The following is a 132720-nucleotide window of genomic DNA, read 5'->3' as shown; positions in this document are numbered from 1 at the left end:
AACTGTGATGCTGGAAACTTGAATTTCCCTCAGGATCAATAAAGTTACTATCTATCTATCTATCTATCTATATATCTATCTATATATCTATCTTTCTATCCAGAATACCTAATCAGGCTTTTCCAACTAAATTCCCTCCAATACATGTGGCACTTTCACATCATTAAATATGGTTCCTCCTCTTCTTTATGCTTCTGTCTCTGCGGTGTGGATGAAAGTGCAATGAAACATATTTGTATGATGAATTGAGACTGTCACCTTCTCTTCTGTACATTATTAAACTTGTCCTTTATATCAAGGCCAATGTTATGTTTAAAGACACGTGGGGAGGGGCGTGTGACGTCATGGCAGTTTAGGAGACGGTCACTCTACGGGAGCTCAGTAAACAACCCTCATATTTACTATTCTCATGATACGGTTCTTTTTTTCATGTCGGGGCAGTAGTATGATTTTTTAAACTTTTTTCTGGTCAAAACAAGACCAAACAATGCCGTCGTCACAGAGCTAAACCCAGAGCAAACAAACAAAACACTGACAGACTACACCTGTAATCCAGCATGGCCGCCAGCTAGCATGAAGAAGACGATAGCGACATGGAGCTGGAGCCCGGGCTCGTTAAAGCTCTTCATATGATGACCAGTAAGATAATGACTGGCTGTTAATGATAAACTTCTTGCTAAAACAGTCCTCTCTACCACTACCGAGCTGAAGAGGGTTAGTGACGGACTGTATGAGGTTGAAGCTAGCTACTGCTAATGAGCCACAAGCTAAGGAAACTATGGCAACGTCATTCTAGAACGAGCTCCCCGCTCCCTAGCAACCCGAGCCCGGATCTGACCAGCGACCACGCCCGGTCATCATTCCACTGCACGGAGCTCTTCATCAGCAGAAGGTCATGGCAGCAGTGAGGCGCAAAGTGGTGGAGGAAAAGCCCTTTCTACCACTGATCTGTCTGCTGCAGTGCTTCAGGAACGGAAGGATTTAATGAAGCTAAACAACGCCTCAGAGAGGCTTTTCCTCTGCAAAGCTGCAGGTGTCACGATAAGGAGAAGTTTTCCCTCCCCGACTGAAGTTCTTTCTTTTGTGACCAGTGTGGAAGACAAGGGGCAATAATTACATAGTACACTGTAAAAAAAAAAAGAAGTGTAAAATAACGGAAATTTTCCAGCTGCAGGGGCGCCAGAAACTGTCTGTTAAAAAACGGAAAAATACTGTCCGTTAATTAACATAAATAAACTGTAAAAAAAACAAACCAGTAATTATCTTTATATAATTAGCTTTATTACTGTAATTTTACAAGAAACATTTTACTTTTAACATATATTTATTGTTAGAATAGTCATACACCGTAAATCTAAGACCATTTACTTATAAATCACAAATGAAAAATGTAATTTTATGTTGCAAAAGCCCAAATTTATATTAACTCTCAGAAGTTTTGCAAAAAAAAATCTGTATTTTTACAAGAAATATTTTTAGAATTCCATGAAATCCTTTTCTTCTAACATAAATGAATTGTTAAATTAGAGTCATAAACCTCTAAAAAACAGAATAATTATCTTTAAAAATGATCAAGAAAAAGCTTAAATACAGATAATTACGATTGTGATTACAAAAAATACTGTAAATCTAAGACCATTTACATATAAATCACAAATGAAACGTAATTTAAAAAAAAACATTCTGTCATTTTGAAATACAGACAAAACATGTAAAGTTTCTTGAAAAAAACTGTAAAAAAATGTTTTTTTTTACAGTGTAAGACAATAGGAGTCTTGGCTCATTAAACTGTGGGTTGCTGATGAGAGGAGCTGCTGTGATCGGCATCAGGCTGTTGAAGCTTCCCTTAACTCCACCTGATCATGAGGCTGCTGATCAAACTGAGCATGATCAGATTATTTGATTACTCCATTTGATTTGACTTGAATTTAGTGCTGACTATCTGTGAGGTGACGTCACAATTCTTGGGCGGAGCTTATGCTCCGTGATGTCATGTGTGATGTCATTGGCATCCGAAACCGAGTTTACAAGTAGAAGTCATTTCCGTCTCCTCTGGGTCAGTAAGGGACGCTCAATGCCCCACTGGGGCGCGTCCACTGGCGGGGTTTAATTCATAGACATAAGTGCTATAGTCGTATTCACAGTTCCCTTGATGAAGTCAATGATCTCCTTCATTCAGACTAAACTAATATTCCTGTGACATCATCAGTGGTTTCATCTGTGAGATCATAAATGATCATGTCACATAAACTGTGACATCATCAGTGACATCACAGTTTGTGGTTGTGTCCAAAATTCCATACTAACATGCTATTTAGTACACTGAAACAGTATGTGAGATATTTTAGTAGGTCCGAAACCTAAGTATAAAACCTATAGTACGCAAATTGCATACTATTTCCAGTAAAATATTACAGTATGCAACGCTGAACATTACGTTGGCAGAAATATCCCACAATGCAATGCGGTAGTGAAGACAACGTTGATAATACATGTCGACAGACAGTTCTGTAACATCAATAACACTTCAATTTAACTGTAAATATAAGATTTCACTTTGCTCGGTTTAATAAATATTTGAAATTAATTCAGACTCTATATCTCACAAACCGTCGATTTTAACACATGAGGTTGGCACAGGTTACCATGGTTATGCGTCTCGAACCGGCAAGGGGGAAGTAATGACGTTAATTACTTCTCAGTGTGTCCGAAAAGACACATACAACTGTTTATTCGCACAAAAGTATGTTGAACTTACTATTGTACTATCGTACACCTATTGTGTATTTTTTTTTAAAAATTTACATCAACATAGTAGTAGTCATAGTTCCTCTGATGAAGTCAATGATTTCTATCATTCAGATTAAATTAACATTCCTGTGACATCGTCATTGAGATCATGGAATATTGCCTCTGTGACATCATAAATGATAATGTTACATAAACTGCAACATTATCATTGACATCATAGAATGTTGCCTCTGTGACATCATAAATGATAATGTTACATAAACTGCAACATTATCATTGACATCATAGAATTTTGCCTCTGTGAGATCATAAATGATGATGTCATAGGAATGTCTATTCAGCTCTATATGTCAGCATTCTATCACGCTCTTTATGATGCTATTGTATTCTATTCTATATCAAAGCATTTGATCAGTAATTGTGATATTCTGTGCCGCTATATATGACAGCATTCTTTTCCGTTCTAATGTCATTACAACTAATCAAAATGCAATTGTGGATATCTCTAATGTTAATTCCAGATAGTCAAGCTTAGCTATTAAATGTTAAAACAGCTTGCCATAGAATTGTCCAACGCAGACGCTAGGCTATGCCAATAAACATGTAGCCCAAGCATCAAAATGACAGTGCCCTTCATTTTTTTAAAGGTCCCATATGTTTACATGCTGTAATGTTAAAAAACACGTTATTTTCCTCATGCTGTCTGCCTGACATATACCTGTATTCACCCTCTGTCTGAAACGCTCCGTTTTAGTGCATTTCAATGGAACTGCAACATAATTGCGTTGCTAGGCAACAGTTTAGGTCCATGTTTACTTTCTGTCAGCTGATGTCATTCACATACACTGCAACTTGAAATAAACTGGGACACATTTACATTTAAATGTTCCATATATCGTAGATTTGTGACATCACACATGCATAGTACTCCTGACTGCTTGTTTAAACCTGCTTAATAATAAAAGATACCTGAACATCTCACTTTTTATAATATGGGACCTTTAAGGCTTAGAACAGTTTGATAAATTTGACCGTATTTAGGTTTATTAAATTAACATCAACATAGTAGTAGTCATAGTTCATTCAATGAAGTCAATGATTTCTCACAGAGATTGACAGAGTAGTAGTAGACACATGGGACACTACAATTGCCAGAAAGTCTTGACAATCAGATTAAACTAACTCCTGTGACATCATCAGTGACATGATGGAATGTTGCCATTGTGATGTCATAAATGATGTCACATAAACTGTGACATCATAAGTGACATCAGGGAACGTCGTCGAAAGTTTACTTATAGAACCCCCGTTACGCCCATCAATCACAGATCAAAAAACAAGTGTTTTGTTGATACTGCCACGCGTAGGACGACAGGCCACTCGCAGATGGGGACCGAAGGCCGAAGACTCGCAGCAGACGGAAGGTTGCCCGACGCAGACGCAAGGCAACGCCATTAACCACGAAGGGAAAGCATTAATGCTTAATGCATTAATGCTTTCCCTTTGTGGTCATTTTCATTTGTCTTTGTGTTTTTTTTTAGGTAGCATATTTTACTTTATTTAGATTTTTTTTAATCAACATTAACATAGTCGTATTCACAGTTCCCTTGATGAAGTCAATGATCTCCTTCATTCAGACTAAACTAACATTCCTGTGACATCATCATTGTTTCATCTGTGAGATCATAAATGATCATGTCACATAAACTGTGACATCATCAGTGACATCACAGTTTGTGGTTGTGTCCAAAATTCCATACTAACATGCTATTTAGTACGCTAAAACAGTATGTGAGATATTTTAGTAGGTCCGAAACCTAAGTATAAAACCTATAGTACGCAAATTGCATACTATTTCCAGTAAAATATTACAGTATGCAACGCTGAACATTACGTTGGCAGAAATATCCCACAATGCAATGCGGTAGTGAAGACAACGTTGATAATACATGTCGACAGACAGTTCTGTAACATCAATAACACTTCAATTTAACTGTAAATATAAGATTTCACTTTGCTCGGTTTAATAAATATTTGAAATTAATTCAGACTCTATATCTCACAAACCGTCGATTTTAACACATGAGGTTGGCACAGGTTACCATGGTTATGCGTCTCGAACCGGCAAGGGGGAAGTAATGACGTTAATTACTTCTCAGTGTGTCCGAAAAGACACATACAACTGTTTATTCGCACAAAAGTATGTTGAACTTACTATTGTACTATCGTACACCTATTGTGTATTTTTTTTTTTAAATTTACATCAACATAGTAGTAGTCATAGTTCCTCTGATGAAGTCAATGATTTCTGTCATTCAGATTAAACTAACATTCCTGTGACATCGTCATTGAGATCATGGAATATTGCCTCTGTGACATCATAAATGATAATGTTACATAAACTACAACATTATCATTGACATCATAGAATGTTGCCTCTGTGACATCATAAATGATGTTGGATTTATTATGTACAAAAGTGCTTACAATGACCTGCAATAACCTGATTGTTGGATTTGTTGTGCATGAAGTGTTTGCGAGGACATGGGAGGCACGCGGGAACTGCATGCTCTGTTCTTTTTGTAAGGTCAAGGAGAGAAAGGAGTCAGAAGGGAGAAACAAAGAAGAAGATATGCAGCAGAAACATCACGTGCCATAAGCTCATGACTATTGATATTGTGTAAACCATAAAAACGCTGGATCAGGGATAGCTCGGGGGTTCATGACTTCGCGAACTGACCCATGCACTGTATGTTGTCAGGGACACGTAGGTTGGATCCAGATATCTGTAAACTCTTTTATTTACTTATGCAACATTGATTGTTCGGAATAATTGTATTATTATGCTTTAAACCCGTCTGTTGGAAATTCTCTTTTGTCACACAAGATTAACCAGCACGTAACTGGGCCTTGACCTCTCGGAGGTAGAAGGCCAGTTCCTTCAATTGGTGACCCCGACGTGATCTTCGGCATTGAGAAGCGTGTCCAAAGGACGGACAGACCGGCGAGAGAGAGAAAGGGATCCCTGAAATCTTAAAGGTGAGCAGAACCTGTTTTTATCGAACTCTGCATATTGGCTTACTCTAAATTATCTCTCTTGTTGTGCTGATCTCCTTTGTATGATAAATGTTGCAGAAGCAATAGCTGCCCTTTTAAATTTAGGGAGAAAGCTGCCCTTTTGGTAAAGACTAAGAGGAGGGAAAGCTGCCCTTTTTAAAATTTAGGGGAGAAAGCTGCCCTTTTGTAAAGACTAAGAGGAGGAAAGCTGCCCTTTTGGTAAAGACTAAGAGGAGGAAAGCTGCCCTTTGTTAAATTTAGGGAGCAAGCTGCCCTTTTGGTAAAGACTAAGAGGAGGAAAGCTGCCCTTTTTAAATTTAGGGGAGAAAGCTAGCCCTTTTGGTAAAGACTAAGAGGAGGAAAGCTGCCCTTTTTTTAATTTAGGGGAGCAAGCTGCCCTTTTGGTAACAGACTAGAGAGAGGAAGCTGCCCTTTTTAAATTTAGGGGAGCAAAGCTGCCCTCTTGGTAAAGACTAAGAGGAGGAAAGCTGCCCTTTTAGTAATAAAAAACTGTATGAGTGTACATTAATAACTAGTATTCAGAGGAAAATTAAAACTTACTGTTGATACTGGGGCCAACATCGCTGGAACATCAAAGTGTCCAGTAGAAGCTTATGTTGGTAGGATCACAGCGAGGGGCATAGCGACCCATTTACTCTGAATCTAGTTACTGTCATAAACTGAATAAACCTGTGTGAAATAGTACTGGACAGAATGGACGGAGAATTTGACAAAGACTGTGAGGAACGGGTGGCTGTGGGCCTCCCCGTTATCATTTGGACAGCAATGGGTTAAAGTCAGGACCAACGTAATCTGTACATTTGATCCCAAGACTAGAAATAAAGAGACTCAAGACCTAGATGAGTGGTATAACATGACAGTGGAGGAAGGGCATTTTCCAGCCACGGGAAGTGAAGCCAAATTCATGCCAGTGATGAGAGCATTAATACAGGTGATTCATAGAAAGCTGCTGCAAGCAGGACAAGACAAAGAAAAGGGACATATGTTTGTAAGGAGGAAATTGAGGAAGAAAGAAGACGAGTTGGAAGAGGAAAATGAGTCATTAAAAGAGATGGTAGCTCAGTTGACTAAATTACAGTTGGCAGATGCACGGACTCGTGCAACAGATAAGAAAAAGGGAGGGAAAGAGAAAGATACCCAGATGGCTCAAATTGTAACACCAGCTCCAGCCCCGCCACAGAATCCTTATCCACTGCAGGGCCAGTCACAGGCTATGTATCAACCCCAGGATCATGTTCCTTACCAAGCTGCCCCATATCAGCAGCCCCCTTATCATGAAGGTCGGAATAGAGGCAGAGGGAGAGGAGGAGGAGGCAGGGGGAGGAGGTATGCCCAACCAAGAGGAGGCAGTTGTAACATCTGCGGAAGCCCGGATCACTGGGCACGTGACTGTCCTCAGAAACAACAACAGCAGATGAGAGGGCCTCCACAGCAGTCATATCAGCCAGCAATACAGACTCCACCAAACCAAACAGCTAGCTCCAATGCAGGCATACAGCGGGTACTCTGCGCAGGGACCTCCACCTGGTCCATATACGCCAGGAATGTTCCCATAGGGGTGCCCGACGGAGAGGGAGGGACAGGGGCTGGCAGAGCCCTGTCTCCAGTTGACAGTGAACGGAAAAGCGAAGATGGTTTCATGGTGGATACGGGAGCACGTTACTCCACCTTAGCTGAACCTATGTGTTCCCTTTCCTCTCACTATGTTTCCGTTTTGGGATTTTCCGGCACTGAACAAAGACTGCCTTTTACTGTTCCCCTTCCTGTCCGGCTTGGGAGACAGGTGATGGAGCACCCTTTTTTGTATGCACCTGATTGTCCACGTGATCTCCTGGGAAGAGATGTTTTGGCAGCACTGGGGGCTTCTGTACATTGTTCACCAGAAGCTGTGATAGTGAGTTTCCCCGGAGGAGAAAAAATGGTGTGCTCCTCGCCCTCCAGTGCTGATCGCATGTGCATGTTGAGTCCTGATACCTCACCTGATGCCCCACCACCCTGTGCGGACATATATTGGGTCCTGCTAGCCGACAGAAAACCCTCTGATTGACTTCTATAACATGTGGCAAACCATGGATTAGGGCTCTACACCCTTACCTCCCCTGTTCCCGATCCTCCCCACTGCACTCTGAATTATGACAGAAATAATGATCTTACGTATCAAGATGAGTTCCAACAGAACCTGTTAGATACAACCTGGGGGATAGGAGTAAGAGATGTTTATATAGCACCAGCAGGAGTAGCAGCCGCAGTAAAACTAACCCCAGCACAAGAACAATGGTATCGCATGTCAGAAGAAGCTGTTCCCCATGTGTCCCTAGCCATAGCTCCAAAACATCAGGCTAAAGACTTAGGCCCCATGGTTAAAGCAGCAGTCGCTCTGACAGACTGGGTTCCCACTTCCCTTTTGGGGGTTTCAGTCTCACCATCCTCTAACATATATAGACTCTCCTTCTACAATGCAGTGTCAGGTATTTGCAAACATGAGTTACTAACACGCCACCACGGTAGGGAGATGTTAGATGGTGAAGGAGCCACTTCCATGTTGGCAACTCTCCCTTCCTCACTGTGGTCTACGGGCCCCTTTGATGTTGGCAGGTGCAGCATGGAACCGGTAACTTTCGAGATGAATACTTACTGCCCTATCTGGAGACCTCAGTATAAGCATAAAGTGGAAGCAGCCCAGGGTATCTCCCCTACGATTGAAGGACTGATAAAGGCGGGAGTATTAAGAAAATCTTACTCTCAGTGGAACACTCCCATTTTGCCAGTATCAAACCCTCCGGCTCATACAGAATGGCTCATGATTTAAGAGCCATCATGAGCTGGTTTTGACTCCTGTTCTCCAGTACCGAACCCCCACTCTGCTCTCTCGATGCTCACCCCAGCCCATACATCTTTCACATGTATAGATTTGGCTAACACCTTCTTTTGCCTGCCCTTAGCAGATCATTTACAGGACATTTTCTCATTTACATATGAAGGCCAAAGGCTGACATATAATGTGTTACCTCTTGATGGGAAACAATCTGCTCAGGCAGCAGAACTTACGGCTGTAGTTTGTGCTCTGCGGTTAGCGGAAGGGAAGGCAGTGAATATTTTCACAGACTTCTGCGTATGTGTGCAATGCAATTCACAGAGATATGTCTGGCTGGGTGCAAGCGGGTTTTAAGACTAGTCAGAATAAACCTATGGCTCATGAGGAGTTGATGAAAGAGTTGTTGGAAGCAATCCAGTTACCACAGAGGGTAGCTGTGATCAAAGTGAAAGGACACAGTCAGGGCACTGACTTAGAGAGTATAGGAAACGAAGCAGCTGATGCAGCTGCTAAAAAGGCGGCAGGGTATTTACCTACTATGATGGTCATGACCACAGCAGATCTCGGTTCTGAGAGAACTGATTTCTCCATTATACAAGCTCAAGAATCTGCCACAGCAGCAGAACGAACCATCTGGGAAGATAAGGGAGCTATAGAACAGTTTGATGGTATATGGTATAACGGAGATCAAATAGTTATGCCCCCCTGTTGGATGTCCTCAATATTGACTCAGACTCATGGACTTGACCATAAAAGCCACAAACAGATGTTACGAGATCTCCGCCACTGGTGGATTCCCCGGAAACATGCTACTATAACTGACTTCTTGACTAAGTGTGACGTATGTAGTACATGTAACATCAGACCGACCATCACTCCTAGGGCAGGAAAACATCCTTCTCCCACTGCCCCGGGACAGGAAATCTTTATTGATTTCACAGATATGGGAGTAAGGGTTGGGGGGAAAAGATTCCTCCTAGTAATTGTGGACGCATTTTCACGTTGGGTTGAGGCCTACCCTACGGGAAAAGAGGACGCAAAATCAGTCATTTAATGTCTGGTGAATGAGTACATTCCGAAACATGGGTTTCCTAAATTGATCAGGTCAGATAATGGTTCACATTTAAAAAATAAAGACCTGCAATCTGTCGAAAAGGCTCTGGGACTACAACACAAATTTGGCACTGTGTATGATCCACAATCACAGGACTCACACCATTTGAGCTTACGTGTGGCCGACCTTTCCCAGGGCCGTCCCAAAACCCCCTCTCCCCTTCCTGACCTCGGTTACAGACCATACTATTTGAAGGCTAATGCTCTTGTGTCAGCTCTCTCCTATACAGGTGACAAACCTGTCACCCCTGTCACAGAGGACGTTCCAGGACCTGACCCCGGACCCCCGGAACACCTTTGTTGAAGGTGTTAAAGAGGAAGTGGTCGGAGCCACGTTGGACAGGCCCACACAAGGTTCTGGCCAGAACTGCAACAGCTGTGCAGCTTGCAGGAAAAGGACTCAACTGGTGGCACCTAACACAGTGCTCCAGCAGCAGGACAGGACCTGAAGCAGAGGAGGCAGCCCCACAAGGAGCCCAGGCTACGTGAAAAGAGGGTCACGTATAGTATAATTTTTTATTTTTCATATACTGTATAAACTGTGACTGTGATGAGATACACATAAGGGAAAGAAGGTTACAAGGTCTTGCCTGTATTTACAGTTAAATCAGGCTAACATGGTTGTTTAGGTGGACTCATCTAGGTGGTTTTTGAAAAACATTATATATCACATTGTATTAAAAATTGTTGCTTAGAATAAATGCTAAAATAGACAAAAATAGACAAAAATAGATAAAAATAGATAAAAAAGAGAAACCAGGGGTGGGGAGAATCCACCAGAGAGAAATTTCACTTCCTTTCCCAAACCAGTATAAAATAGGATCACCCAGATAAAAGTTTTTCAGTTGCGCGCAGGAAAACAAACTAGAAGCATCATGCAGTACGACAAACTGCTAGTAGCGTTTGCTGTAGCATTTGTGTTTACCTCTCTTGTCCTCGTTCATTTCATATTACTATCTTAATGCAATTCATGTATTTTCGTGTTTTCAGTTACCATTTTAGTTATTCATGATAAAAGGATAAAGAATAACCTGGGAAAGCACAGACTGTACTAGTTTAGATACATTACTTATCATCCTCGCCTCTGCACTCTGCTAAAACTGGCTAATCACAAGTAACTCTTTAACAATAGACAATGCTTTCACTCAGAAGCAGGGTGGAAGGTGTGGGCTACAAGGGGGGGAAGGCTAAACCAAGATTATAAAGAATGATGTAGTGAGGTAGCTCCCCTAATGAATATAAACTAGCTGACCAAATAGCTGCAGGTTTTGAAAACATACCTATAATAAGTGCTCTGATCCCTATCACTCCTAACAAAAATGTTGACCGCATTAACTACATCCACTATAATGTTCTCCGTTTGACTAATCTAACCCGTGATGCAATTGCCGGACCAGCTGAACAAATGGCTCCTACGTCACTGATGGTGATCCAAAATAGAATGGCATTAGATATGCTGCTGGCAGAGAAAGGCGGTGTATGCTCAATGTTCCAAGACTCATGTTGTATTTTCATCCCTAACAATACAGCGCCGGACGGGACTGTAACTAAGGCGCTAGAGGGGCTCCGGACGCTGTCTGAATCCATGCACGATGACTCAGGTATCAACAGCCCCATTAACGACTGGTTAGACCGTACCTTTGGGAAATGGAAGTCCATGGTGGTATCTCTATTCTCCTCAATCCTAGCTGTGTGTACATGCTTAGTATTATGCGGTTGTTGCTGTATTCCATGTATTCGCCACCTCACTGAGCGTGTGATTATTTCTGCTGTGCAACGAAAGCATCCGGATGCACCTCCTTCTTATCAGATGGCCATGTTCCAAGCTGAGAGACAGGGTCTCCTGGAAATGGTGGGGGATAGTGAAGATGTTGACCCTGAAGAGGTTGTGTGATGATGCTTATAATTAATACATCTGTACGTAACATTATCTATGCTTATAATAAATATATCTGTATGTAACATTATCTGTAGGTGAACTTAGTTAAGTTCAAAAGAGGGTCTGTTGGATTTATTATGTACAAAAGTGCTTACAATGACCTGCAATAACCTGATTGTTGGATTTGTTGTGCATGAAGTGTTTGCGAGGACAGGGAGGCACGCGGGAACTGCATGCTCTGTTCTTTTTGTAAGGTCAAGGAGAGAAAGGAGTCAGAAGGAGAAACAAAGAAGAAGATATGCAGCAGAAACATCACGTGCCATAAGCTCATGAATATTGATATTGTGTAAACCATAAAAACGCTGGATCAGGGATAGCTCGGGGTTCAGACTTCGCGAACTGACCCATGCACTGTATGTTGTCAGGGACACGTAGGTTGGATCCAGATATCTGTAAACTCTTTTATTTTACTTATGCAACATTGATTGTTCGGAATAAATTGTATTATTATGCTTTAACCCGTCTGTTTGGAAATTCTCTTTGTCACACAAGATTAACCAGCACGTAACTGGGCCTTGACCTCTCGGAGGTAGAAGGCCAGTTCCTTCAATGATGATGTCATAGGAATGTCTATTCAGCTCTATATGTCAGCATTCTATCACGCTCTTTATGATGCTATTGTATTCTACTCTATATCAAAGCATTTGATCAGTAATTGTGATATTCTGTGCCGCTATATATGACAGCATTCTTTTCTGTTCTAATGTCATCACAACTAATCAAAATGCAATTGTGGATATCTCTAATGTTAATTCCAGATAGTCAAGCTTAGCTATTAAATGTTAAAACAGCTTGCCATAGAATTGTCCAACGCAGACGCTAGGCTATGCCAATAAACATGTAGCCCAAGCATCAAAATGACAGTGCCCTTCATTTTTTTAAAGGTCCCATATGTTTACATGCTGTAATGTTAAAAAAAAACATTATTTTCCTCATGCTGTCTGCCTGACATATACCTGTATTCACCCTCTGTCTGAAACGCTCCGTTTTAGTGCATTTCAATGGAACTGCAACATAATTGCGTTGCTAGGCAACAGTTTAGGTCCATGTTTACTTTCTGTCAGCTGATGTCATTCACATACACTGCAACTTGAAATAAACTGGGACACATTTACATTTAAATGTTCCATATATCGTAGATTTGTGACATCACACATGCATAGTACTCCTGACTGCTTGTTTAAACCTGTTTAATAATAAAAGATACCTGAACATCTCACTTTTTATAATATGGGACCTTTAAGGCTTAGAACAGTTTGATAAATTTGACCGTATTTAGGTTTTTCAAATTAACATCAACATAGTAGTAGTCATAGTTCATTCAATGAAGTCAATGATTTCTCACAGAGATTGACAGAGTAGTAGTAGATACATGGGACACTACAATTGCCAGAAAGTCTTGACAATCAGATCAAACTAACTCTCCTGTGACATCATCAGTGACATGATGGAATGTTGCCATTGTGATGTCATAAATGATGTCACATAAACTGTGACATCATAAGTGACATCAGGGAACGTCGTCGAAAGTTTACTTATAGAACCCCCGTTACGCCCATCAATCACAGATCAAAAAACAAGTGTTTTGTTGATACTGCCACGCGTAGGACGACAGGCCACTCGCAGACGGGGACCGAAGGCCGAAGACTCGCAGCAGACGGAAGGTTGCCCGACGCAGACGCAAGGCAACGCCATTAACTACGAAGGGAAAGCATTAATGCATTAAGCATTAATGCTTTTCATTTGTCTTTGTGTTTTTTTTTAGGTAGCATATTTTACTTTATTTAGATTTTTTTTAATCAACATTAACATAGTCGTATTCACAGTTCCCTTGATGAAGTCAATGATCTCCTTCATTCAGACTAAACTAACATTCCTGTGACATCATCAGTGGTTTCATCTGTGAGATCATAAATGATCATGTCACATAAACTGTGACATCATCAGTGACATCACAGTTTGTGGTTGTGTCCAAAATTCCATACTAACATGCTATTTAGTACGCTAAAACAGTATGTGAGATATTTTAGTAGGTCCGAAACCTAAGTATAAAACCTATAGTATGCAAATTGCTTACTATTTCCAGTAAAATATTACAGTATGCAACGCTGAACATTACGTTGGCAGAAATATCCCACAATGCAATGCAGTAGTGAAGACAACGTTGATAATACATGTCGACAGACAGTTCTGTAACATCAATAACACTTCAATTTAACTGTAAATATAAGATTTCACTTTGTTCGGTTTAATAAATATTTGAAATTAATTCAGACTCTATATCTCACAAACCGTCGATTTTAACACATGAGGTTGGCACAGGTTACCATGGTTATGCGTCTCGAACCGGCAAGTGGGAAGTAATGACGTTAATTACTTCTCAGTGTGTCCGAAAAGACACATACAACTGTTTATTCGCACAAAAGTATGTTGAACTTACTATTGTACTATCGTACACCTATTGTGTATTTTTTTTTTAAAATTTACATCAACATAGTAGTAGTCATAGTTCCTCTGATGAAGTCAATGATTTCTGTCATTCAGATTAAATTAACATTCCTGTGACATCGTCATTGAGATCATGGAATATTGCCTCTGTGACATCATAAATGATAATGTTACATAAACTGCAACATTATCATTGACATCATAGAATGTTGCCTCTGTGAGATCATAAATGATGATGTCATAGGAATGTCTATTCAGCTCTATATGTCAGCATTCTATCACGCTCTTTATGATGCTATTGTATTCTACTCTATATCAAAGCATTTGATCAGTAATTGTGATATTCTGTGCCGCTATATATGACAGCATTCTTTTCCGTTCTAATGTCATTACAACTAATCAAAATGCAATTGTGGATATCTCTAATGTTAATTCCAGATAGTCAAGCTTAGCTATTAAATGTTTAAAACAGCTTGCCATAGAATTGTCCAATGCAGACGCTAGGCTATGCCAATAAACATGTAGCCCAAGCATCAAAATGACAGTGCCCTTCATTTTTTTAAAGGTCCCATATGTTTACATGCTGTAATGTTAAAAAAAAAACGTTATTTTCCTCATGCTGTCTGCCTGACATATACCTGTATTCACCCTCTGTCTGAAACGCTCCGTTTTAGTGCATTTCAATGGAACTGCAACATAATTGCGTTGCTAGGCAACAGTTTAGGTCCATGTTTACTTTCTGTCAGCTGATGTCATTCACATACACTGCAACTTGAAATAAACTGGGACACATTTACATTTAAATGTTCCATATATCGTAGATTTGTGACATCACACATGCATAGTACTCCTGACTGCTTGTTTAAACCTGCTTAATAATAAAAGATACCTTTAGGTTTTTCAAATTAACATCAACATAGTAGTAGTCATAGTTCCTTCAATGAATTCAATGATTTCTCACAGAGATTGACAGAGTAGTAGTAGACACATGGGACACTACAATTGCCAGAAAGTCTTGACAATCAGATTAAACTAACTCTCCTGTGACATCATCAGTGACATGATGGAATGTTGCCATTGTGATGTCATAAATGATGTCACATAAACTGTGACATCATAAGTGACATCAGGGAACGTCGTCGAAAGTTTACTTATAGAACCCCCGTTACGCCCATCAATCACAGATCAAAAAACAAGTGTTTTGTTGATACTGCCACGCTTAGGACGACAGGCCACTCGCAGACGGGGACCGAAGGCCGAAGACTCGCAGCAGACGGAAGGTTGCCCGACGCAGACGCAAGGCAACGCCATTAACCACGAAGGGAAAGCATTAATGCATTAAGCATTAATGCTTTCCCTTCGTGGTCATTTTCATTTGTCTTTGTGTTTTTTTATAGGTAGCATATTTTACTTTATTTAGATTTTTTTTAATCAACATTAACATAGTCGTATTCACAGTTCCCTTGATGAAGTCAATGATCTCCTTCATTCAGACTAAACTAACATTCCTGTGACATCATCATTGTTTCATCTGTGAGATCATAAATGATCATGTCACATAAACTGTGACATCATCAGTGACATCACAGTTTGTGGTTGTGTCCAAAATTCCATACTAACATGCTATTTAGTACGCTAAAACAGTATGTGAGATATTTTAGTAGGTCCGAAACCTAAGTATAAAACCTATAGTACGCAAATTGCTTACTATTTCCAGTAAAATATTACAGTATGCAACGCTGAACATTACGTTGGCAGAAATATCCCACAATGCAATGCGGTAGTGAAGACAACGTTGATAATACATGTCGACAGACAGTTCTGTAACATCAATAACACTTCAATTTAACTGTAAATATAAGATTTCACTTTGTTCGGTTTAATAAATATTTGAAATTAATTCAGACTCTATATCTCACAAACCGTCGATTTTAACACATGAGGTTGGCACAGGTTACCATGGTTATGCGTCTCAAACCGGCAAGGGGGAAGTAATGACGTTAATTACTTCTCAGTGTGTCCGAAAAGACACATACAACTGTTTATTCGCACAAAAGTATGTTGAACTTACTATTGTACTATCGTACACCTATTGTGTATTTTTTTTAAAAAATTTACATCAACATAGTAGTAGTCATAGTTCCTCTGATGAAGTCAATGATTTCTGTCATTCAGATTAAACTAACATTCCTGTGACATCGTCATTGAGATCATGGAATATTGCCTCTGTGACATCATAAATGATAATGTTATATAAACTGTAACATTATCATTGACATCATAGAATGTTGCCTCTGTGACATCATAAATGATGATGTCACATAAACTGTGACATCATCAGTGACATCACAGTTTGTGGTTGTGTCCAAAATTCCATACTAACATGCTATTTAGTACACTAAAATAGTATGTGAGATATTTTAGTAGGTCCGAAACCTAAGTATAAAACCTATAGTACGCAAATTGCATACTATTTCCAGTAAAATATTACAGTATGCAACGCTGCATATTACGTTGGCAGAAATATCCCACAATGCAATGCGGTAGTGAAGACAACGTTGATAATACATGTCGACAGACAGTTCTGTAACATCAATAACACTTCAATTTAACTGTAAATATAAGATTTCACTTTGTTCGGTTTAATAAATATTTGAAATTAATTCAGACTCTATATCTCACAAACCATCGATTTTAACACATGAGGTTGGCACAGGTTACCATGGTTATGCGTCTCGAACCGGCAAGGGGGAAGTAATGACGTTAATTACTTCTCAGTGTGTCCGAAAAGACACATACAACTGTTTAGTCGCACAAAAGTATGTTGAACTTGCTATTGTACTATCGTACACCTATTGTGTATTTTTTTTTTTTAATTTACATCAACATAGTAGTAGTCATAGTTCCTCTGATGAAGTCAATGATTTCTGTCATTCAGATTAAACTAACATTCCTGTGACATCGTCATTGAGATCATGGAATATTGCCTCTGTGACATCATAAATGATAATGTTACATAAACTGCAACATTATCATTGACATCATAGAATGTTGCCTCTGTGACATCATAAATGATAATGTTACATAAACTGCAACATTATCATTGAGATCATGGAATATTGCCTCTGTGACATCATAAATGATAATGTTACATAAACTGCAACATTATCATTGACATCATAGAATGTTGCCTCTGTGACATCATAAATGATAATGTTACATAAACTGCAACATTATCATTGACATCATAGAATGTTGCCTCTGTGACATCATAAATGATGATGTCATAGGAATGTCTATTCAGCTCTATATGTCAGCATTCTATCACGCTCTTTATGATGCTATTGTATTCTACTCTATATCAAAGCATTTGATCAGTAATTGTGATATTCTGTGCCGCTATATATGACAGCATTCTTTTCCGTTCTAATGTCATTACAACTAATCAAAATGCAATTGTGGATATCTCTAATGTTAATTCCAGATAGTCAAGCTTAGCTATTAAATGTTAAAACAGCTTGCCATAGAATTGTCCAACGCAGACGCTAGGCTATGCCAATAAACATGTAGCCCAAGCATCAAAATGACAGTGCCCTTCATTTTTTTAAAGGTCCCATATGTTTACATGCTGTAATGTTAAAAAAAAACGTTATTTTCCTCATGCTGTCTGCCTGACATATACCTGTATTCACCCTCTGTCTGAAACGCTCCGTTTTAGTGCATTTCAATGGAACTGCAACATAATTGCGTTGCTAGGCAACAGTTTAGGTCCATGTTTACTTTCTGTCAGCTGATGTCATTCACATACACTGCAACTTGAAATAAACTGGGACACATTTACATTTAAATGTTCCATATATCGTAGATTTGTGACATCACACATGCATAGTACTCCTGACTGCTTGTTTAAACCTGCTTAATAATAAAAGATACCTTTAGGTTTTTCAAATTAACATCAACATAGTAGTAGTCATAGTTCCTTCAATGAATTCAATGATTTCTCACAGAGATTGACAGAGTAGTAGTAGACACATGGGACACTACAATTGCCAGAAAGTCTTGACAATCAGATTAAACTAACTCTCCTGTGACATCATCAGTGACATGATGGAATGTTGCCATTGTGATGTCATAAATGATGTCACATAAACTGTGACATCATAAGTGACATCAGGGAACGTCGTCGAAAGTTTACTTATAGAACCCCCGTTACGCCCATCAATCACAGATCAAAAAACAAGTGTTTTGTTGATACTGCCACGCTTAGGACGACAGGCCACTCGCAGACGGGGACCGAAGGCCGAAGACTCGCAGCAGACGGAAGGTTGCCCGACGCAGACGCAAGGCAACGCCATTAACCACGAAGGGAAAGCATTAATGCATTAAGCATTAATGCTTTCCCTTCGTGGTCATTTTCATTTGTCTTTGTGTTTTTTTATAGGTAGCATATTTTACTTTATTTAGATTTTTTTTAATCAACATTAACATAGTCGTATTCACAGTTCCCTTGATGAAGTCAATGATCTCCTTCATTCAGACTAAACTAACATTCCTGTGACATCATCATTGTTTCATCTGTGAGATCATAAATGATCATGTCACATAAACTGTGACATCATCAGTGACATCACAGTTTGTGGTTGTGTCCAAAATTCCATACTAACATGCTATTTAGTACACTAAAACAGTATGTGAGATATTTTAGTAGGTCCGAAACCTAAGTATAAAACCTATAGTACGCAAATTGCATACTATTTCCAGTAAAATATTACAGTATGCAACGCTGAACATTACGTTGGCAGAAATATCCCACAATGCAATGCGGTAGTGAAGACAACGTTGATAATACATGTCGACAGACAGTTCTGTAACATCAATAACACTTCAATTTAACTGTAAATATAAGATTTCACTTTGCTCGGTTTAATAAATATTTGAAATTAATTCAGACTCTATATCTCACAAACCGTCGATTTTAACACATGAGGTTGGCACAGGTTACCATGGTTATGCGTCTCAAACCGGCAAGGGGGAAGTAATGACGTTGATTACTTCTCAGTGTGTCCGAAAAGACACATACAACTGTTTATTCGCACAAAAGTATGTTGAACTTACTATTGTACTATCGTACACCTATTGTGTATTTTTTTTTTTTTAAATTTACATCAACATAGTAGTAGTCATAGTTCCTCTGATGAAGTCAATGATTTCTGTCATTCAGATTAAACTAACATTCCTGTGACATCGTCATTGAGATCATGGAATATTGCATCTGTGACATCATAAATGATAATGTTACATAAACTGCAACATTATCATTGACATCATAGAATGTTGCCTCTGTGACATAATAAATGATAATGTTACATAAACTGCAACATTATCATTGACATCATAGAATGTTGCCTCTGTGACATCATAAATGATAATGTTACATAAACTGCAACATTATCATTGACATCATAGAATGTTGCCTCTGTGACATCATAAATGATAATGTTACATAAACTGCAACATTATCATTGACATCATAGAATGTTGCCTCTGTGACATCATAAATGATGATGTCATAGGAATGTCTATTCAGCTCTATATGTCAGCATTCTATCACGCTCTTTATGATGCTATTGTATTCTACTCTATATCAAAGCATTTGATCAGTAATTGTGATATTCTGTGCCGCTATATATGACAGCATTCTTTTCCGTTCTAATGTCATTACAACTAATCAAAATGCAATTGTGGATATCTCTAATGTTAATTCCAGATAGTCAAGCTTAGCTATTAAATGTTAAAACAGCTTGCCATAGAATTGTCCAACGCAGACGCTAGGCTATGCCAATAAACATGTAGCCCAAGCATCAAAATGACAGTGCCCTTCATTTTTTTAAAGGTCCCATATGTTTACATGCTGTAATGTTAAAAAAAAACGTTATTTTCCTCATGCCGTCTGCCTGACATATACCTGTATTCACCCTCTGTCTGAAACGCTCCGTTCAGTGCATTTCAATGGAACTGCAACATAATTGCGTTGCTAGGCAACAGTTTAGGTCCATGTTTACTTTCTGTCAGCTGATGTCATTCACATACACTGCAACTGGAAATAAACTGGGACACATTTACATTTAAATGTTCCATATATCGTAGATTTGTGACATCACACATGCATAGTACTCCTGACTGCTTGTTTAAACCTGCTTAATAATAAAAGATACCTGAACATCTCACTTTTTATAATATGGGACCTTTAAGGCTTAGAACAGTTTGATAAATTTGACCGTATTTAGGTTTTTCAAATTAACATCAACATAGTAGTAGTCATAGTTCATTCAATGAAGTCAATGATTTCTCACAGAGATTGACAGAGTAGTAGTAGACACATGGGACACTACAATTGCCAGAAAGTCTTGACAATCAGATTAAACTAACTCTCCTGTGACATCATCAGTGACATGATGGAATGTTGCCATTGTGATGTCATAAATGATGTCACATAAACTGTGACATCATAAGTGACATCAGGGAACGTCGTCGAAAGTTTACTTATAGAACCCCTATTACGCCCATCAATCACAGATCAAAAAACAAGTGTTTTGTTGATACTGCCACGCGTAGGACGACAGGCCACTCGCAGACGGGGACCGAAGGCCGAAGACTCGCAGCAGACGGAAGGTTGCCCGACGCAGACGCAAGGCAACGCCATTAACTACGAAGGGAAAGCATTAATGCATTAAGCATTAATGCTTTTCATTTGTCTTTGTGTTTTTTTTTAGGTAGCATATTTTACTTTATTTAGATTTTTTTTAATCAACATTAACATAGTCGTATTCACAGTTCCCTTGATGAAGTCAATGATCTCCTTCATTCAGACTAAACTAACATTCCTGTGACATCATCAGTGGTTTCATCTGTGAGATCATAAATGATCATGTCACATAAACTGCAACATTATCAGTGACATCACAGTTTGTGGTTGTGTCCAAAATTCCATACTAACATGCTATTTAGTACGCTAAAACAGTATGTGAGATATTTTAGTAGGTCCGAAACCTAAGTATAAAACCTATAGTACGCAAATTGCTTACTATTTCCAGTAAAATATTACAGTATGCAACGCTGAACATTACGTTGGCAGAAATATCCCACAATGCAATGCGGTAGTGAAGACAACGTTGATAATACATGTCGACAGACAGTTCTGTAACATCAATAACACTTCAATTTAACTGTAAATATAAGATTTCACTTTGCTCGGTTTAATAAATATTTGAAATTAATTCAGACTCTATATCTCACAAACCGTCGATTTTAACACATGAGGTTGGCACAGGTTACCATGGTAATGCGTCTCGAACCGGCAAGGGGGAAGTAATGACGTTAATTACTTCTCAGTGTGTCCGAAAAGACACATACAACTGTTTATTCGCACAAAAGTATGTTGAACTTACTATTGTACTATCGTACACCTATTGTGTATTTTTTTTTTTAAATTTACATCAACATAGTAGTAGTCATAGTTCCTCTGATGAAGTCAATGATTTCTGTCATTCAGATTAAACTAACATTCCTGTGACATCGTCATTGAGATCATGGAATATTGCCTCTGTGACATCATAAATGATAATGTTACATAAACTGCAACATTATCATTGACATCATAGAATGTTGCCTCTGTGACATCATAAATGATAATGTTACATAAACTGCAACATTATCATTGACATCATAGAATGTTGCCTCTGTGACATCATAAATGATGATGTCACATAAACTGTGACATCATCAGTGACATCACAGTTTGTGGTTGTGTCCAAAATTCCATACTAACATGCTATTTAGTACACTAAAATAGTATGTGAGATATTTTAGTAGGTCCGAAACCTAAGTATAAAACCTATAGTACGCAAATTGCATACTATTTCCAGTAAAATATTACAGTATGCAACGCTGCATATTACGTTGGCAGAAATATCCCACAATGCAATGCGGTAGTGAAGACAACGTTGATAATACATGTCGACAGACAGTTCTGTAACATCAATAACACTTCAATTTAACTGTAAATATAAGATTTCACTTTGCTCGGTTTAATAAATATTTGAAATTAATTCAGACTCTATATCTCACAAACCGTCGATTTTAACACATGAGGTTGGCACAGGTTACCATGGTTATGCGTCTCGAACCGGCAAGGGGGAAGTAATGACGTTAATTACTTCTCAGTGTGTCCGAAAAGACACATACAACTGTTTATTTGCACAAAAGTATGTTGAACTTACTATTGTACTATCGTACACCTATTGTGTATTTTTTTTTTAAAATGTACATCAACATAGTAGTAGTCATAGTTCCTCTGATGAAGTCAATGATTTCTGTCATTCAGATTAAATTAACATTCCTGTGACATCGTCATTGAGATCATGGAATATTGCCTCTGTGACATCATAAATGATAATGTTACATAAACTGCAACATTATCATTGACATCATAGAATGTTGCCTCTGTGACATCATAAATGATAATGTTACATAAACTGCAACATTATCATTGACATCATAGAATGTTGCCTCTGTGAGATCATAAATGATGATGTCATAGGAATGTCTATTCAGCTCTATATGTCAGCATTCTATCACGCTCTTTATGATGCTATTGTATTCTACTCTATATCAAAGCATTTGATCAGTAATTGTGATATTCTGTGCCGCTATATATGACAGCATTCTTTTCCGTTCTAATGTCATTACAACTAATCAAAATGCAATTGTGGATATCTCTAATGTTAATTCCAGATAGTCAAGCTTAGCTATTAAATGTTAAAACAGCTTGCCATAGAATTGTCCAACGCAGACGCTAGGCTATGCCAATAAACATGTAGCCCAAGCATCAAAATGACAGTGCCCTTCATTTTTTTAAAGGTCCCATATGTTTAGATGCTGTAATGTTAAAAAAAAACGTTATTTTCCTCATGCTGTCTGCCTGACATATACCTTTATTCACCCTCTGTCTGAAACGCTCCGTTTTAGTGCATTTCAATGGAACTGCAACATAATTGCGTTGCTAGGCAACAGTTTAGGTCCATGTTTACTTTCTGTCAGCTGATGTCATTCACATACACTGCAACTTGAAATAAACTGGGACACATTTACATTTAAATGTTCCATATATCGTAGATTTGTGACATCACACATGCATAGTACTCCTGACTGCTTGTTTAAACCTGCTTAATAATAAAAGATACCTTTAGGTTTTTCAAATTAACATCAACATAGTAGTAGTCATAGTTCCTTCAATGAATTCAATGATTTCTCACAGAGATTGACAGAGTAGTAGTAGACACATGAGACACTACAATTGCCAGAAAGTCTTGACAATCAGATTAAACTAACTCTCCTGTGACATCATCAGTGACATGATGGAATGTTGCCATTGTGATGTCATAAATGATGTCACATAAACTGTGACATCATAAGTGACATCAGGGAACGTCGTCGAAAGTTTACTTATAGAACCCCCGTTACGCCCATCAATCACAGATCAAAAAACAAGTGTTTTGTTGATACTGCCACGCGTAGGACGACAGGCCACTCGCAGACGGGGACCGAAGGCCGAAGACTCGCAGCAGACGGAAGGTTGCCCGACGCAGACGCAAGGCAACGCCATTAACCACGAAGGGAAAGCATTAATGCATTAAGCATTAATGCTTTCCCTTCGTGGTCATTTTCATTTGTCTTTGTGTTTTTTTATAGGTAGCATATTTTACTTTATTTAGATTTTTTTTAATCAACATTAACATAGTCGTATTCACAGTTCCCTTGATGAAGTCAATGATCTCCTTCATTCAGACTAAACTAACATTCCTGTGACATCATCATTGTTTCATCTGTGAGATCATAAATGATCATGTCACATAAACTGTGACATCATCAGTGACATCACAGTTTGTGGTTGTGTCCAAAATTCCATACTAACATGCTATTTAGTACACTAAAATAGTATGTGAGATATTTTAGTAGGTCCGAAACCTAAGTATAAAACCTATAGTACGCAAATTGCATACTATTTCCAGTAAAATATTACAGTATGCAACGCTGAACATTACGTTGGCAGAAATATCCCACAATGCAATGCGGTAGTGAAGACAACGTTGATAATACATGTCGACAGACAGTTCTGTAACATCAATAACACTTCAATTTAACTGTAAATATAAGATTTCACTTTGTTCGGTTTAATAAATATTTGAAATTAATTCAGACTCTATATCTCACAAACCGTCGATTTTATCACATGAGGTTGGCACACGTTACCATGGTTATGCGTCTCGAACCGGCAAGGGGGAAGTAATGACGTTAATTACTTCTCAGTGTGTCCGAAAAGACACATACAACTGTTTAGTCGCACAAAAGTATGTTGAACTTGCTATTGTACTATCGTACACCTATTGTGTATTTTTTTTTTAAAATTTACATCAACATAGTAGTAGTCATAGTTCCTCTGATGAAGTCAATGATTTCTGTCATTCAGATTAAACTAACATTCCTGTGACATCGTCATTGAGATCATGGAATATTGCCTCTGTGACATCATAAATGATAATGTTACATAAACTGCAACATTATCATTGACATCATAGAATGTTGCCTCTGTGACATCATAAATGATAATGTTACATAAACTGCAACATTATCATTGACATCATAGAATGTTGCCTCTGTGACATCATAAATGATAATGTTACATAAACTGCAACATTATCATTGACATCATAGAATGTTGCCTCTGTGACATCATAAATGATAATGTTACATAAACTGCAACATTATCATTGACATCATAGAATGTTGCCTCTGTGACATCATAAATGATGATGTCACATAAACTGTGACATCATCAGTGACATCACAGTTTGTGGTTCTGTCCAAAATTCCATACTAACATGCTATTTAGTACACTAAAATAGTATGTGAGATATTTTAGTAGGTCCGAAACCTAAGTATAAAACCTATAGTACGCAAATTGCATACTATTTCCAGTAAAATATTACAGTATGCAACGCTGCATATTACGTTGGCAGAAATATCCCACAATGCAATGCGGTAGTGAAGACAACGTTGATAATACATGTCGACAGACAGTTCTGTAACATCAATAACACTTCAATTTAACTGTAAATATAAGATTTCACTTTGCTCGGTTTAATAAATATTTGAAATTAATTCAGACTCTATATCTCACAAACCGTCGATTTTATCACATGAGGTTGGCACAGGTTACCATGGTTATGCGTCTCGAACCGGCAAGGGGGAAGTAATGACGTTAATTACTTCTCAGTGTGTCCGAAAAGACACATACAACTGTTTAGTCGCACAAAAGTATGTTGAACTTGCTATTGTACTATCGTACACCTATTGTGTATTTTTTTTTTAAAATTTACATCAACATAGTAGTAGTCATAGTTCCTCTGATGAAGTCAATGATTTCTGTCATTCAGATTAAACTAACATTCCTGTGACATCGTCATTGAGATCATGGAATATTGCCTCTGTGACATCATAAATGATAATGTTACATAAACTGCAACATTATCATTGAGATCATGGAATATTGCCTCTGTGACATCATAAATGATAATGTTACATAAACTGCAACATTATCATTGACATCATAGAATGTTGCCTCTGTGAGATCATAAATGATGATGTCATAGGAATGTCTATTCAGCTCTATATGTCAGCATTCTATCACGCTCTTTATGATGCTATTGTATTCTACTCTATATCAAAGCATTTGATCAGTAATTGTGATATTCTGTGCCGCTATATATGACAGCATTCTTTTCCGTTCTAATGTCATTACAACTAATCAAAATGCAATTGTGGATATCTCTAATGTTAATTCCAGATAGTCAAGCTTAGCTATTAAATGTTAAAACAGCTTGCCATAGAATTGTCCAACGCAGACGCTAGGCTATGCCAATAAACATGTAGCCCAAGCATCAAAATGACAGTGCCCTTCATTTTTTTAAAGGTCCCATATGTTTACATGCTGTAATGTTAAAAAAAAACGTTATTTTCCTCATGCTGTCTGCCTGACATATACCTTTATTCACCCTTTGTCTGAAACGCTCCGTTTTAGTGCATTTCAATGGAACTGCAACATAATTGCGTTGCTAGGCAACAGTTTAGGTCCATGTTTACTTTCTGTCAGCTGATGTCATTCACATACACTGCAACTTGAAATAAACTGGGACACATTTACATTTAAATGTTCCATATATCGTAGATTTGTGACATCACACATGCATAGTACTCCTGACTGCTTGTTTAAACCTGCTTAATAATAAAAGATACCTTTAGGTTTTTCAAATTAACATCAACATAGTAGTAGTCATAGTTCCTTCAATGAATTCAATGATTTCTCACAGAGATTGACAGAGTAGTAGTAGACACATGGGACACTACAATTGCCAGAAAGTCTTGACAATCAGATTAAACTAACTCTCCTGTGACATCATCAGTGACATGATGGAATGTTGCCATTGTGATGTCATAAATGATGTCACATAAACTGTGACATCATAAGTGACATCAGGGAACGTCGTCGAAAGTTTACTTATAGAACCCCTGTTACGCCCATCAATCACAGATCAAAAAACAAGTGTTTTGTTGATACTGCCACGCGTAGGACGACAGGCCACTCGCAGACGGGGACCGAAGGCCGAAGACTCGCAGCAGACGGAAGGTTGCCCGACGCAGACGCAAGGCAACGCCATTAACCACGAAGGGAAAGCATTAATGCATTAAGCATTAATGCTTTCCCTTCGTGGTCATTTTCATTTGTCTTTGTGTTTTTTTATAGGTAACATATTTTACTTTATTTAGATTTTTTTTAATCAACATTAACATAGTCGTATTCACAGTTCCCTTGATGAAGTCAATGATCTCCTTCATTCAGACTAAACTAACATTCCTGTGACATCATCATTGTTTCATCTGTGAGATCATAAATGATCATGTCACATAAACTGTGACATCATCAGTGACATCACAGTTTGTGGTTGTGTCCAAAATTCCATACTAACATGCTATTTAGTACACTAAAATAGTATGTGAGATATTTTAGTAGGTCCGAAACCTAAGTATAAAACCTATAGTACGCAAATTGCATACTATTTCCAGTAAAATATTACAGTATGCAACGCTGAACATTACGTTGGCAGAAATATCCCACAATGCAATGCGGTAGTGAAGACAACGTTGATAATACATGTCGACAGACAGTTCTGTAACATCAATAACACTTCAATTTAACTGTAAATATAAGATTTCACTTTGCTCGGTTTAATAAATATTTGAAATTAATTCAGACTCTATATCTCACAAACCGTCGATTTTATCACATGAGGTTGGCACAGGTTACCATGGTTATGCGTCTCGAACCGGCAAGGGGGAAGTAATGACGTTAATTACTTCTCAGTGTGTCCGAAAAGACACATACAACTGTTTAGTCGCACAAAAGTATGTTGAACTTGCTATTGTACTATCGTACACCTATTGTGTATTTTTTTTTTAAAATTTACATCAACATAGTAGTAGTCATAGTTCCTCTGATGAAGTCAATGATTTCTGTCATTCAGATTAAACTAACATTCCTGTGACATTGTCATTGAGATCATGGAATATTGCCTCTGTGACATCATAAATGATAATGTTACATAAACTGCAACATTATCATTGAGATCATGGAATATTGCCTCTGTGACATCATAAATGATAATGTTACATAAACTGCAACATTATCATTGACATCATAGAATGTTGCCTCTGTGAGATCATAAATGATGATGTCATAGGAATGTCTATTCAGCTCTATATGTCAGCATTCTATCACGCTCTTTATGATGCTATTGTATTCTACTCTATATCAAAGCATTTGATCAGTAATTGTGATATTCTGTGCCGCTATATATGACAGCATTCTTTTCCGTTCTAATGTCATTACAACTAATCAAAATGCAATTGTGGATATCTCTAATGTTAATTCCAGATAGTCAAGCTTAGCTATTAAATGTTAAAACAGCTTGCCATAGAATTGTCCAACGCAGACGCTAGGCTATGCCAATAAACATGTAGCCCAAGCATCAAAATGACAGTGCCCTTCATTTTTTTAAAGGTCCCATATGTTTACATGCTGTAATGTTAAAAAAAAACGTTATTTTCCTCATGCTGTCTGCCTGACATATACCTGTATTCACCCTCTGTCTGAAACGCTCCGTTTTAGTGCATTTCAATGGAACTGCAACATAATTGCGTTGCTAGGCAACAGTTTAGGTCCATGTTTACTTTCTGTCAGCTGATGTCATTCACATACACTGCAACTTGAAATAAACTGGGACACATTTACATTTAAATGTTCCATATATCGTAGATTTGTGACATCACACATGCATAGTACTCCTGACTGCTTGTTTAAACCTGCTTAATAATAAAAGATACCTGAACATCTCACTTTTTATAATATGGGACCTTTAAGGCTTAGAACAGTTTGATAAATTTGACCGTATTTAGGTTTTTCAAATTAACATCAACATAGTAGTAGTCATAGTTCATTCAATGAAGTCAATGATTTCTCACAGAGATTGACAGAGTAGTAGTAGACACATGGGACACTACAATTGCCAGAAAGTCTTGACAATCAGATTAAACTAACTCTCCTGTGACATCATCAGTGACATGATGGAATGTTGCCATTGTGATGTCATAAATGATGTCACATAAACTGTGACATCATAAGTGACATCAGGGAACGTCGTCGAAAGTTTACTTATAGAACCCCCGTTACGCCCATCAATCACAGATCAAAAAACAAGTGTTTTGTTGATACTGCCAGGCATTGACGGTGACCTGGAGCCTACGTGCATCACCTAGGCTCCAGGCCACCAAAGTCATTGTTGTTTCAGAGTCTTCCTGGCAGAGCCTTTTTTAATTTTTCTCTCTTTGTCTCAAATCAAATGAGCTGTCACACAGAGTATATCTGAATACTCTATGTGTCACAGCTTCATAACTGTCACCTGCCGTGGAATGTAACTAAGTACATTTACTCAAGTACTAATCAACGCTGAGATGTCAGCAGGAGTATTACGAGCAGTTCTCACTTTACGTCACAATTCTTGCGTTCTGTGATGTCATGTGTGACGTCATTGGCATACTCATCTGTCTGCTGCTGTGCTTCAGGAACGGAAGGATTTAATGAAGCTAAACAACGCCTCAGAGAGGCTTTTCCTCTGCAAAGCTGCAGGTGTCACGATAAGGAGAAGTTTTCTCTCCCCGACTGAAGTTCTTTCTTTTGTGACCAGTGTGGAAAGCCAAGGGGCAATAATAACATAGTACACTGTAAAAAAAAAAAAGTGTAAAATAACGGAAATTTTCCGGCAGCAGGGGCGCCAGAAACTGTCTGTTAAAATACGGAAAAATACTGTCCGTTAATTAACATAAATGAACTAAAAAAACAAAAACTGTAATTATCTTTATATAATTAGCCTTTATTACTGTAATTTTACAAGAAACATTTTACTTTTAACATATATTTATTGTTAGAATAGTCATACACCGTAAATCTAAGACCATTTACATATAAATCACAAATGAAAAATGTAATTTTACGTTGCAAATGCCCAAATTTACATTAACTCAGAAGTTTTGCAAAAAAAATCTGTATTTTTACAAGAAATATTTTTAGAATTCCATGAAATCCTTTTCTTCTAACTTAAATTAATTGTTAAATTAGAGTCATAAACCTCTAAAAAACTGAATAATTATCTTTAAAAATGATCAAGAAAAGCTTAAATACAGATAATTACGATTGTGATTACAAAAAAATACTGTAAATCTAAGACCATTTACATATAAATCACAAACAAAACATGTAATTTAAAAAAAAAAAATTCTGTCATTTTGAAATACAGACAAAACATCGTCCACTGGTGGGGTTTAATTCATAGACATAAGCGCTATGTTTTATTTCCTGTTTTTAAGCCAGGCATTGACGGTGACCTGGAGCCTACGTGCATCACCTAGGCTCCAGGCCACCAAAGTCATTGTTGTTTCAGAGTCTTCCTGGCAGAGCCTTTTTTAATTTTCTCTCTTTGTCTCAAATCAAATGAGCTGTCACACAGAGTATATCTGAATACTCTACTATGTGTCACAGCTTCATAACTGTCACCAGCCGTGGAATGTAACTAAGTACATTTACTCAAGTACTAATCAATGCTGAGATGTCAGCAGGAGTATTACAAGCAGTTCTCACTTTACTTCATAATTCTTGTGTTCCGTGATGTGATGTGTGGCGTCATTGGCATCCGAAACCGTGTTTACAAGTAGAGGTCATTTCTGTCTCTAAAGACAGACCAGAGGGACGCTCAACGCCCCACTAGGGCCTGCCACTGGAGGGCTACACAGCGAGAGCTGTGGCCAGGCATTGACACAGAGTCTGCCTGGCAGAGCGTTTTTTTCTTCTTTTTCCTCTCCGTCTCAAATCAAATAAGCTGTCACACAGAATATATCTGAATAGTAGAACACAATAGTAAATACCTTGAAATAGAAAGAGCTTATCATCAATGAATCTGTGCCGAACAAGAACTTTGTTCGCTAGAGAGTTTTGGTATTTGACTATTATTATATGACTTGTTTTCGAGATATTATACTATGACTTTTTTAAAAATTTAACTTACTATACTGTGACTTTTTGTAATTTCTTCGACATACTATGACTTTTTTATTTTTTCAACATACTATGCTATGACTTTTTAAAATTGTTTCGACATAATATACCTTTTTTTGGACATAATATAGTGTGATTTTTTTTTTTTCAACATTCTATACCAGGACGTATTTTCGACTTGCTATACTATGACAAAAGAAATTTAAAAATACTTTACCATGACTTCTTTTTTTTTTTCAACATACTGTACTGTGACTTTTTTAGACATACTATACTATAACATTAATTTATTCTACATATTGTTCTTTGACTATCGTTCAATATACTATGACTTTTTTTGATTTTTCAACATACTATACTATGACTTTTTAATTTTTTCGACATGCTATTACTTACTAAAGATATTTCAACTATAATATGACTTTTTCGACATACTATAGTATGACTTTTTTATTTTTCAACATACTATACTATGACTTATTTTTTGGGCATACAATGACTTTTTATCACATACTATACTATGACTTTTTTAAATTTATTTGACATATACTTTGACCTTTTTTTCAATATTCTATGATTTATTTTTATTTTTTTCGACATACTATACTTTGACTTTTTTTTTTTACTTTTCGAAGTACTATACTATGACTTATTTATTATTATATTTTTTTGACATACTATACTGTGACTTTGTAATTGTTTCGACATACTTTATCTTTTTTTGGACATAATATAGTATGATTTTTTTTTTTTAACCATACTCGACATGTTATACTATGACTTTTTAATTATTATTTTTTTAATTTGGACTTACTAATACATACATAATTTATTACATTATTCTTATTCTTTGACTTTCGTTCGACATACTGTACTATGACTTTTTTTTTTTTCGACATACTATGACTTATTAAAAATATTTCGACATACTATAATATGACTTTTTTATTTTTTCCCCAAGAGTTCCCCAACTCTGAGGAGTGTTTTTTCCAGCAGGACAATGCTCCATGCCACACAGCCAGGTCAGTGAAGGTGTGGATGAAGGACCACCAGATCAGGACCCTGTCATGGCCAGCCCAATCGCCAGACCTGAATCCCATTGAAAACCCCTGGAATGTGATCAAGAGGAAGATGGATGGTCACAAGCCCTCAAACAAAGCCTAGCTGCTTGAATATTTGCGCCAGGAGTGGCATAAAGTCACCCAACAGCAATGTGAAAGACTGGTGGAGAGCATGCCAAGAAGCATGAAAGCTGTGATTGTAAATCAAGGTTATTCCACCAAATATTGATTTCTGAACTCTTCCTAAGTTAAAACATTAGTATTGTGTTGTTTAAAAATGAATATGAACTTGTTTTCTTTGCATTATTCGAGATCTGAAAACACTGCATCTTTTTTGTTATTTTGACCAGTTGTCATTTTTCTGCAAATAAATGCAGATTTAAATTTAAATTTAAAGTCATAGTATATTATGTCAAAAAAAAGTCATAGTATAGTATGTCGAAAAAAAAGTCATAGTGTGACGGAAAAAATAAAAAAAAGTCATAGTATAGTATGTTGAAGAAATAAAAAAGACATAGTATAGTATGTTGAAGAAATAAAAAAGTCATAGTATAGTATGTCGAAAAGATTAAAAAAGTCATAGTATAGCATGTCCAGAAAAATAAAAAGGCATAGTTTAGTATGTCGAAGAAAAGTCATAGTAAAGTATGTCGAAAAAATAAAAAGGCATAGTATAGTATGTCGGAAAAAAGTCATAGTACAGTATGTCAAAAAATACAAAAAGTCATGGTATAAAATAAAAAAGTCATAGTATAATATGTTGAAAAAAAAAAAGAAAGTATGTCGTAATAAAGGTCATTGTATAGTAAGCCATAAAAAAATAATATATTGTCATTAAAAAGACAGAAAAGGTCATAATATAGTATGCCATAAAAAAATAACATACTATGTCATAATAAATACCACAAATAATATCAGAGTATAGTATGCTATTAAAAATGTCATAGAATGTCTAAAAAAAAGTTATAAAAAAGCTTAGTATAGTATGTCAAAAAGTCATAATATAGTATGTCAAAAAAACACATTAAAAGTCACAGTATACTATGTAAAAATAGTCATCGTACAGTATGTCAAAAAAGTCAGAAAAAAGCCATAGTATAGTATGCCGTATAAAAGGTCATAGTATAGTCAGCCATAAAAAAATAATACATTGTCATTAAAAAGACAGAAAAGGTCATAATATAGTATGCCATAAAAAAATAACATACTATGTCATAAAAAATGCCACAAATAATATCAGAGTAATAGTATGCTATTAAAAATGTTATAGTATGTCTTTAAAAAAAGTCCATAAAAAAGCTTATTTTAGTATATCGAAAAGTCATAATATAGTATGTCAAAAACACATTAAAAGTCACAGTATACTATGTAAAAAAAGTCATAGTATAGTATGTCGAAAAAATTTAAAAGGTCATAGTATAGTATGTCAATAAGTCATCATATTCTATGAAAAAAAAAGTAATTATAGTATGTCGAAAAGGCCATAAAAGAGTAATAGTATAGTATGTCGATAAAAGTCATAAAATGTCTTGGTATAGTAAGTCTAAAAAATTATATAAATGCTCAGTATAGTGTGTCAAAAAATCATCGTATAGTATATCAAAATGTTATATAATAGTCATAGTACAGTATGGTGAAAAAAAATTATTAAATGTGTCAAAAACGTCATAAAAAGACAGAGTAACTAATATGTCAATAAGTCAGTAAAAGCCTTAGTATAGTATGTAAGAACAGTCAGTATAATGTAGTGGCTTCCTAGTAAAATCAAATAGCCACAGTAAACACCAGATAAACAGTTCCAACTGGGAACATCATGTTATTTGTTGTACTCACATGGTTGGATGGACTTGTAGGCTCTTGGGTCTGGGTTGTTTGTGACTGATGTTGATGAGTCCTGATTGAAAGGAACTCAAACTCAAAATAAACAAAACAAACCAATTCTTCTAAAATCAAACAGAAGGAAAATAATCAAATAAATCAATATATTTTGGTTCCTTATGTTATGTTCACGTTTAGGTTATAGCTGAGAAACTAACTTCCTCTTTCCACACACCTGGTTTGATTAGTTTGGGCAGATTCAAAAAGGACACGTGTTTCTCTCTTCACTTTCTGTTAGAGTAAAAGGGACCACTAGGTGGCCTCCATAACCTGTTTTCTAAACTATTTACTTATTTTTTAATCAAACAAAAACTGTCTCTTACATATAGTATGTAAGTCAAAATGTCAAAAAAGTCACAGTACAGTATGTAAATAAAAGTCAGTATAGTATGTCAAAAAAAGTCATTGTATAGTAAGGCAAAATGCAACAAAATCACATATTATAGCATGTCTTAAAGTCATTAAAAATTCATATTATAGTATGTCATTAAAACGTCATAAAAATATATAGTGTAGTATGTTTAAAAGTCATAAAAAAGTCAAAGTATAGTATGTCAAAAAGTCATAGTATAGTAAAACGAAAAAAAAGTCATAAAAAAACATGGTATTGTATGTAAAAAAATAAATAAAAATCTGAGTATAGAATGACAAATAAAAGGTCATAAAAGGTCATAGTATAGCCGGGATGCTGGAAGTCACTCAGAGTTGGGTGCTGAGAGAAAGTCAGTCTATATAACGACATCATCCTAAATGCTGAGCGTCATTCATGTTTTTTGCTTTAATTAGATTATCCAGGATGATTTATATTTAACAGTTATTAACAACATTTTACACAAATGTCCAGGTTTCCCCTGTGAGTGATTTGCCTTAGATGCTCTGCAGCAGCTGGGTGTCAACATGGCTGCATTGATGCTAACATGATGAATGGAATATTGCAGTTCCTCCCAGTGACCACTAGAGGGCAGTGAACACTAGTAATTTTAAATACACAGGTCATCTCTTTGCTTTGTACAACCGGTGAGCATTTTGTTTTGTCTTTTAGATTTAACAGCAGTGATTTATTGTTAATCATCTTCTTGTTAACGCAATATGTGAAATACAAAAGAAAACACTATTGGGATGTTGTGCTTCTTTTCCTTTATGTGTACAAAATAACCCCTAACAAATACTCTGTGTAACATCAAATAATACACAACCTGTATAAATAATACACATAAACAATAAACACCTGCATGTTGAAACATGCAGGTGTGGAGGGATGACAGGAGAGAGGAGGGAGAGGTGATGGATGGGAGGAAAGAGAGAAACCCAGAGAAGAGGGGATCGGCCAGAAGAAGAACAGAGGCAGGCATCCTGTGACTCCATGTGCAGATACGTCTCATAAGTAGGATGGATAGAGGACGATAAAAAACAGTCTGTCCCTGTAACACAAGATATAAAAATGAAATATGACAGAAAACTTCCTGGGTGGTGAGCGTCGGCTCTCTCCTACAGGTGGCAGCCTGGAGCTGGAATAAGACTCCTCTGTTTAAAATGTTTCTAATACTGATGTCAGTCCCAGAGCAGGTTGTTCAAGCTTTACAATGTAGGCTATTTATGATGAAGCCTATGTGTAACACTGTAAAAACACATACTCAACATACTCCCCTATAAAGGCAGGGAACAGTAACAAGGATACAAAAAACTGAAGATAAGAAAAGGGAGTTTAAAGTTCAGTATTTTTAACTTGTGATTTTACGACAAAAAAAAATCTTCACAAAAACTAAAGGGAATATTAGGAGAAACCACATTATTAACATAGAAAATGTGCTTTTTCAGCTTTCTATCTAACATTTGCGATTACCTTGAAATGAATGTAGCCTAATAAACTAATACACAATTTAGGTTAATTCATTTTAAATATGTGATTTAAAAGAAATACCCACAAATTCAGTCAAAAACTGAGATGTCATTTACTTTTATACTCTGCTAAGCTGGGCTGGATAGCGTTAAGCAGGACTAGTTTAGCTGTTTTTAATTATCTAAATTCTAAATCACAGAGATGTAAGTTCATCAAAATGCATATAAATTTACTTCAATACAGGAAGCAGCTAAGGGGGTAAAAGTATGTACTGTATATTTAGCCTATCTTTAACTGGATATAGCTCTCTTGCTTTAGCGGTGTAGTTCGATTTGTTTTTTAGCTGTATTTTGTTGTAACTACACCCTTAACATGCTGTTTTTTTTTTAATTATATATATATAAATGGAATAAAAAAAATGATATGGTGAAATCATAGACTATACAGCCTTTAAGTTGTTCTGGGGGGGTTTCTGGTTAAACTTTTGTTTGTTTCAAATTAACCTTTTCTTGCATACAAACTTCTTTTTCTCTCTCTAAAAACAGAACTGTGTGAACATGTATTTATTTATTATTATTTAATAATATTTATTTTGTATTTATTTATTTATATCAGTGGTGCATGAGAGGCAAAAGTCCACACTACTGCTCTATGCAAAGCTGATTACTGTGAGCGCATGCAGGGTAACAAATGAAGGCAGACCAGATGAAGGTATCATCATTTTAATCAGCTCTTTTCTTGTCTGGATCTTGGAAGCTGGACAGTCAGAGGACAGTGTTAAGAGAGATTTTAGAGACTAAATCATGTCCCCTCTCATCCTCCCTGTAAATGATGCCCTTGTTCCTTCATTATGAGGAGCTGGCAGTCTTCAGCTGTCAGGTATTCAACGGGCATCGCCACGTCTTCACAGCTACAATTGGATTTCATTCACACTGTCCCTACTCTCTAAATACCCACAACGGCAGCTGTGTGTGTGTGTGTGTGTGTGTGAGAGAGAGAGAAGTAAACATGGCTGAAATACAAAGACTGTGATGTTTCATTCATTACGTTGTCAGCATGAATAATAGATATCTAATTGATATGCAGTACATCACACACACACATACACACACTTCCATGTGAGATCGCACTCTGAACTAATATTTGTAAGGCTCAGTTGTCATTTCACATTCAAATTTATCACAAGAGGCAAAAGACAGAGAGAGATCAAAAGCCAGAGAAAACAAAGAACACACACACACACAGAGTTCGTACATACAGTATACTGTATATATTATACAAACACGCAGCAGGTGAATTACAGAGTAAACTAGTTACTCTGTAATGGCTCCTGTGGGAAGATGTCCTATAACAGTGGTTTCCAACCTGGGGTCAGATCAGACCTTCCACAGAGGTCACCAGATAGATCTGAGGGGTCATAAGGTGATAAACAGGATAGTTTATTCTCATAAACACACAGGGAAACAGAACCTCCATGTTAAATCTGCTGCCCGCTCCAGCTCCTACACACACAAATACAGTATACAAAACGGAAGTTAGCTTTTAGTCTGGTGTAACTTTAAGCTATAGCAGCATTTACTCTTAAAACAAGCCTATCTCAATGGTGGGACGCATCAATGCCATAAAAATGGTAGCGTTGCCGAGGTTTTTGTACATCTTTCAGTCAATTCCACTGAGCGTCCCTCAATCTTATTTCATGAAGCTAGACTCTTGTTTCATCTTTCATTTGGTCTGGTAAAGGTACCTCGAATTTCTAGAAAGCATTTAAGTAAAGGTAGAAGTGAAGGTGCATTTGGTCTTCCAGTTTAAATTGTACTCTCTGGCTGTCATTTAAATATTCTTGCTTTCTGGCGTGGTTTCCCTCCTGTCAGTAAACCTTAATAGTCCAACGAAGGCTAAAAAAAGACATATAGGGGAATAGGAAGTATTTTATTTTAGTTTCACTATGTCAAACAGAGAGGGACTTTTTCAGAGAATTTGGCAACCTGTTGTTAGTCGGATTGAAACATTTTAGTGAATGATTAATGGCCTAACAGGTTAACTGTGTCAAGTGTCAATACCTTGTATCTGATGTGATAAACTGTGTAACTTTTCCTTTTTGGTGTTACCACCAATGTCTTTTTAGCTGTTTTTTTCCTGTGCATTTGTTGTTTGTGTGTTTGTTTTCTGTATTAAATGCCAGTTTGTTTAAATCAATATATTGACAGGTTGATATAGACATTATAACACTGTAGGAAACAAAAATATATAAAAAAAACAGAACCAGAAATAATGCGATGGATTTAGATAATAAATGAGGACCAGAAAACAACCAGAGAACAAGATATAGAGGTACATAATGACCCCGTTACATAAGGAGCTTAAAGAAATAGTTTGACTTTTTGCAAAAATATGCTTCTTTGCTCTTTTGCTGAGCGTGAGATGAGAAGATTGATACCACGCTCTGCGCCAACAGAGGAGCTGGAGCCAGGAAGTGATTAGCTTAGCTTAGCATAATCACTAGAAGCAGGGGGAAACAGCTAGCCTGGCTCAGCCCGGCTGCTGTTCACTAAGAAACACAGAGAGAGCTGCAGGAACCAGCTCTTGGTTAGATGCCTGAAATACGCTCTGTGGTTAACACAAGCTTAAAAGATTTCTATTTATTTCAGCCGGCATAAACCAGGAGGAAAACAGACACACAAGTAAAGTAATCTGAGAGTGACGGATGTGAGAGAATGAAAGAAAGACACATAGAAAGAAGGGAGGAGGAGAAAGTAGAGTTAGTATAGAAACAAATACTGAAAACTTTTTTTTCTTTTTCATCCTTTTTGACAAAACCGAGTTGAAGGACACACAGTGTTGTGAAAGTCTGAGAGCAGACTCCAGTCTGAATAACAAGCCTTTCAAACTGTTTGTGCTCAGTGTGTGTTTGAACGCCCCCTCACTCAGATACCTGTCTCCTGGGAAACCGGTGCGTACGACCCACACACCCCCACACACACACACACACACACACACACACACACACACACGGCTGCCTGGAAGTAAAGATTGAAAGAGATGTGGGGGCTTTCAACAGTAATGAGTTCAAACACTCACATATACACAGACACACACACACACACACACACACACACACACACACACACACACACACACACACACTAGCATCTCCCTTGGCTCCCTGTGTTTAAGCTGCAATGAAACCTCAGCCAATAGAAAGCCTCTGTTCATGTGATGTCAGCCAATCAGAACCCTGCACGCTGACACACCCACAGGAGGGTGTGTAGGGCGCTGCTGAGGTAGGATGGAAAGTATGTGTGTGCCAGTGGATGTGTGGATACCTTTCTGTGCTGGTGTACTGTATCTGTGTGTGTGTGTGTGTGTGTGTGTGTGTGTGTGTGGGTGTGTGCGTGTGTGTGCGTGTGTGTGTGTGTCAGAGGAAGCTCCCAGCAGGTTCTGATGTTATGCTGATGTTGGTCCTTTGAGGGAAGCAGAGAGGCGACCGAACCCCTGACTGCTGCTCTCACCGTGAAACAGGAACACACACTCAGTTCATGTCAGCAAAGATTTGATTACACGTGGACACACAGGAATTCAAAAGGCACACACACACACACACACACACACACACACCCACACACACACACACAGAAACACACACACCCTTGCCAGCTCTTTGAGGGCAGAGTCATGAACGGTCAGCGGTGGAAAATGTGTCTCCCGCGGTCAGCTCTGCAGCTCAGCAGAGGAAGCTGAACTTTCCTCCATTTTATCACAACCAGCAGCTTCATTACTGGGCTGCCAAAATGGAGGCCTGATGGAGTCCACTGTTGATTAAAGGCGCAGTCCTCACAAACTGATCCAAGACACACAAGCAAAGAAAAAAACAAAACACGAGAGCAGCTAATTAAGGTGAGTGAACTGCTTCTTCTAGTGGCAGTGAGAGCTGCAGGAGACGCGATGATGGAGGAGGAAGATCAACAAAGTGGAATTAGCTGAATATTTACTGTGAAGTATTACGTTATACAAATAGGTTGACATTTTTAGGGAAACACTCGCTTTCTCGCAGTGAGTTGGAACATAGATTGTATATAAGAAGTGGACATAGACACCGTCACCCATTGGTTTATGAGCTGCTGTTTTAAAGCCTCGAGTTCTGCATTTTGACCGTCGCCGTCTTGGTTTGTGGCCGTCACCTTCCTGTTTTTTTGCAACCAGAAGTGACACGACAGGCTGGTGCGAAGTACAACCGACCGCTGAATAAGACACGTTTAGGCGACAAAATGTTATATTTAACTTTCATGAACTGAAAACACACTGTGAAAGGGTTAAAATTCGAACACGAAAACACGGACAACGCCCAGATCGGACAACGACGTGGTAGCGACCTGTCAATCACAAGGTAGCCCCGCCCTAAAGCATCCCCTGCTTTATGGTCTATTTGACTCTAAATGGAACCGTAATTTACTAAATGAACATCATGCTGTATTGAAGAAGACTTGAAACTAGCGATTGAGACCATAAACTCATGTTTACAATGTTTCCTGAGGTAATAAATCAAGTGAGAAGTAGGCTCATATTCTCATAGACTTCTATACAACCAGACTTCTTTTTGCAACCAGAGGAGTCGCCCCCTGCTGGCTATTAGAAAGAATGCAAGTTTAAGGCACTTCTGCATTGGCTTCACTTTTCAGACCCGGAGGTCGCCCATTGAGTTGGATGGGAAGATTGATAACACTCATGTCTGTAGAGTAAATATGAAGCTCGAGCTAGAAGTCAATTAGCTTATCATAGCACAAAGACTTGGAACAGGGGTAAACAGCTTGCGGGGCTGTCCAAAGGCAACAAAATCCACCAACCAGCACCTCTCAGCTTACTAATTAACACATTATTTCTTGTTTATTCAATTACTAAAGTACTTAAGTCCAGTCTTTAAGCTAAGCCAACCAACTGCTGGCTTTAAAGATAGACTCTTTATAAAGAGGGACGACATGACAGCTCCCCGAAAGTGACGCCAAAACATCTCGATTGCCCCCTGGTGGCTGGCTGCAGTATAGGTCATAAATCCCGCCCCCTTAATGTTAGCGTAAATTAAAAAGTACACATCAAATTCATTTTTCACAAGGATGGTTTCGTAGCTAACTAAACCACGTAGCTGCTAACGTAGCAGCTAGGTTGTGCTCAGCTCGTGTTTGTCAGGAGAGGGTGTGTGGGCGGGACCTTGATACCGCAGCTCCAGCCCCCCGATCATTACCCCGACCACCATCAGAGTGGTTTCATCATGTGAAACTTTTCCTTTAAAGATATCTTTGTGAACATGTAACTAAAACTCAAAATGAATCAAAACTGTGTTCCTGCTCTCTTCTGACTGAAGTGAACAAAACCAGTCAAAGGGAGGGATGAAAGGGAAAAGTGCTGCATTTTAGCAGCTTAAAAGGAACACAAATGTCATCAAACAGATATCAGACAAGAGAAAAGCTTGAAGTAATTAAAGATTACTTTTGTTTTCACGTCAGAGACTCACAGAACACCAGAAGTACAGTTCCATCTGTTTATTGATTAACTATAAAATATCGAGTTACTAAAACAATTTAAAAGAAACACTGATAAACGTGGTTGCTGTCTGTAAAAAAAAAAAGAAAAAAAAAACCTTACACATCCAGTATAGGGTGACAGAATATATCTGGTTTCAGATTGATCTCTAAAATGTATTCTTTTTGCATTTTTACAAGATTAGACGTGTACAAAGTATATTCTGATAGCTTTTTCTCCACTGGACAGTGAAGGATCATTTACAAAACTTAGATGATTTTTCTATTTATTTTCAAAATAATCTTTTTTTTTTTTTCTGTAACAGGACGACAACGATACTGAAGGAACAGCAGACGAAGAACCAGCCTCCAGTCCACCTCTCTCTCTCTCTCCCATTCTCTCTTTCTCTTTCTCTCTCTCCAATCTCTCTCTCTCTTTCTCTCTCTCTCTCTAGCAGCTAGCTCCCAGTGCCTGTCAGCAGTATTGCTTGAGAGGCGTGGACGATTGTTCAGAGAGGGGAAGCAAGGGGGAAAACAAATGATGGAAACATGCAAAAAAAAAATAATAATACAGAGTTGAAAAAATAAATCACAGCAAAAAACAAACATTTTAAAGACAAGCCAAACGGTGAGAAACAGAACGTATACAAAATCAGGCTCTTAAAAGATGATACCGAATGAAAATGAAGGCGAAGTGGGCAATAAGTGTTCATATATGTGTGTGTGTGTGTGTGTGTTTGTGTTTGTGTGTGTGTGTGTGTGTGTGTGTGTGTTTGTGTGTGTTGGACCCTGTTTGAAGGCCTAAGGCTGGGCTTTGGATGGAGATAGGGGGGGGGGGGCAAATAGAGATTGGAAGGCAATAACACACACCTTGAAGGGTTACAATGGTGTGTAAGCATGTGCATGTGTGCGGTAATACCAGAGGATAAGAGTGTGATGTCTTATCACTCTCCCTCCCTCACACACACACACACACAGAAAAAAAAGTGCTTTAGCAGCTCCGGGGGTAAACAAACATTCATAACGGCCACGTTAACTCGTTGACTCTGCACACACCGGTACGACCTGTGTACCCATTACGCTCCCACGGCTGAGATACCAGCCGCGGGTTCCGTTTTGGCCCGACTGTCACTCAAAACTTTTGAACTTTTTTTGTCTGCAGAAATGTGAGTCTCGGCCCTGAAAGAGCAGACATAAGAGCGGCGGGCTTGAGGAGCAGGTGGGGCTTTAGCAGATAAGATTTTCTGGCATCAATCGATTGAGAGTAATCTCAGAAAAAACAGCACATATAGTCACTCTGTACCTGGTTAAAACCACTTTCAATACTAGCAGCACATTATCAAACTTTTCCTTTACCTCTCTCCTGCACTGAAATTGCTACTATACCGGCAGACGATCGACAGGATTCTTTTTGTCATTTATCGGGAATATATATGTCACATTAACAACATTAACATCTCGGGGCTGTCCTCCGGAGGCGTCACGCAGCCGTCTCGGAGTGAGTAAAAACATGATATAGCCTATAATAAAATCAGACATAACCAAAAGATCTCAAAAGAGTAGAAAATATTAAACCTATTGAATATCAACAAGACAATCTTCAGTCTCTGCAGCGAAGCAGAGAGAGGGCAACGTGGTAAGAAACATACAAGAAAATCAACATGATAATCACAGATATATACTATGTATACAGTATACTATATACTGTATATAGATACCGATATAGATCTGATACAAACTCTATACACAATAGTGTAACGAAGTGGGTTGAAAGCTCAGGAACGGAGGGGTTGTTTAAACTAGAAATCACAAAGAAGAAAGGCATTCCTGGGGGGAAAACACCAATCTGATTACTTTCATGATGGAGGGGGGGCGGGACTTAAGCGAGATTTGGCGAATCATCATCATAAGGCCTGGGAGAGTAAGGCCGCCCAAACGCTCACAACCCTGAGCATGACATTCAACAGTCTCACCCTAAAAAAACGGCTAAGCTAGGCACGTGGAAACAAATTCATAAGCAGCCAAGAGCGCCGAAAAGAAGAGCGTGTAAAAAGGGTGTGTTCGTTTCTCTGTTTCTGAGGGCGAAGGGGCATCACCGGCATACAGGAGGCGGGGGGATGGGGGGTGGGGGGGGGGTTAGGTAAATACTCTAGGAAGACACACAAAGACTCCCAGCTACAGAGTCTCTCATTCAAAGTGCACTCATGTCAAAGATGATTGCTTGGAGGTGCGAAATGTGATCAAACGGGTGTCAGATAGACGTCCATAAAAAACAGCAGAAGCAAAAAAGGAAAATAAAATCTAACACAGGACATTTAGAGGTTGAAAACACTGCAGCCAAAACGGATGAAGGAAGCCAAACTGTGGAAGATAACAGTTAAAACTGAATTATGTTCGTGATGTAATCAGTGCTGGCAGCTTCATACGGACTATCGGTGCCACGACCTTGATGCATCTCGGACTGACTGCAATGTTTACAACCCTGAAAACACCTTAAAGGAAAGGACAAATCCACCCTCTGGGACTCCCACACTGTCAATACATCAGCTTGTCTTGTTCAGTGCATTCACGGAGTCGCTTTGTGATCAAGTGTTTCTCGGTTGCCCGTTTTTGTCCTACGTTTCCCAGTATGCTTTTGTAGCTACGCTGGGTCTCTATTGAGGCTTCTGTCAGGCGGAGAAACTGGCGTCTCTAGGATCTACTTCTCCACTTAATGTGGTTCAACCTCAAAAATGGGCAAATACGAGCTACTTCAACAGCAGCTGGTTTCATAGTGTTTACGTGTTCTCAGGGTGGATTTTTCCTTTCAGATAAGGAACTCAAAGATGAAAATGGGAAGTGCTTTTAATAGTACAAGATTCCTTCCTCTCTCTTTTTAAGCCTGAGTCTCTGAGGGAGTCAGAAGTTTTAGTAGCACACGGACAGTTTGCCTGCCCGAGTTAAGGATTGTCAAAGGGGGAATTGAAGGGGTTAAATTAAAGGAGGATAGACTTTAAGTGTTTTTCCGTTTAAGTGCTCTCTGTTGGACAGCAATGGAAGGAGTCTCTACCTCTCTCTTTTCTGTGCGTCTCTTTTCTCTGTCTGGCGCTCCTGCTGTCCTGTAGATACATTTATATGACTGTAACATGACTGTAACATCACCACGGCAACATCATAATCACAACGTCACATCACTGCCGTCTCGCGTCCGGACAGACGCGGGCCTCTCTCTCTCCTCTTTCATCATTCACAGTTCATTAAAGCTTCTCGACTGTTTTTACCTCTTTAGAAAAAAGTACTCTGACATAAATCTATTACATGAAAATAAAACACTCATATTTGTCCTCTATATAACTGTGTGTGTATTACATGGAGGTGAGTATTTACATGTGTCCGTGCATGTGCGAGTGTAAATGTGTCTTTTATGCAGAGGATTATTTACATGTAAAAGGAGACTGAAGTGCTCGTGTGTGTGTGTTCTCAAGCTTTCCCATGAACACGACGAGCCGAACAGTACGTGCTGATGGAGTCTGTGTGTGTGCAAAGGTTTCCAGGAGACTTGTTCCTTGTAATACTGTCTATAGTGTCTCCCGTCTCTGTAGTAGAAGCTGTTCATGACAGTCTGTTTTTGAAGTGTATCATGGTGTCGGAGCGGTTGGGTTTCATTGAAAGATCCATCATGAGTGAAGATCAGTGATTAGACTTGGAAAAGACCGTCGGGGGTCGGTGGTCCAAAGTTGGTGAGTCGGGTCAGTATTTGGTTTCAGCAACTCGCAGTGAGTTTCTGTGTTCGTTCAGCAAATGACTGGGACTCCGTCGGTGTTGAAGATCATGCCGGTGGTGGGTTCGTACGTGCCTGCCAGGTAGTAGAGGTCCTCGCTGTCGGCGTAGCGGCGCGTGTGGGTCATCTGCTCGTACTCCTCCACGCTCACCACCAGGCACTTGTGGCTGACCGTCTGCACGTCGTTCTCGTCGCTGTGAGACGACTGGTAGAGGGCGCGCTGCGACAGAGACAGAGGGGTTTATTCTAAATCTACTGTATATACTGTGGATGAAACACCTGCTTCTTTTCTACTAAACAATTAACTGCATTCACTTGTTGTCTGTGGAGCCCCCAAAAAAAGGAGCAAAACATAAATATAAACATTGATGTTTTTTCCAAGGACAATAAAGTTGATCCTAATCTTGAACACACTGCATTATCCTTTTCAGCTAGCTGAAAGCTTACTTACATCAAATTACACCAGCCAGTGTACATAATGTCATCACCCATACACTGTACTGCATACTGCTGTAGCATTTTCTTTGCCGGGTACTTTATGAAGGAAGGAGTAAACCTCCTGGAGCTTTTTAGAAAATACCGACTTTCTCTTGAGCATGAGAGCTGACTGTTGGCGTACTGACAGGTTCTGTCAGGAAGAGCCACAGGCGTCACAGCAACAGCCCTGACAACAACACATTGATAGATTGACACACATACAGACAAATCAGTGTTGAATGCAGATGTGTTGTTTATGTTGTTATATTGGGTTAGGTAACAATGAGTGGACAGATCATGATAAACATCTACTGTATGTAAGCCCTGAAGAAAAGCATATTATTATTATACTTGTGGTGAAAACTGGGACAGTTTGGTGGTGACTGTTGAAAACAAGGGCATTTGAGTGTTTTAGGATATTTGTTGGGACTCGGACACCAAGCTTGAAACCGGGACACAGACAAACTGGGACGTTTGGTCACCGTATGGCAAACTAATGCTGACAAAGTTAGTTAGATAACCCTATTTGGAAGTTCACAGACACCATTATTATCTTCAAGTGCTTGGACTTTATTGTGTCATTCTTACCATTTTATCTCTTTTCATAATGTTAAACACAAAACTTCTACGTACTACGTGTTAGCTGGCTAACTTTGTCAGCGTCAGCTTGCTGGCTAAAATGCTTCAGCTACAGTTTGTGATGTTAATATGCAGTACAGTGAATGGATGGTGTAGTTTTATGGAGAATGTTAGCTTCTTCTAGATAGCTAACGTTAGCTGAAAAGGCTGGTGTTCAGTGTGTTTAGCTACCGGCGATAAGATAAATAGATAAAAGATCAACAAGAAAACCAAGAAGTTGAAAAATATTTTTGAGCAAGTAAAAGATAAACAGAAGAGTTTAATGAATTGTGGGTAAAAACAATCTTTTTTTTTTTTATCAACTTATTGTAAGTTACAGGAAAAGTATAAAGCTTTCTATTTTCTTTAACATTTTGATTATTTAACATTGTTTATTGATGTATTCAGCTATGTTTTTTGAAATTTTATGTGAAAACATTTTTACTACATTTAGTCAGTTTTGGGCCTTCATACTGTCAAAGCATCTCTTTAGTCTACTTTATGGTTATGATAAAAATCAATAGGGTTTTTTGGGCCTGAAAACACAGGGAAAATAATTCAATTTTTTCCTCACCTCCATGAAGTCCTTCCTCTGGATAGAAGAGTGCAGAGCTGCTGGTAAAGACTGACCACACATCTGATCCCAGTTCTGGAGAGGACAGACGTTTTAGCAAAAAAGCTTCAAACTCATCATTCACAAAAAATTTATTCAGTCTGACGTGCGTTTCTTTTACTGAACAGCTATGGATGAATCTGTCCTACAATACTAAAAAAAAGTCATGATCAACCTTCTCATGATGATGTCATGGTTTGGTAATGATGCAGTAGCATGATATATTGCAGTGAGGAAATAAGAGAGATTACGGTTCCATTAGTTATGATATTGAACTAAATAATTCCCCTTTCATGGATTACATTTCCTGAAATTAAATAGGTGTCAAAACGCTCTCACCTGTGAATAAGACCTTCTGTTATTCAGACAAAATAATTTAAATTATCTTTTACTGAATGACAAATCATAAGTCTCAGATAGTGATTTATTGAGTTTTGAGAGCTCTAGGGGGTTCACTTTAATCAGTCAGTAATTTCTGGGGTTACAAAACTTCCGGCTCCTACCTTCTTGTCGGTGAGTTTCTTGCCGGGGTTTGTCTCCTCTGGATGATAGAACCAGTTGACCCGGACCACCATGTTGCTCCCCCACGACTCCCACATGCTCTGGATGCGGCCGATGAAGGGCAAGTTGGGCCGGCCGGCGGACAGGAACACAGCGCAGTCGCCGATGCGGATCATCTCTCGGCCGCGCACAATAGCCTTATAGAAGAGCTTCTTCGCCTTGCCCTTCATACCGCGTCTCTGGGGGGGTCAGAAGAGGACAGACTGGTCACAGAGTGAAAGGAGGGGGATATCTGGACGAATACAGTCGGTGTCAAAATTTCTATGAGTGATTTTTTTTTCTTCTCACCTGAGTGGGTTTTCCGAACCACTTCCAGAGCTGTCTGGCTGGAAGGAAAGCAGAAATTTTGGGCCGGTTCTCCACACTGGGAAGCCTTTGACGTTTAGCCAGCTCCTTGGTTGTGGGGAGGTGGACCCCCTCTCTCCGCTTTGGTCTCCCCACCTTCCCCTCTCCTCCGCTGGGCTTTGGTTTGGGAGGACGACCCCTTTGCCCCGAGCCCTTCCCGGTGGCTGGTTTAGCAGGTTTAGCGGGAGCAGGAGCAGACGGAGTCGGAGAGGTTGAAGGGGAGGGAGATTGTGAGGGAGGAGACAGCTCTTCTTCCTCCACTTTTACCTCCACCTCCTTCTTCACCTCTTCTTCCTCCTCCTCCTCCTCCTCTTCTTCTTTCGTTTCTTCTTTCGGTTTGTCCGGTACTGGCGGTGGGGTGACGGGGCCCGGTGGAGGCGTAGGGGTCCTCTCTTCATCTGAGCTGGAGGAAGAGTCATCAGTGGACGAAGAGGACGACGAACAGGACGATGATGAAGAAGATGAGGAGGAACCAGAGCAGGATGAAGAGGACGACGAGCAACTTGAGGTGCATTTCTTCTTTTTCTTCATCTTCCCTTTCTCCCCTTCTTCCTCCGACTCTGAGCTGCTGCTACTCTGTGATTCCTCTTTCTTCTTCCTCTCCTCTCTTTTCTCCACCTCTTTCCTCTCCTCCTTCCTCTCCTCTCTTTTCTCCACCTCCTTCCTCTCCTCCTTCCTCTCTTCTCTTTTCTCCACCTCCTTCCTCTCCTCTTTTTTACCCTTCTCCTCTCTTGAGTCCATCTCCTGTCCTCTATTAGCACTTCCACGACTCTCTGCTTTCTCCTTAGCCAGCAGCGGTGCTTTGTAGGTGGAGTCTTTCTCTGGCAGGCCAGACTCTCTATCCGGGGCTCTTGGTTTAGGCTTTAGCAGTTTCTGATTGGTTATGGCTGTGGTGATGGGGGCGTGATCTCCTCTGATGCCCCGAGCCTCTAGCAACATCAGAGCCTTGGTCTTCTTGGTCTTGGGAGAGGTGACACCTTCGTGGTCGAGCTTCACGAGGGGCTCCGCAGACAGGGCCTTGCGCCTCACCACCGAGCCCACGTCACTTTGCCCCGAGCTGGACTTGGGCCTGGAGATGGGGCTGGGTCTGGAGCTGGAGGAAAGCTGGTCGGACGGCATCTTCAGTTTGGGTCTAGGGGCAGATGATGACGACAATGAAGATGATGATGATGATGGTCTGGGAGTTAGTGATGAGCCGGATTTGCCTGTTGACAGCCTGGAGATGGGGCCGGCTATGAGTCCAGAGCTGTGGCTGGGTCTGGAGCTGCCGTGATGGTCCGAGGAGGGTTTGGTTTTGGGCAAGGAAGCAGAGGTGGGTCTGGGCGTGGACGAAGCGCTTGGCTTGGGTGCAGAAGACGATGTTGCCATATTGGGTCTGGACATTGGTCTGTTGGTGGTGGGACTGACACCGCTGCTGTTCTCTCTTTCTCTCCTCTGGCTGTTGTACGAGCTGAGGTTGGGCTCGCTGTACAGATCCACAGTCAAGACCTTTCCGTAGGTGGAGGGGTAGAGGGAGGGAGGGAGAACGCGGGCTGGTTTAGGAGCAGAAGGCTGAGCTGAGCTGGTCTTCCTGGGCACCGGGTTGGGAAGGGTGGGGCTACTTGTGGGAGACGTGGTGGAGCTTTTGCGGCCCGGTTTTGCCTGGGTTCCCATCGTTGGCCGGGAGGCAGGCCGGGGCTTCTCCTGAGCTGCCTTCTGGATGGAGGAGGTCCTGTCCTGGGAGGGCCTGTCCTGGGAAGGCCTGTCCTGGGAGGGCTTGGCTGGAGCCTGGGGTCTCTCTGCAGGCTGGGTGGAGGAAGACGGAGGATCAGCTTTCTCCCGTCCATCTGGATTCATGGAGGTCTCTGAAAAATAAGAAAGGAAAAACAACAAGAAGGTTTAAGAACTCTGTTTTTTTTTTTTTTGTAAATGGGTTTACATTGGACACGCTGACATTTTCATTGTGTGGCTTCGTGGTTTTTGTGTTCCGCAGCCTCACGTGCTGAGAACAGAAGACAAATGAGCAAGGAAACAACTCTGAAGTGAAAACATTGCATATAAGAACTGCTTACCCAGAAGAAACGAGGCCAGCGTCAGCAAATCAGACAGGCAACATGCCATTTATTACAGCTAGAGTAATAGACTCGGAGCTTTACAGAACGAAAACAAAGCTGTTTGAGCAAATTCATGAAACCGATATCAGAGACGACAGCCATGGTCAAATACGAGATGTTTGATGAAAGATCTGTCTGAGCCTTGAGCTATTTTTGTTGGTTCTGTTGTTTTAAAAAGAGTAATCAAAAGAACAAAGATGACAAAAGCATTTTTGATTTGAAATCTCTAATGGTCACTATGATAAATATGTTCAAATAAGGACAGCAACAAACTGCATTAGATGTAACTCATTTCTATTATTATTCCCAATAATCAACATAAATGAAGTCCATGTCAAACCGTCTTCAATGGATAAGAGAGGCACTCAGGGGAGATGATGAGCACTGAGGCAAATAATGTGAAATCCATCCCTTATTTTATGACGTTATGCAGACACGTTTAACTCCAGTGTGTGAGGAGACGTCCTTTAATGGTATAAGGGAGTTACAATAAGAAGAAAAAAGGCAGCATATCTCAAATAAAAGCAAACGCGATGGCAGTACTTAATGTACAGTGCACTAGTTTGATCTGAAGCACCATTATCTTTTCTTTCTTTGATCATTCTAACAGATTTGACACGTTTGGTCCATCATTTCACTGATACATTACAGTCAAGTAGAATTACACTCAGAGGATATTATAGTAGGATAGGCAGCGGGTCGGTGGGATGGTAATAACAATTAGTAAGCAGAATAATGATGACACTAAAAGTCAAGCTTAAAGCCCCAATGAACCGACAAAAGACTTTTATTATTCAATCAATCCATCCATCAGTTCCTGAGGAAGCCGTCAGAATAGCTCACCTGGTTTGGGTTTGGGTTTGCGTCCAGGTTTTCCTTTGATCTTAGGAGCCGTCTCCTCCGGCTTCGTTCCAGCTTCTTTGCCCCCCTCTTTGCTGCATTTACGCACTCTCCTCCTGGAGCAGCTGGCCACAAGCAGCGCAGGGGACGGCTCAGCGCCTGGACAGAAGCAGAGAGCAGGCGGGCTTTATGGTGCATCTGAAATATTTGACCTCTTTGCTCTTCATGCTTTCATTATGACTGCAGGACATTATAGCTATTCAGGTTTCTTAAAGAGTAACTTCGGTATTTTTCAACCCGGACCCTGTTTTCTCATGTTTTTGTGTCTAACTGACTAATAGTGACAACAATTTCTGAGATTGGTCCAGCATTGAGGGAGAGTTCTGTAGACTGCAGCTGCATAACGGGCTGCAATATGGTGCTATTGGGGCAAGCTGGCACCGTCATTTACATCCACTAAAAGTGTTAGTTTTTTGCCATGACAGGCTGTGATTGTTATTATAAGTGTCTGACATTATGGAAAGAGTCTCGCTCAAGGAAAAGTCTCGTTCTAAAATCTGGCGAGGTGACGAATAGTGGAATACATCCATGGTGGAAACGTGAGTGCCGGCCAGGCAGAGTTTGTTGTGTTGGAGTACAGAAAGCGTAGCTTAGTGTTATCTAAAAGGTTCTCAATGTAATGGCTGAATATTTAGATGATTTCGACAACGTGGATGAGGTCTTTGAATTCAATGGCTGCCCGTATTTATTTGAGCCAGAGTATACGGATAGTCAGATTTCACAACGAGATTTCTCCTTGAGTGGGACTTGGACATAATAACAAACAGACCGGATCGAGAGAAAGGTCTGAAAAATGATTTATTTCTCTGTAGGGTCCTTTCTATAATGTTGTCAGACACTCATAATAGCAATCTGAGCCTGTCAATGGCAAAAACAATCACTTTTAGTGAACGCAACATTACATTGATGCTGCTCACTTGCCCTGGCAGCTTGTTTTGCGGCTGCTGGTTACAGCGTTCTCCCTCAATACTGGACCAATTTCAAAAACAGTGGTCCCCGTTAGTCATTTTGACACAAAAACATGGGAAAACAGGGTTGAAAAATACCGAAGTTACCCTTTAACAAGGAAAAACTAAAACATCTGAAAAGAGGCATGCTGTTGTCTGCCAACCTCTCAATTGTGGCAACATGATAGAATATTTTGAGCAACATTGTGTCTTTTCGAGTGTGTTCACTCCCTCATAAAACATCAACATGTTGGAAGCACCTTGCTTTGCAAAAAGGAAAATATTTTACACCAGCTTCTGATGTGCAGAAATCAACAAAAGCGCCCCAAAAGAAATTTGCCACCACCATCATTTTTGTAAGCAAAGTGCTTCATGTTGTTTCTTTCCTTTAGGAAGCCCTATTTTCCTCTCTGTATATGAAGTGGACAACCATGAAGGCCGAACCAAGGCCTTTATACTTGGACAACACATACACTTAGGAACAACTATATATATCCAAACACACACACACATCCACACACGGCAGTTCAAAGAGTAGGTATGTACCGGAATAGCTGTAAGTTAGCAGCAGTCTACTGGGAAAACTGTTATGCAGAAACCATCAACACACACATGAATAGCAATCATGCAAAAAAGCAGACAGGCGTGATCCTCGGCCTGCACGCACACACACAAATATATTACTTGTTAACCAAGCAGTGACGGAGAGATGCCATTTAAATATATGATTGTGTGTGTGTGTGTGTGTGTGTGTGTGTGCTCACAGTGGATCTTGTAGTCTGGCGGCAGCAGTCTAATGTGGGAGAGGGGGATGCGGCCTGTGTCGCCATCGTCAAACTCCACCGTGATGAGATCATCCTTCTCGTCAATGTCGGAACTTCCTGTTTAGGGCGAAAAAAGTAAGCAGAGAACATTTGATTTTGACACATTTTAGAGATTAAAAACCCGTTGTAACGTAATGTGTTTTGATTTGTATAAACTGTGTGACACTCGAGCAACATTATTGCTTATTGTTCACTGCAGTAAAGCTCACTGAAATGTTCAATAAGAACAGAACCCAGACCAGTTATGTTCCCATTACCATTCAAAGTAATAAACTCTGCCGCTTTATACTCTGTAAAGATCTTTTACATTTGTTTTGTGCTGCTGGCTGTAATTAAATTGTCCATGTAAGTGGATTATGAGTCCTATCATGTAAGTGGTGGGTGTGTGTGTGTGTGTTGGTGTGCCGGTGCTGTACCGTTGACAACAGTGCCGGGGTAGAGGCAACGGTACTGCTGGCTCCAGTAGGCAGCGATGCGAGTGCCCTCTGGGAGGTAGCGCACGGACGGAGGTTTCACATCGATGATCTGCACACACACATAATGCACATACATTATTTCACAGGACAGACTTTGCACATGCACGTATAACGCGTTCTCAGGATCTCACGTCACCAGAAACAGAGAGACGTGGAGCTTTGAGTCATCCGCAAATGTAGAGTTTACTCACAGCCTCCTGCAGCAGTTGCTCCAAGCAGTAGATGTGTGGTCGGTTCCCTCTCTCCCCCTCCACCACCACGCTGTATCTGCAGGACGGACATGTGGGAATAGGGTGGGGGTCAAAAGTTTGGGGTCAGTGAGGAAGGGCCAGAGCTTTTAACGCCACCGTTCGACAGTTTCAAGAGTCACATCAGAAGTGTTAAAATGGTCTCTTTGCCAGAGACAGCACTCAGCCTTTATCTTGATTCTGACCGCTATGATGTGCAGCCGACCGGGAAATGTGCTGTCTTTTACCAACTACCACTATAGTACTTTGGCTCTGCCTAAAATACAGAGCGGAGTGCGGCTAATGTCCACATCCCCCTGGAATATTAATCCCGTCTGAACAGGGCTTTAGTTTGTTTGTTTTCTGTTAATTAAACCTCTCGGGATTTGAGCGTCAGCTAAATGACCAAAATTAGATCTTAATGTAACGTTTTCATGTTTGTGTGTATGCAAGTTTGTGCGTGTTTGAACGAACAGTTTTACATTTCTGTTTGCTTTTTATGCCACGAGTTAGATGAGAAGATTAATACGTAGGCCTGTGTCCGTACGGTAAATATGAAGCTACAGCCCGTTAGCTTAGCTTAGCATAAAGACGGGGAAACGGGGGAATAGCTAGCCTGGCTCTATCCGAAGTAGGACTGTCCCGAATGCCATTTTTTTGGGCTTCGAAGCTTCGGTGAGAAATAATCGAAGCTTCAGCAGGCTGATATGTTCTTCTGTCTGTATGTCTCCATCTCCCCTGTTTCAGTGCCCAGAAGAGTGCAGCTGCCACACTGATGTACATACACGCATCTCTACACACAACAAACTGTGACATCCGTCTGAAAATAATTATTAATAATTAATGATGTTGTGGTATTATTCCTATTTTGGGATTTATTCAATATTATTACATACTTATATTCAAATTAAAAACAAAGCATTCGAATGGTGATTTGGAGGTCGAATACCATGGCAACGGTCGAAGCTTCAAAGCATTCGGGTCAGCCCTATTCCAAAGGTAACAACATCTGCCTACCAGCACCTCTAATGCTCACAAATGAACACACCGTGTGTCATTTGTTTAATCAGTACAAAGACCTAAGCGTAAAAACAACAATTGAGTTAGGCTAGCCAGTCTTTATGCTATACTAAGCGGCAGCAGGTTTTAGCTTTCTAAGCAAATAACTTTATTTCGTAAAATGTGAAACTATTTCTGAGTACAGAGAGTGTCCCTGCATGCATGAAACATGAAGTGACCGGTTAAAATCCTTCTCTCTGTGTTGTGCATATGCAAAATCAACAAAGCGTTGTAACAGGTCACCGTGGTTTGCACCTGCAGACGCTACCTAATAATATTTCCTCCCATGGTTTAAATGTCTGGAGGTTCTCCGAGCATCTTCCAGCAATGTGCAGCTGAATCAGGTACTTTGCAAGGACAGAAAACTTTAGCGGGGACAAAAATTGGAGCAGACTGATTGATTTGCTGCTTTTAATAGCGCGAACAGATGTGTGCTTCCACTATTAAAAGGCTACAAATCAATCAGCGTGCTCCAGTCTTTTTTTTTTTTTTTTACTCTGTTTAAATGTGTACTCACATGTCAGGGGAGTGTACAGTGTTCACATGTCCTGCGTACAGTAGTTGGTCATCCATCGGGATCAAAACTCGGAGTCCGTCCACCAGAGAATCCTTATCCAACACACACTGCACTGGAGCTGGACGCACTGGAGCTGGACACACTGGACCAGGTGTGGAGGACCTCTCCGATACGCTGGTGCTGCGCGGTGGGACGAGTTCGTCTTCGCTGAAGCTGCTGTCCTGGTTGGGCTCGAAGTCTTCGTCTGCCGCCATGCTCTCCATCAGCCGGCTCACCGCTCCCCTGGAAGGCTGCAAAACACACATAAGGGCTTTAATTTCCCAGCACTAATTATCCAATAAGTGAAAATCTGATTGTGGAATGCACCTGATTTAATTTTTACAAGGTGCTCCTGCTACTTGAGATTAATTTGTGGCAGCCCACCAAACTACCAGGCTGACACGCCATAAATTAACTTTTCAAAGGGAAACAGTAACATATTACAACACTTATGCTGTTGAATACACAATATTTTTTTTCTGCTGTTCCACCACCACAACGAGCTCTGCACACACACTTCAGCTGCCTTTAGTGTTTCCAAAACAAACTCCAGTTTGTGGCTGGTGGCAGATGGAGAGCAATGCAACACTTTGGCAGAAATCACACATTGCAAGAGGTTTACTTTTTTTCTCTCTCTCACTAACAGAACGAAACAGTGTTAATTACAACACAAGCTATTAGTTAACGTCTTGTGACTTCTTGTTGCTGCGTCTTCATGTGTTTGTGCAACACGGCGAGCTAGAAAAGTAAAGTGGGAGTGTGCAGATTTAGGTCTAACAACTTAAACGTTTCGTGTTTTGTCCTTGCCAGGATAATTAAGTTCACATCCATAATGAGTTTGCAGCTGATCCATCATCCCACTGACCTCTCTGGCCTTGGTCTTGGCTTTTGGTTGGATCTTGCGTGCCGGGCTGAGGCTCAGAGGCGCAGGGACGTCTGTGATTGGACTGCACAGAGTGGACGGGCTCACTGGCAGAGGAGAGTCCTTCAGCTTCTTTTTCTGGTTTTCAGAAAACACAGAGTCAAAAACATGCATATGAATAACGGCACTGAGGATGTACTGGACAGATTTACATCTCTACACACACGCACACACACACACTGAGGGTGGGATGCTGCCAGGCTTCCTGCAGTTGTCCTTTCTTGTCAGCAACACGACACAGACAGCAGGGGACTGCTGCAGTGACTGAAGTACTGGGAAACCCTGCTGGCACTCTGACACACACACACTTAAACACACGCTCTCACACACAGAGGTGTCAAGGGAGACAAAAGGACGTGAGGGAACCAGAGTTTGGGAAGGAGGAGGAGAGGAGTGAAACAGTAACAGAGGAGAAAAGAAAGAGGAGCAAAGAGAGGCTTTGTTTTTTAGGCTCGTCTCAGTTGGTGAATCACAACCCGATGAATTATTGACGTACCTTCACCACATCTTTCCCCTCTCTGCTGGGCGGAGAGGGTTTGGGTCTGGAAGCTGGCTTTGGGGTGAGAGGTGGCGCCGAGCTGGAGGAGGAGGAAAGGCTCTGACTGGTGGTAACGGAGGCCGGCACTGGCATCTGATTGGCCGAGGTGGTGGCATCGTGGAGGAAAATCCTCTCGCTGCGTCGCCGGGTCCAGCCCTCGTCTTCGCTGAAGCCTCCGAACCCGGAGCCGGAGGGGAGGTCGAAGCTGAATTGTCGTGGCGACCGAGGCGTGGGCCGTGGTTTGGGCAGAGGCTTGCGTTTGGCTGGCTCATCTCGTTTGCAGGGGCTGGTCTGGTCGATGCGACGGGTTGCCGGGGGCAACAGGGGGAGCTCAGGGGCGGAGCGTTTGCCGTGAAGCAGAGAGGGGAACTTCCTCAGTCGCAAGTCCGAGCCAGAGTCCGACCACTCACACTCTGATGACCCTGATGGAGGAGAGGAGAGGGTCACATGTGTAAAAACTCTTCCCATCTCTCTCACACACAGCACAGAAAAAAAAACATACATCCAGTAATAAACTCAGGTGTTAGATTCTCTGAAATCAATAACCCTGTGAATAGGACTATTGATCAATTTGAAACTAATACATAATTCAAGAGTGAATCATTACACGCAGCCTGATGTGACAATTAGAAACGAATGAATATTTAACCATGAATCAATAATATAATCCTGAACAAACGCTCAGGCAATGAACCTGCTCAACCACAAAAAAAAAAAATCACAATTATATGCTGGAAAGCTGGCAGGAGAACCTGCTGTGAAATTAGTAAAAGCAGGAGAGTTTGTGCAGACAAAAGGGCTTCTATGTATTTTAGTTAAATATAAGAAGGAAAGCCACATCACTGTGTTTTTCTCTACTTTTCTTCTTCTTGCTACTTTCCACCAAAAAGGCATTCTCCATATTCATTCTCATTATTTGCACAGACATCATGCTCTGTCACGTGCAACTCATTTGTATCTGTTTTTTTTTTTACCCAGAGTGCTTTGCCTGCTGCGGTGTTTGCCGTCATGGAGAAGGCTCAACGGCGTGGAGCTGACGGGGATCGCGCTCGCCGCAAACCTGGCCAGCAGACCCAGCCCGCTCTCCTCGCAGCCGCCATCGTCGTCCGAATCGGACTCGTCCTCGTAGTCGTCTTCGGAGGTTTCTGTTTCAGAGAAAAGATTTTTAAGCTCAGAGAAACTGTGGCTGCAGCGTGGGGGGTCTAGGCCAAAGGTCAAATCACTTCCTACATGACTGCAGACACAAAGACTGCACCACTGAGGAGATGAATTAACGAAAGAAAAAGACAAGAAACTAAATAAAAAGACTGAATTAAGCCCTGCGCAGGATTAGAGCAGCCTGGACCTTATAATAACCGACTGTTACACACACATACACACACACACACACACACTCTCCCACATCTTAACATGGAGGCTGATCAGAGACAACAGTGGAGAGAGAAGAGATAGACCGTCCAAACCACTGCAGCCTGCCTTCACACTGTAATGCTGTGTAAGCAAGATACAGCAGGAAAAATTGGGCTTTACCACATACATGCATGTGAACCACGCTGACACACACACACACACACACACACACACACACACACTGCTGAGACTATGTGAGCACTCTGAAACTCTGACTCAGATCATTTATTATTTAAAAAAAACCACAGAGAATGTGACAGAGAGAGAGAAGTGAAAAACTGCTTCCTTCTTCCACTAAGTCTGACAGGCCAGAAGAGCACACAAAAAGGCAGAGGCGCACACAAACACACACATATATATACATACTGTAGCATACTGCTGGTTAGCTGTGTGTTGCAGGTAAGTTAGCAGTTAGGTCCATGGCAACAGACGAGCAGGAGGAGCGTCTCCGCAGGGGTTAGCATGTTAACGTTGTGGGTGGATTCACAGTACAACATCATTTTGTATTTATTTTGTCTTACTGATATTAAAGTGTGTAATGACATTTCAGAAAATAAGCTATGATTTGTGTTAACAAAATGTTTTATTAAGAAGAAATACCAGGCTGAATGTCAGTGTTTTGCTGCCCTCTCTGGTTTAAAGTTTCAAGTCCGTTACAGCTGTAACCATAACGATCAGTGATGTCATGATGTACCGAAGTACACCTGAACATCACTGCAGCGAAACGAGAAGTTAAACCAACGGGGGTCAGCAAAAACAAGATTTTTAAGGGTTGTTAAGTTACTCTTTAGCCAAAAGAATAATGCTTGATTTGATTTATGAAGCTTGTTTGAATTAAACAACATACAGTAGAATGAAATAAATATTTAAAAAAACTAATTTTAAGTTGTCCGGACTTGTTTTAGGAGCCAAATCTGGAGTTGCACTGTGAATCCATTATGTGTTAACTGAAGCAGGCAGACGATACAACAAGCAGGCACTGAGAGGACAGCCCTGTGAGGCCCATTGGTATAATGTTGGTACGAGTAACCATGGTTACATCCTCTTTCCCAGCAGAGCACCAAAAGTCTCCCTATTAACTTTTACAAGCCATCAGGAGACATAAAGTCGGGAGAGTGGAGGTAACCGTGGCTCTCATTAAAGAGCTTTAATTTGTGAGAACAATAAAAAATAAAAAATAAAAAAAGGTAAAAGTTAATGTTCTGTAGGTCAATTTCATCACGGTCCATGTTAGCGGTCAATAAAGAATAGAGGGAGGGGCACTTCCTACTTACAGAGCAGGTGACAGGGGTGTGGCCTCAGGCAGGGTGGGGCAGCGAGGTGGCGAGAGAGCGGCCTAGCTGTAGCGTAGCCTGGCCTTAGCACAGTCAAGCTTAAGCAAAGCTTTAGCCTACTAGCCGTAGTGAGGTAGCGTAGGCTCAAGGCTGCGCTAGTCCTTTGCCAAGCTTCTGTAAATGCAGCAGCAGCACAAGCACACGGAACAGGCTGAGAGACACTCAAAGCATCATGGGTAGGACAGGGAGGGACGGGACAAAGGTGAGGAGGGAAAGGTGAGAGGACAGAGCAAGGTGTCGGACAGAGCAACGTAAAAGGGAGAAGGGTTATTTGAAGGTTTAGTAGACACAGAGGAGGGCTCTATTGTCCAAATATCCCCAGCAGCTAATATGATTGGTGCCGTCAAGAAGTTTAGAATGAGTAGCGATGCATTTATTTCCCCAACACCAGCAAAAAACTACACCACATCATCAACAAACATTTAGTAAATTTAACTAAAAAAATCCCCAAAATTAGAAAAACTATCGTTACATTTCTCTTTATTTTAAACTGACCAGGAAATAAATGTCTTGTTATCCGTCCCATCAGATTCAACTCTGTGTGCTCTGAACTAATCTCCTAAATATATGTTTCAAGTTTCACAAACATAAACCTTAAGCTGAACAGTGTTTTCCAACCTTTTTTCTCAGGAGCTCTAAAAGGGATATTTGACGAACAGAGCGGTCTAAAGGATGTGTGAGGTGCAGCTGGACAGACTGACGGAGACGGACAGACAGATGAAGCAGACACAAGGACCACAGCGCTTCGCTTTCTGTGCCAATCAAATCAACACCTTTAATAAAGCTTATAGGTACCAAACTGCAATACAACTTTATGAAAGAATCTCACAATTCACACAATTATTCAATGTACAAATGCTACAAAATCGGTTTTTGCAATCCAGGCAATAAAAAACACCATAGAAATAGGTCAACTCTTTAAAAAACAAAAGGCAACTTTATAGAGAAGCCAGCAGCAAGAGAGGTAGAGATCGTCGAGCTAAAGCACAGTCTGCATTAGCGAAACGCAAACAAAGACACAAGCTGTGACGAGGCTCAAAGACACGTTTCTGTCTGACTTAACAGCGAGGGGCGAGGAGCTGTAAGATTTGGTCAGTAACCTTGGTCGAAGGAGTCGTCGGAGGAGCTGAGGCCCGCTTCCTCCAGCAGCAGGGATAAGTGCTTGTGTTTCTTCTTATGAGACTTCTGGCTGGACAGCAGGGACGTCGGCGACGATGCGGATCGCCTCTTCCTGGTCAGGTTGCCGTGGGAACGCGTCCCTGAGAGAGGGGGCCAGCCCCTTCGAGCAGAATTGTGCTCCTCTGAATCTGAGTCTGGTGCAGAGAAAGTGCGATTAATGATTCATGAAATAAAGAGTCGGACACCAAGAAGATTTCTGCTCGACCTCAACATCATTCTTCAAACTAAACCTGAATCTATATTATATTATTTTGAATCTCTGACTTGGCTACGGTCAACATAACTAGATGACCCAATGTTCTACTACTACCGTGATGTAGTTTTATAATGCCACCATGTCCACACAGCATGCTGGTCTCAAGAGGAAGAAGCACACGCAGATGGTTTGATTGGAAGAAGTCTTTAAGTCTACAACTCAACAGGTTAGATGAGGAATATTCTCCATTCAACGAGATAAAAGTGGCAAGTGTAAAAGCCGTTCCACACAAAGCATGGATTTTGGATTTTTCTAAAAATTAGCACAGAAATTTATAAAGACTTATTTTGTGGGTTCTTATGAATGCGGTACTTCAGCGGATTTCCACCTGTGGAAATATGTTTGACCAATGCAATCCTTTGTTCCAACTGATCGCTGTCATTCTGCATAATAATTAGCCATGTGCTGGTGATGGCGAGATGAAGCTTCATGAAGCATTGAAGCTCTCCAGCAAATTGGTTCCCAAAAGGGTTCATTTCAGGAGGCTTCATCTGGGCTTCATGTGCACAAAAAAACAACTACAGCATATTACAGATATGTGGCAGTGGTTTAACCGGGCAGAGGGCAGTGAATGTGCTTGTGTAACTGACAATAATTTCTCAGCTGTGTTTTGGCTTTTGGAGTCTTCAATTATATCATTGGTCTAAGACGATACAAGCCTTGATTTTCCCTGTTAAACAGGGGTTTTTTTGGTTACGTTTTTCCTTATCCAATGAAAGGTTTGCACTGTAAAGGACAGAGGGTGTCGTATCCTGTACAGATTGTAAAGCCCCCTGAGGCAAATTTGTTATTTTGGGCTATGCAAATAAAATTGACTTGACTTCACACGCTTCACAGCAAACTTCCTGGATTACTCGACACACGCTCTGAAGCCTCAGCACAGCATGTAACATCATTACCATGTGCTTGTGTTTGCTGCATGGTGAGTGTGTATTCTGGGGGCCTTAAAACAATGGCCGTTTGTTTTTGGGTTAACGGACTGTCGAGAAATATAGGCTTTTTTCGGTCCAATGGGACATTTTTCTGTGTTCCGTAAATAATAACGGGCCATCCCCTTCACAACACCCAATAAAGTACGACAAGCGCTGCGACGATTACCTCAACAACCAAATAAAGGACAATTTATGGCTGGAGATCACCCAACAGCTGGGATGCGATGAAGATGGTGATGTAGCTGATATTTACTTGCTAACGTTATACGTTCGTCACGGAATGGGGCTAACCACAACAGCTAATGTTAGCATTAGCACCACATTTGGGGTAGTTAAGCTTAGTCCCTTAGATATTCTCTGACTTGATAGGTTTTTGTTGTGTGGAGTGGACACGGTCACTATTTAGGAGGAAACTCGTTGTGCCTCATTGACGAAAATGGAACACAGAAAAGCGGATAATTTGCACCGGAACCGCTGTGCATAGTTGTCATGCTCCATTTGCGATTTTTCCATATTCCTGAACTGCATTTTCGCAATGAATACCTTTACCACTGAACTAACCTATGAGTCCGATTTTAAAAGGATAAGTCTGGTGTTATACTATATTTTGGATAGATATAAAACTGTGTTTTGATGAAGAAACATTATTTGGACTCTCTTAGTTCTTCTCTGACAGCATCAGTCACATAAAGCAGTTATGTTCAGGTACTCACTGTTGGAGCAGCTGCTGAGCTCTGATCTCATGGGAGAGAACAAAGCAGTCTTCTTCTGACCTTTCACCTTCCGGACGGTCTCCGAAGAAGAGGCCTTGACGGCAATCTTGTGTTTCCCTGCTTTGGCGGACGGGTGGATGCCGTGCTCCTTCATCCGACTTTCCCCAGACTTGCCCTTCGACTTGTCCAATTTGGAGCTGGAGGTAAGTTTGCGAGATGCGCCGAGTGAGCCGAGCTGCGAGAGCGAAAGCGCTCTGTCGAGGTCCGACGCCAGCTGCTCCTGCTCGCACATGTGGTCACGCTTCGCCTTCAACACCTGACAACACCACAAAAAAATATGTTGTTATTTAAATCAGAACAACTGGTGTAACACTGCGGCCAAAATCTAAACATGCACTTCCAAGTGGCCTCCTACCTCCAGAGCATGACTGGTGGATGGCTCCTGGTCATTCCAGCTCTTCTTCTTCTTTTTCTTCTTTTTCATCTTCACTCCTCCACTTCCCGCCTCCGTCTCTTCTTCTTCTCTGGACACCCGGAACCTCTTCCTTTGCCCCTCCCCAGCTTCAGAGTCCTCGGAGTATTGCACTGTCCTACCCACCCTGGGACATCGGGATATTTGAACTGTTTTTGTACTGAACAAAAACGAAACAGGCAAACCAAAAAACATGCAAAAACTGTCTGAATGTGGAGGGTGGAGAGCTGACTCACTTTCCAGGCCTGCTGTCCAGTTTGGGAGGTGTAGCCAAGTGTTTCCTCTTCCTGGGTCGCCCTCTGCCCCGTCTGGTCAGACTCCGCCTCTCATCCTCCTGCTGCTGCCGCTCACTGACATATGCATAAAAGAGTTATAGGTGTGTGTTTGTCTGGGGTGGAGACGTGGGAACATTTTTAAATGTGTGTATGATAATAGCAGCAGTGAGATTAACTCCTCTTGTATGTGTTTTCTTGCAGTAAGTGTGTGAGCTCACCGCTTGTCTCTGCGTCTCTGCAGCCTGCTCAGATCTCGCTGCTTCTCCTTGTACGTCTTCTGCAGCTCGGCCAGGCGGACACGGTATTCCACTTCCACTGCGTCCAACACGTCCATTGACATTTTACTGTACAGCTGCAGATAGGGGAGAAAAAGAAGTGTCACGGCATTACACAGACTAACACATTTTCATCTCTAGGTGACCCGTGACATTTTCTTCATCTTACCGGCTCTTCCTTTCTCTGCCTCCAGCTGTACTTCTTGTTGGGGTCCAACGTTCTGGGCAGATCAATGTGGGACTGTTTCTCGATGGCCTCCAACAAAATTTGTCTGCTTGCTTCAAGAAGACAGTCCAGACCCTCTAATGTCAAATCTGAATGGGATGCAGAGGATTTTAAAACATAAGAGAAATAAAAAAAAAAAAATCTCTTTTATAAACTCGTCTTCTTTATTTCCCTCATTCCCGCCCTCTCTACTCTCTTATTCTCCAACTCTCACCCCCTTATATCTACTCACCTTGCTCCAGGCTGATGTGCTCCATCTCTCGCTGGGCCATTTGGCTAAGCAGGGCCATCCCCTCCAGCGCCACCATCTCCAGAGCATCGGTGCTGCTGCAGTCCACACCCAGGGAAGGGTTTTCTATCTGCGGTAAGAGTGTCGGGGCCGGTGGGGTGCTGGGGCGAGCCTGGACCATTTCACTGGCTGCCAGCAGAGCGAACATCCCCGCCATGGGATCCTCAGGTCCGATGACCAGCGGGAGCGGCGAGTTGGAGGTGGGAAGAGGATAAACGGGAGTTTCATTGACACTTTCTTTCTGACTGGGAGTGAACGAGTTGATTGGAGTGTCTGGCTGTTCTTGTTCACACACCGAGCTGGTGATTTGTTCTAGCGACGCACACATCTGAGCTGATTCCTGACTGTCTGAATTTGCAGTGATGCACAGTGGATATTGTTCTGGATCCGTGATGACCTCTGGTTTAGGCTCAGCCTCTGTGAGTGGAGGAGGCAGGGGGTATACTGCCTGACAGGAGTAAGATGACGCCTCCATTTTTATTTGCCCTACTTCCTTCTCTTCCTCCCTGACTTCTTCTAGTTGTTCACCTTGAGGCGGTGGAGGGCTGGGGACATGCAGAGGTAGCGGTTGAGGCTGGGGCTTCGGGGCTTCCACGTCTTCCTCTCTTTCCCGGCTGGCTAGCGCAGGGCTGCGAATCCGGCGAAGAGGACCCAAACGTTCTGGCGTCATGTCAAGCGGAGGCTGCTCCGCACCAGGTTCCTGCTTGAGAAAAGATCCCGTCTTTGACGGCTCTAGCTTCTGTGGCTTGATGTCTGCGTCCAGCAGCCTTGAATGGACGGTTGCTGAGGGCAAAGGGGCAGCAGAGACAGTAGAACGAGAGCGGTGGGGTGGGACAACCTCTGTGTTTGCCCCTGTGGGTGCTGGGATGTGATAAGGTGGGAAATGTGAGCCAGATGGTGGGTAAGGGTAACCAGAAGGGAGATCTGTCATAATAAAAAAAGAAGAAATAAAGGAGGTCAGAGAAGATTAATCCAATATCATGCATGATGTATCCATTGCTCAAACTTTCTTCAATAGTTTAAAGTATCAAACACATAGTAGATGAGCCCCAACATCTCATAATGACCTGGCAAAGTACAGGTGGCCTTAAGCCCAACAAGCTAACAAGACATTTCAGTACACAGGTCAGTAATTTGGCTTAGCAGCTGATGAATGTTGAGTTGTTAGATTCCTCCAGACTCACCAGAGTAGATGCCTTGAAAGGGTGCAGAGACCGGCTTCTGTCCTTCTCTCTGCTCCCTCCGTCCCACCTCCCCCTCCTCGGCCGCCTCCAGTTTAGGCCGCCGTGGCGAGGACGGGGGCGGAGAGGCTGAGCGGGGGGAAGGCGCATAAGGCAGGGGCGTCGGTGGGTGAGACAACACTCTCTGCCCGCCTTCCTCTGACTTGAGGGTGGTCACCGGTGAGGGGAGCGGAGGCAGCGGGGTGAGGGAGGAGGTAGACGGGGTTGGCGAGCGAGAGGGAGGGGGAGGTTTGCGGGGGTGCAGGACGGGCGAGGGAGACGGAGAAGATATCGAGGAGGGGCGGGGTTTGGGGTCGGCGTTCCGCTTGTCTGCCTTTTCTTCCATCTCTGGCCGGTGCTCGCTGGCCTTTAAACGCTCCTGAAACACAGGAGAGGAGGTGGCTTTATATGCGTGTACGTATGATGTGACACACTTTGCTTCAGGGCATAAATATTAGTGTGTGGCTACATTGTTTGGACTTCCTGGACTGTATTCTCCTGCAGCTGCAGGATGTGCTGTGTGAGTGGCTGTTTATTGAATGTGTTATACAACTTCAGTATGACATGAAATGTGTGAAGGGTGTACATCATCTCTGGGAAACTACTGAGGCTTTTTTCTCCAATTGAAAATATATGTGTGACCCATTTTTTAAGATTGAACTCTTCAGCAGGGATCAGTGGGTTTGGGGCTGAGTGCCACAGACAGGATAGGGAAGTCAGAGAGTATTGAGATACAGCCACATTGTTGGTTTTGGTCTTTTTGTGGGATTTGTTGACAATAAGTAGAATACCGAATATCCGCCTTATCCTTTAAGTATTGCTGTAACTCTTCACCCAGTCGTAGAATGTGGGTTTTATGTGTGTATGCAATATTATTTGTCTCACTTCTAGTTCTCCATTCCTCTACAGAGCCAGGAGCATCTACAGTATGTGTTTATTGTGGATGTGTATTTGTAAGGACATTAATATTTGCACATAAAAGTCTCCTGCAGCTGCAGGACTGCTGTGTTTTATGTTTGTGTTTGGAGATGTAGGTGGATATATACCATATACAAGCATAAAGGTATGTAAATGTCTTTGAATATGGGGTTTGAATTATGTGTAGCTATTGATACGTGTGTGTGTGTAAGTCCACTTACGACTAGCTGTGCGTTCCTCTGCAGCTCCAGGACCTGCGCTGTGTGCTGCTGGATCATGAGCAGCTCCTGTTGCCGGAGCATCTGCTGCTGGGAGAGGAGCTGGAGCTGGGCTGCATGCTGCAGCGAGCTGCCTGTACCGTATACCCCCGGCCACACCGAGGCTCCACGCTCCAGTACATCACCTCCTGCGGAGCGATGGAGGAGAAGTAAGGTGTTTAAGTGGCATTCTTTGCCATGACATTTTTCATATTTAAGATGAAGTGTTTGACAGTATCGTTGCTGCTTCATCTCTCAAAATGAAGACTACATTTCCCACAACCCAATGGAGGAAAAACATCCACCCTCTACTGCAGTGGGACGTACCCCCCCTGCCCTGTCAGATGAACTACCCCTTCATTGACGCCACCCGTCGGGCTCCAGATGTGTTCATTGGAATTGAATTTATACTGGATGTTATGTTACTATTAATGATTCAAATGTAGACATAATAGCAGATGTTACAATATCGTTTGAATACAAATTAACTTATGTTTAGGTGGGTCTGATTAAGTTCTGCATCTGTGCCACTTGGATTGGCAGAAGCCAGATGTTTCAAATGTTTAGCCATTACTTTCAGCTAACTATCTCAACTGTTTATCTGTTACTTTTAGCTAACTAAAACCACTTACACATTATATTTAGATAACGGTTTCAAATGTTTACCCATTACTCTTAGCTGACTGTTCAGACTTTTCTTCTCGCCTGCTAAACTAGTTCTCAGGATTGGTGTTACAGCTGACTCAATATGTGTATATATACATTTGTAATCAAAGCTTAATTTATTGTTTGTTTTCCCTTTCACTTTACAGAAGAGGATAATCCTGTTTAAAGTGCATCACAGCGTTCTCTTGTTTGTGCTGAAAAGCAGCAAAACTACTGGCACACAGTCCACAATGACATATGGAGGCTGTCAATCTTGTTGGATATGGTCTCATTTGTTTACAGTAATTACCAACACTAACATCTGTTTCAAAATGAACATGGTTATCATTTCTTTTTGCTAAAATGCAATAAATTGTAATTTTATAAGCGATAAAATCAGCAAACCAACATCTTGCACCCATACTTTAGATTTCATACGCACACATACAGAGAGAGACTGGCTTTCATACCGTAGTGTTGCAGGTGTTCAGTGGGGATGACTATTAGCTGTCCAGACTGTGGGTCCCTGGCAAACTGGTAGGGAGGGGGCATGGAGCCTGGCAGAGAGGGTTGGTAGCCTGGGGGGAGGGTCTGGTGGAGTGAGGAAGGACCCAGGCCTGAATGGGAGGGGAGGGGAAGAAAAAGTGTGAAAAATGTTAGAGATTGAGACGAAAAAAAACATTTTTTTCCAGCAAAGCTAAAACTAACATTAACTCAGCATCATTCTTCACCCAGTATGTATACCCCTGCTGAAGCCATAATAGAGTTACATCAGTGAGCACTCACTGAACGCTGCTTTTTGAGTGATTTTGTTTTTTTGCCCTCTGTGTCTAGACAGAGCCGGCCCTTGGGGAGCTCCTCGTGTTTGTGTGTGTTTCCATACTTTCAGATGTTGTGTGTACAGTTATGTTTAAACTCATATAAGTATGAGTGTGAGTGTGTGTGTGTGTGTGTGTGTGTGTCTTGATGCTGTTATTTCTGGACAGCGAGCGTTGGAGGAGCAGGAATGTCCTGCAAAGATCAGGAATGTCTGTGGAACTTGACCCCTGGAGGCTGCTGCTGGACGAGCCTCTGGACACAAAGACAACACCTCCCTTTTTCTGCTACACCAATCACTAAACGCTACACAGGCGCATGTAGAATTTTGCAAGCACGCCACGTTCTGGTGTTGAACTGATTTAGACTCTTTAGTCTTTCGCACCACATTGGATAACTGCTGACAGAGAGAAGACATAGATGCTGACTGAAAAGGGCAAGAGCTGCTGGTACTACTGTACTACTAATGCTCTGTGTGGCGTGCTGCTGTACTTGTCCACATCTGTCACCCCAGTGGACATATGAAGTGGCAGCTCACAGGAAGACATGGAAGGTCATTCATGTCTGACAAGAGAACTTTTGTGGTGCATGTAGATGCTTGTTTTATCTAACAAATAGTCCAAACCCCACAAATACTCAGATCACTATCAAAAAAAGAGAAATCTTCCGAGTTAGAACTTGGTAATGTTTGTCATTTAGCTTGGAAATTACTTTTTTAATCAAAATGAGTGTTGAGTCATTTTCTGAAGTACATCTAATCCTGATATAAGCTGTACAATTCTTGAAATCACTAAATAAATGCCTGAGTTCAGCCGTTATACAAAAGGTGCCACAAGGAATGTTAAGTGCAATTTTGGGAACATCTAAACATATGCTTAAAGCAGTTAGTAAGTGTCTCCAGTCACGTCCACATACTGTATGGGGAGCTGGAGAGCCAGACTGGGGGCGCTCCAGGTCGGGGCATCCAGGGGTGAGAGGTCAGAGTTGAGGGGTCGTGAGGCCATCGCCCCGCCCCTGCCAGAGCAGCCCCTCCCGTCACCATAAGGTTGGGGGTCATGAGGCTGGGCGTCATCATACTGGGTGTCAGGCCGCTAGACAGCGGGGTGGGGTGCATCTGCGTAAAGTCTGCCAGCTCCTTAGACTCTCTGGGAGGAAACAAGACACAGTTTTATTTAATAATGTGAGTTTAGAAATATTTTTTATGAACCCAAAATATGTAATTGAAAACGGAGTACATATTTTTTGTCACGGTTGACGCCTAACACAAATATTTTTTTCACTATTTCCATTGGCAACGGTTCATGTTTGGGTTAATAAGGGTAAAATGACTCCATCCACCACACCCCCCTTACCTGAGCACCTTCTCCTGCTCGCGCTCCAGCCGGCCGGCCAGCATTCGGTCGTCGTGGTGACGACCACGGTCCTCCCCTCGCTCCTCATCTATGGTTTCAGGCACAGATAAAGATGTTTAGTAGCTGCATCACTGAGGCTCCTTGTGTGTCTAAACCCTGATCCCAAATGTGAAATGGATAACGATTAATCAATTTATTGTCAACTATTTTGATAATTGATTAATCGGTTTGAGTAATATTTTTTTAAAGAAAACAATCTAAATTCTCTGATTCCTGCTTCTTAAATGTGAACATTTTCTGGTTTCTTTACTCCTCTATGAGAGTAAACTGAAATATCTTTTGAGTTGTGGACAAAACAAGACATTTGATGACGTCATATTGGGCTTCAGGAAACACAGATCAATATTATTCAACATTTTCTGACATTTTATAGACCAAACAACTTATTGATTAATCAAGAAAATATTCAACAATGAAAATGATCATTAGTTGCAGCCCTAATTGAGAGGTAAGAAGAAGCAATAATGTGGTGAAAAGTAAAAGAGGAAACTGTGCGACAGCAGAGGAGAGCGGGGGAGAAGACAAGGTGACACTGGCTACATAATGGTGACACGACACAGCATGTCAAAACAAGGGGAGAAGCTAAAAATACGATGTTGGGCCAGTGTGTGCACACATACTGTACAAACGCACACACACACACACACACACACACGGAGTGACAGCTCTCACTCGGAGTGTCAGCTCTTATCAGTTATTAGTCTAGTGCCACAGGAGATGTGTGAACATACCACTACTGCCTCACTATACACACACACACACAGCCTGAAACCCATGGTGCTTACTATGAGGGCCACCGGCAAAAGACAGAGATGGAAAGTAAAAAAAATGTAAAAAGCAGGAGCACTCAACCAAGCAGTCCAGAATAAACATGAGGCTCTCCTCCTCGCACTCTTTCCCGTTAACCCTCTTCCATCTCATCGACGCTGACTGAAGGTCCCCGAGCAGCAGAAAGGTTTTATACGAGTGTGCTGAACCCTTCAGTTCTGCTCTAAAAGTGTGTGCATGTGTGTGTGTGTGTGTGTGTGTGTGTAGCCTGTAAAGGGACAAGGGACTTTAACAATCCCTGACATGCTCCGCAGGAAAGGTTTCAAGACTGTTACCAAGGTTACAGGGAGCCTGTCCCACATGCTATCCTCCCTGCATCAGAAAGCCAACGATTAGCGCTGCACGCCCCCTCTTTCTCCCCACTCCTCCATCTCACACTCTCTTTTCACTTCTTTACTTCCTGACATACCTCTCTCTTCCCGTCTACCAACCTATCGATCTACGTCCATCTGTCCATGTCTTATCATTAGCCTATCCTTCTTCTCCTCCTCCCTGCTTCCCTCCATCCATCCGCTCATCCATCCATCCATCTATTTGTGTTTTCTGCGTAAATCCTCTGCTGTTTATTTAGAGCTCTTCTCAGCGAGAGGGGCTGATGCTATTAGACCAATCACTCTGCTCGAGCAAGGAAATGAATAAACGCCCCCAACAGGCATGCACGTGCATGCACACGCATGCAGGCAAATACACAAACATCTCCCGCGGTTCCTCATATACGCTCGCGCACGCACACACACACACAGTCCGTCATTCTCAAGAGTGATCCATTGCTTAGCAACGCACCCATGGTCTTATTGTAATTCAAGGCTTGTTTGTAGCTTTTAGCAGCACTCTGTAATGACATGTTTAATGCAGAGCGGGTGGTGGTGGGGTGGAGGGGCTGAAGAAAAGAGTGGAGAAAGAGCAGGGGGCCTGAGGTGGGACAAGGAGGGAGCGCCGCTACAAAGACCTTCTCAGAGAGGAAGGAAGGGTGGGGAAGGAGGGAGGCATTCAACGAAATGAAAAGAGCAAGAGACTGAGAGAGAGGGAGAGGGGCTGAGCTGTGGGAGGACAGAAAGAGCACGGAGCTGAGACAGAAACAGAAACAAGGAGAAAGACAGAGAGATGGAGAGGGAGCACTGTAGCTGAATGACCTTGACGTACAAGAATAGAGCGCTGTATGGCAGGAATTGCTATGCAGCACAGAGAGCCTACAGACTCGCCAAAAGGAGCCTTTCAACAAAATACAACCCATGACATAATTAGTAATATTGGGCGGGGGGGGGGGGGTGGGCTGGGGGGGTTGTTTCTACAATCCCAATCGTGCATGAACATCTCAAAGTCAAACAGGGGGCTGAGGAAACATGACTTTGATCTGAAAAAGAAAATGAATCCTCCATTATTCATGGAAACCAAAATGAGGAATCATTTGCTCTTGGTTCATTTAACTAAGGGGATCTATGATCCCTGCAGTGCCATTCTGAGGGGAGCTACAGCGGACAGAGTTGAAAGCAAAAGCAGGAGGAAATGCATTAGGAAAATGTTTGAAATATAGTAAGTATACTTGATTTAACTTGCCAGAAACTATCAAATATAAAATGACTTGTGTGATTGAGCGAACGTCGCCACACGACTCCTGCAAGCATTTCAAACTTATATCCAATGATAATGCATCACAATAGAAATTATTCAGCTCCACGTGTACCTCCATCATTCATATGCAAGAAAGCCAATATTTTACTAGAGGGTTAACACCACAGGAATATAGGTCATGTGTTAAGACTGTGTTAAGCAGTAGACCAGCGATGCAGTGAGTTTTCTGGTGTTTCTTACATAAAAGACATCATTACCTTTGATGGCTGTTTGCAGCAGGGTTCTCTGTGTGTCTGAGGGTCCACTGGTCTGTTTACTGTGGCTCCCACTGTCTCTCTGCCGGGCCACAGCCACAGCAATGCCAACCGGAGGGTGACGCACCTCTCCCTCCGCCTCCCGGCCAAACGAGCGGGCGCTGTCCGGCCGCTCCTGCTCTCTCTTCAGCTGGGGAGGCACCCTCAACGACCCTGAACCACCCGATACAACTGAAACCCTTTCCCTGTCTCTCTCCCTCTCTCTTTCCCCCCTGTCTCTCTCCCTTTCCCTTTCCCGCTCTCTATCTTTTTCCCTCTCTCTTTCCTTCTCCCTCTCTCTTTCGGCTTCCATCCCAACGCTAGCCAGACCCCCGAAGGGCCCTCGGCCATCATTAGCGTGCCTGGAGGACCCAGGGCCTTCAGCGGCAAAGTTTCCACTGTATTTAATCAGACTCTGCATGGCTGAAACCTCTGCGGGATCCGACCCTGCTCCCCCGCCTCGCTCTCCTGCCAGTGACCCCCCAGGTCGGTAGAGCGCAGATGGGTCCAGGTAGCGTCTCTGACTCCCCTCCTCGCCCGCACGCCCGTGTCCGTGTTGGGAGGGGTGTGTTTGGGGGGAATGGCTATGGGCGGAGTGTGGGTTGTTGCTGGGCCGGTGCGTTGTGTGAGGGGAATGGGGCATTTGTGTGTGTGTCGGCTGGCTGTGGGGGGAGGAGAGTGTGTGTCCGTGTTGGGCTGCCAGGGCAGCCATGTGACTCGTGGCATAGTTGGTTAATGGGCTGATAGTATTCCACTTAGGCTCCGCCCCTGCCCGCTCTATGCCCAATCGGATTGAGTGTTTAGAGATGTCCCTGGTTTCCGGGCTGAACCTTGATTGACTGGAGGAGTAGGATGCGTCCTGGCCTCGTTTACCAACGGAACCATTGGAACAAATGACAGAACCTTCCTCTCTTTGATTGCCTGAATCGCCTGACTGGGAGAGTCGAGGATGCTCCATCAGGCTCCTCTCAGGAAACCTGTAGCTCTCCCTCTCCCTGTTTCTCTCCCGATCGCGCTCTCTGTCTCTATCGCGCTCTCTGTCTCGCTCCCTTTCTCTTTCTCTGTGTTTTTCGGCGTGTTTGTCGCGGGCCTGCGAGGCGATCTGGATGGGCCCGACCCGCTCGTCATAAACCTCCACAGAAGGCACATATGTCGGTGCGGTGACTCGCTGCTCTCTCATAGACTCTCTGGGTGTGGAAGGGTGAGGCAGGCCAGCGGCGGCGGGCTGAAGCGCAGGAGGAAGGCCGTAGATGTGGACGGTCCCAGCTGACGTGGCCACAGAGTCATTCCTCCTTTGTCTGTCTGAGTGAGAGTTATTTGAGTTAGCGTTAGAGTTATGGTTGTGGTGGGGTCGAGAGCCCCCCTCTTCATCCCGACCCCCTTTGTCTGTTTCTTGTCCATGAAACCTCCCACCCCCGCCTGAAGGGAAGGAGTGCTGTGGAGGCGACGGCCTGGATCTGGGCTGCACTGTGGAGGGCTGGGAGTGTGACTTCTGCTCGTGGTGGTGAGGATGGAAGGACCAAACATCTCTGTCTCGCTCGGTGTCCCGGTCCCTTTCTTTCTCTCGTTCCCGGTCGCCGCTCCTCGCCCTGCGGTCCTCCTCACTCCTCCCGTCCTGTGTCAGGTCCACCACGCTGTGCGGCCTCTGTTCCTCTCTCGACCGCTCCCTCTCTCTCTCCCTCTCTCCCCGGTAAGGCCGGTCCCTACCCCCGTCCCGTGACGTCCTCTGAGGGGGTGTGGAGCTGGACGGGGCGGTCGGAGGAGCAGATGGAGGGTGGAGAGGCAACTGGCTCAAGGAGGCTGGCAGGTAAAAGCCCTCTGAAAACACACAAAACATAAGAAACATGAGTCTAAAACCACAAACACGCACCTACTATGTGAACACAAACTGTTGAAACTGATGAAGATTCAGCAGGAGCACGCAGGCAGAGGTGAGCATGATAAATATCTAAATGTCAACTTGCCAAGAAAATATAACAGTAACACAAACCTACAGTAGATCAACAGTCATATCCAGGAAGAGAAGATGTACTATACATTTTAGCATGAAAATAAAATAAGAATCAAAGCAGCCGAATGTTGCCCATTTCAGCCTTCTCACTAAATGAAAAAACCTATTTCCACTGTTGAATCATCAGGATATGAGAGAATCTGTACACTAAATTCAGCCATTTGTCTCCATGAACGTTGTTGATGACAGCGACTGACCTTTATGTGAGTCGTAGAGAGGGTGCTGGGAGAGCGAGGGAGGATCCAGGTGCCCGAGGGACAGGTAGTGGCTGGAGTACAGGCTGCTGGGCATCGGAGGGTAGCCTGAAGACACACAAACACAGAATGTGTCATTACAAAAACTACACAATAACTCATTCTCTGGCTCAGTTGTCTATATAATAATGCATCCTTGTCAAACATATTCTGATTTCAGCTTCTCAAATGTGAGGATTTGCTTCTGCTTTTCTCTATTGTATATCACTGTGAATCATATATCTTTGGGTTTTAGACTGTTGGTCAGACAAAACAAAACATCTGAAGACGTCAAATTGTGATCAGCCTTTTTTTCCCCCGCCATCTTCTTTATAGGGCTGTCCTCAATCAAAGAAACACTTAGTCGACTAACACTCATACGATTTAATCAATTAGTTGATTTAATCAAAAGATCTGTCAAACTGAGTTTCTCCACAAAGAATCACTCAAAAGCACCACCTTAAATCTTGTGTTTATCAGAGATGTGCTCATAAGTTTCTTCGAAATAAGTAATTCAGGATGCAAAAAAAGCATAAAAAGCAACTAATCGGCTAAAGAAATCTTAGTCGACTGAGACCAAAACGACTGAATCATCTACTTTCTTAGATTTGATAGACCAAATGATTCATTCAGAAAAGAATCAGCAGGTTAATAGATAATGACACCAATCCTGCAATAAACCCTGCCTTCATGAAGTCTAAAATGTAATTTTGGAGGCTGCAGTTTGACTCTCGGCTCTAATTCAGACTATATTTGAGCATGTAAACCAGATTTGACCACTTTTAAAAACATATTAAACTTTGTGCCCGGACTCCTGTTTTGAAAGAGAAGGTTACAGTCGACCCCAGGTCACCTGCAACAATTTGTTTTGGCCATGAGTTCAGCTGGAGGTTGACGTTGGGCGAGAGTCTGCCCGTTGGCCAGCTGCTGCTCTCAGAGACCAGCTCTTAATATAGACAAAGCCTCGTGCCTGCTGTAATGCTCTGGATTTCTGTGTTAGGACTGAGCTGGCTGCAACTCTGACGCTGGCTGGGTGTCACCACGTGGAAAAAAAAAATAAAATAAAACTGCCACCCAGAGAGGGTGAGACATTCCCCTGTTCCCACACTCCGGCCACTTCAAGAAATATCAAAGACGCCGCTGCCGTTCCAGCACGAAGTGGAGAGCAGCAGAGCCGGAGTATAAATCTGTCTCGTCTCCGTTCCGAGAGGCAGAAATGGAGAAGCAAGAGGAGGCGGGTGGTGAGGGTGTCAGTGGTTAGAGGAAGACAGAAATATAAGAGGAATGATGTGACGGGACTAAAGGCATGCAGGATAAGTTTCTTGCAAAGCTTCCTTTAGCTAACAGCTAACCTTGATCTCTAACAGCTTTGATATGGTGTTCCCGTGCAGCTACGGTGCATCCCAGGCATATCCAAAGTCTGTCTCTTAGCTGCCGCCCGGAAACGTCTCCAGCTTTTAGTAACTTTAGCTGCTATTAAAGCCAGCCACCAGGTATTAAGGATCTCTCTCAGGCCGTGAATGATTCTATTCATATCAGAGCAAGTCGATTGTAAGGCTTCTTTAGTCAGCAGGAGGTTTTTAGCTTCTTCTTTAGCTTCCGATAGTTTAGCCTCAAATCAGGCTAAACTTTAAGTCGAGCGTCAAAAATCCATCCATCCTTTATCCCTCCTTCTTTGGTTGAATATAAAGTATAACAGGGTGCGTCTTGGCGGGGGCTGAAACTCTCACTTAAATACACAAACTGATTTGTGTATTTAAAGTATAATTTAAAGTATAATCTTTTAGATTTTCATAAGATCAAACCCTGTTTTTGATACTATTCATGGTCTGCATTTTTTCTGCAACAGCCATTCAACAGACTTACATTCTTTAATTACCTCTCAGTAAAGTAGTTTTCCTCGTTAGTGGCGGAGTCCTCCATTCCCGCACTGGGTTAAGTTTGAAGTCACAGGAAACATGGTATGCATGTAATCCAGCGTTAAAGGAAGAGACCTTTTCAAACCCTTTGTTTTTCCTGTGTAATGTTTGTTAATGCAGCAGCTGACAGGAAGTAAACTTGGGCCGAAAGCTGTTGCCCTAGCAACAGAACGGTAATGAAAAGGTCTATAGCTCATCATAAAAAAATATATCTATATATAAGCCAGCTGCCGTTTAGCTTATCTTGGTATAAAGACTGGAACCAGAGGGAAACCGCTAGCAAAATGCACCTACCAGCACATCTAAAGCTCACTAACTCACACATCATTAGAGCTGCCTCCTCTTAGTCGGTTTGGTCTCAGTCGACTAAGATTTCTTTAGTCGATTAGTAATTTTTTTGTGCTTTTTTCATGCTGAATGACTGATTTCCAAGAAACTTATGAGCACATTTCTAGTAACCTCACAAGATTTAAAGTGGTGCTTTTGTGTAATTCTTTGTGGACAAACTCAGTATCACATATCTGTCGATTAAATCAACTAATTGATTAGTCGACAAAATCGTACAAGTTTTAGTTGACTGAGAATTTCTTTGTTCGAGGACAGCCCTGCTCATTATATCTTGATTGTTTAATCTGCACAGAAACACAAATTAGCCATTTTATGGTTGGTTATGTGCTGTACTATTCTTGGCTCTGAGCAGTTGCCAGGGAACCAGCAAAGAGTCCAAGAAGTTGCTGTCTATAATCATAGCGCCGCCCCCCTTGAATCGTCCCTGAACCGAAGACAGTAAGATTGAGACAAAATCTTTAAAAAAAAAAAAACTAATCACACACAATCTGATTTGCTGTGTTTGGGAAGCGCCGGACAAGATCTGTGTCACACAGGCGATGCAATCAGTTTTAAAATGAACCCTAAATAGAATCCATTCGTCCTTCTCCCTTTACCTTGCCAAAACACACTGCGGGATACGCTCCCTCCTATCTGACCTTCTACTCCAGCGAGATTTGATAAGGAGACACAGAAGGACAGGAGGGAATGAAGGGGGGGACAAAGATTCAATCACTTACTGAACAGGCCTTAAGAAGAGCACAGAGACAGAGCGGTCCACGGAGAGGACAAAGACACACAAAGGTATATATATATATGTATACCTTTGTGTGTCTAAAAGTGTGTTCATAAGCTAGGTCAGGAGAGAGAAGTTGTAGAAAAGTAGGGCAGGACAGCTAGAGAGAGAGACAGTCAGAGACAAAGTGCATAATGGACAGGAAGCTCAAAAAAAGAACAAGAGAGAGGAAGATAGATTACAGTAATGCATGATAGGTGAAAGTAAGAGACAGGTGGAGGACGGAGGAAACAAGACGCATATAGGACAGAGCCGGGAGCAGCGCTAGCAGCAGAGAGACAGAAATGGAACAGGATCCCACTGGTGTAAGCAATGAGAAGCAGAGGAAAGAGACTCCTGGGCTTTAGACTGTGAGACATGTCATGAAAATATGATGCGTCTTTAAGACTTCTGTACTGAGACAGAAAAAGAGAGAGAGAGAGAGAAATGCAAATGTTTACTGATGCGAACGGTGATTTTACCTTCATGAGCATGTGATGCCCAGAGCTGAGCCATCTGCAGACCGCTGGGATTGGCCGATCTGTACGCAGGGTCAGAGGTCAAGGGGGAGGGCCCGGGATAACCTGACAGGAAGGGACTGGAGCCTGCCGGGAAGGCATCGCCTAGGAACAAGAAGCAAGACCGTCAGTCACCCTCGCAACCACAAGAACTCAAACTAATAAATGACAATCGATTTACACTGTACATGCTGTCACTTTGCTGTGTGCGTGCGTTTTGGGGTGTGTGCGGTGCACAATCGATGCGTGCTGATGGTTCTGTGCCAAAGCAGTCTGTTGTAATCACATTATTACTGAGCCAACATGCACTCTGCTTCCACAACACAGACCACAGACAGACTGCACGCTGAAGAAAGGGACAGTTAATGTAACCAACAACTGAAAACCACAATCGTCACAGCAGGAGTGATGAAAGGGTATGAAGGGAGCTGCGTACATCTAGTTGGATCAGACACGTTCGCTCTCTTGTCATTAGATCTGTCACTGTGTGATTTAACCTTTGGACCTCCCTTCACTGAATGTGGTTACCTCCTAATCCAATTGACAAACTAATTAGTCTTACCTTTAAACCACTTGTCTAATTGTTATCTTGTAGGACTAGGCAATATATCAATAATATATTGATATTGTGATATGAGACTAGGTATCGTCTTAGATTTTGGACATTGTAATATCGCACAAGTGTTGTCTTTTCCTGGTTTTAAAGGCTGTATTACAGTAAAGTGATGTCATTTTCTGAACTTACCAGACTGTTCTATTATTCATTATATCCACATTAGACATTACTGATGATTTTTTACCAAAAATCTAATTGTGTAAATATTTTGTGAAAGCACCAATAGTCAACCCTACAATATCTTCGCAACATCAGCATAGAGGTATTTGGTCAAAAATATTGTGATATTTGATTTATTTTTTTTCTCTCCATATCGCCCAGCCCTATTATCTTGTGTTTTTTTTACCTACAATAAAACAACTCTATTTGATTTTAAATTCTCCAGAAGATGCAGAACTAAGCTGAGTATAGCCCCACATATGACATCAGCACTCTGCTGATGATTTTCTAAATTAATCATTTGCTCCATGACATGTCAAAGATTGTGAAAGAATGCCAATCATAACTTCACTGAGCTCAAGGTGACAACCTCCATTTTCTTGTTTTGTCCGACCAAAAGTCTAAAACCCAAAGATATTCAGTTTACGATGGTGTATGACAAGAAGAAGCAACAAATCCTCTCATTAGAGAAACTCAAATCTGAGAATGTGTAGGATTTTTCACTGTTTTTGCTTGAAAAATGACTGAAACTACTAATCGATTATCAATATAGTTGCATATTACTTTTTGTCAACTGACTAATAGAACAATTGAGTTCCAGCTCTACATCGTAGGTTAGTCCATGATTTAGTCACATAGTGTTCCCTTCGTCAACCTTAAAGGAGAAATCTAATGTTATACAGCAGCAGGTATCTCCAAAGGACTTTCTTGTGATCCACAGATATCTAATCTCTGCCCAGAATGATAAAATATTTGCACGGCACGAAACCAACGTTTAAATCCAATATGTCCACAGACTGCTGCTATGGCCTGTGAGGAAGACTTTAATATCATTGATGTCAACTCTTCTATATTAGATTCATTTCAGATTCAGGCTTTTCAACAAACTTCCTTCCATCATGTGAGGGTTTGTTGGCATTAACTTTTCTGTTATGATAAAAAGACATTACCAGAGTTTCATTCTGACCCTAATAATGTAGAAACGCCAGTAGAGCAACCACCACTCCTTCCTTGTAAACATACACTCCGTTCAAAGCATGTTGACGTCACACACTTCACCATTAACACCAACTCCATCACTGCAACATGCACACAGTAAATCCTCGTAAAACATTTCATATCTCAGCATGATAAAAAAGTTATTGATTGTTTTTATTAGACTCCACCCTCTGCATGTGTGACCATTAGTACACTTTGAACCTTTGAACCATTAGTGCCTCTTCCAATCACAAACTCCTAAGAGCTGGAAAAGGTTTCATGTTTAGCTGAGGTTTCCCCCCCACACACACCCGGCCCATTACTGAACGCACTGCACAGCCATTACCCTGATAAAACTAACCATGTGTGTAGGGGAAAGGGTGCTGTCTGTATATGGGCGAGGGGGAAGGGTGTGTGTGTGTGTGTGTGTGTGTGTGTTTCTGTATTAGTCCTGTGGGAATCTGAGAGAGACATGCTGTGCTCACTGAGTTTCCCCTGCATCTAAATCAGTACATTAAAACCGCAGTCCGTCAGCGCCTGCACACACACACACACACACAGCATTTTAAATCAATAGCAAATGCAGCTTTCTAATTAATCACAACAGAGGCGTGTACACACTCACACACACACATACAGGAGTAATGCAGTGTGCCTCTGATAATACAGTGACGGTGGATCCTTCCACACCCAGCTTCATAAGATAGATTTATTCAAGTCTCTCCATGTTTGTATGTGTGTCGAGTGTGTGTGTGTAGCTGCACTGCATCACTGTATGATCACTCACATGTGCAAACAGTTTTGTGTGGGTTTGCAGTGACTGCCCTTTGAGTCAGAGACACTGCAGGAGTTTCAAACACACACACACGAACAAATACACGTATAAGATAGATGTGCAAAAACATAGGCATGCACATATAAATCCACACAGTCAGACATGGAAACATGCACAACCGACCACACGCACGCATGCACGCACGCACGCACGCACGCACGCACGCACGCACGCACACACACACACACACACACACACACACACACACACACACACACACACACACACACACACACACACACACACACACACACACACACACACACACACACACACTCACACTCGCACTCACAGCCTGTGATTAACATTCAGTCTCAGTCCGTTAACTCTGCAGGAAAACACACCCCCCTCGTCCTGTGAGGAGCGCTGAAGAGCAGCACGGCGGTGAGGTTTTACCTCCAAAAAGAGACAACTTTCTATCTGTGTGTGCAGTCTAATAATACAATCTATTATTCATCATCGCAGAGACATATTCACACACAGAAGTGATTATACTACTCTGTCCTGTTCATCTGTACATCGTCGATGTCCAAAGAAAACCATCCACATATGGTGATTTAGAAAACTAAAAGCATAAAGAGCCTTTTATGCAGTGAGAATATTATATTTTGTCGACACCCGTGGGAACTGGTGATAAAAGTAAGTGTGGTTTAATACTACAGCAAACACCCGTTGAGCAGCTACTTGGTATATCTATTTTCAGCGCAGCCAAACATCTGCGCTGTTTTAAGAAAGAAGTCAGTCAATAATTTGTCTTTTTCCAATTGTGTCGTGAACAACCGCAATCTGAAATCACATCTCACACGATGCAAGTAGCAGGGTTCTCGCACCTTCTTATACATCAGATTCAAGGACTTTTCAGGCTCAATTCCCTCAAATTCAGGGACCCAACACGGCATAGTTTGAGACGCGGATCAAGGTTAATTACTGATACAATACTGAGAAGTATTTCTTTCTTTCTCGAGGCAGATGGTGCGTGATAAAATGACGCAACTGCGGAAGACATGCATGCATGCAACCTCGAAGTAGTCTTCCACTCTTCATCTTTTTTTCCTCTTTTTTTTACTATTTGCAAAGCTTTATTTCTCAGTGCAACTTGTGAACATTCACACTACATCATTCATGACGCGGTGGTAGGTTTTTTCTTCATCCATCTAATGCATCTGTCAGGCATTATTTATATAAAAGAAATTCCAGCAACCCAAAAATCAAAGACTAAAGACATTTCCCTCACAAAGTAGTGGTATTTAATTTTTAATTTATAAGGGACATGTAATGTTTTATACTTCTATTGAATATAATCCAATCAATCTTATTTCCATATATGTATTTTGCATATACAGTTCCCTTTGTTAACACCTTATTTTGAAAACCGAACGTAGTCACACGTGTATACTTCTGCTAACTTTGCCAAGTCCGTCGCTAGCTCACCTCGTTAGCTCCGTTCTCATTATACATCCATGGTCAGCTCCATCGGTGCTGTTTGAATGCATTTAACATAAATGTTAGTATCTGGGTGCTCTACTGTTGTAGCGTCGGTCAATTTGACCACGGAGATGAGAGTGACGGCCGGCTTGACTGCATAGTACCGCAATACAATAACGTTTCCTGTCCATGACAGAGCAGCTTTAGCCATGATGTCTAGCTCTGCTTTTCCTGTCAATGTGTGAAACCCAAAGTGTTTCCATACTTTACTGTATGTGTAGTGTTTAACACTTTGGATTTAAAAAGGGTGAAGGTCGTATTCATGTGGAACCTCCACCATTTTCCATTATCTCGTATCGGCTCACTGGTTTGTTTTGGTTTAGACAGATACGCAACGGATATGACGTCACGTTACTCTGACTACAACAATAAAAGCGATAACTTCCTTCTACCTCTGCATAGACTCAAATTAAGCAAATATATTGATTTTCGCATTAAAAACATCGATTTCAAAATCGTAAAAAAAAACAAATTGTGAAACATAGGTGAATCGATTTTTTTCCCAGCCCTACTAGCTGTACAATATACCGCTTAGTACACGACTCGAACTTAAGAAATCAATAATTAGACATAAAAATGGACCTCCAGAGTCCAACATCAGATCTGCGTACATAGCAGCGGTCTGTTATACATAGCAACAATCTGTTATACATAGCAGCGGTCTGTTATACATAGCAACAATCTGTTATACATAGCAGCAGTCTGTTATACAGAGCAGCAGTCTGTTATACATAGCAACAATCTGTTATACATAGCAGCGGTCTGTTATACATAGCAGCGGTCTGTTGTACATAGCAGCGGTCTGTTATACATAGCAGCAATCTGCTATAAAGAAATGACAGACCGTAGGACGCCGTGTTTGACCAATCAGAATTGAGTATTCTACAAAGCCTCTACAAAGCCGTGTAATAAATGATATGAAACTTTGTGTTCTGTTAAAAACACATTGTTCTTTTATGGACGTCAGATGCCAAAGTCAAATAACTCGTGACATTTACTGACTGACTATTGAACTGAACATTATGTTCCTGTTTTTTTATGTATCGCCATTGTTTTCAGTGTGACTATAAAATGTGATTTGCCGTTTGTGACTAGTGTAACATGTGAGATAAAGCATGGTTTAACTCCAGCGACTCATGACTTTTCTATGTAATTTGATAATGTGAGCTATAATATAAATCAACCTTTAAAAATGCTAAGAAACCCGTTTTCCATCATTCCCTCCAGCGTGTGTCAGGATACGTGCCAGAAATGTTGTTCTAACAAATTATTCTCACCTATGATCCACTTTCTAATTGTTACCTGGTGTGTGTGTGAGGAACAAAACGTAGACACAATGAACACATTCACAACCAGCACCTGTCAAAGATGTTTAAGTCCTGCTAGGATGCCAGGCGTTTAAAATTCCTCCAGGCCAAACACACACACACACACACACACTCTAGTTGATGTCCCACTAGAGTATGGATCAATCTCAGCATCACAGCCGCCTACAGGCCCTTTATCCATGTGTGCAGCGAGTACACACACACACAGCTACATACAGTCCGCTACGTGCCAGTGATCAGGAACAAAAAAAATACAATCCCAAATTCCCTTTTCCCCTTCCTGAACAGTCGAAGGGAGGAAAAGGAGGGAGGGGTAGAACGAGGGAAAACATTTGCTCTCCTCGTTCCAGAAACAACATCCAAATGGTAGCTGAGAGGGAAATGTTCCTTTAAATGTTTTGGAATTACTCTCTCATTACCTCCCTCTCTCTCTCTGTCTGTCTCTCTCTCTGTCTCTCTCTTTCTTTCAGCCCTTTCCTTCCTCTCTCTCCCTTCACAACTCCATCCCCGCTTTCCCCCCCACACACACACACTTTGGCTCCCACTTCACAAGACAGTTAGTTTGCCATATTGGGATAAACAAGTTGCCAAGAAACGCGCTCTCTGACTTCCCAACACGTTCTGAGCCTCCATTTTCAGATCCTCATAAGAAACGTATCTCCATATCAGAGAGGAGAGAGGAGGCCTGCTGGAGATCAATTCTGATAGAGCGGCAAATCTGACACACACACACATACACAATGAGAAACCAGAGGAATCAAACTTGAGATCGCAAATCGATCTTAGATGGACTGAAAAACAATAGAATCCAAAAACGACAATACTGGATCACGTACAAAAAGCCTTAAAATACAAGAGAAAAATCTCTGGTGTAAATGTTCGCCAAAAACACACACACTCACCACAAACACGAACACACACACACTCTCTGTGAACCCATCTGTTATCCATCAGTGGTACTCAGAGCAGGGTTAGCTGGGGGGGAATCTCTATTATTGATCTCTGGTTTTTATTCCCTGCAAGAAAAACATTCAGACTGTAAAACTCTGCTGTGCTGTCCGCCTCTGCCACCGCTAACTGGCACACTGACACTGGTAACCATTAATCCTGACAGGAACGCAGAAAAAGAGGTCCTCACTCACTCAGGATTTGCATACACGTCTGGCAACACGTATCTGTCTTTATGTGTGATGGGCGTGTGTTCACTCAGGCTGTGAGCATGTGGTTTAAAAAGTGTGCGTCGGTCTGTTAATGATTTCAAAATGTACATATGTGGTTTTCCTGCCTTCTGAGTTGTTTAGAGAAAAATATTTTGTTTGTGAGCTCAAGCTGAACACAAACAGTTTCTCAACTTCACTTAAAAATGTCTCTGTGACAAGTTCACGTTACGACACGTCAACCTTTAGTTTGACAAACAAACCGCACTGCAATGTGTTTATATCTGATGTGGTTATATTTTGTGTTATTGTTTGTTGATAAAAAGAAATTACATAATACATTTGCATAAAAAATAAAATAAAATCTGGTACTAAGCATGTTACTAACTACTGTTGTATAGAAAGTAGGGCTGTCAAAGTTAACACGATAATAACGTGTTAATTGGGTTTCTGGACAATATTTGTCATTGTTTTGTGTTGTTAATTGATTTCCAATAACAGAAATATACATACATTTGCATAAAGCAGCATATTTTCCCACTCCCATGTTACTTGACAAATCTCCCTTTAAGGTACATTTTCAACAGATAAAAATGTGCGATTAATCGCGATTACATATTTTAATCGATTGACAGCCTTAACATCAAGTGTTGTATAGAAAGTGTACTGGGAAACAGCAGATATCTGGTTAATAATAATACTATTAATAAAAAGTAAAAAGGCAATAAGAAGAGGAATTGGGGGGGAGGTAGCGCCCCCGACACAAGACAAATGGCGAGAAATTGTTGAAGGAATATTCTGACATATAGCTTAAGATAAGATAAACCTTTATTGATCCCCAGAGGGGAAATTAGGTTGTTGCAGCAGCGCAGGGACGGCAATAAAGATAAATAGATAAAGTAAAAGAATAATTAATAAGAGGTATATAACACTAAAATAAACATAAAAATTGAACTACACAAGAGACAAAACATCCGAGGTAATGTACCAGTACTGTGTGATTAATGAGGCAAAACTTGGGACTTGAAAGCACAACTGAAACAAAACTGGAAACATTACAACGGACATTACACAAGACTCAAGGATCCACCAACGAGACCACATGATTAATAGAAAATGAATTTCCCAAACAGTTTTTTGTTATGGTTATGATCTAATGCTGCAAATCTCTTGGCAATAAAGATTTAAGTATAAATAATATACATCTTGCCGTCACTCCCAAAACACGCTGCACATCATTGCTGTAATTATATAAGTGGGGCAGAAACCAGTGTCTTTATTAGTTTCTTGTAGTGCTGCCCCCTCTTAGTCGATTAGTCGACTAATCTGTCGTTTTGATCTTAGGCTACATCCACACTATTACATTTTAATTTTAAAATCCGTTTATGCCTAGCGTCAACAATACTTTGGCCTTTTTGAGCCACTAAAATGGAAATGTACAGACAACAACTAAAACGAGGGGAAACGTGTGTTGACCAAATTTCTTGACCCATTACGAAGTAAAACTTTGATTTGTAACTGTTAACAAGAGTAGCAACAGTAGCAGCCTGTAACCGCGTTTGAAGTTAGTCGACTAAGAATTTCTTTCATCTAGTTTCTTGGAATAAAAATATAAAATTTGACTAATTAAGCCAAAGACAAATTATCCAGAACGGTTTAGTTAATGTGTTTCACCCGTTGCTACTGGAGACTTTTTTAAAAGATTTCACCATTTCTAATTTTAAAAGCCAGTTAAGCTCATAGTTGTACTTGGTAAATTGCTCACGTTGTTATTGTATGTTCTTGCAACAGTTAATGTATGTTTTTGATTGAGTATTAAAGCTGGATTGAGTATTAAAGCTGGTTATGTTTACATTTGCTAGAATACAGGTACATTTGTGTTATTTATGATCGGTGCAATGGGTGAAACAAGCTTGTGTGACTGTTATAGTCTGTTATGTTGTAATATTGTGTAAATACTAGGACTAGAGCATCAAGTCTGGAAAAGAAATCATCTGCCGTGGGAACATTGTCCTGACTCCTGGACTTGTGCGTACACTAACTAACTTTGTTAAAACAGCTGATACACTAACAATCTTTAAAAATACTGAAATTATAATAAGTATTTTTCATGGCAGACATTTTGATTGTCATAATAGGAGAAGCAAAGGACTTACTAATAATTAGGGGTGTCTTGATTTTGATTCTAAATCAGAAAAACGATCCAAATTAGCTTACGAACTCGATCATTGAAAAAAAAAGCGTGATCGCCGTTTTTTTGTTTTTCTCCGCCCGGCCTACATGCGTGTGAAGGAGAATACAGCTTGAGCTCAATGTAACAGCCACCACCTCACTTATAGTTAAAACTATAAACCAGCACAAAAATCCCAATTACTAGCACAAGCCATCATATTCTGAAAAAACACATTACATTACAAACACTAACAAAAGTATAATTTGCATTTTGGAACATAAAGTACCAAACTTAAAATACTCAGTCCAGCACTCGGGACTAGGCAGGCATGATGGGAAGTGTGGGCCGCCCCTGTCGCAGCACTTCCTGCATATGCCTGTGGCATTTTACACTGCATGAATTAGCCTAGCAGCTAGCAGACTTTAGTTAGTTAGTTAGTTAGTTAGTTAGTTACTTCTCATAGCTCTTCTACTCTTACTTGGTTTAACATTAAGTCACTGCATCTCCTGACAAAAGAACACCACGGTTGAATTTCAGTAAATGACAACAAAACCACATTTTTGTAGATTACATCACACTTGTAATGCACTGCAGAAGGATTTAAGTTTTGTTTTTGTAATGATTACATACTGAGGTAGGTCACACAGATACTGATATTGAAAAGATGCAGCTTTTTATATTATATTTTTAGTTTTTATTAATATTTCATATTGTAGACTTTTTGAAAGACTTTCTAAATATAAAGGAAGTGCAGTTCTCTTTTTAAAGAAGAATTTGAAATTATAAACGACAGTTGTCAGGGCATAAAACCAAGGCTCTGCTGATCTTCACGAATCAAGACTTCATAGTCAAACAATGGCATGTTTAAATCGAAAGTCAAATCGAATCGCGACACCCCTACTAACATTAACAATGGCTCTGTTCTATTGAAATGCCCCAGTAAGCCATTACAGTGCGACAGTGAGCCACCGTGCACAATACCAGCACCCTGAAACTGAAGCAGCTACAATGGAGCAACTTCAATTAAAATCCAGCTAAAAAAAGAGCAGTCTGCCACACAAAGACCAACGTATTCACCTCAACCAAACAATAGAAACGACACAAAGTTTGTGTTGTTGTTTTTCTTGCAACTCTTTCATGCAGAAGTTGCTCTGCCAGTTGGATGGAAACACACCTCATGTGTGTGTTTGAGTCTCGCTGCGCCGTGCTGTTGCACTCAGAAATCTCCCGTGAAGACGGCAGGTGTTATTTTGACACACACACACCTCGATAGCAGCAAATGGAAACAAGCTCGCAACACACACACAAGATCATGCGGTGTCAGAATGGCATGCACAGTTGCAATGAAACACACATGCACATACATTCAAGAAACAAATGTCATCTACACTTGTAGCACAGGGCGGGTCGACTTTTGGTTAAACATTCATCATTAACTAAAGTGGCAATGACACAAAACCACCGAGGGGCTGACTAACAGGAAATCATCTGATCTTTTTTTTAAATATGTGATGAATGTTATCAGGACATTTCTCGGTGATAGAGAAGATTAATCGAGACTCTTCCTGTGATGTTGGTGCAGAGTAAAAACCACATGACAGAGCGAGTGTGCCATTCATTCACTAGAAGAGGTTATCGGTAAATCTCAGGGACACTTTCAAAAATAAATGTCAGGTGTTGAACAGTCAAATGTGTAGGTTGGCTGTGGCTCAACAGGCTAAAGCACATACCACATTAGTTAAACAGTCCAATTAGACATGTCAAACCTGCTCTGTGTGTCTCTAACATGTCACTACACATTTTAAATCTCAACTATGTCTGCTGGGAGGAATACTATAATGTGATGGGACACGTAGAGACTCAACAGACAGACATAACGCAGTGTGTGACCTTTGTGTGTTGTTTGAGTTAAAGGGAGGGTTTCTGGCAGAGTGAACGACTTAGCTAATGCTTTGGGTATTTCGACATGCCGCGGCACGCTCGTTTTCCCACATACACACACACACGCACACACACTGGCCTATCACTCTTGTGTTTGACAGCTGTGTGTGTGCGTCGTAGGTGTGTTTGTGTGTGTGTGTGTGTGTGTGTGTGTGTGTCGTTTGTCTGCCTCCGACAGGTTTATTGTAGCAGGGCAGCAGTGCCTTGTGCTTTCTCTTAAGGGGCCTGTTTTCTCTCCTGAAGGATTCAATTAATCTGAGAGGGGACGTGTCCGAGCCACGTCTTCTCACACACACCCACACACACACACACACCTACGTACGTAGGGGTCTGTGTCTTGAATACATATAAACACACACTCACCACATTAATTTTAAAGTAAACAGACACACTAAGCAAGTGGCGTGGAAGACAAATTGGTATTGGCCAAGACAACGCTGCCCTGCCCCGCAAGCTACATGAATTATGCTTACACTCGTGTGTGTGTGTGTGTGTGTGTGTGTGTGTGCGTGTGTGTGCGTGTGCGAGAGAGAGACTGAAAGAGAGAACATTTGAAGGGCTACCACATTTATCTAACCGTGTACGACTGTGTTGTGGTCAGGATAAATCTCTTCCTTTCTCTCTGCAGAGAGTCCCAGGGGGAAACCCCGGCTCTAACTGCACTAAGCACAATCACATGCTCCCGTTCCCATCAAGACCTCAATCCTCTCATCTACACTGTTCCCCTCTCTCTCTCACACACATACACACGCACACACACACACAGACAACAACCTCAGCTCTTATCCCTTGAAAACAAAACGCTGCTTTCCACCTTAGGGATTGTGCCCACTTAGTTCTCCTTCTCCATTTGTCTTGAGCTGTTTTCATCTCCATCTATTGACTTCCCTTCTCTGCACTCGCTGCAACACCTACATTTGCCTCTGTGTCTCACTCCTATCTGCTGCTACTCCCTAGTGAACACTGAAAATGTGTGTGTGTGTGTGTGTGTGTGTGTGTGTGTGTGTGTGAGAGAGAGACAAAAACGCAGAAAAGTTGCTGGTTCAGACGTGTTATCTCTTAAGTCTCACCGATGAGGGACGCCGCCCCTGAACAACATGTTCGCCTCATTAAACATGCATTTGTTCCAAACTGTACTGCTGAACGTGTAAAGGTCATTCCATACAATTGAAGCAATGCTCTACAACAATGCCCACTTGATAAAACACAACAGAGATTCAACATGAGATGCATGCTTCTACAATTTCTACCGCTCTCAATGCCCGGGAAAAAAAATGCTGGAGGTCAGGGAGTGAGTTGTTTTACGTTTCCCACAGCTGCAGCAACATTGTGTTATTGGTTTAGGGCTGCAACTAACAATTATTTTCATTGTCGATTAATCTGTTGATTATTTTCTTGATTAACCGATTGGTTGTTTGGTCTATAAAATGTCAGATAACGGTGGAAAATGTCAATCGGTGTTTCCCAAAATCCAAGATGACGTCTTGTTATGTCCACATTTAAAAAATATTCAGTTTACTGTCACACAGGAAACAGAAAATTTACATTTAATTAGCTGGAATCAGAGAATTTTTAATTTTTTTTTCTTTAAAAATTACTCAAATCGATTATTAAAGTAGTTGGTGATTCATTTAATAGTTGACAAATTGGTCAAAAGCCAAGGGAATTTATTTCACATTCTGTTTGATTGTCAAGTGATCTCTAGGAAATGCGGTGCAAAAGAACGCTTAGCATCAAAAATGTTGCCTATATGGAAAGTAATCTTCAACTTCTTCCCCTACACAGTCTTGATTCTTGATACTCGCCCTTCAAAATAAAATAATCTGCAACCTTTAACAGTAATAGTAGTCTCTCTCCAGCACCGTCTCCTCGGTGCAGTCACATTTCAGCAGGTCCTACCTCCGCTGCTCTCAGATGCCAGAGGGAGGGAAAAGGACAGATGGCCTCAATCTGGTGATGGAGGCTCCGGCAGACCTCCTCGAGACAGAGGACCATTTACAGCCATTTTACATCTATAAACAGTGACTCAGACCTCGCCGTGTTTAGATAAAAACCTGAATGAATAGGAATAGGTGCTGCTGCGGGGTTTGCTGATGGAAAACGGTGTCTTTACAGAGTGTGCACGCAGCAGAAATGTCAACAAACTCTTTGCAGCTTCACAATGCATTTAAAACAAATGTTGAGCTGCCTCACACACACGCCAACCTTGAGTTGTGGAAATAAAGGAGACACTCTATTCCGTTAAGTCAGGTGGAAACCCTATTAAAACAGAACTAAAACAGAAAATAAGGGAGACTCCTGGGAAATAAGGGTGTGTTGGCAGCAATAAACAGTCAACCCTTCTATCGAGAGGTCAGCCAAGAACAACAGTGCAAAACAAATGTCTTGAATTCCACGAGACGCATGTAAACAAAAACAGTAGCAGGGCGCCCTTGGCTCCTCTGATTACACGCCGGGTCCTTGAGCGACTAGATTCACGCTGTTATATTGCAATTAAACGGGAACATTATGAACATTTTGCAATTACCGGGTAATTATCACGTAATAGGGCTGTATGGTGTTATTACAAGCATGGGACTGAGATCTCAATTGGGTTTGGTTAATGTAATGTGTGGGGATTTGATATTGAGGAGTGCCATAAAGCTAAATGACCTGCATCGTACAATAGTGGCGTGTTTTAGTGGGTGGAGGCAGATAGAGAGAGTCAGAGAGTGAGAAGGTCAGTGTGTGGGCAGAATAAAATGTATCCCGTTTTAAAGGAGTGTTTAAACTGCCAATCTGGGTTGGAACAGTGGTTGGTCGTCCCCCCTGCTCCTCCTGGCTGCACATCAAGTTGTTCCAAGCAAGTCTGCAGGCACACACACACGCACATACACACACACACACACACACACACACACACACACACACACACACACACACACACACACACACACACACACACACACACACACACACACACACACACACACACACACACACACACAGCAAGCAATTTTCAGCTCGTTTCAGAGCCACGGGAGGGGAGATGGAGGAACATCATCCCAACTGAAACACTGCTGCTGCAAACACACATTTTACCCTGTAATGGTATTTGCATGATTTACAGCAAATTCATACATCTGATCACCTGAAAATATTATTCTAGAGCCACAGAAAAAAAAATCAGTTCAACTAGCTGCAATAAACTGGCACATCTCGTTGCCACGGTACACCCATCAATCATCCTAACGCTCCCTGCTGCGAGTTGATTTTATCTCTGACAGCTTTTTCATGTGCGTGTGTGAGTTGGAGTGTGTGGGCTCTGTCGGTGTGTCAAATTAACGTTTCATCAGAGCCCTGCCCTGGGAGCACCGCCTCACTTTCCCAGACCTCTAGTACCACAGTTCCAAGTGACAAGTGCTGCTGCATTGAACCCACGCTCTGCGATAAGGACGGGGGGGAACACACAACTAAACTGGAATATTATTATCTCCGGGGGTTTACCTCTGAAAAGAAACCAGAGAAGCTGTAATTGTATCTGTCTGCAGCTACATGACTTCAGGGGGATGCAAGTAACTCGATGAGAGCATTTGTCAGACTTTCCATTTCCCCAAAAAAGACACAGCAGACCTATCTTTTCCTACACATATGGTTTGAACCTAGATGACAGCGCTCTGACTTTCCCTTTGACTGACCACAAAACTGTATGCAAAACATGCAATGTTATCTTGCACGATGTTATTTCAAGGCTTTCATTACTAATAGCAGGAGCAGGCATCAGTGTGTGTGAGGGCAAAGTAGGAAGGAAAATCACCAGCTCAGCAGGGAATAACATATAGTATACTGTAGATGATGTACGGACCAAAGGGGGGTAAGACAACACACACACCTACGTGATGTAAACAAACACGTGGAGGTTTGCTTTAAGGAGCATCTGCCTTCATGCCACACCTTCTCTTTATTAACCAAAAACATTGAGTTTGCACCGAACATGTTCTCATTTCACACACACACACACACACACACACACACTTGATCTCTCTCTCTCTCTCACAGATTCCCAAATATACTTAGAGCAGCAGCAGGGATGTCCAACACAAATGCAGGTAAAAGCAGCATCAGCTATTTGCCAAATGTTCCAGGAGAGTGGCTTTTACTCCAAATACAGCAGATTGAACCACAGCCATTTTTCCCCCTCTCACAAACACTCCCCCACTACAGAGTAGAGGTGGTCTGTCATCCCTCTGAGGTCTCAACTTTACCACCCCCCACTCCTCCAAACACACACACACACATAAACTGCATCTGCTCTCACAGCAATGACGGTGTAATGGTCCACACATGCAATCCAAGACCATTGCACCCTGACCTGCATACTGCTGCAACAACACACCCACACCACCACCACAACCCTCCACAGCCAGCCAGCCCTCTGACTGTGTTTGTGCCTTAAAAACACACCACTGCTGCTGTGTGTTGCAAGTCATTTTCCACTAATGCATTGCCCGTTAGAAAAGGCTGACAATCCTTAACACGATCCCATACTTTCACATCTGAAACTTGTGTGTCACAGCTTTATAGCAGCCACACCTCCTTATGGAAGCTACATCTGGGTACATTTCCCACCGTGGCGACATCCAAGCGATGACCGCACATGATGCACAAAATGCGCAGCGTTTATTTCAAGTTAATCATTTAAATGCAATGCTTTTTTGTGGGGTTTACATACAGCATTGAAGCAGTATAACGTCATGTTACTCACTGTGGTGTGGATGTAGGTTAATGGCCGATGAATGCATGAATTTTCCGGAGTGGAGATTCGGCGGATGACTCGAGCCCAAGTGCCCGGGCGAGGGAGCGATCCTCCCGGCTGCAGCAGCTGCTCCGAGTCGGTGAGACTCCATGGCGAGCCCCGCCAACAACGGAGGTGGTACGTGGACGGATCGGGGAGGTCCAAAATCTCTGCCATCCATTATCCACAGTGGGGGAAAGTTGTGAAAAGAAATAGTCCTGTTCGGATTATTATAGGCCCCCTATTCCGAATAAAAAGGCTATAATAATAATGTCTTTAGTTTTCCAGGCGATTGTGGCTCCTTCTCGGCCATCCTGCTGACCTAGAAACACAACAAGAAACACGCTTTATATATATATATAATACGACGCTGAACAAACTGTTGGTAGTTTTTAGGATTTCTCCTCTTTTCCAGCGAACAGGCGGTCCATATGCGCAATGACGCAGTTTGGAAAAACACTCCAAAAACTAAACCTGCTCGACAGTAAAGACTACATGAGTTGCTCCTGATGGATCCTGTAACTGCAGCTCTAACTTATATATCTACAATATTAAGATTATTTTTTTTCTAGCAGCACAGCTCCACCCCCCTCCCATACACCGACTCACTGAGCAGGCAGCGGCCGCTCTAGGAGCTCCTATTCCCGGGTAAACACCACCAGGAGAGCGGGGCTGGACAACCGGCCATGGAAACACACCTTCAGCGATCATGCGATGGAAACACGCACACGGTCACATTTAACAACCTATTCCACCTTTTTTTCCGATTACCCAGCTGTTTCCTAAACCAGCTATGTGTTATTGGGCTCTGGGCCGAGTCGTCGTCCTGTAAACCAATACACACCATAAATACTGGAGGCGCATCAAATATAAATTTCAAACGGGTTAAAAATAAATAAGGTTGCAAAAAGAAGCCTGCATCATTAATCAGCGAGGTGAGCGGTGTTCTGTTGCCCACAGATGAGCATTTAGTCCCGGCTACATGGGTGCTGCCCAAAGGACCAAAAACACTTTAAATCCACTGTTTTAAAAACTAAAAATCTAATTTCATATATCCACTTTATTCATGCTCTATCTTATTAGTTTGAGCTAGTATTAATATATAATAATATTATTATTCAGTTTATCCACATGGACTCGAGCAATGCGTCTTGAATCTGTTGAAAATGTTAATCATTTTTGCAAAACAGCTGATAAAACATAATCTTTGCACACATATGTAGGTGTGATATTAAAAAACACTAAAATACAATAAAAGCTACTTTAAGGAGAACAACAACAAGCGACTTTAAGCGATTGGGATGACATTTTTGTGTGTTGTTTTTTTTAATTTTTTTTTTTATATTAACCAAAAAATATAGTGAAACACTGTGAGTTATATAAGTTAAAAACAAAGTTAACCTTCACAGGATTGATGCAAAGTAGACACATTAACAGCGAGGACTCGTGATATATCCAGGCGGGCGGGATCTGACTGAATGCTTCACTAATCACAATAATAAACCTATTTTTCCTGGAGAGAGAAATACACCAGATGGACACAAATGTTGCCTCTTTTATCCCCCTAAAGCACACGCACGGCAGGTCGGCTCTAGCTGGTCCTGTCGCTGTGGGTGTCCGGTTGTTGGTCCATGCGGTGCGGCGGCGGAGCAGCGCGAGGAGCAGCGCGAGGAGCAGCGCTTCAGCCACGTTTCAAACTTTTTTCACGGTTCCATTAAACCGACACGCAAAACTTTCTCTGGCGGAAACGTTATCGAAAGTGGGATTTTTCTCACCGACAACAGAAAGAGCTTTAAAAAAAATCCAAAATGTCGTCCTCCGCGCCCTTTTCACTCACATTAGCTTTAATTATTGTTTTTTAAACACTTTAATGTCGCTTGAAGAAGAAAACTGAAGAAAAAAAAACCTTCCGCTTACTTGAATGTGATAAAAACCTGGAGGGGGAAGAAGAAGGAGCTAAAAGTGTTTCCTAAAACCCGTCCAGGTTGCTGGGAGCAGTGTAGTAGTCCATTACAGGCTGGTCCGGAGGTAAACTGGGGGATAACTGGAGAGAGAGAAGCCCCTCTGCTCTGACGCGGCGCGGCCGTAAACTCCTCAGCAATGAAGCACAGCATTGTTTTTACAAGCCCCGCCCATCACCCCTCGCTGCCGGCCAATCACAGAGCAGCCCTGGACGTTCCACACAGCTGCTCTCTGATTGGCTGTATCAAGTGTCAATCAAAAGCAAAAAAAAAACAAAAAGCAAACCCTGGCCGCTCGCCAGCACTATAAAACCAATTATGGAGCAAGGAGGTTGAGCCGTTTCAAGGTCCCCTCTCCCTTCAAGACTGAGTGATCAAAACAAGCAGTGGGTTTCTTTTAGTGGTGGTGGGGGCCAGTTTCAAGGCGACCCCCCCCCACCCATTTCCACGCTAATTATAATAGACGCTCAAAGATTTGGAAAGTATGGGGGTACCCTTAAAATATTGCACTCGATATTTATTTATTTATTTATTTATTTATTTATTTATTTATTTATTTATTTATTTTACTTTATTTTTTTACTATGATTATTTTATTTGTACATTTGTGTGTACTTATTTATTTATTTATATTTATTTTTGTACACTTTTTTTTTGAGTGCCCTCTGGGTATTGTCATAGGTGGGATATCTATCAGTCAAAACATGTTTGTGCAGTGGATTGTCAGAGTTGTATTAACAAAATTCAGAAATAAACTAAAAGATTTGTATTTATTATTTTAAATACTGCACTCTTTTTTAATGTTTGTAATTCAAACTTTATTTCAGAAACACAGGAGGGTCCATATCAATAAAAGAAAATAAAGAAGAAGAAAACAAAACATACATAAGATAAAACCATAGCAATTCATCATTCAATTAAAAAGAACATTTGTATGTAGGCTCAGTGTTTTCTGAGCCTTGATGAGTGCGGCTCTTGCACAGGCTGGTTAAAGCCTCTATGATGCTGTTCTCTGACTCAGTCAAGCAACACATGAAATTATACATCAAATGTCTTAAAAGTGCCTCATACCAGAGGACACACAAACAGTCGATTGGCAGTACGCCATCTGGGAACCTGAAGCAACAACCTCATTGCATCGTTGTAAGCCACTATGAGTCTCCACATACTACTTTTCTTGTAGCTCTACACCAAAGATGAGCTGTATACAAAGGCGTGCAGAAAGCTCTTAATAATGATCATTTATCATTTACAGAACACATACTGAACTTACGAAGCAACATATTTGCCTGAGACTATCATGACATTTCTCTTTTTGGCATTCAATTTGATGTCATAGTCTTTGCCGTACTGTGAGCACACCTTCAGTAATGTGAGTCGCAGTTTACTTCTTCTCACTAGGGATAATTAACTTAGTCAGTAAATGACTTTTCCCTTACACCTCTGCTCTCCCCCAAAATGAAAGAAATGCACCTCAATGCAAATGTCAAAAGATAACAATCTCACAATTTCTAAACGCCCTTCAATTAATTCTAATTGGATTATTCGGTTTCATTCGTGCGACCGCAGTTTGGGCGTTGTTTTCCCATTGGCAAACCAATCCATAATAGGCCTGTCATTATGGAAATATGGTTACGGGCATAAAGGAAAAGTGAACATGTTACAAGCCAATAACATAGATTAGCACAAACATTAGGCTTGTTCTTGCACATCTAACACAGTCATGAAGGCTGGGAATAAGTGCAGAAAATATTTTTTTTTGCACTGCACCACAAAGTTAGATGGCACTTTAAGCCAAAATGTGATGTTTTTCCCTAAACCTAACCAAGTGGTTTTGTTGCCTAAACCTAAAGATGTGTTTTTGTTTGTGCTCAAAATGTAACATTTCATTCAGTTTTACAATGTGTTAGAATGTGTTGCTTTTAAGTTTTGCTTTCACTTTTACAACGTAGCAGGCCCCTACTGACCCACATCTATGGTGCTTATAGCGACCGATAACGCACATTTAATAGCCCGATATAACAGTCAAATCGGATGCACAGCAATGAATGGGAAGTACATACTGTATATGACCTTATATGTCATAACAGTATATGACCATTTTTGTGCCCTGCAACATCCAATCATCCAAAATACAGCTCATTTTATTGAAACAACCATTGAAATAAAAAAATTAAGGTATAAGACGTATAGCCTACGAATGGAGAATGTGGCCTACAGTCAGAGGAGATGTCTTTATCCCATCAAATGCTCTTTTAGCCTATTAATTAGTGTTAAACGGGTTCTCTCTGAGCCATCACTCATGGTGGGTCTGCAGGGCATCCTGGATCTTTATCATGTCAGCCAGGAACGCATGCTAAAACTTGTTGTCGACGCCTTGATGACCTCTATATTTGTGATTCCAAACACCATTTCTTACCAGGGATTTAATGCCCAGTTTTCGTATGCAAATGCGCATAACAGGCTGTAGTAGAAGCAACGCTGAATGTCTCCTTGTCTCTAATCTGTTTTAAGCGGGGGACACATTTGCATTAGAAGAGGAGAAAAAAGTGGCGCTCTCATTTTAGTGCTGTTATGCTAAAATTCAGAAAGAGCGTTAGGCTCGACCTTTAAGGCTCTAAAAACATGACCTCTCCATCCCTCCTCGTGCACACTATACTGTCTCACTCTCAAGTTTTTTTTGTTGCATCAATACATTTTCCTTTGAGGTTACATAGTTGCAAAAATGTTGATTAAAAAAATCTGAGACGGTTTCAAGCTGCCCATGTCACCCCCCCCCCACCCTCCTCTCCTCCAGCCCCTCCTCCTCCACACTGCGGGTCGGTTTCAAGGCGGCCCCTCCGGTAGGAGAGAGGAAGGAAGCGCCACAGCAGACAGCAATCATCGGTTGAAGGAGAGGAGAGAGTACAGTGGAGGCGCGTCTGAGCCAAAGCTCCGGACGGCAGCTGCGAAGAAAAGAGCCCGCTGTGTGGTTGTCCGGTGTTCCAGTGAGGTCGTGACGCCCTCGGTGGTCACACTGGTTGTTTTTTTTTTTGCCCATCAGTCGCAAAACAACCTCACCAACCGCACTGAGCTAAAAGAAGAGGCCGCTCAGTGACCTGCGTGCTTCGCAGAGGCCGTCAGCCACTGACGGGACCCGCGGAGGGAGTTACCAGGCGGAGATCAGAGTGATGCCGAGTCCGAGGGGACCAAGTCAGCCTTTGTTCTCCAAATCTCTCCGACTGGGAATTCAGACAATGCCTTTAGATTAGGGCCCTATTGTTGCTGTCTTTTCACCCCCGCGAGCAGGAGGCAGGTTTCATCTTCTCCTTGTTGTTTTTCTTGTCAAATGCCGCGGCGTTATCTCCACTTTGAGGTGGGTTTGGTTGCTGTACAGGTTGCTGGTATTCATACAATTTTATGAAACAGCTATAGTCATGATTCCATCGGATAATAAGGGGCTTAATATATTTCCGTTCCATAAATTGAGCATTTTTACGCATGTTTTACGCACGGGGTTAATTCATGTTTTACGCACAGGTTTAATTCATGTTTTATGCACGGGGTTAATTCAAAATTAACTTAAATTTAAAGGTCATATCTTAATTTAATTAACAGGCTGATATCTTTCATGACAATGTGACCGTCCTAAGGTATAATAGCCTGACATGGTGCTGAAATTAATATCAGCAGTTTAACCAAAATAATCCAATAAACATTTATTCAACAATTCTTTATTGCCCTCTCAAACAGAAAGTAGCCAATAAGTAGAACAATGTGTGGTTTATGTGCAGCATCCCACCTTCCTGATTTGATGGTAATAACACAGATCTTTTTATTTCTAGGTTAGGCTTATTCCAGCGATGCTTTATTGCAGGAGCAGATGGGACCATTTGGTAGATTATGTCTTTTTATAGCCTATACACCAACTGGGTTCTTTGAAGATGGTCCAATTTAAAGCTCCAAGCTTGTCCTCTATGCGTGGCTGCAGTGGAAAAGTACTGAAAACCATGATTTATAGCCTGAAACGCTGCTGAGTCAATACAATACCACGGCCAATTATTCATCCAACTAACATTGTTTTTTTATTCTGCCGACCAATGATTACAGAATGAGAACATTTGTTATCCCTGACTCTTGTTTTAGGCTTTTTGTGTTTTTCTTTCTTCCCTTTGTTTGTTTGCCTCTTATCTCTGTCTGAACACCATCATATCTCACATCAACCTCCAGCTGTGTGGCTGTCCAAATATCATTGTTGGGGGTTTGGGTTAATTCTGTCCTATCAGTTGAAGGATCAGGTAAATGATTTTATTTGGCGGCCAGACTATCTGATTTTCCCCAGGCGTGTGGCTGCGTTAACCCACAGGGGACGGAGCACAGAGACAGCATTGATTAATTCAGCTGGGGGTTCAGTCCTCTCTGGAAAAGAAATACATAAATAAATAAATAAATAAATAAACACAGAAAGATGTCCCCCTGCACAAGCACCCACCCTTCAACACAGCACTTGAGTTAGCACATCTTTCTTGGGGCTGGAGGGGGGTTGCTAATAAAGCCTGGATTTATGATCAATTCTAAGCTGAACATATTTTATACAATATCCCTGAATGAGAAGCAGGAATAAATAACAGTCCAGATATTTTATGTGACCCCTCCCAATCCACTCTGCTCACACACCAGTGCACACACACACACACACACACACACACAGAGAGCGCCTGCATGCCCAAGCTGCTAAATCATTCATCATACCTTGTCTCGTGCTCTACACAAGTACTGTGTTGTTATTGAAGCGACTGCTGCTGCTGCACTGCAGCAATACAAAACATGATAGTGAACATGGCTAATTGCAGTGTCATGTTTTCTGATGGAAATGAAACCAACATACAGGGGCAAACACACACGTATATATGCAATAAACAACATGTCGCTGAGTCTGAGATGACTGACATCACCACCACACACACACCAACCCCCCACTTGAAGCACACACACATACACATGCAGCTCTCATGGGGTACCTGTCAATCATCGACAGTGGGCCTTGCAGGGTTTTATGGTGGACTACAGCAGGAGGGGGAGGAGTTCTCTGCTGGAGGACAAACAGCCGGCCACATGCACACCAGCCTAATAACAGTCACACAACTGAATGTGTAGAAGTCAGAAGGCATGAATGCACAAAGAAAATCTACACACTTTCTGTTACCACAAATATTATCAGTTTTCACGATTTTGTAATTGCATTATTAGTTTCATTGGTAACTTCAATAAAATCAGCTGTATTATGGAGGATTGGATGTTGCAGTGCGCAAAAATAGTGAGATTCAATTCAATTCAATTCAATTCAATTCATTTTTATATAGCGTCAAATCACAACAGAAGGTATCTCAAGACGCTTTATATATAGAGCAGGTCTTTGACCGTACACCATAGTTTAGAGACCCAACAAGATCCACCAAGCGCGCTGTGGCCAGGAAAAACTCCCCGTTTAGTGGGAAGAAACCTGGAGCAGAACCAGGCTCTGGGTGGGAGGCCATCTGCCGAGACCGTGCATCTCATGGGTTCTTTTACGTTGTAAAAGTGAAAGCGAAATTTAAAAGCAACACGTTCTAACACATAAAACTGAATGAAACCAATGAAAACACAAAGAAATGGCTTCTTTGGGTTTAGGCAACAAAACTACAACTTTAGGTTTAGGCATAAAAAACGCAGTTTAATTTAGGGAAAAACATCATGTTTTTACTTAAAGTAGCTACATTTCAAAAGTGAAACTTAACGCTTGTGAACACAAAGACAAGTACACATTGTTAGTGTAACACGGGATGCTAACCCCGGCCTCCTGGGTGAATACTTCTGCTCCTGTCATAATAACTACGGTTGCTAGAGGTCGCTGTTGTCTTCTTTTATTCCTTCTTTCGGTGATCAACCATGTGAATAGATGATAAAACCTACTATTGGGTGTAGTAGGCCCCTATTGACCCACATCTATGGTGCTTATAGCGACACCTATTTAATAGCCTGACAACAGTCTAATCGGCTATATGCCACCACACATGCAGCACTACAATTGGAACACATAAAATGTATAAGTTACTACATCTAATCTAACCAAGTTCAAGACCTGTAGTTAGAATTCACAACATCTACTATATCTTCGTAAATTGATGTGTGCTGTCGTTAAAACACCGCCAAAAGGCTGCAGTTTGAATTCTATTTGAGTCGAATCAAAATAAACACCCTTATTTCTGGAAAAAATTGTACAAAAACAGGGACACACATGAAATTTAAAAGCAAAGTGATTCCCATCTGCCACCGCCTCAAACCAAGCTGGGGGATGGAGGGTGGGTTGGTGGGGAGGGAGAGGGGAAGATGTCAACTGTGCATGCAGGGTGCTTGAACAAGCCTGCATTGCACAGGGTGTGTATTTTTAGGTGCCCTGTTCCTGTGCCTGTGAGTCGTGCGGTTGGAGCTCTGAGAAATCGTGGGGTTTTTCTCGAGAAAAACCACCCGGCCTCACCACAACCGTGAGGAAATGTTGATACAACAGACAACATCTCCTGCTGAGTAAATAAATGTACGGCGGTGATGTGTCAGGGCCGCTGAAACCTCAAGAAAAAAGAAAAAAAAGAAAATGCCTGCATAGGGCCACCACACCTCTTTTCATCCCTGACACAGCCTTTCTCACTCTCTTTTTCTTCTTTTTTATATCTGCAATCAAGTCTGCTGTCACCAAATCCTTTAACTCAGGATTGTAGAACGGTATCTTGGGTACAGAATATATCTGAGATAGCCTATGTGAAAACACAGAGAGAAAACAACAGATGATAAATGAGCCAACTGACCAGCGCTCACTGACGAAAACAACACTTTGCATCTGCTGTCAGTCAATCAGACTAAACTAAAACAGTGGGATAGCTGTGCTGAGAGGGCTGCATTGCCTCCAGTGAACATGTCATCCTCGGCAGAATGCAAATCACTCTGAGAGGCATACAAAAAACCGGAGCTACTGTATTTGAATATGATCAATTATTCTCTGCTGGCCTCCTTCTGTCAGCAGTAGTAGCCTTCTATTTGCCTTTCACCCACTTTTATGGGCCAAACAGGCTCCTGTAAGCGCAGCGGCCCCATCTGTTGGAGAGAGATGAGAACTGCATGCTGGGTGTGGATCAGTGACCCAACCAATGGCAAGTAGCTGCTGTAAAGCTGCACAGCTGTAGTAAATGGAGGAGCACAGCAAGCCTCATTTTCTGACAAATTGGTCCCCCTCTGTGTCGCCTCTCTGGAGCGCCTCATTCACAAACACCTGCAGCGCTCGCACACCTGCTCGGGCAACACACAAGCACACATCACCTCGACAAGCACAGGAGAATGAAGTATGGTTGCACTCTCACACACACACACACACACACACACACACACACTCACATGCCAAGCCCTGGTTCCCTGCCAGTGAGTGTTTTGCTGGCGTGGCAATAAAAGGATATCAGAGGGAAGCAGTCTCAGCAGAATCACAGGCGGGGGGGCTGCAGTGAGATGGAGTAAATTTCCAATAGCAAACACACTTGATCTTCAATGTGTATGAGCATGCAGCCTGTATGCACCGTGACTTAATGCATGCATATATGAATTCATATCAACTTCCATATGCATGTGCGCACAGGCCTCCGTGTTCCCTCAAACCACAGCAGCCCTCCAGGCTCATCATCTATCACCAGGTGCTTCCGTGCAGCCCAGAATACTGTATGAAACTGGGACAGCCTGACTAATGGATGCAGCATGACTTTGGCTATAGAGTGCTGGATCTGTGGTGTCACACACACAGAAACAGGATGTATGATGCATGGAACATGAGGGTGGGGCCGCACCATCCACCATCCACCATCCACCATCCATCTTTTGCTCTCTGTAATGTGCAAACGCTGAGATCCGTTTTTAGATGTGGACAGGAAATGTGCCCGTGTCAGCAGCGGATCTTTCCCCGCCATTCTAGGAAAGCTGGTTTAAAACAAGCTTGGTTATTTTAATGGCTCCATCTTTTTATCCATCCAGCTGTATTGAACACGCAATCCTGTCTCCTGCACTCCCACCATTCCCACATTCATTGTCATTCTGTCCATTACACCAATCCAATAATACCTCGGATCAAATTTAACTTTATTAACCAATACATCAGCCAGCATGAAAAAGCATGGGTTCAGATCTAGCTCTATGTATAAGCTTTAATGTGAGTTAAAGTGTTGGGATGCAGAGAAAAAGGATGGCAACATACAGCACAGACACGCCTCACTTTTGGATATAAATAAAAAATGGACCTTCGCTGCCATCTGCTGCCTAAACTGTGTAACTGCAGCACAATCAGGTTACGACTACAGGGGAGAGTCAGAACAAAATGCAAGAATATTATTTGGTAATATATTGACAATGTCCTCTAATAATAATAACAATAACAATAATGAGATGAAGAAGAAGAAGAAGACTTTTGATGTTCTTTAATTAAACATCACACTTAAAAATCCACTAGTACAAGAAAACCTAGGGAAAAAGAATTGAAAACTACACACCTAAAATCAGCCTCCCTCATGCACTCGTCCACACACACACATCCACACACCCAGAACCTCCCACTATCCCAACCCACGAGATTTCCACCAACACACAGAACCATTCTGTTCATCATTACACAGCAAACCAGTCCACCTAACAACCATAAAACATTACACAATCCGATACACAAAACCATAGCAACCAGTTTCCTACCATGTAAACCCAGCAGCTCGTAACAGTTCACATACATATAGTCAAGCCTCCCTCCCCAACAGTACACACTGAAACCCCACAATATTGTTGACCAGCGTGTATTATGAATATTGTGTTCTAAGGCGCAGAGACCAGCCCCCTGAACTACATCACTAGGTCAACAGGCCCAATCGCCTTCACCTGGTTCCTCCTGGGCAGCCATGTGGCCAGTTTGGCCTGACCAAACAGGAAGTTCAGCAGCACACATTTTACCCTCTTTCTGAATGAGTACATTGGTCCCAGAATATATATATATGAGAAGAAGAAGAAAAATAAGACAAGAACAAGAAGAACAAGAAGAAGAAGAAGAAGAAGAAGAGGAAGAACGAGAAAGAAAATAGGAAGAAAAAGAAGAACTTCATTTATAGAGATCTTCTCGTAAAAAGACATTTGCCTCAAAGTGCTTTACAAAAGAAAAGAAAAATTCAAAACCCATTCAAACAAGGGCATTAGGGCAATACAATAATATTACAAATGTATAATAAAATATATTAGTGAAATTAAAAACGAACACCATTACGAATAATACAAATTTGAGAATTAGTTTAAAGAAACAATCATAATTAAAATGGTATTAATTATAAGCTAAATTAAATCAAATTCAGCTGCATCTCTATACCTTTTGGTAGGGTATTCCATAAATTGAAGCATGGTTTAAAAAAGCTGTTTCTTGTGCGTATAATTGCGTTAAAAAACCCAGTAGTGTAATGTGGTTATGGAGAGCCTAAACCAAATAAACTAATGGAAAGTGGAGATCGACATCCTCATTACTCATCTTCATAGCATTTTTGGCTCATAAACAATCTCATGATCCCACGAGGGGAGCATGATCAGCGAATGATGTAATGTGGAGATGCCCGAGGATGGAGAAGAAAGGTTTCTGTGTGACAATAAGTGACTGATCTCTCTCTTTCCTTATCATGTGACCTGAGTGGCGTCCTTCCTTAGAGCCTGCCCTGACCTTTTAATTCCTAATTTCACGCCCGTCGGTCAGCTGAGCCAGGTAACGCTGCAGCAAGTAGGTCAGCATAACCCCTGAAGCATGAATACAGCAGATACTGATGAATGGAAATAGATAAGACAGATAAATGCAGCCGAAATCTGTGCACAAGCAGCATGAGCCACATTCCTTTACAGTATGAACCTCTGCTGCCTGTATTTTAGTTAAATTCACATTATATTTAATTAAATGACTGAATGAAATGTTCATAAAATGCACTATTTTTATATTTGTTATAGAAGTAAATGAGAAAAGCTGTGTTCAGTCTCTGTAGCATTACTGGGTGATGAGTGTTTATTGATGACTAGGCTGTTCTAATGGGATTGATCCACACACACTATGTATTAGTTGTAAGATATTACATTGTCAGACACTAAACATAGTGTTTTAATAGCCCTGAAAGTGGCATCACATCAAGGAATAAAAAAATGGATCTTGGTCATTTGTACATTTCCTGACTAGAGCATTTTTATCTCATATCATCCAGGATTTATGCTGCTGCTATTTGAAAATACAGTTGCATCAGAGTTCAGTTTAACTCAGAGACAGGCAGTAGCCGACAGGTGAATAACTGTTACTAAATACATGATGTTTAGCGTTGGCTCAGGTTTTGCATTCACACCTTCGAGTACTGACTTGCCTTTTAAACTGAACTACCTCAGGCAAACTGTAAACTTTTGATCTGTCATTATGTATGTTTCTGGCAACATCCCTTCACCGCAGAAACATGAGAAGGGCTGAACAGGTGAGACAATAAGCACTGTAGGGGTCAACAGGATCAGCTGTCTTGTCTACTGCATGTTATGTTTGTAGAATCAAGCTAAATTACTGCCTGGAAAAGTGCCTACATATGATTATATAACTCTTGTCAAATTTCTCGGATACTGTGATTCACACTGCAATAAGCAGCCCATAATGGGCTGTGAAATTCATATTTGACCACTACCGACTGGCCTGTTAGGAGCTCAGATCACAAAGAGAGTTTACATCCAATTTCACAAACTTTATTTTTTTATAAAGGACTTTTTCTTGATAAGTTACAGTATTTACTCAGGTTTTTCTTTAGTATTCAAAATCATCCAAAATCTATGTTTTGGTATCAAGATTCAGATTTATTCAAGCATTCGATTCTTGAGGTTAAAGGCCTACATGTATAGACTGAAAAACATCCAGTGTTTCTAATTATACAAACTAGTGTGTAAATGAGATTGTATTCTATTAGATATAGAGTTGCTTTAAAGAAAAACAAAATCTTCTCAGTGTTTGCAACAAGCCCAGTGCATTCTGGGTGTTGTAGGTTCTTTATCTTTTGAGCAAAAGGAAATACCACAGCCCTTTCCTCTGGTCATGCAGCACCAGTTTCAAAAATAATTGTGCCTTACTGCATAGACAGACCAGTTATATGGAAGACGATCTATCTAGCAGTGAAATACTTCTTTAGACACTAGTTCAAATCTTTTGTAAGTTACTGATCAAGTCAAAAGCAGCTAGATGTTTTGCTGCACTACAAATTCAAGTGTGGATATACACACACACACACTATACACTAACACTTGAAGCATAGGTTATCTGAAGAAAACTTATTTTCCTAGATGAACCTGTCCTGTTATATACACAAATACTCCCTTCATCAATAGCTCAACAGTTGAAGTCACATTCAAACACAAATAAATAATTTTATGGAAGACAAGAGTCAGACGTCATGTCGGAACACATGTGCACTTTATTGGGATTGTTTAGTCAGTGTACAGGTTGGCCCCACCGGTCTGGCACCCCATGTTACCCCATCACTTCGAGACCCCTTGCCCCACCACCCCGGGGATGAACCTCCAACAGGGGGAAGAAGAGGTCACGATCGGGTTTTGCATAACAAAAACAAAAAAATTAACAGGACCAAGATATTTTTAAGGCTGAAAGTACAAAAAACCCAGACATAATTTACATACAAGCGATACTACAACCATGTTTAAGTATGCGCCAACCACTGGGCAGCCTTCACAGAGGCGAATACGTGTCTGAACAATGCAGTTAACATTTGGAATCATGTGTCTGAACAATGCAGTTAACAAACATTTGGAATGACTCAAAAGAAAAACAAAATGTACATTTTTAAGTCCCCAGATGCAACTGCAGAACCTTGGGGTGCTTTTTTTTTTTAACCTAGCCAAAAACATTACGGTCTCCTTCATCGTTCCAGTTTAAAATCCTGAGTCAAGCGCCAAAAATAACTGAAGCCATGCCAATGAGTTGGTCATCGAGGCTCTGCGCCTGAGTGTGTATGAGAAATGTGTGGTGTGTGGTTGTTTTGCACAGAGCTGAAGTTGTTGGGCGTTTGGTCGGGGAGGGGGGAGAAGGAACAGTCTGTTTAGAAGCATTTGCGGTGGACGATGGAGGGGCCGGACTCATCGTACTCCTGCTTGCTGATCCACATCTGCTGGAAGGTGGACAGAGAGGCCAGGATGGAGCCTCCGATCCAGACAGAGTATTTACGCTCTGGTGGGGCAATGATCTGCAAGGAGAGAAGATGAAAAAAAACCATTAGGACACCGAAGCATTTTTAAGCAAACATCATGAGAGCAGCAACAAAATGTCACTCTTGCTGGCTGCACAGAAAGTCAGCTCACCTTGATCTTCATGGTGGATGGGGCCAGGGCTGTGATCTCCTTCTGCATCCTGTCAGCGATGCCGGGGTACATGGTGGTACCTCCAGACAGCACGGTGTTGGCGTACAGGTCCTTACGGATGTCGACATCACACTTCATGATGCTGTTGTAGGTGGTCTCGTGGATTCCGCAGGACTCCATACCTGTGGGCAGATGCAAAACACTTTGTTAGCCAAGTTGAAGTGCAGTGTAACCATAAAGGTTAGCATGTTTTTAGCATGTAGTGCAGGTGAGGCTTTAAGTTGGGAAACCTACCGAGGAAGGATGGCTGGAAGAGGGCCTCTGGGCAACGGAACCTCTCATTGCCGATGGTGATGACCTGTCCGTCAGGCAGCTCATAGCTCTTCTCCAGGGATGAGGAGGAGGCGGCGGTGCCCATCTCCTGCTCGAAGTCCAGGGCGACGTAGCACAGCTTCTCCTTGATGTCACGCACGATTTCCCTCTCAGCTGTGGTAGTGAAGGAGTAGCCACGCTCTGTCAGGATCTTCATGAGGTAGTCTGTGAGGTCGCGGCCGGCCAAGTCAAGACGCAGGATGGCGTGGGGCAGAGCATAGCCTTCATAGATGGGCACTGTGTGGGTCACACCATCACCGGAGTCCATGACGATACCAGTGGTACGACCAGAGGCATACAGGGACAGCACAGCCTGGATGGCAACGTACATGGCGGGGGTGTTGAAGGTCTCGAACATGATCTGTAAAAAGAGAAGAGAACATTTTAGCATTTTCACTAACAGCGAAATTATCATCTGTGGCCACTGCACTCACTACATGCATTAAATGTAAGGCTAAGATTGAAGTTAGTAGAGGAAATAAGGTGCAGAAGTCAACATTCCTTCACACTTGTGCATGTCAGATGTCTATTAGGTGCTGATCTACTGGCTCAGCTAAACATGGACACAAGTGCAGATAAGGCACACAGTCAAGAGACCTGTTGATGATAGATCATCTTATAGGAGAGAGGTCCTGGAGGAGAGGGGGAGGAAGGAGCAGGTGAGAATGGAATGGAGAGGGAAACCGAGGAAGAAATGAGGCAACTAGTTTTGAATAGTCAATACTGTAATGTACCGTCTATGCTAATGTGCACAAGTAAGGGTGTGTACCTGGGTCATCTTCTCCCTGTTGGCTTTGGGGTTCAGGGGGGCCTCTGTGAGCAGGACAGGGTGCTCCTCAGGGGCAACTCTCAGCTCGTTGTAGAAGGTGTGATGCCAGATCTTCTCCATGTCATCCCAGTTGGTAACAATACCGTGCTCGATGGGGTACTTCAGGGTCAGGATACCTCTCTTGCTCTGGGCTTCATCACCAACGTAGCTGTCCTTCTGGCCCATACCCACCATCACTCCCTGAACAAGAGATCAGATAAATTAATACACAATTCTGCATTAAAACATGGCGATATGTAGGGCCTTCCATAGTTAAACATCTTGACTACATGTACTTAGATCTAGAAAATGTGTAAAAATGTCATAAGACTTTCCCATTGTTTTCATATTGGCTGTGTGTATCTTCAATGCAGAGTTGATAAATACTTAAGCCTCCCTGCAAGCCAGTTCAGAACCATACATCATTAATATTTAGCCTCGCCAGTTGTGTAGGTGATGTAAAATCTCATTAAGTGCATTTAAGCAAAACTGAAGCCATTACCAGCAGCATTAAATAAGTCATAAATAATTTAAACTGCTTAGAAATAATTCAATTGGGACACTAAAGTGTGCATTACTGAGACATGCCACCAAAAAAGGGGAAAATACTCTAAATCTTACGCGAACCTGAAGTGAATGGAGATGAAAAGTGAATTTATTGTATATGCATTTTGTTGTGGGAAAACTTTGCTTCCTTCTCCCATGAACGATGTTGGACTAGAGGGACCTCTAAGACTTTAAAGGACATTCTGCAGACTGCTATGTAACATAGCTTCTTTTCTTACAAATGTATATAATGTCATATGATGTTAAGCATTTCGCCTGACTCAGGATGACCCTGTGTGTCTTATGTTGTCTGTATTGTTGGTTTTTGTTATAAAACAAAAAATAAAATATAAAAAAAAAGTGTGTGCATTAAAATTCATAAATGTTATATTAGCTATTGATTGAAATCATGAGTTTTTCTTCATTCTATTGGAGATCAAGCACTCACCTGATGTCTGGGGCGACCGACGATGGAGGGGAAGACAGCACGAGGGGCGTCGTCTCCGGCAAATCCGGCTTTGCACATACCGGATCCGTTGTCAACAACCAGTGCGGCGATTTCATCTTCCATGGCTGAACTGTTAAGGGAGAAAAAATAAATAAACACTGTTTAATACTCAAGTCTTTTACATCCGCCGCCTCCTCCCAACACTTTAAACTCTCCACTTCCTGTTTCACTTAACTAGCGCGCAGTTCACGAGACTAGCCGCTGGGTGGAGCTCGCGCCTCACATTCCAACCCCAGCCAGACAAAAGGAAGTGGCGCTGCATTCTGTTACCATATAAGGACATGGTTCGGTTTTGAGCAGCTTTGCGGCTACCGGCGCCATGGCGCGCGGCCAGAGCGACAGCACAGCAAAGAAAAGGGAACATTCGACATTCTGAGGATCGAACCCGCGCGACCACTCCCTCCACTTCACTACTAGTCTGCTGCCTCCTTCCATTGTTGCTTTACTAACAATATAGTAGTTTTAACACCATGTAGTCTAATATCACTGCGTCACACTGCTTCATTCATTTGCAGCCCCATCTGACACACGACTGCAAATCATCATTACTATCAATTAAATCTCTCTGGCATCAACATTTAATTAAAGCAATTATTAAAAAAAAAAAAGAATTAAAGTTGCATAATGAAGTCATAGGTTGACTCATGAATGGGTCACAAGTCCTTGACTGATGCTCCCATTTCCAGCAAAGCCACGCCTTTTCTAAAGAAAGGATGGATGGTTTTGTCATTCGTAATTTCCTCTTTTTTCTCTCATGTGCAAGTTGGCACATATTTATTGAAAGACTGGTTTTATTTATTGAGCAATAGATGCAATTTATGCTTTTTGTATAGGCCTCTTTATTCTTCACCCCATTTAAGAGGAAGCCTTGTAAAAATACATTACTATGACCATAAAGTGGAATCTAACACGAACAGGAAGTGGGACTTAAATATAAATCTTGATTAATATTTCTGCACAGTCTGAAGGGCGGTGTGTTAGCATGATGAGTGCTAAGCTACTATGCTAAAGTAGGTCACACCCCGCCGCATCGGGCGCACAAAGGGAGCAGCCGGGATCCAGACGACCTCAACTCTAAAGCCTCTTTTCAAAGTACCCTGCTGGGGGGAGAGATAGATGAAAACCAGCCACAGGAAATACTGCAAATGTTGCTCAAATACACCATGAAAAACTAACTTAATTAACTTAAAACGAGAACCATTAACCGGCTACATCATTAAAGCACCTGTGAGTCGCATTAGCACAAGTTTAACAGGCTCTGGCAATTACCACTGCGCACTTTAAGACAAGTAAAACACAGATATGGGTGTTTTTAATGAGTACTTTAAAGTAAAGGAAGTAAAAGTAGCAGTTGATGTGTGACAGGACAAAGAACCTCGTGGTGTCTGCCATCTTTTAAAATTCAAAATTCATTCAAAAAATAACACACAAACTCACTGTTTACTTGAAATATAGAACAATACATTTAAATAAGTAATGGTTTCTGTCTTCCTTACCTTTTGGGTGGGGGGGCTTTTCGCTTTAAGGGAACCGGTTTCAGGCAAAATGATATCCCGCACAAGCTGCGTGTGTAACGGCGCTCAGAGTGAATCCGTTAGCTGTGGGCGCATCTCTTTTATACCGCGTCAGTTGCCCGGCTCTCGCCATAAAAGGTAAACTTTCGGAATGGAGCCCTCTGATTGGTCCGGCGTCATGCTACTGGGGCACGTCGCGTGCACACTGTGGTGCACTGGGCGCTCGCGATTTGAGAGAGAGAGAGAGAGACAGAGAGAGAGAGGGAGAGGGAGGCGATAATAGCAGAAGGATTGGAGAAAATAAAAGGGAAGGGATTGATGCTGTGAGGCCTAGTAAGCCTAATCTCTTCATATACTGTTTTATATACACGTTAAATGATGTGTATAAACTTTTAGAAGAGTAACAGTCTTCCCTGCACCTGTTTCTTAGCTGTTGTGGCACATAGTCAAGTGATATGATAATAGAAAGAGGCTCAGCACCAACGACTCCTCCCTGTGAAAGGCTGCAAAGGCCCAACACTTTGCCCTCATTCCCACTTATTTTCTTTATATTCATGATTATTCCAGACAATAACAGAGAGGGGTGAGGGGGGTGATGTTGTTGTCCACTTTGAAAGTCAGCTGTAAGCTCAGTGGGAGTCACAGCGACCGCATCACACCGGGTCAAACACATGACACAAATAACACACACACACACACACACACATGATGGTGTCGGAGCTGTTCTGCAACGAGCTGGGGAATGACCACTCACCCCTTCCACATGCTGCCAACCAACGCTGCTGATAATGTGCATTTATTGATCAAGTGCTTTGTGGCTACATGGTCTTGGATATCCTGTCGGAGGCTGCTAATCTCATAGTTTGACAAAGGTGTGTCGTTTGTTAGCATTCTCAGATTTTAATGCGGCTATGTAGGTGTTAAATAATATCCTTCAGACATTATATATCTTGTGACAATTACAAAAAAAGACACCCGGTGAGTGAAAGTACAAGCCTTGAGGTTTTCAGTTGCTGTTTCAGCCCTCTTTCAACCATGCAGGAAACACCTATTATGTCATTTTGAACCACTATGAAGCAGGAAGACTCGACCCTCTATACCAGATCAGCACCCCATGTCCTCCAGGTTAATCAATCAAACCCCTTTGCTACCTGCTCTTATTCACCTCTATCAAATAACACACACACACACACACAAACACACACATGGTGGTGGTGGTGGTGGAGCTGATCTGCAACAAACTGGGGAATGACCACTCATGTATAGGCCACCCCCTTCCACATGCTGCCAACCAACGCTGCTGATAATGTTCATTTATTGATCAAGTGCTTTGTGGCTACATGGTCTTGAATATCCTGTCGGATGCTGCTAATCTCAGAGATTCAATAGTTTGACAAAGGTGTGTCTTTTGTTAACATTCTCAGATTTTAATGCGGCTATGTAGGTGTTTAATAATATCCTTCAGACATTATATATCTTGTGACAATTACAAAAAAAGACACGGTGAGTGAAAGTACTAGCCTAGAGGTTTTCAGTTGCTGGTTCAGCCCTCTTTCAACCATGCAGGAAACACCTAATATGTCATTTTGAACCACTATGAAGCAGGAAGACTCGACCCTCTATACCAGATCAGCACCCCATGTCCTCCAGCTTAATCAATCAAACCCCTTTGCTACCTGCTCTTATTCACCTCTATCAAATAAAACACACACACACACACCGCTCCTATTTCCCTTCCTGTTCGACTGCATTACCGTAAGGGCTTTTAAAATATTGGGGCCTTTCACCCTATGCCTCATTCCCATCATGATGACTAATGAGGCCCATGTGACAAAATCTTAGATTTTCAGGCCAGCCATGGGGCCTGCAGGCTAGTAAAATTTCCATTCCTGATTCACTGCCATATTATTATTAAGTCTCCATACACCATCAAACCATTAGTCTTATCATAAATTTTGCCGCCTACTTTTCTTTCCCCCCCTCTCCCCATCTTTCCTCTCTCCTATGTCCTCCGTCCTTCTCTCAACTATCTTATTCCTTAATATACAGCATCTGGCACACACTTTGATTCATTTTGTGCTCCTGAACCACAAGTGTATACGTTAGTAGAATGGCCGGGCGGCCACAGTGCCATTTAAAGCTGTAACTTCTCTTCCTCCTTTACCACTTCCCCTTCCTCTCTCGCAGTTGCAGCAACTCCTCTCTTCCTGGTCCTCATTCATGCTGTTAAGGTGGCTTTAAATGGACATTATTGTCGCCCTCACATGGTTCATGTGATCTCTTTAAATCGGCCACATCTCATTGTGTGAAACAACTCTCCCGATATAGAACGATGACGACGGCTTGTTTAACTTCCCTCTATAACCCTGCAGATTGTGAAAGGTTGATCAGCACATTTTAGGCAGTTTTTTTTTTTTACAAAAACAGTTAAAGTCTAGCCCTGCCACCAGACATAAACAATTATTTAGTGGTGATAAAACATTTAATAAAAGGGTAAACGATCAGAGCTAGATCCGTCAATTCTTCGACGTTGAGTCAGTTTTGACTTTGAAAGACTCTCTGGTGAGTCTCATTCAGACGATGTTCGAGGGTTTACAGATGAAAGGAAGCGCGTTTAAGGTGATCAAAGGTCTACTGGGCCCACTTATTGATTTACAGGCCTTAAATCTCATTGTTAAGGGTCAAATCTCAAACCTAGTTTAACCCTGTCTAACCCACGTCTTCCTGAAACATGTCTGTTCATTTATATTTGTTCCATTGGTGATATAAAGTTGCATTCCTGTGATTGAGGGAGGTTTCTCCATGTTGACGCTGTAAAAGCATAAACGGGGATTGTCTTGGAAATGTTTAATCTGGCCTAAAGGGAGTGCCTCTGGGTTTTCAGACTGGCATTGTGTGTGTGTGTCTATATGTTTGCACATACGTGAGTGAGTGAGTCATTGTGTGATACAGGCGAAAAACATCTAATGGCGTGACGTATTCTTCTTAATTTTCTGCTGAATAAAGACTGAAATTAGAGATTTGTTTCTGTATCACAGTGTTAAATCAGCTGTCAGTCATCTTAGCTCAGCAGGACTTTGGACATGCATTTACTTATGTATGTGTGTGTACAGCTTACTGGTAGTAAGTGAGAGGTCTCTGGTTAAGTGGTGGTCTTGTCAACACTCTTCAGTGGGAATTTTTACTATCCAAGTGCCTGGAATACTGTCCTGGGAAGACTCCTCTCATGTGTCATAACAGTGTGTGTGTGTGTGTGTGTGTGTTTACACCCCGGCTGCCAGCGAAATGCAGGCTCCCTGAACCTGTACCTTGCTGCCAAGGCCCTTAAGGCAATAGAGCCACCTAATGAATTTTTCTGTGGATCTTTCATCTAGACAGAAGTTTATACACAGCCACTCAAGGTGTTGTGTATAATGACTATTACTATGAGCACTGGTTGCCTAAATAGACCACTCATCAAACTAAGTGACACTTTAACGAGAGCAACAAGTGGAAGCTCCGGGTCTAAACCATTCATTAAGAGTCAGGGAGGGTTAGGGAGCTACTGAAAATCACTGTAATTTAGTTGGAAAAGTCCTGTGCCATTTGGCAAAAACACCTTGTCTGTATGTTCCTACAGAAATGATGTTCGGCAGCTTGTGACAGATCGGCCACTTTAGTGGAAGCCACAACGTGAGGCCAGTGAGTCGGTGGGTACAAAGGTTTTCAGCCAGGTGAATTGTTTTAGCTGTCTACCTTTCAATGCTTGTTGTTAGCTTTTCTGTACGGCACGCAGGAGGCCGAGGGGTCAACCTGCAATATCATAACTCTCACACGACAGTGTCTGGTAGTACTGACATGGATTGAACAATCCTGAAAACCTCCTGAAAGTGGCTCACATCCTTGTCTGTGTGACTGCCTGAGCGATCTTTGCATTTGAAGGCCACACCGCACAAAAAAGCTTTTGTTGGTAAAGAAGCTCTGTTTGAGGGCCACATGTTTTTTTCCCAGGAAATATGTTCTGTCTCCAGCGCCTTAAAGGACCAGTGTGTAACATTTAGAGGGATCTACTGGCAGAAATGGAATATAATATTAATATCGCATTAACTATTTGCCATTTGCCTGCAGAAGTCAGGCATCTCCATTGCCATGTGATAAGTCAATCAGTTACCCAGTGACCACTGTAGCACATGTGTTTATATGCGTGTGTGTGTGTGTGTGTGTGTGTGTGTGTGTGGTTCGAAGGTCGACGAACTTTAAATGGCAACAGCTAATCATAACCAAATGCTATCTTTGATGACAGTGCAAGTATCTGTATGAGTAATTCAGAGGTGTGTGAGTTTTCTGAGGGTCAAACAAGTCTTTGCTGACTTCTCCCCACCCTGACCTCTCAACTATAGGAAACAAACTCTCATTTTAATGACATAAACACACACACACACAAACTTATTAAGTTATGTGTGTGTCTTTGAGCATATGTGCCTGTGTTGTCTCAATATTTACTAGGGAATTGAAGCTGTGGTGACACCCGGGTGTGACGTCATTAGCTCAGGTTTTTCTCTTCACATATATGGTAACCAGCCGGCCAGCCAGCCAGCCCCACAGAAGAAACAGTCTGTTCTGCAGCGCTGCCACTCCCTGTGTTATACTAAATCCCTCCCACCATGACTTCCTGTTCCTCTAATGAGTAAAGATGCCGCAAGTTTCTCTCTGCTCTCAACCTAAGAAGGCCATCATTGACTAATTCACTCCCACCGTCATCATCTTTTCTCCTCTCTATCTACATGTATAGTGTCTCCTCTTCTTCCTCTTTCTGTCGCTCTAATCATAAAGAGAATTTGATATTTGATTCCGCTCATGGCACGGGGGGAGCTGAGGCTAAAAACAAGGGCATTTTGGTGTGTGTTTGCGGGGGAGGGGAGAGGAACCATGAAAGGCCTGTTGCTAATGGGTAAAGCCGGCCATAGGGGGTGGACATGAATACTATATCTATTATCCACTCTCACACACACACACACACAGACAGAAAGAGTTAAACATCGGCTGCCTTGACTCTTACTGCTACTAGACTGCGAGGCTGCAGCTCAATACAAAAAACATTAGCTGCAATTAGCCTTGAGTGAGGTTGAAAGCCAAGTCCTGGAAATGTGGACGTCAGAAGAGGGAATGAGGGTGAGATGAGAGCAGGAGATCAAACCATCAAATGGGATCTGAGTGGAGTGAAAGACGTGGATAGAGAGAGAAGAGGAAGATGATGAGAAATATATATAATGTCATGTTGGAAATGCCTTTTGTCGCCTACAGGAGTTCCATTCTTGCTTCTTTGGACATAGTATGTATAAATGTCATGAGGTCAAGCTGAATGTAGCAATGTTGGGATTTTCTCCTTTAAACTAACAGCTAAGAAGTTTAAAGGAATAGTTCAACATTTTGGGAAAAACACACATTCACTTCCTTGCAGAGAGTCAGATGACAAGATTGATACCACTCTCATATCCGTCCACTAAAAGTAAGGCTAAAGCCAGTTAGCTTAGCTTCGCACAAAGATCAGAAATAGCTAGCTTGGCTCCGTACAAAGGTCACAAAATCTGCCCTCCAACACCTCTAAAGCTCACCAATGGAAGGTCCAGTGAGTAGGATTTAGGGGGATTTATTGGCAGAAATGGAATATAATATTCATAACTACGTTTTCATCAGTGTATGATCACCTGATACTAAGAATCGTTGTGTTTTCATTAGCTTAGAATGAGCCCTTCATGTTTACAGGAGCGGGTCCTCTTCGTGTTGTCCGCCATGTTTCTACAGTAACCCAGAATGGACAAACCAAACACTGGCTCTAGATCGGGCCTTTTGCGTGTCGACGTTACGTGAAGGCCACCATAGGTTCTCCTACATGCTTGGATGGGTGAGCAAAGGAGTATTCAGTTGGTTGCAATCTGCAACCACACCGCTAGAGGCCACTAAATCCTACACACTGGTCCTTTAACATGTTATATCTTCTTTAGTGTAAAAAAATAACAATTCGTCGAGGGTATGCGCCGGTGTTCTGACAAATAGAGCTACCCACTCAGAATGACCGACCACTAGCTCATCCTGTCAGACTAGTCTGATGGACCTCTATAAATGTAGTCAAGTAGAGTAGCTCATTCTGTCAGATAGGAAATATCTAGTGGATGCAGACTGATCCTCCAACATTAGACGAATGGCGGGGTATTGTAAATGAAATACATTGAATGGAAAGACTCACATTTATTTTAAGGCTTAAATTGGAAAAAAGTATTGAGTACTGGGAAACATGGATTGTGTATTTACACCGTTGATTGAAGTGTGACATTGTATATTAAGATGTATTTACAATGTGATCTGACATTTGAACACCCATGATGACCTCATGTTCTTTGTTCTCAAATAAAAAAAGAGTTTTAAAAAAAAAAGATAGGAAATATCTATCAGAATGGCCAACTATCTCTATAAATGTAGGTATAATTATGGCCATGTCCTCGATTTTATTATTCCAATATTTATTTTTGTCTCTGAAATGCACTGCACATACGCACTTCGTGTCGGTAGGTCATTCTGAGTGGTAGCTCTATTTGTCAGAACACCGGTAGAACGTGTTGATTGATTTTGTTACCTATAGACAGAGCCATATTAAGTGTTTCTCCTGTTTCCGGTCTTTATGCTAAGCTAAGTTAACAGCTGCATAGCTTCATATTTAGCGGACTGAGAGTTGTGTCAATCTTCCTATTAACTCTCGGCAAGAAAGCAAATAAGCGTACTTGTCAAACCTTTGCTTTAGCTTTTGATGCAGTGACTCAAAGTTTTTGCCTACCAGCAGCAGTCTTCCTCTCTAACCCAACCCCTTCTTTCTTTCTTTCTTTCTTCATCCATCCCCCCCATCTTGCTAAGCAGGCATTTCCATCCTCTCCTCTTTCCTCACGCCCTCTCTTTCTCTCTCGTCTTTGCAGCCTGTTGAAAAGTGACTGGCTGACCGATTGTTTGCCATCTGTGACTGGTCATAGTTTGAGAGAGGGAAGCCCTATTCACCACTCTGCCCTCACCCCCTTCCTGCCTCACCCCCTCTCCTTCCTCCCCACACCCCCACTCTCCCATGATACAGCCAGTAGATCGGTGGTCTGCAGCGTCATTGATCCGTGGGTCACCGTGGTGACGGTCTGACTCCAAGGCACGGGCCAGTTACCAGCTGTGTGTGTGTGTGTGTGTTGTGCCTGCCAGCTGGCCTGTTCGTGCTCCGATTGGATTAGCTTCTCATTTACGGCCCAAATGGATCCTTAGCTCCAACCCCCACTTCTCACACACACACACATTTTATTGGCCACGCCCCATCATGGCTTCCTGACCAGCATCTTATGTCATTCATTAAACTTTACACAACTTAAAACTCATTGAAATTCTCATTCACAACGCTTTTATTGTGTTTCACCCCCAAACGACTAGTACATCCACAGCAGTGCAACAAGTAGTTCAAGTAACAAAGCACGTATTGTTGTTTTAGTTAACTTACAGGCACTTCCTCTTTTAAAATGTGTGTCACAGGTCGTGTTGGTCTCCAGCTGCTGGCATGTAGCTCTAAAGCAAAGATGATGTGCTAGCGCTGGCTAACGTTTTCCGCTAATAAAAAAAAAATTGTGTGATTACTACAGATAAATCTGATCAAGAGCTTGAAGTGTATAACCTAGTTTTCAAACAAAGGGAGCTTCTCTGTAATAGTCAAATCTAATAACCACATGCAGCGCTTGAAGCTGTGCGGCTTCTCTGAAATGTTGTGGGTTTTTTTTCTGTTACACACAAACCAGGCCCTCTTCTTCTTCTTCTTCTACTTGTTCTTCTTCTTGTTCTTCTTCTCATCCCCTTCCTCTGCACCAACCTCACTTCCTCCTGGTGTTCTGTCCTCCTATTGGCCCAAAGTAGCGGCTGAGGTGCCTTTTAAGGTTGTGAGGTTTTTTTTCAGGTGTCGTGCACACTGGAAACTGATGACAGCTTCCATCGCCTTAACCTTTAATGGAGAAATGTCAGAACTGAACAGACATCCTGATTGTGTTTATTGCATGCAAAGACAGAAATATACACATGATCACACAGTCTTACACAAGGAAAAGGGAACATGCTTTTTTGTGTAAAGTATGTGGAAAAAATATAAAAGAAATCATCTCTACTGCTCAAGCTAAGAAGAGTGACAGACTTATCTATCTCTGTATCTAATTCTATCTCCCACTGACGCACACACACACATTAACACACTCTTTATTCACCCCCTGCATGGTGGTGAACCTAGGGAGGCTTATCTATCCTCTACCATCTGTCTCTGTCTGGTGGGAGGGCTCACCTCTCAGATTGGCTCGTTTCACGAGCTGCCAGCCTTCTGATTGGCTCGTTTTGGGGAATTTCCAGCCTTCTGACTGGCCCCGGCCCTGCTCTTACTTCCTGATCTTCCTCATCCCATCGCTGCCCCCTCAGCTGTAGCTCCAACGCAGTAAAGAGAGGTCAGCCACCTACACACGCCCATGCACTTTGGTCCGTAGTCCTTATGGCACTCGGCTCTGTTTGGACGCTCCTTACATAACATTGTAGCCTGTCGTGCCTCCCTGCTCTCTCTTATTCATACCTCTGTATCATTCTCTTCCTCTCAATGTCTTTATCTTATTCTAACAAACATCCCATCACGTGTCAGAGGAATTTTAGCAGTGTGCCAAGTCATACCTCTGTCCACATCCTCCTCTCAGCTCTCGAAATCTTTCTCCTCCTCTCCTCTATCCTCTCCTCTCTTCTCCTATTACCTCCTCTCCTCTATCCTCTCCTCTCTTCTCCTATTGCCTCCTCTCCTCCTATCCTCTCCTCTCTTCTCCTATCGCCTCCTTTCCTCTATTCTCTCTTCTCTTCTCCTATTGCCTCCTCTCCTCTCCTCTCTTCTCCTATCGCCTCCTTTCCTCTATTCTCTCTTCTCTTCTCCTATTGTCTCCTCTCCTCTCCTCTCTTCTCCTATCGCCTCCTTTCCTCTGCATAGTAACCGAGAGCCCACCCTCTCCGTTTGCCACCCAAAAAACAACTCCAATGCGGTGCTGCAGCGTGCACCCGGTGCCCCTGAATCTCTGTGTAAAGGCTGCATGCGTTGCTTTGCTTTGTTGTATTGTAGCACCTCTTTTTTGTTTTAAGTCAGCAGACAGGTTTGTTTGTGTGTGTGTGTGTGTTGGTGGGCTATATTGTTTTGTATAGGGCGATGCTGTTCATTTCTGTTTGCAGTTCCCACCCTGCTCCTCTCTCTCACACTCGCCGTTTGAATGAGCTGCCTGCTCTGCGCCGATTGGCTGCCGGCGGCTGCCATATAAGGGCATAGGCCAGCAGCAGAGGCAGGAAGTGGGGTAAAGAGGAAGTGGAGAGCCGGCTCTCTCTCGGAGACCGGCAGCAAAATGTGCAGCCTATAGAGAATTCATAAGAAACTGCCACACCTTTCCTCCATCTTTTCTTTTCAGTTTATAACATGTCATGTCTTCATTTTTGACATCATTTTCTCCTCTCTTCCTCCTTTCTCTCTCTGCACAATTCTCCTTCATCCTCCTCTCTTTTATTCTGCTCTCCTCCCCTGTTTTCCTCCACTCCTCTCCCTCCTGATTTTGCATCCTTTCCCGATTACCACATTCGAGCCAGTCACTCGTTGGTAGTATACCTGCTGTGCTTATAAGTGTGCTCAGACTGTGTGACTAGAAGCCTCTTAATCACTCATGGCAGCGATCTTTCAGCTTAGCGCGGCACACTGGCTTTACTTTACAGCCGCGGGTCGGACAAAGTCCATTCGGAGCTATGCAGCAGCAGCAGTACATGGTGTTGTGTGCAGCAGATTGTTATATGAGTACAGTGTGATGTAATGGGTGAGACATGGAGGGAGAGCTGAGCTGAGGGTTTATGATCAGAAATGTACACGTGCTGGACATTTTATGAGTTGACTCCATTATGACTATATTATGACTCAATATATGCAAATTTGACCAATTGTAGGCAAATAAGTAAATCTCATAAAGCCTCACCTGAAATTGTATGCCTGGCAGTATGGAGAAGGTGGAGAGGAACCAATACTCCTTCACGTTGAAGAGCTGAGGTGGTTCAGGGAGGCGTCCTAAACAGGGGATTTCTGTGAGGAGACCAGGGGGCGCAGCCAGAACACACCGGCGAGGTCACGTATCCCATCTGGCCTGGAAACGCCTCGGGAACCCTCCGGAGGAGCTGGAGGACATGGTTAGAGAGAAAATGCATTGGAAGACAAACCTCCATATTTAATTTTTTAACATCCCATCTACAGCCTTGTTACCAGCAAACAAATACATACAGTAGCTTTAGGACATTTTGACACCGGCAAGCACAGTGAAACCTGATTATGATGACACACTGACTAATAAACTGTGTTAACTTAGCATTGGCCAAGACCTGAGAGTAATATCTCAGGGTGATAATTAATCTCTATAAACAGATTCTGCATTCACATCTGTATGTGAATCACATCTGTATGTGAATCTGTAGGCAACGAGACAAGAAGATTTTGGCATCGGAAGCGTTCTGGTTTCCATTTGTAGTCCGAGTGGTATTGACCAATCACGTTCGAGCAGGCTTTGGTTGAATGCAAGTAAACAGTCCGTCTGGAGAGCAAAAGAGGCGGGACGCATCGGCCGAAATGCAATCTCGGAACCGACCGGCTATCGTTGATGACTATTTGGCTTTTTATTGGTTTTAAATTAGCTTGTGAACTGGCAACTTGTGAAACAATCCCGTCGTACACTTCTTCTCTCAACTCCAACTCCAGTCTCGCGTCTGAAGTTGCTAATCGGACTGTAAACAATGAGCAGCGTACGGAAAAGGAAGTCTTCGCCCGGATGTCCTTTGGCTACACCTGAACCTCAGAAATAAAGTCTCTTTGCCCCCAGAGGCTTATCCGTCATCAGACCAATAGCCGAAGGGTTCTGAGATGGCCGGCAAATAAATGCACAGCTTTAGGAAATTTTGACACAGGGCGAGCACAGTGAAACCTGATTATGACGACACACTCATAAAGCAATCTGAGTCTGAGTGTACCTGTGAAGTGACTGTGTGACTTGGAGGAGGATGACAGTGCTGCCAGCCTGATTTCACAACTCCTTCACCCCTTTTGTCTGTCTCCGTGGGTCTGTTTGTGTTTGAGTTGGCAGGAGTGTGTGAGGTGTTGTGTTGTGCAGTTATAGGCATTCTTTGTTTGTGTGTGTGTGTGTGTGTGTGTATTTGTTGACCTGGGTGTGTATTAGTGAGGCCACGCCCTCCTGTTAAACACTGACATCCATAAAAGGAAATCTTTAAGTTTGTCACATGACAACAATCTGAGGAATGCAAGACCGGTCACATGGGATGTTGTCTCATGGAGATCAGCTTCATCCCCTAAGGACTGTGAAATGATGTGTGTGTGTCCCCTTAGGTTCCTATTTGCAAGCCCCTACATTACTTCCAAGTACATATATGTGTCAGTGATGAACAGTGTGTCTTTTTGACTGTGCATGTGCCTTCCTATGATTGTGTGTGTGTGTGTGTGTGTATGTGTGCTATTACAGGGGAATTCACAGCTCGAGAGATTTCACTTCTCTTTCATTTATGTTTCAGTAACTGGAAACTGCAGAGGAGGACGTTCCAGTTTCCTTCTCAGACAGAAGAAGAAGAAGTGTGTGTGTGTGTGTGTGTGTGTGTGTGATTGTGTACTTTATGCCAGTGAGTGTTAGTCACAAGTGTACAAAGGTTGTGAGTTTAAACTTCTCAATTTTACATCAAAATCATCAAATCAGAGATGTCTTTGAATGAATCAGCAAAATAAAAGCCTCCACTTCCTGTTCAACTATCTCATAGCCCTGTGTAGGATGAAGCATGAAATAATACCATATTTGTTTGTGTATGTGTAATGAAATTAGTAGAAATGAAAGTCAGCACTCACATACCACTTCCTAAAGCTGAGGCTGTGTGGGCTGCAGCTGATGCTGCTCGGTGCTGCCTCCTACAGCTGAAACCACAAGGTTGTCGCTGTTTGTCACACAGAGAGGGACTTCCTGTTAAATTCACTATAGGGTACCATATAAGGTATAACAGTCTGCAGGTATAGACACACACACAACTGCTGTACAAGCTCAGACAGTGGCACTGATAGAGCACAGGAAACCATATCTGGGCAGACTAACGCTGTTTGTACCATGTTTCCTTTTATCAGAGTTCATGTCAGTCATGAGGACAACAGCCTGGTGAGGCTGTTTAGCTGTCATCAGCATACCAGTTCTGTTTTTTCCAAAGTGGACCAACAGCATATTAGAGTTCCCCGTTTTAGTTTCATTAAAATTTTCCCTGAGAATTAGAGCTGCATAAATGTCGTGCCCTGCTCGCTGTCATTAACCGGTTTTTGCCACATCAATCCTCAAAAATATATTCCCTCACAAACATTGCTGTCACCCGCCGTCTTCTCAACTAATGTGTTGTTGTTAGCTGCATTTAATCTCAAGGTTTCAAGGCTTAAAGGTCAAGTGTGTAGGATCTGGCGGTATCTAGCGGTGAGGTGAGGAGATTGCAACCAACTGAAGCCTCTCCTGTGTGCGAAGCGCGTTGGAGAGCTACGGCGGCCGACGACGCGAAAACGCGAATGGCCCTCTCTAGAGCCAGTCGTTGTAAAAGTAGCGTAGGTCATCTGGATTAGAGCCAGTGCATAGAGTTTGTATGTACGTGGGAAGTGAGTGGTGAAGCAAGAGAGAGAGAGAGCGGCGGCGGTGATGGGAGCGAGTAACGTTATCGACTCAGGCCCAAGCAGGAAAAGTTAACAGATTTTGGTTTGTCTGTTCTGGGCTACTGTAGAAACGTGGCAGACTCTGCGACGAGAGGACTCGCTCCCTATGTAGATATAAACGGCTCACTCTAAAGTACAAAAACACCATTTTTATTTTCAGGTGATTATACACTAAAGAAAACATAGTTATTAATATCATATTCCATTTCTGCCAATAGATCTCCCTAATTGTTACAAACTGATCCTTTGATACTACAAGGTTTGTATTTTAACAAGACTCTGCAGCCACGCCTGACTCTGTGAGGCACTATATGTTTATCATGTATTGTCCTCCATGTTCACGGTTGATGGGACCAAAGTTATTACAGTTCATCCTGAAGGGAACATGAACCAAAAGTTGCTCCAGTCCATCCAGTAGATGTCAAGATATCTCACTGGATGAACTTTGACCTGCTGGTTGCGCTAAATGAAAAGTCAGAGATTAATCCTCTTATCACCATGGATATGTGTGCCAAATGTAATGCTAATCCATCTAGGTGTTGAGATATGGACCAAAGAACAACAGACCAACATTGCCATCCATAGAGCATGCCGCTAGCATGGCTAAAACTTCCACAAAACGTACAAAAAGAGACGTGAGCCATGGAATAAATCCAGTATCACTCCTCTGAACTGCTTGTCCCTGTATTATCTGAGGAATGTGCTATCTAACACAACAGGAAATTAATAAACAGATTCTAATTCAGGCATCGGTCATTCCTGGCAGTTTGTTTATCTGAGCGTGACCTTCGTTGACTACACTCCCACCACCTAACCTCAACTCCACGCCCCAGGCTTTTATGGTCAGGGAGAGAAAGATAAGAAGAGACGCAGAGAGAGAGAGAAGGCAGGAGAAGAATAAATGCAGAAAAATTAGGTGGAGCTGAGAGTGACAAAGAAGGGGACAGACATGGATATCAGGTGGATTCATTCATGATCCTCCTCCTCCTCTTCCTCTTCCCCGGCCTCACCCCTCCCCGTCTCCGCCAGCCCGACACACACACACATACACACACACACACACACACACATCTCCAGAGGAAACAGGAGGTGATGTAATGGCCGACGGGTCCTACAGACTCGGCTAGTCTCCTCTTTTGCCTCTCTCCTTTACTCTTTCCTTGTCGTCTCCTAGACTTTGGTATGTTTCTCTGGCATGGCAACCAACTCCACCATCTGTGTGTCTGTGTGTGTGTGTGTGTGTGTGTGTGTGTGTTGGTTAACAAGCCTGTTTGGCAGCAGTGTGCCCAAATAAAACACCCCTCCCTACCCCCCTTTCTCTCTCCCTCCCTCCGCCACTCCCTCCCTCTCTCCAGGCTTTTCCGCTCCCTCTGCATTGTTACACTGACCACAAGATTTGCACAAAGCCGTGGCCTAGTTGCGCTCCCTCCACTCCTTCACCGTGTGCACACGTTCACTCTCTGTCGAGGGGTTAAAGAGGAAGCGCTTGTTTTAAAGGACTGGCTCAAGGTATTTTTTCACTGGAAGAGGATACGAGGAAATAAATAAACTAAGGATGAAGCCATAAGCATGAGGAGAAGATGTGTGTGTGTGTGAGTGTGTTACAGCTAATGATGTGGGATTCCCTAAGCAGTGGGATCGAGTCAAACCCCAAAAATGTAGGTCAAGAGGCACCGCGCTTTCCTTGTGCTGTTACATAACCATCCACACACACGCACACACACACCCACACACACATATACTGTATGTACAGATGTGTAGCTAGAGACAACCAGGGAGTGTGCTGATGTGCTGGGAAGACATCCAGTGTAAGCAACTGTAAAAGATCTTTACGAAACCATCAGCTATTCCCTCTAGTGCAGGGGGGTCAAACATACGGCCCGAGGGCCAGAACCGGGCGCCAAAGGGTCCAATCCGGCCCACTGGATGACTTTGCAAAGTGTGAAAATTGCAGAGAAGTCATTCATTTGAATTTTTCAATAAAATGCACTGCTATTCCTATTGTAGATTCCACGAGCTTACGTACAGGCTATGTGACACAACACTGTCAAGCGTACAGGCTGCTGTTCATGCAGGAGAGGAATGTCGGGTTTTTTCAAGAGAAACGGACTAGTTCCTATTCTTCACAGAGGTAAATGGGAAACCAGTGTGCTTAGTGTGTTCACAGCACCTTTCAGCACTCAAAGAGTATAATATTCGGCACCACTATCAGACTCATCATGGCAAAAAAAAACAAGAACTTGCAAGGTCAAGTGAGAACAGAGAAGATAAATGAATTGTTAGAAGGTCTGAGGAAACAGCAGCCTGTTTTTTTGTCATATCTGAGAGATCAGCGAGTCATCTCAGGTAGATAGATGGATAGATGGATAGATAGATGTACATGTTAACACTAGAGAAATATATCCATAGAATACAAAATATAAAGAATATTGGAATACACTATAAACATACCTGACTACTACAACTAGCATAAAAAAATCTAAATTATAAACATAGAATTACCCACTATACACATTAGCAAGTGTGCAATAACATACTATATACATCAGCAATGTTGCACTTAAAAGAAAAGGAACACTTTGGAGGTGTTGTTATTTTTATTTTACTACTATGTATTGGTTTTACTGGTCCGGCCCACTTTAGATCAAACTGGGCTGTATGTGAACTAAAATGAGTTTGACACCCCTGCTCTAGTGTCATAGCTCTACACATAGATATGGAAATGTTCAGTGTGTGTCTAGGTGTGTGTCTGTTCTGGGTAGTAGAACAGGGAGATTAGGCATTTGCAGGTAGATAACTTGCTGCACAGTGATTGGCTGAGGGCTGCAGGTAATCACCTGCACTGGATTGCCTTATAAGGAGACTCTGGTCACAGACCGGCTGTAAATCCCTCGCTTCCCCCGCTCCCTTTCTTTATATTCTACCTTTCCCCCTGTCTTGTTTTCTCTCTCTCTACCTCTGCAAAGTCTTTCTGGTTCACCCTCCCTTTTCCTCCTCTTTGTTGCAGAAAGCTTATAGGACAATAGAGGAAGGAGGACGAAGGAGAGATGGGGGTTGAGAGAGAGGGGGGGAGTTATTCCTTTCTTGGCTCATCTGATTGTAAGCTGATAACCTGGACCGTACTAGCAAGCTGTTACATAAGGGAGAGGAGACAACCTGAGAGACTCTCTCTGTGTGTGTGTGTGTGTGTGTGTGTGTGTGTGAGCAGAAAGCGTGTGACACAGTCCAGTTTCTGTCTTGTTTTCCTCCCGTTTCTTTGGTTACGCACAGATAACTGGGTTAGTCACACTTTTTAATGTAAAAGGAATTTGCCTGTGTCTGTGGTTCGTCTGTGAAGAGACCACGTTGTTGTTGAGAGGAAATGGAACATGTTGAATGAGTGTGGGTCAAGACTTTAACTCTTCTTTCATACACTGACCTGATTTCACAATATATCACCTCATAGTGAATTGTTTGTTCTAGCTTATATACACTATAGACCTCTAAATGTCCCGCTCAGTCATGCAGGGAAAAACTCACTGTATCATTTTAGAAGTAAAACAGGAAGTCGTTTAATGGGGAATGATGCGGTTTGCATTAATAATTAAAAGTAAAACTTTTACATGGGAAAATCCCCTGAGCACTACCACCCCTAGAGTTTCATTTCTGCATCTTCTACTTGTGCAACTGTTGTTAACAATTAAAGCCATAAGTGCAGTGAAATATCACGACACACTGTTCTGTTGAGCTCACTATACACATAGTATAAACATTAAAATATTTAGTCTGCACTGCACTTAGTCTGATGACTCATACGACAGAGGAACGTTTCTATTTCTTTGAAGGGAAACCTGATGAGTCCTCTTTCACTCAGCGAAGAAAGTGTGCTGGTACTTCCGACAAGGCAGCACAACACTATCAAATTGTTGTTTTAATGGTTTAATCAGCTTGTCGATCTAGGTCTGCATACTTAATACATTACAAGTACAAACGTTCATGAGAAAATAGGGAAAACTTTCAAAGATGTTCTAGCTCTCAATGTACAGAAATCATTTAAAACATCCCAGAACAGTTTAAACACATATGGTGTAGACTGTATAGAGTTCTCCAGGGATGATGTATTTTTGTAGGCCAACCAGGAAGTTAGCATCGCCCTGGTTCCCTCGACAAAAAGCCAATGGGATTTTTCCATTAGAAAAGCAATATATATATTCCTGTAGAAATATGGGGCAGCAGTATGGATCACTAACATGTGGATGAATTTGAAACTGTTACAGTATTTTATACTAGCACTAGCACAAACTAGCACCCATTTGAGTTAGAAAAATGTATATTGATAAGCTAGTTTTACTCCAGGTCTGTACTTCTGATATTGTAAATACGTATATCACATTTCTGGGGTTAATTCAGCCTCAACCCCCTCCAACAGGTGCAGTTCTGTCATCCAGCAGGAAGGGGCAGAACTGAGAGACAGTCTGCTTTGAAATCTCACCTCAAGATATGTGAATGAAAATGGGTTCTATGGGTACCCACGAGTCTCCCCCTTACAGACATGCCCACTTTATGATAATCACATGCAGTTTGGAGCAAATAACACAGTTTTTTGAATGCAGTATAAATGTGTTATTTTTGCCTATTCTAAAAATGATGTGTTTGAAAATTCCTGCACAATGGGTCCCTAAACAATCTTGGAATAGCATAAATTGAGTATTACTGTAAAGCTGAGACTTTCGTGGATCCAATGAGCCCAATTGTATTCATGTGTGATGTTGTTAGTCCCCATAGTAGCCATTTCATTGTAGTGAGACCATTTTTTTAAACTTGACCTCACTGTATAAAATGACCTGTGGTGACCTCTAGGATAATCACAGCTTCATGAAACTTTAAAGCCAAAACCTACAGACCTAAAGCATTCAGAGGATGGATGGCTTTCCTAGCTAGATTGACAATAAGGGGGTTTCTGAGCAGTTCCCAGAACAGAAGTGCTCGCCATCCAATCGCTGAATAATGCAATTCTTAGAGAAATCTCCAAATGTCAAAAGTTTTTGAAACCAAATCACAGCATGGCTTTTTCTATGGTGTTCCTCGAGGACTTTGTGTCTTAATGTGGTATTTTGGAGGGATTATTGATCATTTTTATCACTTCTCGAGTTGTAAAAAATAGTTCAATTTAGCACCAAATCTATGTAACAAATGGTATCAACCCAAAAATTGCTGCAACAACTTATGAGACATAATAGAGCATGTGAACTGCCATTATATGCTTCAATCATAGCGTTCTAAGCCTTTATACACAACAACTTGACACACAGTTCTGAGCTGCATCTCAAATTGATCTTCAGGTTCTCAGCTTTCAGATGATGTACACCACTTCTATGTGACATCTACTGTTGACCTGCTATCTCCCCCTAAAGACCCCCTGTAACCCCTTAAAAAAGACAGAAATGGGTGTCAATGAGCACATTAAAGCTGTAGGCAAACACTATCATAAGGTAGATCTACTTTATCTGTCTGTATACTGGGCTCAAACCAGTGTACCCCCTGCTTTGGCTCAGAGGGGTGACTGGTCAGTGTGTTTAAGATGGCCATCTGCACCAGATGTTAATGATCCCACTGTGTGTGTGTGTGTGTGTGTGTGTGTCAGCAGATGGTGTGTGTCTGTCACACACATGCTGTCTTCCATTATCCGTTCTCAATCATCAATTATTCACAGCAGGAGATTAAAACCAATGAAAAAAAAAAAAAAAACACAAAACAAATTTACTTTAAAATCAGTCATATCGATGACATTTCACCCTAAAATCTTCAAAATTACAAAAATATTTTCAACTGCGTCTGTCCATGCTTGTTAAACAAAAGTGTGTGTTTTTATATATGTGTGTGTGTGTGTGTGTGTGTGTGTGTACTGTATGCATGTGTGTGTAAAATGAAAAAGCAGCAGAGCAGCTAAATCTTTCAAGGGGTCTATGTAATAAGAGGCCAACAGAGAACAGCTGGTGTTACTGCTGGACGTGTGTGTGTGTGTGTGTGTGTGTGTGTGTGTGTGTGTGTGTGTGTGTGTGTGTGCGTGCGTGTCCAGAGAGGCTCTGTAAGGGGGCCTCCAACCCTTTGTTGCAAGAGGGCATATCATTAGCATCTAAAACTCCTTATTGCCCATGAAGCGAGATAAAGCGAGATGAAAAGCTGAGGAGAGAGGAAGGGAGCGAGCGAGACACAGAGGAGAAGATGAAAGGGTGAGAGAGAGAGAGAGAGAGAGAGAGAGAGAAAAAATGGGAGAGGTAGAGAGGGGGAGAGGAAGAAGGGGACCCAGGGGATACAACAGGAAAGTGGTGGCAATGACCAGCAACACCTGCCAGCTCAACTAAATGTACCCTCTATGTGTGTGTGTGTGTGTGTGTGTGTGTGTGTGTGTGTGTGTGTGTGTGTGTGTGTGTGTGTGTGTGTGCATGTGTCCATCCGTTGTGGGTACACATGTGCTGCTCCCGGTGTTAATGTGTGTGGGTGTGTGACAATGAAAATGTTTCATAAGAGGGTGGATGATGTGACTGACCGGTGTAGTTTGCAGCTGTCGCCAGTGGGTGGAGCAACAGAGCTCCTTTAGACTCCAGGAGTGATGAGACACAGCAGGACCGTACACACACACACAGGCAGCAGACCTGGAAGTAATTCAACATATACTGTGTTAGTTAAGACTGTATTGATCTCCAGGGGGGATGTAGATACAGAGGTAGGCTAAGAAAACACATTAAAAACTATTCAAATAAATACATGATATGATACGTGAACTGTATATAATCACAGATAGGTGTAAGTAGTAATAATAATGATTAGTAAATGAAATATACTTAGTGTTATGTGTAATGCATGTGCAGTATATTTGACATACATACACTATACAAAAACGGTACAATACTATGCCAACCCGGAAGTTAGCATCGACCTGGTTCCCTCGACAAAAAGACAATGGGATTTTTCCATCGGGTTTTAGAAAAATAAACTCTGTGGCAAACAAATGTTTATGAGAAGTTAGGTAAGTAGGTTTTGTTCAGCAAGATAATCTCTCCACAAATGAACACCACTTTTATGATTTTTGAAGTGTGAATGCAATCGCCCGAAGTAAAAAGCTAACGTTATAACGGCATATGACTTCACGTCACCACTGCTAAGATAAAGGCGGACTAGTGTTTGGCGTGACGACGTTTAGTAGTCTCATTTAGCCACTTGTTAGCAACCGCCTTTTTGAGACATGTAAAAGCTTCAAAATTCACCAGTGGGATAGTTACTGACATATTTGATATCATAGAACAAAACTCTCCAGCTTGTTTTAACCACAGACCTTATTTCTGACATCTAACTATAAACCCACTGACTTTGAGACGAGGGAACCTGAGGTGCTAAAATACTAACTCATTTCCAGGTTTTAGGACTCATTCCTGCAGCACTACAGTGAAATAAATATTATATTTCAATGTAAAATAAAATTGTGTTAGATATGTTACTGGTACTTATACTGCTACTCCCACAGTAACAATAATACTAGTAATATATGGAGGACAAGGTTCAGGTGTATTGGGTGGTCTACAGGTACTGTTGGTCATATGTTATAGTAATGCATACATCTATTATAACTGAATGACACTGAACAGGTTGTATAAGTTGTAACAGACAGTTTTAAAGACTGAAAATATGAAAATGTTCACACATTATGATTAAAAAAGGAACACCTACAGACAGCATGTGGTCTTCTGGTACACATCACTGTGTAGTTTACAACATGATCATGTTTAAAGCTGCTCTGATCATCCATCCATCCATCTTCAACTGATTATCCGGGGTCGGGTCGCGGGCTGCTCTAATCAATATTTTTATATTAACAATGGATCAAACGACTATGTGCAAGTGAAATTGTTCACTCTTACGAATTCACTGAGAATTATCACCTGATTCTGCAGTTCCCCTCAACTCTACACAGTGTTTTAGCATCTTTCAGCTCATTATTTTGGTTTTCCAGCCCATAATTGCATTGATTTTGTTCACTCTCATCGCTCTCATCAGCAGCTGTTTTCAGCCCAAAGCTCTGATAAACCCACTGTACACGACCAGCTCAGCACCAAACAGCAGGCAGACAAAGTTAGCAGCAAGCTGGTGAACATATATAAAGGAGCATTTAGCAGCTAAAGAACCAAATATTCTCCTAAGGAGCTGGAACGGAGCTAAACGAGTGTGAATATTGCACTTATATTCATCAACACATATGCCTCCTAATGAAAGCTTATGTTGCTCCGTGCCTGCTCGATATGTAATGACACCACTCTTAGCCAACTTTATGAGGAGATAATATGTCATTGTTGTGTTTACAGATTGCTCTGCTGCCCCCAAGTAGCCAAAATGTCAGTTAATACAGCTTTAAGATATATTTATCTGGAAAAACGTCGACCAAATCAAAAAGTGAGCCCATTTCCTACGGATTGTCACGAGTCTGTTTCTTTTTTAAGATGGAGAGAAGTTTAAATAACACTCTGCAGCCGTTTAGTGCCTCAGAGATCAAAGAAGGTGTTAAGAAAAAGGAAGGAGGGATATTTAGGCTACTGACCACGGTTACTGTGTTCATTCATGAGGACAGGATGTGATGTCACAGGCCCTCGCTGAGAGGCAGGAAGAGGTATTTTTAGTGGCATCCTGATCAAGTTTCCCTGCAGTCAGTGCTGGAGGCGCCAATCAGCCCCCGCAATCAATTCAAGCACACATACACACACACAAAGCAGTGTGATGCATTTGAATGACCTTGAAAGGAAAATCTGCGTCTCGTTTCATCTCCCACAGAATTCAGTGTGTCTGCCGTGGGGGGATGGGGGAGCTGAAAATGAGACGATGTGACAGGCACACAGAGCTGACCATCATGCTATCACACACACACAAACACGCATGACACTAACACACACCCTGCAGTTTCCCGCCCATGCCTCACTGCTCTGTTTCTCTTGACTGACCTATATCTTTCTGTCGGCTACAGGCATCACACACACACTCAGAGCTACACACTCAGAATCACACACACTTCATAATGTGTTAAACAGAGGGAGAAGCTATGAGGTTGCTCTGCTGATCTTGGCTCGACTGCTTTGCTGTCACCATGACAATGAGGGGGTGGAGGAGCTGGAGGCACCCCCAAAGCAGACACACACATGTGCACACACACACACACACACACACACATGCTGACCTTTGACCT

General features: G+C 41.8%; 2 protein-coding genes and 1 long non-coding RNA gene across 5 annotated transcripts; all 3 read right to left on the bottom strand.

Annotated features, from left to right (window-relative positions):
• Positions 1-41165: 41165 nt before the first annotated feature.
• On the bottom strand, positions 41166-94879 carry tnrc18 (trinucleotide repeat containing 18). Of its 2 annotated transcripts, none has more exons than XM_037792576.1 (29): positions 94544-94879; positions 92597-92948; positions 77145-77285; positions 73606-73710; positions 71362-73215; positions 68645-68732; positions 68208-68437; positions 66947-67093; positions 65796-65980; positions 64621-65035; positions 63380-64360; positions 63091-63236; positions 62865-62998; positions 62608-62721; positions 62315-62498; positions 61900-62215; positions 59920-60132; positions 57050-57220; positions 56034-56497; positions 55481-55615; positions 54577-54866; positions 52965-53040; positions 52714-52822; positions 52238-52354; positions 50470-50625; positions 47477-49377; positions 47131-47367; positions 46589-46663; positions 41166-45139 (listed from the first exon to the last, which is right to left on the bottom strand). In XM_037792576.1, the coding sequence occupies exons 2-29, from the start codon at positions 92805-92807 to the stop codon at positions 44933-44935; spliced, it is 9402 nt and encodes a 3133-aa protein (XP_037648504.1). In that variant the 5' UTR covers positions 92808-92948; positions 94544-94879; the 3' UTR covers positions 41166-44932. The 2 variants fall into 2 exon arrangements, with proteins under 2 accessions (XP_037648504.1, XP_037648506.1); XM_037792578.1 differs by lacking the exon at positions 94544-94879 and adding an exon at positions 94402-94522.
• An 11183-nt stretch (positions 94880-106062) lies between these two features.
• actb2 (actin, beta 2) lies at positions 106063-110873 on the bottom strand. Its single transcript, XM_037791317.1, has 6 exons — positions 110717-110873; positions 109161-109290; positions 108128-108367; positions 107281-107719; positions 106987-107168; positions 106063-106871 (listed from the first exon to the last, which is right to left on the bottom strand). Exons 2-6 carry the CDS (start codon positions 109281-109283, stop codon positions 106728-106730), a joined length of 1128 nt encoding a protein of 375 aa, XP_037647245.1. The 5' UTR covers positions 109284-109290; positions 110717-110873; the 3' UTR covers positions 106063-106727.
• Positions 110874-118125: 7252 nt separating this feature from the next.
• On the bottom strand, positions 118126-130146 carry LOC119501055. Of its 2 annotated transcripts, XR_005209748.1 has the most exons (4): positions 130039-130146; positions 120757-120952; positions 119061-119191; positions 118126-118730 (listed from the first exon to the last, which is right to left on the bottom strand). It is a non-coding gene; the product is annotated as an uncharacterized LOC119501055 (long non-coding RNA). The 2 variants fall into 2 exon arrangements; XR_005209749.1 differs by lacking the exon at positions 119061-119191.
• Between the last annotated feature and the right edge of the window lie 2574 nt (positions 130147-132720).

This window comes from Sebastes umbrosus, chromosome 14, assembly GCF_015220745.1.
Source record: "Sebastes umbrosus isolate fSebUmb1 chromosome 14, fSebUmb1.pri, whole genome shotgun sequence".
Lineage (NCBI taxonomy): Eukaryota > Metazoa > Chordata > Actinopteri > Perciformes > Sebastidae > Sebastes > Sebastes umbrosus.
The sequence above is the reverse complement of the archived record's forward strand: the minus strand, read 5'-3'. Positions and strand labels throughout refer to the sequence as shown.

Bases quoted from the DNA above. Each gene is read 5' to 3' on its own strand.
- actb2 (XM_037791317.1), bottom strand. From the start codon at position 109,283: ATGGAAGATGAAATCGCCGCACTGGTTGTTGACAACGGATCCGGTATG. The intron at 108,368-109,160 runs GTGAGTGCTTGA...TCTCTTGTTCAG, and splicing joins TCGGTCGCCCCAGACATCAG to GGAGTGATGGTGGGTATGGG. The intron at 107,169-107,280 runs GTAGGTTTCCCA...ATCTGCCCACAG, and splicing joins CTTCCAGCCATCCTTCCTCG to GTATGGAGTCCTGCGGAATC.
- tnrc18 (XM_037792576.1), bottom strand. From the start codon at position 92,807: ATGGATGGCAGAGATTTTGGACCTCCCCGATCCGTCCACGTACCACCT. The intron at 67,094-68,207 runs GTATGTGGACGT...CCTCCCATTCAG, and splicing joins GCTCTCCAGCTCCCCATACA to GCCTGGGTCCTTCCTCACTC. The intron at 53,041-54,576 runs GTGAGTACACAT...TCCGTCCTGCAG, and splicing joins ACTGTACACTCCCCTGACAT to ATACAGCGTGGTGGTGGAGG.